Here is a 143,777-nt window from a genome sequence, read left to right as displayed (position 1 = left end):
TGCAAATAACATTAAAACATCTTGATTGCATTTCTAGAATTTATGTTAGCATAGCATTTTATATAATTCAGTTAGGAAAACGAAGAAGATTAAAAACACATTAAAATAGTTATAAATGTATGAGTAGGAAACAAAAAAATCACAAACCTTCTTGTGAAGACACAATGGGTGGCATGTAATCAGGAATGTATTCTTTTCTTTCCTCTGCATCTTTACTTCCAGGTTGAGGAAACTGAAGGACATTGTTCTTACTAACAGGAAATGACGGAATTTGATGTGGGAAAGTCACAGGTTCAATATTGTGAATATAGTCTTCTAGTTCATGAAGACTAACCCCCATAAGCTGGAAAGCTTCACCAACATCATCCAAAATTGGGTCTGTTCGGCCATCTGAAACAAAGTCAAAAGCCAAGCAAATTATTTTAAGAAAATTCCACGAATAGTTTATAAAATACTAAGAAGTATTAGGTTCGTATGTAGTTCAGAATTAAATGTACTATACATACTTAAGATTGAGTTATTGGAAAGAATATAATAGATTTTAGACAAAACAGCATACTGTTTAAATATTAGAAAGCTGCTTCCTGAAGTCAATTTGAAATATGATCTGACAACCAGACAATTCACACTAACAGTCGGCTAGGACTGAATAAATATCAGAAGTAGTTTACCGACAAAATGNATAAATATCAGAAGTAGTTTACCGACAAAATGTAAATGCCCAGGAAATATCACTACTACTGTTTTTTATCAAACAACTAAAATGCTGTGCTAAGTAAACGTCCGTTACATTTTCACCATTGTTAATGATGCATCTCTGGAACCTAAAACAGTGGCTGGCATACAGCTGGCACTCAATAAATAGTGCTGAATGAACTCTAGTACTTCCTCCCCCGCCATCCCAGACTTCACTTTGTCCGTTTCAGTTACCCGCGGTCAGCGCAGTGAAGTGGATGATTGTCCTGACTTATCATCAGAGCGTCCGTGGTCGCCTAACCCTACGTCACAATGCCCACGTCATTCACCTCACTTCATCTCATCACGCAGGAATTGTTATTTCGCATCCTCACAAGAGCGAGTGCAGCACATTAAGATATTTTGAGAGAGAGAAAAAGTGATCATTCACATAACTTTTACTACAATATGCTGTTATAACTGTGCTGTTCATTATTTGCTGTTGTTGGTACTCTTTTAATGTGCCTAATTTATAAATTAAACTTCATCACAGCTTTGTACATACAGGAAAAAAACACACAGAATATATATTCATGGTTTTAGGCATCCATGGNTTGTTGGTACTCTTTTAATGTGCCTAATTTATAAATTAAACTTCATCACAGCTTTGTACATACAGGAAAAAACACACCAGAATATATATTCATGGTTTTAGGCATCCATGGGGGGGGGTCTTGGAACGTATCCCCTGCGGATGAGGGGAGACGACTGTATGACACTGAATTAATTTTTTAAATCCCAGAAAATTTACAGAAAACAGTTAGATCAGAAAGATAATTTATGTAGACTTTAAATGTCATTAGAAGGCACCATACCAAATGGATAGAGATAGAAAGATACAAAGTTGAGATTCTCTCTACAAAAGTAGTGTTTTTGGTTTTGTGTTTTTTTTTTTTAACTGAAATCTCCTGTGATCACTTCAAACTGAGTATGTCTGAAATTAAATCAGGCTGTAAAATGAAAATAACCCAAAGTTTATAAAAATTAGACACATGCTTGCTCACGCCCACATAAAAAAGTTCTGGAAGGATATACATCCAACTGTTAACAGTTTAAGGGGCTGAAAGCTGCAGTGCAGAGGGAGGGAAGCAGGAGACTCTCACTTGTAACTTCAAACACTTCTGTGATCTCTCAATTTCGCTACAAGTAGGGGTTACTTCCATGATGTATAAAATAGCAGGGATAAATAAAATGGAGATTCATTCTTCCTCTTAATGATGTAGATATGCATTTCAACTCTTCTATTCCTGGGAAAAGCATTAGTATTCTCTCAGTCTGGAATAAATGATCGTCTTGAATTCCTCCATATGCTTTGCAATTTCAACACAAGACCCTCTGGTTCTCCCCTCTTCCTGCCCATTTCTGGCCACAGATTTCAGAACTTTTTCTGAATATCTCTCTTCCTACCATCACTCTCCCAGTTCAGTTTCCAGGTCTCCTCACTTGAGTCTTCTTGCGCTCAATGAGAGAACAATTTTCTTAAGATATCACTTTCATCACACTGTTTCCCTCCTTAGAAGCATGCAGTGTTTCCAACCGTGCTTTCAATTCCTCTATGTCCTTCCCAAACCCGATTTCACTCCGCTTCACATGTTCCTCTAACACTGTCCTCATGAACTGGCCACATACGTCAAGCTGGCCACCTCACTGGTATTTTCATCACGCTCAGTCCTACTTGGGTATCATAGGTGATGCTTTTCTCGAGCCTGGCATCCACTCCAACTCTGTATAGCTCCAATTCTGTATAGGCTGGCTTCACAGCTCAACTCAAACATCATCTTTCCTGTGAAGTCATCCTGCCCCAGCCCACAGCCATCTCTCCTTTATCTTCTGCCTTTTGCATTTACTGCCTGTATCATGCAATTATTAAGTTACAAGTACTGGTCTTGAAGAGTCATTCTGAAATATTTAGCACCTACTTTCGGTGCGCATACACGTATTTAATACATAATACAACACACCAAGAAACATCTGCCCTGAATGCTTTCACAAATCATTACCTCAGGGTCATTTTAAAATGCATCATTTCTTGAATTAATAGCAACTTCTGATACTTGCTTTAACTTGAGAGCAATTTTTTAAAAAGGAGCAAACACCACCAGTTTATTTTGTTGACAGTCTGCACCCTTGTCCACAACTTGTGGGCAGGGACTTTGCCTTAGGACGTTGATGTCTCCAACACAGTGCTCAGTTCTTTTTTTTTAAGATTTTATTTATTTGTTTATTTACTTATTTATTTAGAGCACGAGCAGGGGAAGGGGCAGAAAGAGAGAGAATCTCAAGCTGACTCTGCACTCGTGCACTGGCAGAGCCCAACACTGGGGTTGATTTCAGGACTTGAGCCAAAATCAAGAGTCAGCCACTTAACTGACTCTGCCACCCAGGGGCCGCAGTGCTCAGGTCTCAGCGGTCCTCAGTGAATGTTGTCAAAAAGACAAAGAGGATTTAAAGGAGGAGAATATAAGACTGTATAGTGGTAACCTGAGGTCAAAACTTGAGTTTAAAACTAGGACAGTATAGGAAAAAGAACCTAATAAAGCCTATAACTAGTCAGTATACCAGGAATTGGCATTTTTAATAAGTCACAAAGCCACAATGGAGAATAATGAACCTGATAATCACATTCTCACTAAAAGCAAGAAAACTGACTGCTGAGATTGGGTAATTAGAAAAGGGATTAACATTAACGCATAACAATGAGTACTGGATGACTATGGAATACTTGGTTACTTGCAACGCCAGCACATATTCTGGTTCTGTGTATAATGCAGGAAAGGTAACTATGTATTCAGGGGATATTTTCATTACCTAAAAACACAGAACATCTGTCCTTATTTAGGGAATTTGGTAGCAAAAATATAATCTGGACTATGCATAACCGCAACAGTATACTCAAGGACCATGAAGAGGGGGAGGGAAGGAAAAGAAGCAAAAGCCAAGAGAGCAGTGTGCTGGTGGTGTACTTTCAAGATAACAATGAATGAGAGTTACTTTGCAGTGCCATCCTCAGAGAAGAAGCATCAGTGAAATCAAGCATTCCAAAAATACACATTTTGGAACTCAGAAAGTCAAGTGACTAAACAGCTATTATGGTAGTAGGTCATCAGTTCATTCATTTATTCAGCAAATATCTCCTAGTATATGATGGCACCGTACTAGGTTACAGAATACAAATATAATAAATTTGTCGCCTGGGGAGAAGAAAAGGAAAGGGTAAGAAATAGACACAGATGATGACAAAACACAAAAGGTGTTACATACAGGAATATGTGCAGAATTCTGAGGGCAGATGACATGAGTTTCCCAAATCAAGTCGTAAGTGAATCTCAAAACAGAAGTAGTACTACCGACGGGCCAGGCGGTGAAGGACACTCTAGGAAACCCCACGCATATAGCAATGGATAGTTAAAAATGTTTTGGATAAGGCAGGTAGTTCAGCATGGCTGCAGTAAGAATAGCAGGAGGTAAGAAAAAGCTCACAAAGAAAACCACGTGCTGTTGAAGAGTTGAGATTTTCAGCCTGTAAGCAATGGAGTACAAATTAAAATATTTTTAAGAATGACACGATCAAACGTGTGTTATGGGCAGATTATTTTGGCAGTACTGTGGAAGCTGGAATGGAATTGGGGGCCTAAGACGTAAAGTGTATCCGTGGGTCTCAATTTTCCAGTCTAGTAACCACTTTAACGAAGCAAAATATCTTATTAAACACTTCACCCATTTCTACAGCTTACCCACCTTAAGAATAACGACCTGAAATTTCAATGAACGGTAGGTCCCCCAATACATACACATATACACACACACACTTACTTCACATCAGTGGGATGCCGTGTGGTTTCTATTAAGTATTCTGTATTAAATACCATCAGCTATAGATACTACTGGACACTCACTTAAAAACCATAAATACTGCAGCTCAGACTACCCGGGGCCCCTTGTAAGTTGCCTATGTTCCCCCTACTACACTTTGATAACCACTGACATAAAAATATCAAGGAGCAAATCAATGAGTAACGAGATGTAAGTGAAAGTTAATCTAAGTGAAACTGACAAAGCTGGCCTTGGGAAACAGTAAGCAGTGATACTTTCTATGAAATGAACAGATACAGAAAGAAGAGGCAGTGTCCCCAACGGAGCAGAGCTGTCAACGAGTATGTGTTGTTATGAGCTGAAGGATGGCTAGCCTTGTAAGAAACGGCCGGTAGACGGAGCGCCTGTGACAACTAGTTGTAGTAGTTTGCAGGCAAGGGAGGAAAAGGACCAAAGTAAAAGAGGCTGCAAGGCATTCTGGAGGTGGTTCTACACGCAGCAAAAATGAGATGATGAGAAAGACCGATGCATATTTCCGATCAGAGAAGAGGTGAGAGGGTGTGGAGCTGAGAGCGGAGACAGGGGTCCCGGCTGGAGGCGGGAAGTTAGTGGATGAGGAAGAGGCACCAAAGGGATGACTGGAGTTTCCAGCGGCAGTGGAATCCGAGGGGCGTCAGAGGCCGAGAAAATGCCCGATCTCGGGGTAGGGGTAGAGGACGAACACCTCGGAGACGCTGAGATAGAGAAGGCAAGACCGGAGGTGTCACTCGTGACTGGCCAGAGGCAGCCCTCCCGCACCCAGCCCGGTACTCACACAGCTCAGAGTACCGATGGCAGCCCCGTCCCAACTGCTGCAGATAGCGCTGCAGCACGTCCGTGAGGAGGTGGCAGGCGCTGAGTTGCACCGAGTCCCAGCCCAGCGCCTGGCAGATCTGCGCCACCGAGACCCTCAACAACGACCTGGAGTAACTCTCGCACATCCCGCTCCGTGGACTCCACCGCAGCCCTTGCTGCCACTCTCTCCACCCCCACCGCCTAACCTTAGCAGAGCCCTCGATTCATCCTCTAGGGCCCCCGCGGCGGGGAAATCGTCCCCCCGACCCCTGGCGACCACCTCAAAGCGCCAGCAGCACGGAGCGCGCCAGCCTGAGAGCCGCCATTTTGGACTTGCTCCGCCTCCCGCTGGACGGTCGCCGGGGCGAGGCAGCACTAGCCGAATGCTGAGCGGGCCAATGAGGAAGCTCCGCCCTGTTGGAGCAGAGCGATGGCGTCGGTAGCGACTCTAGGGCCTGGAAGGCTGCAGGAAACGGCTGTGCTGAGTGCAGGTGGAGGATGCGCCCGAGGAGGCAGGTGCTTGGGGCCTTCCCGGTGGGTTCACTTGGAGGGGAAAGGAGAGGGGACCGTCAGTGGTTTAGGGGCAAAAGAGGGAGTCAGGATGTGAAACTGAAATGCGGGCTTTAGAGAGAAGTGGGAACTCGAGAGGCTGTGAGTGCAGGGGCGGGAATTGGAGCGTGGGAACTTAAGTGCCCTCAAATGCGGATCTGATCTGATCTTGCCTATGCAGCTCCTTACCATTGTAGAGGTTAAATTAAGCCCAAGCTGCTCAAAGGTTAGAGTCAGGCGAGTGAGACACTAGCCTCGGTGCAAAATTTATGGGAGGGCCAGAAAACTGAAGATCATATTTTAATATAGTATTTTTTAAAAATCCAAACCACCTCCCCCAAATTCCTGTCTCACTCGCCCCATTCTAATCCCAGCCCTGGGTTCAGTAAAACTCAGTTACCTACAGAGTGCAAAACAAGTACCTTAAATCGTTGAAGCAGGCTGAGAGAAGGGGGAACTGTTGTCTACTCCAGGCTCCTCCTAGCCCCAGCCAACTGTTGCCACATCTCTCCAAATTGCCAGAAATCGGGACTTTGTGATAAATATCTCTAGTTGTAAATATTACCCAGCCTGTGGGTAGCCTATTGTAATGGCTGATCTAATGGTCTCTTAAGTATGTCCTTTTTTGCTCCCCCCACCCCCACTCCAAGTTCTGGAGTGTTCCTTCCTTCCTTCCCCTCATCTCTCTCCTCTGTATTTCTCTGTCAGTTTCTCTATTCTTCTACTTGGCACAGTGCATTTACTACTTGAGTTTATATGCCTTTCCCAATAAATCGTGTTTCTGAGCGGATCTACATTCTCCCTACAGGGAGTATTCCACAACTGTGAACATAATAGATACTCAATTTTTAAAAGTCTTAAAACCATGGTAGAACTGAAAATGTGGTGCTTCAGCCAAATGACAATTCTGCAGAGATGGTGCTTGGTGGCGGGGTGCCTGTAATATTTTCTTCACTGACACCTGTGTCCCCAAGATTCTCGGGGACCTTTGGGATGCTAACCCAATGGGACACTTTTAGTCCTATCCTTACTTGACCATTTTGTAGCCATTTGATAGCATTGAACACTACCTTAATTTTGAAACTCTCTTATACCTTGGATTTCACAACACCTTGTTCTCTTACTGCCCCTTCAAAACTTCTGGAGGCTCCTTCTAATCTCTGTATTAGACCCCTCTTCATTTGCCTGTGTGTGTGTTGTGTGTGTGTGTGTGTGTGTGTTCAACTCCTTAATCTTTTATTTCAAAAAATTTCAAGCCTACAGCAAAGTTAAAGTAGAAAAGTGTAAGCACAGGCATATACTTCACCTAGAGTCATCAATTATTAATGCTTTGTTACAATTACTGTATACGTATACACACATTTTTTTTTCAGAACAGTTTGAAAATAAGTTGCAAACTTCATCATGCTTAACCCAGAAATACTTCAGCATGTATCTCCTCAAAGCAAGAACATTCCCCCTACATAACCATATGTCACAGGTTCAGTTCCCCAGGAAGTCATTTCTAGGATGGAGATCAGCCTGCAGAAGGTTGATTAAGGAGTACTCCAGTGGCTGCTGAACCTGTCTGTGGTCCGTCAACACGGGGCAAGAGAATACCAAGTGACACCCAACCAGACCACTTGGGTGCCACACATTTGTCCTTGCTGCCCACTGTGTAACTCTGGCGTGGTCTCCTAATGATCGTAGTCAGTTATTCCTACCTGCGCAATGACTTCTCTTTCTGCATGCAGACCCCTGGCCAAAGTGCTCAGATGACAGCGGTAGCTAATATTTCAGTGGGACTCCTGTGTCCCGTGGCGAAAGCATTCCTCTTTTTACAAATTAGAACTATCAACCTGGAGGAGCCAGAGTTGTGGGGACAAGAACAATTTCCCAGGTGGGTCACTGAGAGTTCGTTTGTAGGGGCCAAATGATCAGATGATACATGGAGATACAATGGGGACCACTGGCCCTTCATCCTTTGGGTCCTTAAGGATGCCACTAATTTCTCCCTCCCCTCCAGCTGCAGAACCAATCTCAAAAGCTTGTTTTGGCCTCCCCACTACCACAATTCTGACCCTACAGGCCAAGGAATCAACGTGGAGGTTGTGCCAACTTCCTTATATGTCTAATGTAACTACACATTGAGGAATCAGGGAATTGACTCTTGACTGGGTCCATCAACTGTGGGACCTAGTGCTTCCTTTATTACTGGGTCTCCTCTGCCCCCACTCTAACAGGCCCATGATGACTCTGCATCTCCTGGTTTCAGTCTCAACTCTGCCCCTATGTTCAGCAATCCTCAAAATGTTTGAGTATTTTGTTTCTCCAGTGGATGGTTACTTGAGTCAATGGCTGTTGGTTCCTTTGTGGGAGAAGTAGGAAAATCATTTTCCTCTCCATTTGATTTTGAGTTCTTCCTCCTAAAGGCTAAAGAGTTTCCATCTGAAAGCTGGCTCAGATCCAGACGTTGGGCAAGGAATCATGGCTGCTGAGCGGGGCAAATGTCCTCAGCCACCTAGTTGTCTGTCCGTGAATTATTTTGATGGTACAGACTGAGGAGCCCACTCACTGGCTGCCCATCTGTTTCACCCACCCTTGTTCTGGGAGCCATCCCTAAAACTCGCCAGGTGACTTCCTCCCCCAATCCCTTAACGTCTCTTATCATGAGCTCATTCACGTGGCTTCTGACTGATACGCAGTTATGCACAGCCCTTTTGGCCTGTATTTTACAGTCCTACTGTCCCCACTTTGCCTGAATATCTGAACACTGATACCTCATACCAACTTGTTTCCACTTCATACCGCCCTAGTTCGCCACTGGTGAAGTTTTACAACCTGCACATTCTGGAACTACCTATCTTGTGCCAGGGGCTTATCATGAGCCATCTACCACCAGTGCTGAGGTCCTCGGGGCCAGCCTGGTGGCTGACCCAGCTCTGAAAATCCTGTCTTAGTGTCTACTGCCTCCACCCCTTCCAATACACATTGCCCCGAGTGAGCCTCTCCAGGAAGCAGCCTCTGATTGAGATCAGTCTCTGCGAGTGCTCTTGGGATCAGGACCCAGGGAAGGAAAGAAGATGGGGTTGGGGGAAGGGAGCTATCTGAGTTTAGGCAAGGGGGACTGGCTTTGTATTTCCACACTGAGCAGGCGTTGGGTGTGGGCTGCCCAGCAGGTGGGGGGGGCTGTGACCTGGGGCAGGGCAGTCTCCAGCTGAGGCAATTCCAAAGAGGGTTAAGTGCTGAGGGCTGTTTCTTGACACAGTTCCAGAACCCCGGGCGGGGCGGGGGGGGGATACACCCCTAAGTCCTGTTGGAGGGATCCGGGAGGAGCATCACACCTTCCACAACACCATAATACTGTTGTTGCACACACCAGACTCAAGGGTGATACAATGGTATAACCCAGTATAGAGTGGGTATTCGATCTTCTCGTAGTCCCCAAATGCCTTAATTTTTCAATCCAGAATCTAATTAAGAATCACTCATTGCATTTCGTTGACATCTCTATAGTCTTTTCCAATAAAATCGGTCCCCCAAGTTGTTTGTAGGGCTTTCGTTTATTTTTTTGGTCTTTTATGACATTCTTGCAAAGTCCAGGAGTTTTGCTATTGTTTTTGCTTTTGTTTTTTTAGGACAGTTACTTTATAGAATGTCTCGCAATCTTTGATTGTTTTCTCACCTGATTAGGTTCAAGCTAAACATTTTTGGCAATATTCCTACACAGGTTAACAGCAAGGGTCATTTTGTGCCATCACTAGGGACAAAGTTTGGTCATTTGTAAAAGTTAGGTGTCTACCAGTCTCTCCATTGCAAGGTATCCTTTTTTTTTTTTTAAGCGTTGAGATTATTAAGTAATCTATAAGGTGATACTTTGAGATGATTTGAATAACCTGCTTCTCCACAGCCTTTCACCACTGTCGTTTTATGAGCATCCACGTCTGATCTCTCACCGAGTCAGTCAGTTATTATTCTGGTGGTTATGACGCGGTAGTTCTTCTAACCCGAGCATTTTTTTCTTTCTTAGCAGATGTTCTGGAAAGTTCCCTCATTTTTTCTAGTATATTAGTATCAAGTCAGAGATTCTTATTCAGTGAGCTAGAATCTCTTAACATTATTATTCTTTTGCTGCTTAAATTGTCCCGTATTAGGCCAGCAGGAGCCCTTTCAGGTCAGCAGCTGCTGTGTGCTTTTAACATGCCTCTGTCATTCACTGGGTGTTTCCGTACTTGGTGGCACAAGATTTTTCCAGGCTCACCTTATGTTTTTCCCTGCCCTGGACTTGGAATTAGCCATCGCTCCAAGGGGCTCTGGTTCTTCCCACTGAGGAGCACTATTTAGAAACCAAGCTATGGGCTCTAGCTGACCTTCATTATTACTGGGGTGTCATTGCTTCAGGGGCCGTTTAGTGGAGAAAACTAGAAAATATGAATATTCCAAAAATTTGGAAGTACATACTGATGCCTGATTCAAACCCCTAACTCCAGATTCCTTACCTCCTCCCATTTTGTATTTATATCTCCCTCCTCCCAAAGTGAGAACCCTGATTTCAATTATATCAAATATTTGCTTTCTCCTCTAATGCCTTTGCCTAATTTTTAAGTATTTGTTCTTTTTATATGCTTCACTCCAGTGATTTTCATGGTTATATAAAGATGACTCCCCAATATAACGATTTATCCTCAATTTTTCCCGAGTTTCAGACTAGTGTAACTAACTGCATCTGATCAACTACTAATGTCTATTTGGATATCCCATCTATAACTCAAATTTACTGTTTGATGGATGCCCCGAACAAAACTCATCCTTCTCTGTTCTTGGCTGTATGCTTCAGGAGGGCAGCTAGCATTCACCTCAATTACTGATCAATGCCCAGTAGACAGCATTGTATCCAGCAGGCAGTCAGTGCTCAAAAAATGTATGCCTTCTAGAACAATTCATCTTGCAATAGCGTGTAGAATTAGAGCACAACCGTCTATACCAAAAACCTAGATTATGCACTTTAAAACAGTGAACTTTACTGCACATGCGTTTTCTCTCAATGAAGGTGTTATTTTGAGAGTGGATTCGAGGTGAGCTACAGTGGTGGCAAGCAGGCAAAGAGCCTCCTGCAAGAGCTGCAGCAGTGGGGACAGGGGGTGGCTGCTATCCCTCAGAGTGTCACACCATCTTGTTGACACACTAATAGGACCCAGGACCTGTGGACTGAACTTTCATCTCGAAAGCAGAGCTCTGACTCACTCACTCTAAGAGCCCTGGTCCTTATCAGCTTGTCCCGGTGGGACGTGGAACATGAAAGTGCTGGGGACCAGGATAAAGAACCCGTGCCAAATCGGTGAGAGCACAGGCCGAGGGGGGCCCAAGCTCACTGGGGCATCACATTCTCTTCAGCATTCACCCCATATCAGATTCTAAGTATTTGGCAAGCATTAGCTCATTTGATTTTCCTAACAACCCGATGAAATTAAGGACTGTTTTCATCTCCATTTTACGAATGTTAAGACCACAAGAACGTCACTTCCTAAGATCACACCGCTGGTAAGGGTTGAGCAGGGTCTCCATCCCAGTTGGCTCCACAAAAACATCATAGAATAGTTATTTTAAGATATGCAAGGTCTTAAAAGGGTTACCTATTTACCTGGAAGGTATACACCACCAAAATATCAGAGAGGGAAACGTGTGACACAGGAAATGAGCTCCAACCCAGGACAGTGATGCAAATGACATAGGACCACTGATAGACCAGAATGTCCATACTCCAGAGACAGAGGGCTGGCACCATGAGGTCCCCACAACTGTCATCCTCTTCTGAACCTATGAGTCTGTCATGCTGAGCCTGACAGAATGTGCTTACATTCCTGCTTTTCTTCCTGCTGTGTGGTCTGGAACATGCATTTCACCCTCAGAGTGTTCGGCTGCTGTCCTCAAAACTGGAGATGGGCCAAGGTGTTTAGAAGCAAGATAAAAACCACCACTTAGCCCCATTTCCTGCTGACATTTCTGAAGGCGATCTGGTAGTCTGAACACACGTGTGTCCAGCCGATGCCTCAGCCTCATTGATCGACCGGTCAAGTGACTCTTGTAAAGGCTCAGGGAAGCTAGAAAAGGACCTTGGATACTGTTCAGTTTCTCTTCCTTCCTGCAGCCCTCTTGTAAGGTTTGCGGTTGCTCGTCAGTTTATTACTGTTCAATTCATTTTTGTGAAAATAGTTGTTGGTAAAATAATAAAGCATTTGAAGAAATCTTTCTAAATAAATGTATTTCATGGTTTTTAAAAGTCAAAAACAGGGGCACCTGGGTGGCGCAGTCGTTATGCATCTGCCTTCGGCCCAGGGGGTGATCCCAGTGTTCTGGGATCGAGCCCCACATCAGGCTCCTCTGCTGGGAGCCTGCTTCTTCCACTCTCACTCCCCCTGCTTGTGTTCTCTCTCTCTCTGGCTGTCTCTGTCAAATAAATAAATAAAATCTTTAAAAAAAGTCAAAAGCATCATACAGATTGTTTAGAATGGGTATATACTCTCTTATTTTTTTATAGTTCTGTAGTCTTTTTGTAACATATATTACTTTTGTAATAAAAAAAACTAATTTCGCTATTTTAAACAAATAGGAAAACCCTGACACTTTGGCACAGACAGCTTCTGCATAATCAGGTAAGGCATCCAATCTTAATGGTTATTTAAATGTGAATATGGAATGAATTATCATACTGAAAGGTTTCTCAGTCTTTGGAAAAGATATTTAAATTTTATTTATTTATTTATTTACTGAAGATTTTACTTATTTGAGAGAGTGAGTGCGAGAGAGATCACAGAGAGGAAGAGGGAGAAGCAGGCTCCCCGCCAAGCAGGGAGCCTGATGTGGGGCTTGGTCCCAGGACCCTGAGATCATCACCTGAGCTGAATGCAGATGCTTAACTGACTGAGCAACCCCGGCACCCCAATATTTAAAATTTAAAATAAGTATATGCCTGGAATTTTACATCCCATAGATGAGAAAGAGCAAATGACTCCAATAGCATTTTTACTTCATTTTGTTGAATATTCTTTGAAAGAGCAGAAGAATGAAAGCCTGGGCTAGCTTGTGGCCTGTTGCCTCTTCCTTCCCCCTGACCCCAAACACTCTGGACTTTTGAAGGGTGTTCTGGAACTGTAAAATGAGCAGACGCTCTTAAATTATCTTCTTAACAAAAAATTCTAGCAGTAGCATGTCAATATTTTTAAATACTTTTAACATCTCATTTTGAAAACTATTAACTATTGTTCCTGTATAAGAAAAGACAGTGATTTTCTTATGGTAAGTTGTTTATTGTAAGATAATTTACAAACATTTTGCTGTCTTTAGTAGTTTAAACAATGGACCAACAATTTCTTCTGACAAGGACAGCAGTAAGCTAAAAATAAAATCAGCTGGCTGAATTTTCTTTCTTTACCTGAAAAACAAAGTACAGAACAAACAAAAGTAAGTTTTAGAGGGAAAAATAATCATGTCAAGGGATAATACCTATTTAAGTGGGGTTAAAAGAACTGACTTTACATTAATACAATGTTACTCTATACTAGTTGTTCTCAAATTTTGGTCTCGGGACCTTTCCAAGGCAAAGCTATTTGCTTATTTGCCTGTTTTATTCATTCTCAAGAGTATATGGTAGCATTTTCCAGCGGCTAAGACATGTAACATCAGGACAGAATGAATACAGAACAGATGAGAATCTAGCTCTCTTCTATTATGTCAGACATGAAGGGGTCCTAAGACCATCAAATTTGAGAACCACCGCTCTTCACCAATCTATATTTAATATTTCAAAATAATGCTAATTTTCTATCCATAAAGTTTATTTAATAAACAACACAAAAAAAAAGCCCCCTGGCATTACCCATATGCTACCCCAAGCTGGCAGCTACTGTAAATGGGCCAAAAGCTAAATCGCAAGAATCTGTTTCACTGTAGCTTCACCAGTGTCAATCATATCTAGCCGAATTTCTTTCTGGAGGGGTTTGGGGACAGAGTGTGAAATATTGCCACTTTACCTCTTGTCTGAGGATGAAACTTGGTTTTCATTAATCCCTGGTTATTATGTTAGAAAAAAAGACAAACAAAACAAGCCAGTCAAGAAGCAATCCATGCTAGTTAATCAGGTATCATTTCCGCACCTCGTATCTTGAACGTTATCATGTAAATTAGTTACCAAAATATTCCTTTAAAACAGATCAATGACTGTTATAAAAAGTTACTAATTTTGGTCTGGTTAGAATAAAACCATGTTGATGCGAGAAGGCAAGACTACGCAAGTGTAACTGAAGCCACGACGCTCCCTATAAATAGGACACAATCTATTACCAAGGAGCCAAATGTGTTTGTATTAAATAGTAAAGTTGTAACCAGAATAACTGATAGGTTACAGAGCATGCAATCCATTCATATAAACACTCCAAGCTTGGACTGCACAGCCAACCCTTAATAAAGGATTTAGACTGCTTTTCTAGAAAGCCAAAATTTAATAGTCAATTTCTGATTCTCAGTTTTTATGTCCCAAGCTCCCTCTCCTCATTTCCCTTGGTTTTGCTCCTTTTTAGCCAGGTTTCCCCCGTTTCTACTCAAGAAAGGGTTCGGTCCTCAATTCTGCAGATGATGTATCCTCGCATTTTATTCCCAGCATTCCTTTTTCAAGAGCAAAACAGGATCCTTGGTTCTTTGGATCACAGTCCCTGGAACCTGCAGAATGCAGCTCTCTCCCCTAGCTTCCTCACACTTACCACCCAAGAAGAAAACAGCTTAGCATTAGCAGTAGGACATACAGCAAGGAAGAGAACGAATAATATGCTTATGTAATCCTCGCATTAGCCCCCGTGTTATAGAGGACAAAACTGAGTCACAGAAAGAGTATCTTAGCCAAGTTTATCAAGCTAGTAAGTGGCATCACTGCGCTGTACTCTATGATGCTAATACAACATCAGTGACTAGACTGAGAGATGGGTTCGTCTTAACAAAGTCATGCTTGGAAAGCAAAACAAGACAAGGACGCCTAGGCTGGCAAAGCTGATGGATCTGACCAACAACTTAGTCAATGTCTCCATCAGTTTTATGTGTCTCTTTGGCATTCTCCAGTTTCTATCCTTTCTCCAATTTCACCTTCATGTCAAACCTATCTATCCCTGATTCTTAAACATGGATCCACATTTTCCCATACCTAATGAAATGTTATTTCTCCCTCTTCTGAATTTCCACTTCTCAGGGCACATCATTCATTCGCTCAACAAATATTTACTGAAGAAGTATGTGCCAGGTGGTAGGGCTGCAAAAGTGAATAAGACACGGTCCCTCCCAAGCCACAGGAGTACAGGCAAATAAAAAGGCAGTTCCTAATAAAATAGTGTAAATGCGAAAAAGGGGAAGCACAGGACGCTAAAGGGTGCCCCACACGAATGGTGAAAGAGGGCTTCCTGGGAGAAAGGCTTCTCTCAGTTCAGCAAAGAGAAATGGGAGTCTATCAGATGAAGAATCCAGGGTGCGAAGAAAAGAATGGCATTTCAGGGAAAAGCGCATGACGTGTTTGCGAACTGGAGGTACAACAATGTGGCTGAAGTTCAAGGGAAGTCAGACATGATGGCGGTTAAGACTAGACTAGAGAGTCCTGGTGGCCAGAAAACAGAGGATCACGTACCTCAAGCTAAGGTGTTTTGCAGGATGATTATGTAAGAGAATGGATTCTATTCTTTTCCTCCTAACACTCTGTTGCAAGGCCAGACAGTAAATATTGTAGGTTTTGTAAGACACATACTGTTTCTTCTTTTNAATGTGGCTGAAGTTCAAGGGAAGTCAGACATGATGGCGGTTAAGACTAGACTAGAGAGTCCTGGTGGCCAGAAAACAGAGGATCACGTACCTCAAGCTAAGGTGTTTTGCAGGATGATTATGTAAGAGAATGGATTCTATTCTTTTCCTCCTAACACTCTGTTGCAAGGCCAGACAGTAAATATTGTAGGTTTTGTAAGACACATACCGTTTCTTCTTTTAAAACAACATAACCCTTTAAAAATGTCAAAACTGCTCTTGGCTCTGAGCCACAGCACGCTGACCCCTATTCTCCTGCAATTCCTCAGATAATGTCTCTTTTCCTAAGATAACGTCTCCTCCAATTCTTAAGATAATGTCAATGCTCTCTGAGGGCAAATACTGTCCCCACTATATCCTCAGTGTCTAGCAAAGGATCTGCCACATAAGGGGCACTTGATATCCTTTTTAATTCAGGAAAGAAATGACAAGGATCTGCATTAGATGGTCATAAAGGGGAAGGAGTTAAGGGACATTTACAAGGTAAAATTTACAGAACTTAGTGACCAATTAAGAGGAGGTGAGGAAGAATGAGTCAAAGATAACTTACTATACATTTACCTCTCATCACAACTACCTGCATGTTTTTGTATCCTGTTAGAACACCAATGCCTTGATTACATCCTTTGACACTTCCTAGCACTGACCTTGGCTCATGGTGGGGGTTCAATTTAGTCATTTTAAAAACAGATTTAGTCATTTTAAAAACAGAATCCCCATTTTCTCAACCCTGGTTTCACAAACCTTAACCAATAAGTTTTCCTGAGGAAAATGGTACATTAGCATATGGTACTGACATATTAGTAAAGAACCAATTTTTACCAAGATTTACCAAAAACCCCAAGATTTATATGAAACCAAACCCAAAACCAGTCCTATAGTTGGAGAGCATGGTTTGTAATGTTTTAAGTTCCAAAGACAGATTTTATAAATGATACTGGATTACTTACATCCTTATTCCTAATGCTTTAGGAAAGAGAGCTAGTAATATACTGATTTGAAAAAAGAAGAAACTGAGGCCAAAAGTTTCAGCTTGAAACGGGAGAAACCAGAGATCTCATTTTTACCAAATCTTTATATCCTAAAAGTAGATTACAAGGTTAGGCAATGGATCATTTCACCTTTAGCAAAGCAAAACAAACGGAAACGTCCTTATGTTAAGCCAGCAGACACGGAGAGAGGAGGAAACGTGTCTGAAGCAGGCTGCCGCTACTTACAGAGCTGCTGCGCCAGAAATGATCTCAATCAGCTCCTTCGTGATGACAGCCTGGCGGGTTCGATTGAACGTCAAAGTCAGTTTGTCAATCATCTCAGCTACAAACAAAACAAAGGGATTAGACAACACAATTTAACACTACGAAAGAGTAACTTGTTCCTTAACGTATTCATAGATGTATGTTGCTTAATTTAAAAATAAGAATTTTTATGTCTTTTTGAGTACCAAACTTGGCCTCTCAAAAAATTTCACAAAGATATTTTTTTTACCATTTCCATGGGTACTTTTTCAAAATACCTGCAAATTTACTGCCTATCAAGTGAGATATATAAATTCCCCTAAGGCAGAGATGATTATTTTTCTACATTTTAAGATGAAAAACATTCAAGAGAAGAGATGGTCATTTGTCAAAGATATCACAGAATCAGTGGCAGAGCCTGGGACTAGATCCTTGTTCTCTTGCTTCCTGGTGTACTTAAGGGATGGGTAACGTTTTTGATGCAAAGGTCCTCACGCTACTCTCAGCAAGAGAACGCTCTCGGAAGAGATCCACTGTGTGCTTACAAGCGTTCTTGCTGGCGTTGTCCATGGCCGTCATCCTGGCACTTTGCTCACTCGTGGTGGATTCCTTTAGAGAATAGTAGATGATGTTGGCCAAACTGTATTCTTGGTAATTCCGCAGCACGTCAGCATCAATATCATCATAGATACTCATGCTCTCTGTTAAAACAAGTCATAAATTTCTTTGAAGTTATACAGTGCAAAGAGGGATTTAATCAAAACACCTTACTGCTATAAAAACCCTTAATTACAGAGCAGAAGTCAATGTAAGATAGGTTAAAACACTCAGTTCTAAAAGTTTCATCTATTTCCACACTACAGATTATAGCAGATTTTCAGCAGACTATAACGTGTAAACAAAGCATTTGATATTCTACTGCAAATACTTAACTTAATAAAAACTAAGAAGCCAACAATTAAAATAACTTCTCTGCATTTCATGGTCCTCAAGTCCTCTGGATAGCATCAAATAGAGTGCCAGGCATAATGTAAGCAAATACTTAATACATTTTCTTTTAAATAAAAGAATTAATGAAAAAACTGAAACTCGTTTAGTGGAATACAAAAATCCCAAATTAGCCATTTGATTATTGGAGAAATCTTCCGGTGTCCATCAGGAAAATGAGAGGGAAATGGAATACGGAAGAGGGGGGTGGGGAATCAGAGGCCAACCTACATCTTGTTGATTATGCTGCAAAAATTTAGTGGCACACTTCGACGTTCATTCATTAGGGTAAAGTGCTGAAGTATTGTACTTCATCAAACTTAAAATGCTACGGATGATAACCCCAATTTTAGCCCACTAAGAAAGAAAATAACAGTCAATTAAAAATGGCATGCCATTGACTGGCAGAAACATCCAACTTCAGAGACATTAAAATGTTAAAAAACTGTACGTCTCAATACATGAAATACTATGGATAAAAGGGGAAAATGCCTCAGGAAAATAAAGTCGGTTCCACAGTATTATTTCTAGGTTGCTTCCCTGAGCAATGATGATGTTAACTCAAACAATAAGACAAGAGAACTGAGCGGGTCAATGTACATTAATTGTGAGCACTGCTGACATCACTACTCAGAGCTGCGGACTGTACTGTGCTTCGGGAGAGCTCCCAGACAGAGAATGCAAAGCCAATTCTAGCTAGGCTCTTCAATCTTTGAGAACAGAAAGCACATCTAATCATTTATTTATGTTCTATTAATGAAGGAATGGAGTAAGAGTCATAATGAATGGATTAAGAGATCGTGGAAGCCACTGATATATGGTAACAGAGCCCGACATCGTTTTCTACTGCTCAAACAGGCCATCCTGACAAACACTATTTTCCCGAACGCATACATCTCTGCTTTCTACACAGAAAAATACTTTTCCTGCAAAAACTCCTTACCAGCACTTGCAACGGTTTCAAGGGAAAAGATGGGCTTTTCTTCTGTCTTGTAGGAGATGACAGACCTAGAAATTATACAAGCAAATGTCAATCTCAAAACAATAAACTGTTAAGTAAGCATTTACTTATTTTAAAGGGTCAAAAGCTTCGCTTTCTAAATTTTTCTTGCCTGAACCGATTAAAGATGATAGACCCTTCATCAAATTCATATCCGGAATTTAGGAGTTCAAGGGCAATGACGGACGCATCTCCAAAAGTAGGAGGTTTTCTTCCCACTTCTTTGAAGGACACCAGAAACTGGTCAGAGTGGGTCCTACAAGAGAATCCAGAGATCACACAGAGTAGTTTAAAGGAATACTTCTGTCTAAATAACACAGGGAGCAAGGAAAAAATTTATCACTGTGGTTCAAGGGGGCTGGTCACTGAATGGAGCTGTCCCATCCATTGTCATGATTACTTAGTGGCTCAAGAACTAAGGTTTAGTAACCAGGCCTCTCCTGTGTTGTGTTTCTCTAGTCTTTCTCTCTCTTCCTGTCTCAGTTAACTGTGCTCACTTCTGACACTTCCAGGCTGTGCTAGCTCTTGACAGTCCTTGTGTAAAATGAAAACTAGCTTTTGATATTCCTGTTGCTTCTACTCATGGGCTGGATGAAGCCAGAAACACAAGACAAATAAAAAACAGAAGAAATCTATATATTCTGATAGTCCTGAAAAAATAAAAATAAAACAAAAACCTCTCTGTGGGTATAAAAATAGGTAACCAAAAAAAGACACCTTGCTGAAATGATCTATCAAAGACACTCCCACTTATTCATGCTTACACCCATCTACACACAAATAATATCTATTTAAATTACCTATGAAGTATACCCCTGATTTTATCACCAATTCCAACAAGCATGACTTCTTTCCCAGCTGCTGTGAGCGTGGCCACCTCATTTTTCATCTGTTTAGCAACCGAGGAATGAATAGCACCACAGAGCCCGCGATCTGAGGACACACCGATAAGGAGGTGTTTCTTCTTGTCTTCAGGCACCTTAATATCAGCCTTTTCATACAAAGCTTAAATTACAAACAAAAAGCAAGAAATTTAAAATATGTAACATACACCAAATACAGCAAAAATCTCTAATTTACAAAAGAGCTAAAAGGGTTGGATGTTTTTGAAATGATGCATTTCAATTTAGGTGGCATCTAACTGATATAATCAAAATTGTCTGTGTACTTACTCAATTTACAATCAGGTTAAAAACCATAAAGGTTTAAATCTCTGTATGATAAAGGCACCAAGGGCCAATTAACAATTTACCTCAAATGTTGACTTAAAGAAATCTCTAGTACAATTAAAGAATTTATAAGGAGACCAAATTACAGAGTACCAACTTATCTAGATATCAGACTTGTAAAGGATGCAAATCTTCAGCACACAAGCATTTTTAAAAAGAAGCAAGTATTTACTGACTTGCTCATATAATCTGCATATCAAGCTCTTATAAAAACTTGGCATTAAAATAGCAGATGCCACTTTTATTTTGGGGATTGCTCTAACCATCTCACTTGGTTGGTCTAGTTTTGGAAGCAGCAGAGCCCAAGAGGGGATTAAACGGGATGAAATATGCACAGATTTTACTGGGGAAAGAGAGGAAATGGCTGTGGGAGAAGGCAGGAAGGAGTCGGGAGGGCCATCACATCATGATGCAGGTCTGACCTGCAGGAAGGAGGGAAGAGGGGTTGGGTGGCAGCTTCCTGGACCACTGTGCAGTTGAGGGGAAGTTCAGCAAGACTGCTGGGGGGCTGCAAGTCTCCCAAGAACATGCCTGCTCAAGCGTCCTGCTGCTCAGGTGTTGGCTAGGCATGGCCCCTGGGAAGCGTGGCCTGGGTGCAAATGCAGGGTGAACTCCAACAGCTGGTGCCCCCATGGGCGCAGGGAGCATCTTCACGGCCACCACATTCACCCATGTCAACAAAATTCCTCCTATTACCTTTTTTCAATATAGAGCAGGGATTCTCAAATGCCAAAACCTGAGGACCCTCCATAAAAAGCAGAGAAGTAGGGTGATGGGCATTAAGGAGGGCACTCGTTAGGATAAGCGCTGGGTGTTATATGTAAGTGATGAATCACTAGGTTCTACTCCTGAAACCAGTGTTACACTATATGCTAACTAGACTTCTTTTTTAAAGTAGGCTCCACCCTGGGTATGGAGCCCAACGCAGGGCTTGAACTCACCACCCTGAGAGCAAGAGCTGAGCTGTGATCAAAAGTCGAACACTTAACCAACTGAGCCACCCAGGTAACCCCTAACTAGAATTTAAATAAAAATTCGAAACAAATAAACCAAAAAAGCAGAGAGAAGTAAATACCTCCACAGTTCAGGGGAATGGGGAGAATATCTAAGTCTCTTTTTATGTTTTATATTGTACAGCATAAAATGCCTGTTAAAATTTTCTATTTTAAATATTTAAAATGATTAGCCACTTAATACCTAACAGTTAGTATTTGGTCTGAAGGACTTCAGAACCGACTGGCAGCCTTGGCTTAATTTTTAATATTTTACCACTAATACTCTAATCAGCCACCTAAGTCAGTTCTTTATTAGAAAATTTTGTGATTATAGACTTCGGAGGGAAACAAATTTATTATACTTATTATATCAGCAAGAAAGGTGAATAGTGAAGTAACTTTCCCTCTTCATGTAAAAAGGCTAGAGTAATTTATCAACCAAACTTTACTGAGCCACTAAGGCACTTAGGACTTGTGCACCGGATGGGACTCATGACAGCAAAGGGCTGGAGTTGATAAGGATCGCTGAACCCTAACTACCAACTGTCTTCCGTACCTGTTACATGAAACTAAACGTGGTGTTTTTAGAGCAATGACCCATTTCCACCAAGGCCTAGCGCTCTACATTTTCTCACGCAAAGTTGTTTTTTTTTTTTTAACCAGTATAAATGGATGTTTAAAAAACATGAAAGAGCACAAGAAACTTTTGCATGAGGCAATTAAATCTAAAATGCAGATATATCAATACACAGATACTACATAGATTTTCTTCAATTTCGAAATAAGCGAAATGTGCCTTCTATACAGTTGACGTTTACACATCCCACTCACGTATTCACGAGTCCCGTCCACGCCTGCTCAGTCAACTGCACTGCAGGGTACCACCTCCCCATCCCGTAGTCTTAGACCAGCACATCACAACATCATGGGACGAAGTCAAGCACCTGAGTTGAATGCACTGTATTTCTAAGTTCTTTTGAATATACAGTTAATAATTTGGGAAATTTTTCAGAGTATTTTTAACATTCAAAGCCACATACAGCGGTTAAGAGGCAGGCTTTGACGCCAAACCACCTAAGTATGTGACCTTGGGCAAGTTACTTGATTTTAGTGTTTCCCATCTGTAAAGCAGGGACTCTAGCAGTTCTAATCCTTGTAGGGTTGCTGTGAAAAATGAGTAATGACAAACACTCAGACTAGACCTGTTGTCACCAAGCACCAAATGAAAGTCACTAGTGGTGATCTCTGTTAAACAGTTCTTCATAATTTGTGAATTACACCCTTCACTTACCCAAAGATCCTATCCCATACACTCGAGCTGGTTTCAGCTCCCTCTCAGCTCGGGCATATTTTGCTGCTGCTACCATTTTCATAGACTTGGTGATTTTCTGGATGTTTTTGATTGACTTTAGTCGCCTGGTAACTGAAAAACAGAAGTACTATGTTATGATAAAAGGAGTTATCATTCCAGTTGTGAATTTATCGCAATAGCTTTCTTTTTTTTAAAAAAATTTTTTTTAAGATTTTTTAATTTATTTATTTGACAGAGATAGAGACAGCCAGCGAGAGAGGGAACACAAGCAGGGGGAGTGGGAGAGGAAGAAGCAGGCTCATAGAGGAAGAGCCTGATGTGGGGCTCGATCCCATAACGCCGGGATCACGCCCCGAGCCGAAGGCAGACGCCCAACCGCTGTGCCACCCAGGCGCCCCTATCGCAATAGCTTTCTAAACTGTAAGGCAGAATACTCAGCACTCAGACCATCGATTAACAGCATGATGATGAGGCTTGAAGTGAGAATGAGTACCGAGCACAGGTGAAAGCCAGCTGCTCCTCAGACAGGCAGGGTGACCACATGAGTGCTAACAGAAAGTCAAACCCAGCTGCCACTTAGGACAGGATGGCCACGGAAGAGGGCAGCACATTATACATTTAAAACATTTAAATACAGATTTTTCTACTATCATTGTCACAGTACAGACAACAGAAGCAGAACCGTGTGCTGCCTCACACTGGTCTTTTCCAAAACAAATTCAATGTCACACACATATGACCAAGAATCATTTTGTCAATTTTGATCAAATATACATGGGGCTAAAGAGCATATTTTTATTTTTATTTGTCAAAATTTAGCTTTTCTTCATTCACATATTGAGATAAAGTACTTACTATCTTTTAAAGTTGCCATATTTCGAACTTGGATCCTGAAAACAAAAGTTTTAAAAATATTTTAGTTTTCTGAAAAATAGCCCCATGATACAAGAAAAACCTTCAAAGTTAATAAATTTAAAGAATGCCCCATAAAGAAACAATCTATTAAATATAGGACTCTGACATACATATATTTATATATACACACACATATAGATATATTTAATCCCTTAATACTGATACAAACCCTATTACCTAAGGCCTCATTTTGTCTCCCTTAACAACACAGACCTTCCACCGCAGTCACGATTGTGATCACACATGCTCTAGTCCCACCTTCATGCCTCTGCTGGCACTGTTTCTATGACAGAAAAGTCCTTCCAAGTATACTTAAAACCAAGGTCAGCCACCTCTAAAAAGCTACCTTGACTTCCTTAGTTCACTGAAACTTTTCCAAGTAACACTTAAGATCAATTATACATTCTAACATGACCACATGTGTGAAAGTACAGTTTATTTAAACCAATTCTTAACTTCTCCAACTCAATAAAAAGATACTAAGTAGGGACTCGTGGGTTGCTCAGTTGGTTAAACATCTGCCTTCAGCTCAGGTCACGATTCCAGGGTCCTGGGATCCAGCCTGCAAGTCTCTCCCTCTTCTCTGTGCTCGTGCTCGCTCTTCCTCTCTCTCAAATAAATAAATGAAATCTTTTTAAAAAATGTACTAAGCAGCCACTATGCTCCAGGACATGGTCCGTGACCACAAGAAGCATACTATTATTTCATAAACAAGATTCATAAAAACTTAAGGTTTTACATAAAACGTAACACTAAATATTTTTCTAGTCTTTATGATTAAAGTGCTAATGCATAAAAGTAAGAATGATGTGACTTATATGCATGTTAAATATACACACACGTGTATATTTATAAAGCTACATTTATGAAAAATAAGCAGGAGAGGAACGCCACCCTATTAAGGAAGACAACGTGTTATCAAATATAAATTAACTGTTAGCCCTTAAATGTCTACAAAGTGTCTGTGTTGGCTCAGAAAGCTCCATGGGAGAACTGAAGAATCTATAAACTTGTGCATAACCAAAGAAGGCCTAAGGAGGACATTCCAAATAGGATGTAGTTTTGAAGCTGGACAAGCTGGGTTAATAAGCTTAAATTTTATTTTATAGGTAGCAGGGAAACAATGAGTATTTATAAGCCCACAACCAGTTTAATTTCTAAGTACCTCAGATGGCAGTGAAAAACATAAAATGATGTTGGAATATTGATGACATGGGGACTGCATGGGGCTGCTGCAGCTTCCAGACTGGAGAAGGTAAGGACCTCAACTAACATGTTGGCAAAGCAACAGGAAGACCAGATTTATGAGCGAGTTCTTAAGGGTGAAAAGGAAACCAGTAAGAATGATTTCCAACTTAATGACCTGAGTAGACAGTGTTGTCATTAACCAAGGTAGGAAAACTGAGTGGGGATGATCTCTCTAGAGATAATGAATTTTAATGAATATGACACAAAGACCATGGGACAAGGTGGAAATGTCCAATGGGTTTGGAAACACGTGAGATTTTTGAGACTTGGGAAAGAGATCTATAACTCATGGAACATGGAAGCTGGTGCCAAAATACGGAAGTAGAATTACAAGCAGAAGGAACATTTCCTAATTTCATGAGGCCAGCATTATCCTAATATCAAAACCAGATAAAATCATTTTAAGAAATGAAAATTAAGAGGACATTATCTCTCATGAACATGGATGCAGAATTCCTCAACAAAAGATTAGCAAACTGAATCCAACAATGTATTAAAATGAATTATACACCATGACCAACTGGGATTTATTCCAGGTATACAAGGCTGGTTCATCATCTAAAAATCAAATAATATAATCCACCACACCATATGAAGAAAAATCATATGGCCAATAGATGCAGAAAATTTTTTTGACAAAATCTAATGCCCATTCACAGTAAAAAGCAAACAAACAAAACACAAAAACTCTCAGCAAATTATGAACAGAGAACTTCCTGAACCTGATAAAGAACATCTACCAAAACCCCCTATGGTTTAATGATGAAAAACTAGGGAGTTTCCCCCTAAGATTGGGACTAAGGCAAGGATGTCCTTTCTCCTTACTCCTATTCAACACTGTACCGGAAGTCCTGGCTAATGCAGTAAGACAAAAAAAAAAAAAAAAGGAAATAAGAGGTATNTTTATTTATTTGACAGAGATAGAGACAGCCAGCGAGAGAGGGAACACAAGCAGGGGGAGTGGGAGAGGAAGAAGCAGGCTCATAGAGGAAGAGCCTGATGTGGGGCTCGATCCCATAACGCCGGGATCACGCCCCGAGCCGAAGGCAGACGCCCAACCGCTGTGCCACCCAGGCGCCCCTATCGCAATAGCTTTCTAAACTGTAAGGCAGAATACTCAGCACTCAGACCATCGATTAACAGCATGATGATGAGGCTTGAAGTGAGAATGAGTACCGAGCACAGGTGAAAGCCAGCTGCTCCTCAGACAGGCAGGGTGACCACATGAGTGCTAACAGAAAGTCAAACCCAGCTGCCACTTAGGACAGGATGGCCACGGAAGAGGGCAGCACATTATACATTTAAAACATTTAAATACAGATTTTTCTACTATCATTGTCACAGTACAGACAACAGAAGCAGAACCGTGTGCTGCCTCACACTGGTCTTTTCCAAAACAAATTCAATGTCACACACATATGACCAAGAATCATTTTGTCAATTTTGATCAAATATACATGGGGCTAAAGAGCATATTTTTATTTTTATTTGTCAAAATTTAGCTTTTCTTCATTCACATATTGAGATAAAGTACTTACTATCTTTTAAAGTTGCCATATTTCGAACTTGGATCCTGAAAACAAAAGTTTTAAAAATATTTTAGTTTTCTGAAAAATAGCCCCATGATACAAGAAAAACCTTCAAAGTTAATAAATTTAAAGAATGCCCCATAAAGAAACAATCTATTAAATATAGGACTCTGACATACATATATTTATATATACACACACATATAGATATATTTAATCCCTTAATACTGATACAAACCCTATTACCTAAGGCCTCATTTTGTCTCCCTTAACAACACAGACCTTCCACCGCAGTCACGATTGTGATCACACATGCTCTAGTCCCACCTTCATGCCTCTGCTGGCACTGTTTCTATGACAGAAAAGTCCTTCCAAGTATACTTAAAACCAAGGTCAGCCACCTCTAAAAAGCTACCTTGACTTCCTTAGTTCACTGAAACTTTTCCAAGTAACACTTAAGATCAATTATACATTCTAACATGACCACATGTGTGAAAGTACAGTTTATTTAAACCAATTCTTAACTTCTCCAACTCAATAAAAAGATACTAAGTAGGGACTCGTGGGTTGCTCAGTTGGTTAAACATCTGCCTTCAGCTCAGGTCACGATTCCAGGGTCCTGGGATCCAGCCTGCAAGTCTCTCCCTCTTCTCTGTGCTCGTGCTCGCTCTTCCTCTCTCTCAAATAAATAAATGAAATCTTTTTAAAAAATGTACTAAGCAGCCACTATGCTCCAGGACATGGTCCGTGACCACAAGAAGCATACTATTATTTCATAAACAAGATTCATAAAAACTTAAGGTTTTACATAAAACGTAACACTAAATATTTTTCTAGTCTTTATGATTAAAGTGCTAATGCATAAAAGTAAGAATGATGTGACTTATATGCATGTTAAATATACACACACGTGTATATTTATAAAGCTACATTTATGAAAAATAAGCAGGAGAGGAACGCCACCCTATTAAGGAAGACAACGTGTTATCAAATATAAATTAACTGTTAGCCCTTAAATGTCTACAAAGTGTCTGTGTTGGCTCAGAAAGCTCCATGGGAGAACTGAAGAATCTATAAACTTGTGCATAACCAAAGAAGGCCTAAGGAGGACATTCCAAATAGGATGTAGTTTTGAAGCTGGACAAGCTGGGTTAATAAGCTTAAATTTTATTTTATAGGTAGCAGGGAAACAATGAGTATTTATAAGCCCACAACCAGTTTAATTTCTAAGTACCTCAGATGGCAGTGAAAAACATAAAATGATGTTGGAATATTGATGACATGGGGACTGCATGGGGCTGCTGCAGCTTCCAGACTGGAGAAGGTAAGGACCTCAACTAACATGTTGGCAAAGCAACAGGAAGACCAGATTTATGAGCGAGTTCTTAAGGGTGAAAAGGAAACCAGTAAGAATGATTTCCAACTTAATGACCTGAGTAGACAGTGTTGTCATTAACCAAGGTAGGAAAACTGAGTGGGGATGATCTCTCTAGAGATAATGAATTTTAATGAATATGACACAAAGACCATGGGACAAGGTGGAAATGTCCAATGGGTTTGGAAACACGTGAGATTTTTGAGACTTGGGAAAGAGATCTATAACTCATGGAACATGGAAGCTGGTGCCAAAATACGGAAGTAGAATTACAAGCAGAAGGAACATTTCCTAATTTCATGAGGCCAGCATTACCCTAATATCAAAACCAGATAAAATCATTTTAAGAAATGAAAATTAAGAGGACATTATCTCTCATGAACATGGATGCAGAATTCCTCAACAAAAGATTAGCAAACTGAATCCAACAATGTATTAAAATGAATTATACACCATGACCAACTGGGATTTATTCCAGGTATACAAGGCTGGTTCATCATCTAAAAATCAAATAATATAATCCACCACCATATGAAGAAAAATCATATGGCCAATAGATGCAGAAAATTTTTTTGACAAAATCTAATGCCCATTCACAGTAAAAAGCAAACAAACAAAACACAAAAACTCTCAGCAAATTATGAACAGAGAACTTCCTGAACCTGATAAAGAACATCTACCAAAACCCCCTATGGTTTAATGATGAAAAACTAGGGAGTTTCCCCCTAAGATTGGGACTAAGGCAAGGATGTCCTTTCTCCTTACTCCTATTCAACACTGTACCGGAAGTCCTGGCTAATGCAGTAAGACAAAAAAAAAAAAAAAAGGAAATAAGAGGTATACAGATTTGGAAAGGAAGAAATAAAGCTGCCTTTATTCATAAACGGCATGACTGTCCATGTAGAAAATCCCAAAGAATTGGCCAAAAAACTCCTGGAACCAATGACAGTTAAGGTCGTAGGGTACAAGGTCTCTATACAGAAGTCAACTGCTTTCTTTTTANTTCTCCCTCTCCCTCTGCCCCTCTCATCAGCTGGTGCGTGCTCTCTCTCTCAAATAAATAAAATCTTTTAAATAAATAAATCTATAAATATATAGTATACATGATATAAATATATATAAATATATCTTTTAAAAAAATGGTTAAGATGGTAAATTTTTGCATATTTTACCACAATAAAAAAAACACAGAGACTACATATAGTCTAACTACAAAAGACTACATATAAATCTAACAAAATATGCCACAAGAAAACTACAAAACTGATGAAAGATCTAAATAAATGGAGAGAGATTCCATATTTATGAATAGGAAGATTCAATGTTACTAAAATGTCAATTCTTCCCAACTTGATCAATACAATTTTAGACAAAAACCTCAGCAAGTTATTTTGTATATATCAATAAACTGATTTTAGGGGCGCCTGGGTGGCACAGCGGTTAAGCGTCTGCCTTCGGCTCAGGGCGTGATCCCAGCGTTATGGGATCGAGCCCCACATCAGGCTCCTCTGCTATGAGCCTGCTTCTTCCTCTCCCACTCCCCCTGCTTGTGTCCCCTCTCTCGCTGGCTGTCTCTATCTCTGTCAAATAAATAAATAAAATCTTAAAAAAAAAAACAACTTGATTTTAACATTTATATGGAAAAGCAAAACACCCAGAATAGCCAACACAATACTGAAGAGCAAAGCCAGAGAACTGACACTACCTGATTTCAAGACTTACTGCTATAAAAGTCCGGTAATCAAGACAGTATGGTATTGGTGAAGAATGGGCAAGTAGATCACTGGAAGAGAAGAGAGAGCCCAGAGTTTCACTCATAAGTGAAATCAAAAACAACAAAAACAAATGAAAACATAAAAAGTGGAATAAGACCCACACAAAGAGCAAACTGACGGTTGCCAGGATGAGAGGGGTGGGGGGGGATGGGCAAAATGGGTGAAGGGGAGTGGGAGATACAGGCTTCCAGTTATAGAATGAGTAAGTCAGGGGAGTTAAGACACAGAGTAAGGAATAGGGAATCCAGAAAGAGACCCACACAAATACAGTCAACTGATTTAGGTTTGATACCAAAGCAAAGGTAATTAAATGGAGAAAGGATACTCTTTTCCACAAGTGGTGCTGAACACGGGACATCCATATGGAAAAATATTAATCTAGATAATAACCCTGCACCTTTCACAAAAATTAACTTGAAATGAACCATAGATCTTAAATGAAAAACACAAAACTATACAACTTCTGTAACATATCACAGGAGAAAACATAGGTGCCTTAGGTATGGCTCTAAGTTTTTAGATAAAATATGAAATGCATGATCCGTGAAAGAAGAAAATAATTAAGCTGGCCTTCATTAATTTTAAAAACTTATGCTCTGTAAAAGACACTATGAAGAGAAAGAAAAAGCAAGCCACACACCAGGAGAAAATGTTTACAAAACACGTATCTGATAAAGGACTGTTGTATCTAAAATACACAAAGAATTCGTAAAACTCAACAATAAGAATACAAACAACCCAAATAAAAAATGGACAAAAGATCAAAACACAAGCCTAAGGAAGAGAAACAGATGGCAAATAAGCATTAAAAAGGTGCTCAGTATCATGTCATTAGGGAATTGCAAATTGAAACAATGAAATGGGGCACCTGGCTGGCTCAGTCAGAGGCGCATGACTTGATCTTGAGGTCGTGAGTTCGAGCCCCACGTTGGGAGTAGGGATTACTAAAAAAATTAAAAAGTTAAAGAAAAATAAAAACAAAAACAAAAACTTTGGGGCACCTGGGTGGCTCAGTCAGTTAAGCGTCTGCCTTCAGTTCAGGTCATGATCCCAGGGTCCTGGGATCAAGCCCCACATCAGGCTCCTTGCTCAGCGGGGAGTCTGCTTCTCCCTCTGCCTCTGCTGCTCCCCCTGCTTGTGTTCTCCTGCTCTTCCCCCCCGAAAAATAAATAAAATCTTAAAAAAATAAAATAAAACAATGAAATACCACTTCACACCTGTAAGAATGGCTAACTTTTTTTTTTTTTAAGAGAGAGAGGCAGAGAGAGAGAGAGACACTCTTAAGCAGGCTCCACACCCAGCATGGAGCCGGGCACAGGGCTTGATCCCACCACCCTGAGATCATGACCTCAGCTGAAACCAAGAGTCAGATGCTTAACCAACTGAGCCACCCTGGTGCCCCAAGAATGGCTAAATTTTTTAAAAAATGACAATTCTAAATGATGGCAAGGATGTGGAGCAACAGGAACTCTCACTGATTGCTGGTGGGAATACAAAATGATATGGCTACTTTGGAAGATGGTTTGATAGTTTCTTAAAAATCTAAACAGTCTTAACATACGATACAGCAATCACGCTTCTAGGTATTTACCCATCTGAGCTGAAAACTTATGTCTACACAAAAACCTGCACACAAATGTTTATAGCAGTTTTATTCACAATCATCAAAAACTGGAAGCAACCAATATGTCTTTCAATATGTGAATGAACGGAAAAACAAACTTGTACATCCATACAATGGAGTTATTCAGCAATAAAAATAAGTGAGCTATCAAGCCACGGAAGATATGAAGAAAATTTAACTGCATATTGCTAACCCAAGCCAATGTGAAATGGCTATATACTGTCTGATTCCAACTATCTGACATTCCAGCAAAGACAAAACTACAGCAAGAGTAAAGATCAGTGGTGGCTAGGATTCTGGGGAGAGATTTTTAGGGCAGTAAAACTATTCTGTAATACCGTAATGGTATATAGATGCCACTATGCATTTGTCAAAATCCACAGAATATACAACAAAAGAATGACCTTAATGAAACCATGCACCTTAATAATGTACCAATACTGTTTCACTAATTGTAGTACATATACCACACCAATGCGAGATGTGGTTAAGTCGAGAACTGTCCGGAGTCGGATGTGGGTATATGGAACTCTCTGTCCTACATGCTCAACTTTTCTAGAAATCTGAAACAGTACTAAAAAATAAAGCCTCTTCACAATACCCTCAGAAAAGGATATTATAAAATTGTTTTATGACCCCATTTTTGTGATTCTATGTGTTTATGTGCATAAAAAGTCTGAAAGGTCATAACCAAAACCATTATTTTTAACAATCTCTTTCTTTTTTAAAGATTTTATTCATTTATTTGAGAGACAGAGAGAGAGCAAGCACAAGTGGGGGGCAGAGGGAGAGGGAAAAACACACTCCCCACTGAGCAGGAAGCCCAGGGTGGGTGTGGCTCAATCCCAGGACCCTAGGATCATGACCCAAGCCAAAGGCAGCCGCTTAACCAACTGAGCCACCCAGGTGTCCCAACAATCTCGACTTATATATCTTACTACTGGTATTACACTGTCATAGAGAGAGAAATACACAGAAGAGGATGGAGACTACGTGAAAAACATTAGACTTGTTCTAAGAATGGATCCACTAACGGAAAAGAAAGAAGTTGTCAAATACTGACAAGCACTACTATTTCAGAGCACACTTAACTGACATGCTAACCATTCCATTAACATCTTTTCATAATGGCACTTGGAAAATAACATCATTTGTTGATTTTTTTTTTATCTACTTTTTCACCACAACCAATCTAAATGTATAGACTATAAGAAGTGACATTTGGACATGATGGATCCAGGCAGACACTCCAATTTAAGGGACATTAAGTTTCTAGTCAGAGAATATCATAGGGAATAAATCTGAATTGCATGCCATATTTGGATGAACACAGAATGTTTTGGTTTCCACAAGTCTCCCAAGTGAGAGGTATGAAGAGGTAGGATCTTTTGTGATTCTTTATGCTGTGCACATGCTCTAATTTCCTATTTTGAAGTCCTCTCATGTTTAGCTTTCATTCAGTTCTGAAGACATCTATGTTATTTCATTTTTTTTAAAAGATTTTATTTATTTATTTGACAGAGAGAGAGACAGACAGCTAGAGAGGGAACACAAGCAGGGGGAGTGGGAGAGGAAGAAGCAGGCTCCCAGCGGAGGAGCCCGATGTGGGGCTCGATCCCAGAATGCCAGGATCACACCCTGAGCTGAAGGCAGATGCTTCGACTGAGCCACCCAGACGCCCCTGTTATTTCATTTTTAAGTAAAATTTGAGTACATACAGAATAACCACGAGCTGATCTCAACTCTCTTTAGGGGCAACTTGCTCTGCTGAATATGTAATTTTTGCAAATGAAAATATAAAGTTTTGAAACAGTTGTTTATTCCAGAAAACTACATCAAGTCCTGAGAAATCCTTGGGAGATTACTGGAGAAAACTGAAACATACCAGATATAATGGACAGAAAAGTCAGAAGTTGTGGATTACATTGTTATTTTTAAGATTCTATTTATCTTTGCGAGAGAGAACGAGAGAGAGAGAGAGAGAGAGAGAGAGAGAGCAAGCGCGCGTGTGCATGTTGGGGGGGGGCAGAGGGAGACGCAGACTCCCCACAGAGCAGGGGCTGGATGCGGGACTTGATGCCAGGACCCCAGGATCATGACCTGAGCCAAGGGCAGACACTAAACTAACTGAGCCACCCAGGCACCCCTGTGGATTACCATTATTTACTATGATCATACAGCACTGTTAGCAAAGCTAAGAACAGTAGTAGAGGAGGGAGTCAACGAGGTTGCTACGGGAACAATTCTTCAAAGAAATTACAGAGTTTGCAAGAATGTTAAGTGTATAATGCTATATAAATACAAAAATTAAGGAAGAAGCAGCAACAGCTAATTTTTAGGGAAAATTATGAAGTATGTCTAATTCTAATAATAAATCATTGTATGAAAGTCCATCACCTGCCTCTCCAACAAAAAATGACTCCCTGGCACTTTTTCCCCCATGACCACCCATGATCCAGTCTTGTTTGGCAAGTACAATAAACCTTCTTACATTTTATGGAGGAACTGCATAATGTCGTTTACAGTTTTCAGTTCATGTATCTGGATCCATACCAGCATTTCTCCTACCATGCTCTGTTCTTTACAAATACTGACTCATTTTATCTTCGTGCTAACCCAAGAGTGCTGAACTGTGCGCAATTATTACCTCCATTTAACCGACAAAGAAATGGTGGCAGACACCGAGTAACTTGTCCAGGGTCACACAGCCAGGTGGGTGGCAGTCGAGATTCAAATCCTGATAGTCTGGCTCCAGAGTGGATCTCCTACACTACACACCCTGATGCCTCACATTTTTTTACTTTTACAAGTAAGTAAATATCTGCCACTTCAGTCTCCAAATACAATATGCCTTGTGTTTCCTGAAACTCCATCTCCCTTCCTTTTCAGCGTATATAATTCAATTTATGGCTATTGGTATGCTACTATAAAACAGTCCACTTTAGAGAATGGGGAACATGAAATAACATTTATCTTCCCCTGATTTGAAGACAGAAAAATCACACGTCTCTTCCTTATTTCCATCTTCTTAAATGCTACTTAAAAACAAATTTAATTTCCTGAAACTTACGGTATTTTACTGATACCCTAAACAATTAATATAATTTCACTAAGATGTTAATAAGGCCTAATATTTTAGCTGTTAGTAAGCTAACCTCCCTGAAACAAAACCTGTAACAATAACAAATTGCATTTTTAAAGCTTCCAATAACCAAAACAGAACAGAGAAAATGCCCCTTCATGGTTCTGTAAAGGCAAAGCTATTTTTCTCCGCTTCCAAATTAATTCTGTGGAGTGTGAAACATTAAGATGGTTTTCATTTCTGTACTTAAAAGGCAATTATAAGTGGGAAGCAAAAGGGCACCCAGAATAATGGAACACATGAAAATGCTTTCCCTCAATGTTTGATGAAGATTCATAACCTACCAATTTAAAACCAACATTCTAAAGGGGTTAAGGTCAAGACTACAACCTGTATCTGCCAATGGAGGTTCCAATTTAGGAGCCTAGCAGTTATGTCAGACTACTGTTATTTAAAACCATCCTTTATTATAAGATCTTCAAATTGCCTTACAAGGTTTTTTAAAAATTGCTACAATTTTATGCAAAGTATTTTGTCCTCGTTTCAGAAACTCTTTCCATTTCTTAAAGATGAACTTGGATACTACCTCAGGTAAAAATACTGACAGATGACATTTCTGCACAGCAACTGGGGAAGGAGAGCTGACGTTTGCTGAGAACCACTGCATGCTAGAAACTGTCCCATAACGCTCACTAAGACCATATATATTTGTTTACCACCAACTGTTTAGTACTTTCCACAGTACCAACTTGGTGCAGGGCAGGCACCCAGCAAATGTGTGCTGTGTGATTAACAAATGGGACAACCTACATGACTGAGAATCCAACTAAGGTGAAATGAGTACTCATTTTCAATATTAGAAAAAAAAAATCTGACTTTGAAGGCAAATCCACCAACAGTTTTATCTAGATATTCACATCCTATTTCATCACCTTATTACCCTAAATTTTTTCTCTATTGTTATGAATTTTTTGCTTAATGAAAAACGTACCTATTTTCATTAAGGCTTTATAGTCCCTCCACATGAAAATTAGGACACAAAATCTAGTTTTGCGCTGCAGCTCGTTAGAATTCTTCCTTACTGTAAAACCGAGGAATTGCTACACTCAGCTTTTAGCCAATAATCCCCTTAGCATCGTGTCTGAAATTCTTCCAGACTCCGTCTAGCTTTAAGACATTTCATCCTATTACATGGTACCACCCACAAACCAACGTTTATCTGCCTATTGCTTGGACTTCTAATACGCATTTTTTTTTTTTTTCGGAAACCAATGTTTAAAATCCTTAAACTTGCACGGCAGTTAACAGATGGCGCTTGAAAGCCATCTATCTCCTCCTCAGGACCTTGGGACAATTTCATGACCTTGCAGGGTTACTGCTTTAACATAAAGGTTTCAAGATAGTGCTAGGTGTCTTTCCTTTCCGATCGCCATCAGACGGATTTTTATGGTCCCTTTTGCATCCGAACTACCATAAGCACACGAAGGCACTTGTTTTACTCAGCAGTGCCTAGCAAAGAGCCCGCGCTACAGAGTAAGTGCTTAATACACGTCCTGGCTGAATCGAACAGCTCTTACTGGCCCATACAAACCCTGCCCAGCACTAGAGGGTTTCAAAAGGCGTCAAGGACACAAAGCACAACTTAACCTTCCCCTAGACCTTCCCTTAGGTCTTCCCCTCCCCCTTTGTGGGCCCGGGGAAAGACGACTCTATCTTCACCTGCCCGGCACGCAGCAGGGGCTCCCTAAGTATGTCTTAGCTTAGTGAATCCAAGACCGCCCTGAAATCAATTCGGACTAAAGTCTCAAGCCCGAGGTCCAAGATGACCGCTCCTCGTGGCCCTCACGCCGCCCCACCCCGCCTCAGGAGACGTGGCGAGCCCTTGCTGTCACCGCAGCCCCTTCGCGCACCCTTCCCGGAACGGAGGGGCTTCCTGCAGCCCGGGCTTCCCAAGGCCTCCTCGGGACAGGGGGCCTGACAGGCCCTGCGACCCCTGTCCCGTCCCACTTGCCTCCACTCGCTTCCTCTTTCCCCCGACCGAGCTCTTCCATTCCTCGCAACCCTCCCGTTCCTTCCGCAAGCTGCCATACCATTGCGGCTGCACGGCCCAGGCCGAGAGCCCAGCGACGCCCGCCCGAGAGAACATGGTGGTACCGGCCCGGCTGAAGGTCGGTCAGACAGTCCTCACCGCGCATGCGCGGGTCCTTCCCGAAGCGCCCTCCCACTCTGCTTTCTCCTTCAGTCTCGCTTCCTCCCGCCAGGCGAAGGGAAGCCTCGCGAGCGTTGGGGGCTCAGCCTCCCGAGGCCCCACCTCCTTCCGGCTCGCGTTTGGGATTTGTCCCGCCTACCCACCCCCGTCAGCTTCATTCCGCTTCCGGTTGGCGGGGCGCTGTGTTTCAGCAAAGTTGTCGCTACCGTGGTCGCGATGGGGAAGTCAGATTTTCTTACCCCAAAGGCCATCGCCAACAGGATCAAGTCCAAGGGGCTTCAGAAGCTGCGCTGGTATTGCCAGATGTGCCAGAAGCAGTGTCGGGACGAGGTAAGCGGGCCTGGATGGTGCCCGGCTGGAAATTCAGGTTCAAGCCCCTGACGCTGCGGGTGAGGGAGTGGATCTCAGGTCCTTCGCCCTGGGTTCGCGCTGGGCGAGTCAGCTACTCTACTCGGTAGGGCCATCCTCACCTGCAGCCCTCATCCTGGGGGAACCAGTGGTCTTTGACATCTCATTCCTCTACTATCTTCCTCCAAAAAGAAATGGAATAAGGTTTTGCATCTCTCGTAGACGTGATGCTCCTCGATTTGTCATAAAACGGGGACGTTGAATAGTGCAGGACTGGATGCCTGGGGGATAACAGTGACAGTCATCTCTGACCTGACGCGACTCAAGAGAAACAGGGTGGATAGGATTCACACCTCTTTTCGGGATCAGATGAAAAAGGACAACTAAGCACCGACACACTACTCATCTAACAAGCGTCTGTGGAGCCCCTACAGTGTGCCCGGCCCAGGATAGGACTGTGGATAGCCTCGTGGACGGGAGTCAGACTGTCAGAATCCTGAATCCCAGCCGCGCCACTTCGTAACTGTGTAGTCTTGGGCAAGTTGCTTGCATTTCCTTCTGCCTGTTTGCTTACCTTGTAAAGTGAGAATAACAGTTGTACTTACTGGTAAGATTGTGAGTTTTAAATCAGTGGATTATGTGTACAGTGGCTCGGGGGGTCTTTGGGCAGATCACAGAAAGTTTTGTATGCTGTACAATGGAGTTTATACTTTTTCTCATTAATGAGGTGGATGATAAAGCACCTTGAAGAATTGAGAGCAAGCTAGTGACAGGATCGTATTTTTCTCTGGAGATTGAGTGGGATTGGGTAGGTGCAGGGGAACATTGGGTAATTGGAAGAATCTACTCCAGTGTTTCTGCCAACGAGGGATGAGATACTTAAGTAGGACTTACGCTGAATGACACTGATGCAGTTTTTCTTTTTCATTTCTCTCCAGTTCTTTCTTTTTAATAGTCAAGATGAAATTCTCACACAGAAAACTAGAGACTAGTACGATGAACATCTGTATATCTATTACCCATATTTAACATTTTAAGCAACTTGCCTATCTTTACTTTTTTCAGAAATATTTTAAAGTAAATTGCAAACATCGGGATATTTCATCTCTAAATACTTAAGTATGCATCTCTAAGATATTTGGATATTTTTCTACATAGCCACAATATACGTCATCCCACATAACAAAATTAATAAAAACTCCCTTATGTCGTCTGATACACACTCCATATTCACATCTGCTCACTTGTTCCCGCAAATGGTTTTTAAAAGTTTTTTTCAAACCAAGATCGAATCAAAAGGCATGGATTGGATTTGTTATTAGGACTTTTAAAAATAGGTTATTTTTTTAAGAGCAATTTTAGGTTCACAACAATGAGCGGAAGGTGCAGAGATTTCCCATTCACACTCAGGCCCCACATATGTACAGCTTCCCCACAATCAGCATCTTGCAACAAAGTAGTACTTTGTTACAATCAATAAAGTTATATTGACACATCATCATCACCAAAGTCTATAGTTTATAGTAGGGTTCACTCTTGATGTTGGACATTCTATGGGTTTGAACAAATGTATAATAACAGGGGTGCCTGGGTGGCTCAGTCATTAGGCATCTGCCCTCGGCTCAGGGAGTGATCCCAGGGTCCTGGGATGGAGCCCTGCATCGGGCTCCCTGCTCCACTGGGAGCCTGCTTCTTCCTCTCACACTCCCCCTGCTTGCGTTCCCTCTCTCGTTGGCTGTCTCTCTCTCTCTGTCAAATAAATAAAGAAAATCTTTTTTAAAATGTATAATAACATATATCCATCATTATAGTATCATAGAGAATGGGCTCATTTCCTTAAAACTTTCTGCTCTTGGGTTATTAGGACTTTTAATTCTCTCTCAATTCTAAACTGAGTATAGAACCCACTTCCCTCACCCTTTCTCCCACCCCACCCCCGAAACCCAATTATTTTTCTTTTTTTTAGTTAATTTTTTTGTATGGGTATAATTGGCACACATTACACACAGATTACATAAGTTACGTTAGTTTCAAGTGTACAACATAATTTATACCTTATGCTATATATTGCAAGTTTATACCTTATGCTGTGTTCACCGCAACTGTAGTGATCATTTGTCACCATGCAACATTATTACAATACCATTAACTATATTCCCCATGCTGTACCTTATATTCCCATGACATATTCATTCCGTCACTGGAAGCCTGTATCTCCCACTCCCCTTTCCCCGTTTTGCCCATCTACGCCCTCTTTCCTCTCCCCTCTGGCAACCATCGGTTTGTTCTCTGTATTTATAGGTCTGATTGTGCTTTTGTTTTTGTTTATCCATTTGCTTTTTAGATTCCACATATAGGTGAAATCCTAGGAAATTTGCCTTTCTCTGACTTATTTCAGAGATATAAGACTCTCTAGGTCCATCCATATTTTCAGAAATGGCAAGATCTCATTCTTCTTTATAGCTGAGTACTATTCCATTGTGTGTATCTTCTTTATCCATCTTCTTTATCTGTTCATGTAGCAATGGATGCTTGATTGCTTCCATATCTTTGCTATTCAGTTGTTTTTCTGACATTGACTTGAAGAGACTAGGCCAGTAACTCCCTTGGAGCATTGCCACATTCTGGTGTGAAACAGTTAAGTTTTCTTGTGGTTGTCTTTGACCTTCTTTCTCTAACTTATAGTTTCTGTAAACTGGAACTTAGAGCTGAAGGCTTGATTAGGTTCAGGTTAAATACTTTGGGGAAGACAACTTGATAGGTGATCCTGTGTATTTCCTATTACATCACATAAGGAAGCCCGTAATGTCTGATAGTGCTAAGATTGTTTGAGTAAATATGACAGCCTGTAAGGTAATGTTAGAAAGTAATATTTTCCCTCTTGCATGAGCAAGTAACTAGTAAAGAATATATCTAGTTTCCCATCAGCCTTTTACTTAGGTCTTTTAGCATCCTTGCTCGAGTCCATTATTGCCTTAAGAGTTGCAAAGTGGTTATTTTTCTATTTTTTCTAAATGTATTATTGGCTACCATTCTTTTATAAAAATGAGCTTTTTCTCATTAACTAGGGCTATTCGGTTATCCTTAAATGTTACCCTTAAATATAGTTCCTATGGGAAAAGGAGAATAAAAGCTTAATTCTTTCCTTTAGTTACCAATTTCAGATTAAGACACTTGTGGTGGTTCTGTCCTATTTGCCCTCATATCTGTTCGTTGCCTTCCCTACCTGGGAGGGTGGCCTGTAGGAAGAGAAGTTGACCCCTCCAAGGTCCTTCCCTGTCTCCTGTCTCTCAGTATTGTAAGATTGAAGGGGAAGAATGTCAGATCCAGAGTGTCCCCTCCTGCCCATCCACTCTCTTGAGTTTCTAGAATTGAATATCATTTTGTTTTCATTTTATTGATTTATTTTCAGTTTATGGAAAGTAGTACTGGTTTTTCATTATGAGACTGATACTAAGTTTCCTTTTAAGATACCTTTAAGTAAGAGTAATTCACAGGTACTACACAGATGAGGCAAGAAGAGTGTAGGTAGTCTGTGGGCGGCCAAAACTCGGGAGGCTAAGCAGGATGGAGTGTTGACATAAGGCCAGTTGCATGGGATTGAGCCAAGGGGCAGGAGAAGAGTTGTTAAGGAGGCCAAGAGTGGACTTAGTGATACACGGAAGGCAGGCATAGAGGAGGACTTGAGGGTGCCTGGCTCTAGGGTCCTGGCTGTGGGTGTGCGATTGTGCTGTTCACTGAGATGGGGAATACAGGAGGAGAGACACATTTTTCATTTCTCTTTCTAGCGAAGAATCAGGTATAAATGTTAAGTTGAGTAGTAAATGTTGAGTAGATACAAAGTCAAAACTTGTAATTTTTTTATAGTCATCTGAAGAAGATGCAGATTCAGTGTATTTAACAAAGTTTCTGTAATATGCCTCAGTGTATTTTAGATAATGAGCTAAAACAGAGGGAAAATTGTCCCCTTGATGGAAATTCACTACTGGCCCATTTAACGTCATTCCATCCCTCCAAGCGCTCACACAGCACTGCATGAAGTAGTTGCTCAATAGAATTTGCCAAAGTGATTTAAAAAACAAAGTCACCCTTCTGGTACTGTGTCCTGTCATGCTTCTTACTAGTGTCTGTTTTCCAAACACTGTTTTTCTGTCTCTTTAATCTGGGATTATTCTTTAATCAGCAGTGTTACATAACTCAACCTTGTAAACTTTTAAATAAAAATAGTAGTGTGCTTAGAGCTAGTGAATTTTTCCCTCTTTTCTTTTCTTTTCTTTCTTTCTTTCTTTCTTTCTTTCTTTCTTTCTTTCTTTCTTTTTTCTGTTTTTCATCAAAGAGCAGTTTTTTAGGGTTGATTCAATTAGGGCCCATTATGATGACCTAAATCAGAACGTAACTACTACCTTTCCATTTTTGTAGAATGGCTTCAAATGTCACTGTATGTCTGAATCTCATCAGAGACAACTCTTGCTGGCTTCTGAAAATCCTCAGCAGTTTATGGATTATTTTTCAGAGTAAGTAACATGAAGACATCCTTTTCTCATAAGCTTTATTCAGTTGGACATTTAGTAGATGCTTAGTATTTTCTTTATTGGGAGCTCCGTTCTTTCCTTACACATTAACACGATAGCTGTAGTATCCTGTGCTCAGGTTTTGTTTTCCTTTGACAGTTTATCGTAGTGTGAAATTATTGCAGAAGTGCTTCTCACCATTTAGTCTTGCACTTCAAACATAAAAAACTACCTTTGCTTCTCACTCGGTTGTGGCTCAGAGCACAGCTCTGGAGTCAGACTGCCTGCCTTAAACCCTGCAAATCCAGGCTTCTCTACTCATGAGCTTTGTGACTGGCTGACCCACTTACATCTGTCTGTGGTTTTGTCTGCTCATCTGTAAAATGGGACTAAAAACAGCTGCCTTCCAAGCGTTCACTTTATTTTAGAGAGTTTACATAAAGATTAATGAGTTAATACTTTTTAAAGTGTTTAGAAGAAGAGCACCCAGTACTCGATTAATAGCTGTTAATTATTACTACTATAATGTTTAGTTTTGCTTCTATATATCTCTTTCTTTCCAAAGTTCTAGACCTTTTGATCTTAGGACCCCTTTACACCCTAAAAAATAATTGAAGAGCCCCAGAGAGCTTTTGTTTATGTTTGGTATTGATACTTGATATTGATATATTGCTAATTGTAAATTAGGGATTAAAATGAAAAAATTAATGTATTTATTTAAAATAATAGTAAACCTATTACATGTTAAAATAAATGAATTTTTAATTTAAAAAGCCTGTCTTTTCTAAAACAAAAAAAAAATAAGGGTGACATTGTTTACGCTTTTGCAAATCTCTCCAATGTCCGACTTAATAGAAGACACTTGGTTCCACAACTGCTTCTGCGCTCCGTCTGTTTCAAAGTGTTTTGCGTGAAGCACGTAAAGAAAGCCCACCCTGTTCATAGATGTACAGTTGGAATGGGGGAATATTTTAATAGCCTTTTTCAGATAACTTTGCGTATTCTTCTTTGATACTCCATCAAAACACAATGTCATGGTTCTTTCTTAAACCTTTTTTTTTTTAAGATTTATTATTATTTTAGAGAGTATGCAAGCCTGTGCACAAGCGGGGGATGGGCTGGGGGGGAGGGAATCCACAAGCAGAATCTCTGCTGAGGGTGGAGTCCGACGCAGGGCTCAATCCCGGGACCCTGAGATCACGACCAGAACCAAAGTCAAGAGTCAGTGGCTTAACCAGCTGAACCACCCAGGCTACCCTGGCATGGTAGTTTCTTGAAGATGAGTTGCAGTGCGGAATCTGAAACCACATCAGTGAACTTTTTGTATTCTATTGCATTGTGATCCCTCGGTCTTTCACTTTAAATGGATCTCGTACCCATGCATGATTTTATAGCATCACGCGTTGGTCATTTGGAAAACATTGGCTCACTGAGTATTCTGAATGATGATACATTTCGTTCCATAATAGCATAAAGTCATATTTATTAATGTCAGCATCAGTGTCATCAGAAATGCCTTTAAGTTTGGGGAAGTATGTCAATTCCCAGTGGCTGATGTTAGTTTACCAGATTCAAATTTTTGCTCGAAGGCTCAAATTTTATCATTGGCAACAAATACTGTCCATTGTTTTCCTTGACATGACAAGGCTCCCTTTGTTTATTTTTGAAAAAATGTCTACTGATTAACCAATTTGGAATAATCATGGTTGATTTGTCAGTCATTCTTTCCAATAAAATGGTGCTCCACGGAAGAAGGTGGTTCGGCACATGGCTCAAACAATCGCACACGTGCTTCGCTCAAGACAACCACTGTCCAGCAGCAGAAGTGGTTTATTCATAACCCCGTTTCATCACACAGGACAGTGGAAAGACATAGCCCCAAAGGATGAGACTTAATACTGTTAATGATTTGTTATCCAGGACAATCGATGAAACCGACATTGACTTTCACTGTGAGTGCCTGCCCATGAAGATGACCTGGGTCGCTAAGACAGTGTGGCCTCACCGCCCACTGCCTTGAGCAGGCTAAGATGCCTGGCTTTTGTGCCATCAAGACAAGTAGCACAGTGAAAAAGGCAAACAAGATTTATCTGTGAACCATCTAAGACCATCTGAAATACCACTGGGCTGCATGTGCCACATTTGGGGAAATACCATTCTGGCAAGAGCCATGCACACTGGGACCTTCCTCTCCACCCCCGTTCACTGCATCCACGGCAGCTGCCCTCCGCCTCCACCAGCCTCGTGAACGGTCGCTCATGCCTCTTTCCATCTTCCCCTTTATATTTTTTTGGTGGATAATGCTCTTAACTGTCCATGAACACCTCTCTGTTTTCCATTCTTTCCTATTCCTCCTCCCTCTGCTGACTTTCTTTTTTAACCCCTCTACGTGTCCTCCCAGCTCTTCTAGTGCAAGAGCATTGCCCGATCGGCTTCCTTCCCTCCATAGTACACAGGCTGCAGGAGTTCGTTGTTCTTCCAGCTATTAACCTTTATGGCGGATGACTCCTGCATCTTACTGCTCATTCCTAACATCTGTCTTAAGTTGTAGATTTTTTTTTTTTTCTGCACGGTTCTAAATTTCTGAAGGCTCTCTCAGAGCCAACATTTTAAAGCTAGAGGCAGTATTCTGCCCACCACACCTGCTTGTTATCGTGGGCTGGCTGATACCTGCGTATGCCAGCTGGAAAGTCCCTGTTGTCGATTCTTCTCTACAGTGACTGTTAAACCTGCATCCTCTCCATTCTCACGGCTCTAGTGATAGTTCTCATCATCTCTCGCCTAAATTCATTCTGTGACTGCCTCCCTGAGCTCTCAGCCGCAGCTTCTGCCCCTCTTGTACATGTCTTATGCCCGTGGATCACGAACCACTACATGCACCCAAATCAGCTGGAGGGCTTATGACCGCCGTGGCACGTTCTGAGTCAGCAGATCTGACGTGGGGCCGGAGACTTGGCATTTCTATCTAGTTCCCAAGTGATGTCGATGCCGCTCTTCTGGGGACCACACTGAGAATTCTTGTTCTGTACTTTCTGCAGGATTATCTTTCTAAATCATAGATTTTCACAGACTAATTCCTAAATAAATAATTTGGTGCTTTTCTACTGCACGCATAAAACGCACCCTCTCTAGCATGACGTTCACAGTACTTCACAGATTAGCCCTACCAGTATTTTCCAGCTGTGTCTTCCACCGCCCCCCCCCCCCCCCCCCCCCCCCCCCCCCCGTTATTCTGTTCTTTCCCTCATTTCTACGTACTCTCAACATGAGCTCAATTAGATTATCATTTTCCACGGGGCGCCTGGGTGGCACAGCGGTTAAGCGTCTGCCTTCGGCTCAGGGCGTGATCCCGGCGTTGTGGGATCGAGCCCCACATCAGGCTCCTCTGCTGGGAGCCTGCTTCTTCCTCTCCCACTCCCCCTGCTTGTGTTCCCTCTCTCGCTGGCTATCTCTATCTCTATCTCTGTCAAATAAATAAATAAAATCTTAAAAAAAAAAAAAAGATTATCATTTTCCAGATGCGGTGCTTTCGTGTCTTTCTGCCAGCTGAGAAAGGCCTTCTCTTCTTCTTCACCTCTAAAGTCCTATTTATACTTCACCACCCATATTAGAGATCACCTCTGGGCACCTCCCTGACTCCCCTGATAGTTTATTACATCTCTTTGCACTGTGATTTCTGTTATGATTGCTTCTGCTAGATTGTAACGTGGGTCGAGATTTCTGTTTTAGTCACCTGTGTTTACCTGGACTTAGCACAGTGTACTCAGTGCAGAGGGAGACAGTAAGTGCCAGTCTCCCGTGGAGTAAGGGAAGTTCTGTTACCATCAAAAAGGTGGTGTTATGACACATTCAGTAGCATTAAGAGGCCTGATGAAAGAGCCTCTGCAAAGATGTGTAGTCACTTCGGTTACAGCTGCTCAGCCAAGGCTAAAGTTTCAACTCCAGATTGACTTTTGACTGTAGCTCTTGAAAGCTTTAGTCTTTTGGGATTCGTTCCTTTTTCAATTTTTAAAGGTTCATAACAGATATTCACATAGATGTCTCGTATATCATGTGGGCATTCACACTGTATGGTGGCTCACATTTCAGGAAGAGGGTGCTTTATGTTTAGAATTACCCTAATGCTCTCTTTCCTTTCCTTATTAGGGAATTCCGAAATGACTTCCTAGAACTTCTCAGGAGACGCTTTGGTAAGCATCCGGGTACTATGAATATGATAACGTCATGATCTTATAACCTGTGCAGAATTGACAGTGTCCTGTTTGTTCTTAGGCACTAAGAGAGTTCACAACAACATCGTTTATAATGAGTATATCAGCCACCGAGAGCACATCCATATGAACGCCACTCAGTGGGAGACCCTGACTGATTTTACTAAGTGGCTGGGCAGAAAAGGTAAGCATAAAACAGGATTTGAATAGTGGTTATGTGGCTCCAGTGGAGAGAGAATTGTCACAGTTTCTGTGTAAATTTATGGAAACGAGGACAAGTAGGGCAATTACGAACTGGTGGAGAGGAGCGTAATCTTCCAGGATTGACTGTGTGTGTTACACTTGAATATGAGCACCTGGAATAGTTCTTTGATAGGGCAAATATGTGTGACCAAAGCATCCTCTCATCTGGGGTAAGAATTATTTTCAGTCCTTCCCCTTTTTTACCCCCATATTCATTTTGCTTTCAGAAACTTTTGTTACCCCAGCTTAAGGAGCTTTTTATTTCTTTGTTTTTTTAAATAGTTATTTATTTATCTTAGAGAGAGAGAACACGAGCGGGAAGGGCAGAGGGAGAGTCTGAAGCAGACTCCACACTTAGTGGGGAGCCCGACCCGGGGCTCCATCTCCTGACCCTGAGATCATGACCTGAGCTGAAATCAAGAGTCAGACTCATAAGGGACTCAGCTATCCAGGCACCCCATGGAGCTTTTTAACAATTTGTTGCAGTTTATTCCATTTCTGATCTTCATAGGCTGAAGCTCTGTGTCAATGTATTACTTACTCAGTGTGTTACTTTATTCCATTTTATGGGGAAAATTTCTACTTAGTTAAGTCAGCAGAATATCATGTACTCCTTGGATGTTAAATACTTAGACACAATTAAATAATTACTAAGCAAGGTAATACTTCTTTCACATGTTTACCTTGCTTACATAGTTGACTTAACCTAGCTAGTTAAAAATCAGAATAATAATTTTTTCTGTCTGAGGAGATAAAATATTCCCCTTAAAATATCCAAGTTTCATCAGCTGTGAATGTGGAAAATTTGTGTGCTGCATGAATTTGTGTGTTTGAATGTGTTCGAGGGAATGTATTTGAATGAATAAGCACGTGATGCAGAGATAGAACACATTCGTATTTACTTTTACTTTTGATTGTATGCAAGTTTGTCTTTTTTTTAAGGTTTGTGCAAGGTGGATGAGACCCCGAAAGGCTGGTATATTCAGTACATAGACAGGGACCCAGAAACTATCCGCCGGCAGCTGGAACTAGAGAAAAAGAAGAAGCAGGACCTTGATGATGAGGAAAAAACAGCCAAATTTATTGAAGAACAAGTGAGAAGAGGCCTGGAAGGGAAAGAACAGGTGGGCAACAATATCATTCCAGGAGGCAACAGAAAAGATCTCAAGCAAAATTCTTAAGCATCGAATTGACATTTGTAGGTCTTGTTCCTTAATTAAGAGAAGAAAGAATGTGGCCAAGTATAAAAGCCCAGGTTTTGGAGTTGAGACAAAGCTGGGTTCCGTTCCTAACTTACTGACTCACAGTCTTTTAGAATTATATAATCTTCCCTTATCCCTAAGGCACAGGCGATAGCTAATGGGGAAGACAGAGCAGATGACATCACTTGGCTGGAATTAATGCAGTGCTGGAGTTAAACACGGTGTGGGAACCTAGAGGGCCAGCACTCGCCCCAGCCTGGGGAGGATGCGGAGTATCTGAAGGTAGATGTAGCCTCTGGGCTTGAATAATCAGTGGGTAAAACCCAGACAAATTGGGGAAGAAGGACATGGTTCAGGTGGTTCAGGTGTTGGAATAACTAAAGTAAGGCATTTATTTTAACAAATATTTATTGGGTACCCCCTTCTTCTAGGCCTTCTTCTAGGCACTGGGGATAGAGCAGTAAATAGAAGGTAAAAACTCCCTGCTCATGGTGCTTGTATACCAAAAGTTATGTGTGTACAGGGAAACATAACTTAGTACATATGTGAAACTACCAGCCATTGAGTATTTTTAAAAACCTTATCGTGGTATAAGATACATGTGATAAAAGTGTATGATGGATGTTAATCTTGAGGTGACAGCTCAGTGAAATTTTACACATGTATGTGTCTTTAGATGGTTGGGCGGATGGCCTATGTAGTGACCCCCCAGATCAAGATATAGACCGTTGCCAGGGTCATAGTCATTCCCGTTAATATTCCCCATCCCCCAAGAAGGAACGAGGGTTCTAATATACCACTCTTGATTATCTGTTAGTGTGTTCTTGAACTTTGTAGAAATGTAATCCTACCGTATACGCTCTGTCTGGCTTCTGTAACTCAGAATGTTCTTTATGTTTCCTGTACCTGTGTTCTTTCCTATCAGTATTTAACTCTTTTTTTTTTAAAGTGATGTCTGCTATTCCATTTTATGAACATCACACAGTTTATCCATTCTCCTGGTGAGAAACATGCAGCTTGTTTTAAGTTTCAGGCTACGGTGAATACAGCTGCTCTGATCATTAGTGCATATGCCTTATAGAAGCTGTTTAGTACAGCGTGATGCAGGAAGTAGCCAGCAATGAGAAAGTAAAGATCCGTTGATGAGTCAACTTTTACACCATGTTAGTTGACCTCCTCGATAAGCGATGCATGTGCATGTGAATTTTGGTACTGTTCCCATATGCATGTATTCATATGTGTGTATTCACACAGTCTTTGAGGAGTTTTCTGTATTAAATTAAAATAAAAACAATGGTTAAACTGCTGTATTGTCAAATTTAAACCCCTTCCTGAGATTGAAAGCTTCTTATTCTTGCAATTCTCTCACCTTTTTAATACTTAAACCTCTGTTTTCAATAGAAGGAAAATGGTAATTTCCTATTGTGGAAATCAAGAAGGATCACATCTTGTACAGAGGAAATTGATTTACTTTTTGTAATAACATTGTTTTGTAACATTGTAGCTTAATTCCACTAAAATCTTCAAGTTAATTCATACTTTTCAAGTATAAATAGTATCTTCCCCTAAAAGGCAGGGGAAGTCCTACTGATCAGGGCTTCTTCATTGCACTGCTAAATATTACCAATTTTTAAAAAGTAACATCGTGTCTTTCGCCTTCCTTTGTGAGATCCTAATGGAGAAAAGAGTGTCTCAGCTGGATCTCAAGAAATACATTTTTGTTAGTAGAAAGAACATTTATCAAACACTATTGCAGGCATTATGCTAAAAGCTTCCTTTATTTTATCCTAATTTATCCTTATGACACCTCTAAATATGCATATTATTCCTGTTGTAAAGACAGAAAAATTGAGGTATAGGGAGATCGTGAGATTGACAGGTGACGAAGTTAATAATGTGCAGAGGTGGGTTTGACCTGCAGTTCTGTCTGAGTTAGCCTTAGACCCTTGATCTTACACTAAACTATCCCACAGTGTAGAAGGGTTTTGCTTTTTAAAGTAATCCTCTAGCTAAAATTCTTTTTTTTTTTAAGATTTTATTTATTTATTAGAGAGAGTGAGCAAAAGAGAGCATGAGCAGAGGAAGGGAGAGGAGAAAGGGACTCAATGCGGGGCTCGATCCCAGAACCCTGGGATCATGACCTGAGCTGAAGGCAGATGCTTAACCAACTGAGCCACTCAGGCGCCCCATCCTCTAGCTAAAATTCTTGAGGTTTATTGTTTCATGTTGTTTCCTGTTTAAATTGTAGTGGAAATAAAAATGTAGGTAAGCTTCTGCGATGTGATACAGAGAAGCCACTTTTTTCCCCTTTAGAATAATTCTCAGTTAAAGAATATTTGCAGTACATATAATTTCTTAACTAGGATCTTAATTATTTTATTTTATTTTTTTAAATATTTCATTTATTTATTTGAGAGAGAGAGAATGAGCAGGGGGGAGGGAGAAGCAGACTCCCCACTGAGCAGGGAGCCTGATGCAGGACTCAGTCCCAGGGTTCTGGGATCATGACCTGAGCTGAAGGCAGATGCTTAACCCACTGAGCCACCCACGTGCCTGGATCTTAATCATTTTAGAGCTGCATGTTGGAACTGCCTTGCAACATGAGTAGCAAGTCATAATTTGGGACTATTGAATATTGATAGTAAATGCACTGTGAACCAAACCTTCATACTCTCTCTCTTTCTCTTTTTTTTCCTTTTAGGAGGCTCCTATTTTTACAGAATTAAGCAGAGAAAATGATGAAGAAAAAGGTACTTTTTACTTTTTTCTTATTCTTTTAATATAGATGATTTTGTATGGGCTCTGCCAAAAACTAGCAGCGTGTTTGGAGGGAAAACATATAATCTTTCTGGGATTGCATTCTTTTTACTGATTTATGAAAAGGTAACAATGAATCAGGTAGGATGCCTTCAGCTACAAGTAACAAAACCGACTAAAATTAGCCTTAATAATAAGGAAATACCTTGCCAGGAGAAGACTCCCCAGAGATACGGCGGTTCTGGATGCCATGCCATCCGTCATCAGCTGGGCACGAGGGTGCTTCAGCACTCTTGGCCATCGTATGCACACCCAACATTGTCCAGAGGATGACAGAGGACATCTCTTCTGGGGTGCCCTGTGAGCAAGGAAACTTTTCCGAGAAGACACTCCTCCGGCCAGCAGACTTCCTTTTGAATATCACTGGCCAGTCCATATCAGCCTCCACCTCAAACACAGCCACTGGGAAAGAAAGTGGGATCATCTCGATTGGCTTACCTTGGCTTAAGGAACCTTACTAATCACCTCCCAAAGCCCTCCACTTCCTAATCCCATCACTTTGGGCATTAGCTTTTCAATATATCAATTTTAGGGGGATACATTCAGACTCTAGCATCCTCCAAAACATGTATAAGACGTATAATAAACACCTAAACAAAATTGGAGTCCTGTCCCCTTAGCACGGGGAGAGGGAGCCATGGGGGCGGGGGGGGGTGGAGGCGGCCAAGGCTGTCCCCTATAGCTCGATCATATGTAGATCTTACCCACCTCTGAGCATCTGCTCAGTATTATCCACAGGAATTCATCATCTCTGGATAGGAGCGTTCCAGCTCTCGTTTATTCAAAATGTCCATGAGCTTCTATGTGGATATATAGTGGTGATTTATCCAATAAGTTTTATAATTTTCCTGAACTATATACACATATACACACACATACATTTTTATATATGTATATTAGATGTATGATGAAATATACATGTAAAAAAATGTCATTTTTTTTCTTCCAGTTACATTTAATTTGAATAAAGGAGCATGTAGTTCAGCAGCAGCGTCATCCAAATCAAGGTGAGCTCCATGAACAGACATCTTAGAACTTGAGAATTTTTGTGAGTTGTCGATTACTACATTTTAAAAGCTGCAGGATTGGGAATTTTTTTTTTCTAGTTGTAATTTTCTTCTTTGTCTTGTTTTTGTTGGTGGTGATTTTGTTTTGTTGGTTAGCAGCTGTTTTTTCCTTACCTGCCCATGATGATGTGGCGCTTCTGAGAAAAGGCTCATTCTGATTAAATGCTCACGTGACAAGTTTTTGCTTCTCCGTGAGTCCTTCTCCACATAATGGGTCCCCCTGTGCTATGGTAGTGCTGTTGATTTTTCTATCACAGCCCACTTACCAAGTTTAAATATACAGTCTTTGTTCTGCCTAGTGTATTAAGATTTTGTGAGAACAGAGACTAGGTTATTCTCTGACCTTCTTAGCCCCTAGAACAGTGTAAATATACCAGTAGGCACACCCTCCTAGCTGCCCTCCCTGCTGCCTGGTGTCATAGCCGAGCGGGTCCTGACCAAGCTTGTCTGTAAAAGGTCACATAGTAAATATTTTAGACATTATTGGCCATACGCCTTTGTCACAACCACTTGACTGCCGTGGGGGAGAGAAAGCAGCCGCAATGTGTCAAAACAAATGAACATGGCTGTATTCCAGTAAAATCTTCTAAATACAGGCGGCAGGCTGTGTTTGGCCCTCAGGTTGGAGTTTGCCAAACCCTGGCATAGCATGTGGTCAGGTGCTTCTATTCCCTTTTCACGTTCTCTTCTCTTACGGTTCTTAATCAGTTCCTTCACCAAATATTTATTCACTATCGGTGATGTGCAGTGTGTCCAGTTTGGTTATGGAGATTAAACAAAACAAAACAATAAGATATTCGGGAAGGTACCTTCCTACTGGTACTTCCCAGAGTCAACCAGAATTTAGTTTTGAATTGGCCAATATTTGTTATTTTACTTAGTATGTTACATGTTGTTTATTTAAGACCTAACTCAGTTTTCTTGGTTCATTTGTAGGCTAGTACTTCTTTGCACAACTAGATAAGTGGCCAGGAGAAGGGAAGGAAATGGATGGAGCAATGTATTACTGCCACAGAATGGCTTGCCAGGGCTCTTCACCTTGATCTAAATGTTTCAGAATTGACACTGACATTAGATACCATGAAGGAGGCGGTTAGTTGGGTTCCACATACAGTACATCTGAAAAGAAAATTCTTTTCAAAATATCGGTAGGATATGAGCTGGAAGACAGATTCAAATACACCAAATCACAAGTGCTTATGGTTTTAGACCCGTACGTGTTTCTCGCCTTTCTCCCTTATTATTTGCTATTCCTAAGTGTAGATAAATGTTAAAATTGGTCCCAGTGGCCCCCAAACTGGTCTCCCTTGTATTAGTTTTCTATGGCTGCTGTAACAAATTACCAAGAACCGAGTATCTTTTTTTTTTAAGATTTTATTTATTTATTTGAGAGAGAGCAACGTGAGAGAGAGCACAAGCAGGGGGAGGGGCAGAGGGAGAAGCAGACTCCTCACCAAGCAGGGAGCCCAATGGGGGGCTTGATCCTGGGACCCTGGAGTTATGACCTGAGCCGAAGGCAGATGCTTAACCCACTGAGCCACCCAGGCACCCCAAACCAGGTGTCTTGAGACAACAGAAACTTAACTCTGTGTCTGGAGGCCAGAAGTCTGAAGTCGGTGTCCCTGAGCCGAAATCAAGCCATGTGCAGGGCCACGCTTCCTCCAGATGCTCTGGACGGAATCCGTTCTTTGCCTCTTCCAGCTTCTGGTGGCTGCTGGCATTCCTTAGCTTGTGGCTGCATCCTTCCTTTTTCAGAAGCAGTGTCTTCAAATTTCTCCTTGCTCATCTTCACATCACCTTCTCTCTGTGTCAAATCTGCCTCTGTTTATGTCGTAAAAGGATGCATATGTTTGCATAGAGAGCCCACTCAGGCAACCCAGGATAATCTCATCTCAGTATCTACAACTTAATCTCATTTGCAGAGACCCTCTTCCAAATAAGGTAACATTTATTAACTCCAAGGACAAGGACCTCTTATCTCTGGGGTCCACTAGTTAGTTTTCTGTACCCCAGTGTCAGGCTCTGATGTTAATAGTAAAAATAGTGTTATTTGACTCAGTTCTATGAGTTCAGTCTCAGGTATCTATAATAACACATAAATAGTGTCACAGATAATTCAATGGAAAGACTCATCTAAGTTTTCTTTTTCTGCAATTATGGCCCATTTGTATAGAGGATGAGATTTATTTTCCTGTTGATTTATATCTCTTGTATGTCTAAAACTCAGAATGAACAAAAGGATCTAGATATAAAAAATGGATACTTTAGATTATATTGAGGTACAAAGATAAGCCCTGCTTCTTGAACAGAGGTCACTCAATTTCCATTTCTGTTTTGGGGCTTCTCTAATTGCATTAGGATCCACTCCAGTTACTGAAAGCAGAATTCTAGGGCTGTTCTGGAAGCAAACGTTCCATTTCCAATCTGTTACCATCTTTGGGGAGGAGAGATGTTATTGTTAGAGCAGCTAGTGTAAGATTAAATATAATACACAGCTGGGGCGCCTGGGTGGCTCAGTTGGTTAAGCGTCCAACTTTTGATTTCAGCTCAGGTCATGATCTCAGGGTAGTGAGATAGAGCCCCGCATTGCCCTTCCCACTTGGTGGGGAGTCTGGTCGAGATTCTCTCTCTCCCTCTCCCTCTGCCTCTCCCCTCTGCGGGCTCAGGGTGGGGTGGGGGGTGGGTGGGAGCTCTCTCTCTCTAAGAAAAAATTAATAATAATAATAATACACAGTTGAAAAAAATGGACTAGTTTGTTTTGCATCTTTAAAGTTCATTATTGAGATTGATATTTAATTTTCTACTCTTAAAATGATTTGTGTAGGTATTCTTTTTTGACTCTTGTGTTTTTAGGGTAGGGATTATCACTTCTTTGAAAACTTAGTAAAACTTGGTAAAATTTTGTGCTAGTATCTTTTGCAGGTGAGGGCATACTTTTTACTACTGATTCAGTTTTGTTATGGTCATTAGTTTATTCAACTTTTCATTATAACCTTAATTATATAAATTTCAGTAATTTGTGTAATTTTGATTTTCTAGAATTTCCTTTTTATCTAGGCTCTTAAATTTGCTATTAATCTTTTGGAATACCAACTTTTTGTTTTCTTGATATTGCAATTTCTGTGGTACTGACTTCTGTCCTTCATAATTTCTTCCGTCAGCATTTCTTATATTCTTCCTTACTCATTTTAGCTCTAGTAGAACCTTGGTATTACAAGCAGGAGGATCTTTCTAAATGACTTTCTTTCACCTGCGTGATAACTTGTCATTGTTGCCCATGCTGCTGTGTGACCACTGTGATCCGGTGCCTCTCCCACCCCTTACCCTCCAGTTATGCTAAATTATTTTCATCGTCCTAAATGAGCCACTGTGGCTCATCCTTTCTTGCCTTTATGTCTACTGTTCTCCCTTCCCGGAATATCCTTCTGTGTCTGCTCTCCCACCCTGGCGTGAGATCTGGAGGGGCTGTTCTGTTCATCTTTTTATCCCCATTGCTTGTCGTGCTGTAGACATTTAATAACGCCAAATAAATGTTCTTGATAGAAAACTTTTCTTCAGTTTAGTTTTTTTTGGGTGATGAAATACATAGAACATAAAGTTGACCACTTTCACCATTTTTGAGCGTACACGTCAGTGGCGATAAGTAGCTTCACACTGCTGTGCAGCTGTCACCGGCATCCATTTCCCGGACTTCCTCATCAGCCCACGCTGAAACTCTGTCCCCATTGAAGACTTCATTCCCCTTTTCCTGGTAGCCCCCAGCCGCCAGAGCCTCCTGTCTCTATGGATTGGGAAGGGAAGGGAAGCATACAGCGATTGCCTTTTTCTGTCTGGCTTCTTTTACCCACTTTAATGTCTTCAAGTTTCACCCATGTTGCGGCACGTGTTGGAATTTCCTTCCTTTTGAAGGCTGAATAATACCCTTTCGTGTGTACGTACCACATTGGCTTCATCTCTACATCAGTCAGTACATTCGAGTCACTCCCACCCCTGGGCGGTCAGGAACGATGCTATTCAGAACATTGGTGTTCAGATACCTGTTCAGGTCCCTGCTTTCAGTCCCTTTGGATAGAGACCCAGTAGCGGCGTGCCGGATTGTATGACAGCTCTGCCTCGCTGCTTGCCACAGCAGCTGCCCCAGTTGACATCCCTCCCACCAGAGCGCAAGGGTCCCCGCTTCCCCACATTCTCAGCAACACTTCCTGTTTTCTGTCATTTTCTTATACCAGCTGTCCTGAGACGTGAAGTGGTGTTTCATTGTGGTTTTGATTTGCATTTCCCTAATGGTTGGTGATGTTAAGCATCTTTCCGTGTGCTTTTTGGCCATTTATATGTCTTCTTTGGAGAAATGTCTTTTGGTTTTTGTTTTTTTTTTAGGACTTATTTATTTTAGAGAGAGCATGAGCCGGAGAGGCAGGGAGGGAGGGAGAGAGAATCTCAAGCAGACTCCACACAGCACAGAGCCTGATGTGGGGCTTGACCCCACAACCCTGAGGTCATGACCCGAGCTGAAACCAAGAGGCAGACACTCAACCGACTGTGCCAGCCAGGGGCCTCACTTTTGCTTATTTTTTTAATTGGATTGTTTGTTTGTTTTAAGATTTTATTTATTTGAGAGAGAAAGAGAGCACGATCAGGGGGAGGGGCAAAGAGAGAGGGACAAGTAGACTCCACGCTGAGTAGGGAGCCTGATGCAGGACTCGATCCCAGGACTCTCAGATTATGACCTGATGCTTAACCGACTGAGCCACCCAGGCACCCCGGGTTGTTTGTTTTTTATGCAGCTTAGTTTTAAGAATCTCTAGTAGCCTTGGGTAAACTCAAGGTTCCAAGCTGAGAGAAATACTGAAATACTGAAGTAATTTATCAGTGTATTTGAGGATTCCCTGTTGATAAAATTCAGGTATTATGGAGAATTTGAAGAGAGTCAAAAAGCAGAAAAATAAGCTAATGTTTTTCAAAAACATGGAAAAAAATCTTCAGAAAACAAGACTAGCAAGCGTTTCCTGCTGATCATTGTAGGAAATAGGTGGTTTGCAAACACGCAAACATGCAAACATGATCACTAGACCCCAAATACCCACTCAGTCCTCATTTCCCATTTACTCTGGTTATTCGTGCCTCTTATATAGACATACTGTGGTTGACTGTGATCTGGAATTGGTGGTAAGTTTGGCGGATTCCTAGCTCAAAGTACTTTTAAATCTAAAGGACTTTTTTTTTTTAAGCAGCAAATTGAAGAGTTCATCTATGTATGGACTTAATCTGTTCAGAACCAAATGTGTATATTTATAATTGTCACAAACTTGGGGGATTTGTCCGGTAACAGAATCAGAACTTAGAAGTCTATTCAGGGAATTGAGTTATGTGACAAAACCCAGTAAGTGAAATTTCAAAAGGGTGAATGTAAAACCTTACAGTTCGGTGAAGGAAGAACAACTTCCATGAGGACCCAGTGGGGGAGTCCTGACCTGCAGCCCCTGTACAGAAATGTAGTAGGGGTGTTAGTTGACTCCAAGCTGAACGGGAATCCTTGCAGTAACCTGGCTGCCAATAAGTCTAATCCTACATTTAAGCGCCTAAAAAAAACCAGTCCAAATAGGGGCACCTCAGTGGCTCAGTCGGTTAAGTGTCTTGCTCTTGATTTGGGCTCAGGGTCTTCATCTTGAGATCGTGAGATCAAGCCCCGAGTCCGGCTCTGGCCTGGGCATGGAGCCTGCTTAGGATTCTCTCTCTTTCTCTCACTCTCTGCTCCACCCCCTCCCACTCACGTTTCTCTCTCTCTAAAAAAAAAAGTCCAAGTAATAATTCCATTGTTTTTCTGTTAATCACACTTTTTTCTTGGTTATCTCCATGATAGCTTCACGTGTGTATTTATACTTTGTCTTTTGCAAATGTGACAAACTAAATGATTACACTGGTAAGATTAATTGACATATTAACTGAGCATGCATGTATTTTATGTGAGTCACAAGATAGTGACTCACTTTACAGGAAAAAAGTAAATATATATACAAATATATACACATTATTATATGTACAAATCATATATGCAAATGATTATAATACAAGGTGGAGTGTGATACATGCTACAAAGTGCTGTGGCAGTCCAAACCTTCCTGAAGAATGGATCTTAAAGAATTGGAACAAATGGAGATAATTGGAGACATTGTTCTAGGTATAAAAGAAGCGCATGCAAATTTGCAAAGGCATGAAACTGGCATGGCTCAGTCGGTAACGAGTTATTCAGAATGGCTGGTGTATGCAAGAAGTCAGAGAGAGCATTCTGGGGCAAATGGTGACAATTTTATACCACACTAAAAAAGTTAGAATTTACACTGTCAATTCTAGGCAGTCAGGAGCAATCAGAAATTAGGTGACATGTTGAGATTGCTTTCAAAAAATAGAACTGACAGTAATGGCTAGACTTCTTTGCCAGCCTTTTATTAATCCTTGCAATTGAGCTCTGAGTTGGGTCACATTGTTATCCCCATGAATGGATGAGGAACTGAAGCTTAGAAAAGTCAATCGCCCAAGGTCAGAAGCAGAAGTCTCCTTAAGCCCTGATCTCCCTAACTCTGAAGCCGGCGCTGTCACCACTCTGCGGTGCTGATCATGGTTGGCACTAAGTGAAGGGGCGAGGAGAGGGAAGGAGGCATGAGGCAAGAGAGGTTACGTGTTCTCATGGTGCTTCACGTCCTGCAGGCATAAATACAGGTCTTCTGTAGTTTTGACTAATCTGTTGTAAATTAATCATGTCACAAATTTCTTCCGTACTGTTCCCCTGCATATTATAAAACCTTCTTCTGTGCATAGTTTTTTTTAACAAGCATGGCTCTTCTTTTTACCAGTTCCTTGGGACCAAGCGCATTGAATACCATCGGGAATGCAGCATCAGTTAAAAGAAAAGAATCCTCCCGGAGCTCAGCTCAATCAAAAGAAAAGAAAAAAAAGAAATCTGCACTTGACGAAATCATGGAGGTATAGTTTACAAGCTGCTTATTGATGTTTTAGCAGTTAGAGGAATGACATAATTCATACTAAGGAAAGTTAAATAGTCTCACCAATTCTTGGATTAATATAAAGTCAGAAAGTGTATGCAGACTAGGTTAGGGGAAGGGAGTCTGGACACAGTTCCATCTGAGTAGAGTTGGAATCGCTCATCACAGGTTTACTTTCCTGCCTCACATGCTCTCTTCAGAACTCTCTGTGTGTTCATGGTCAGTGGAATTCAATCAGGAGGACTTTGGCGGTCATTGAAGCTAGAAACGAAAGCTCTGTTTCCCTTCTGTGGCTGTGTGAAATTGGCATCCTCCATGGATTCCTTCCACCAGACTGTGCTCTCCTCTTGTTTCTGACTTCACTTGCCACCTCCCAGCCAGCGAGAAGAAGCTATGACATATTTTTAATTTGACTTAACCTGATGGCTAAGCCCCCGTGATGAATCCTTGAAAACCCGTGATTTAAGATCTAGGGCCATACTTTGGCTCTAAATCTACCTGCACCTCTAGAGCGGTTCTAAATCTTCCTCTCTCCCTTTCCACACATAGCCTTACCTTATCAATACATTTATGAAGTAAGTAGAAAGGATAAGGACAGGCAAAGAGAAAGAAGAAATGGATATAAGAAGCTGGCTTGATTTTCCCCCTCATATCATTTCCTCTAGTCTCTCCAACGCTCCTCTTCATTTGTGAAGGGATAGAGGCAACTGTTTGGTCTTCCCCATATCTGGGTGTTCTTACGATGCAGTGCGGTCTAAACAGAGAGTATACTATAAAATGTACAGTGGGAGATGTGGTCGCTCTATCACTGAGCATATACTGAGTCGCTGTTACGTGCTGGGCATTGTGCAAGGTCACATGTCTGTGTAGTATGGAGAAAAATACAGTCCCTGTGTGTCACAGGGCTTTCGTTCTAATAAGAGAGATGTTCCATGAACAAGTGAACCAGTGAGTAAGTTATTACAAATGCTAAGTGCTAACGGGATCTGAGGGCGGGCCATGGGGAATAGCTTGTGAAAAGGTGCCAAGGCAGGAAAGATCTTGAAGGAAAAGTGTCTGGAGCATGGCGGGTATGAGAGTGGTAGCATTTGTGGTTTGAGAGAGAAGTAGGATCAACATCTTACATGTCTCAATAGGCCATGACAGGAAGTTCCTGAATCTAATTCAAAGTAAACTGGGAAGCCAGATGTACCCGCTTTGTAAAACCTGCTGAATTTAGAGTGTTCTTTGTTCATATTGGAAAGTTGGAGACGTTAAAATGGGATTCATGATCAACCAAAGAATTGTAGCATTCTGTCCCATTGAAAGTTGGGACTTCGGGTTCACTTACGGCCGCCAAGAAAGAAAAAGGCTCCATGTGGCACCTCAGCGGCCAGACAGCGCTCTTTGGACACCCTTGTGCTTAATCTCTTGTGGTTATCTTTTTCTTGCCCTACATTCATAGGATTTATTATCCTTATCAAACAGAGAAGCTCCTTTTTGCCATCACTGTAGAACTGACCGAGCTGCAGAAAATCGGTTTGAAGTGTTGTGTCTTTACCACATGAAAGCGTTGCTTGATGTAGCGCTGGCACGTGGCCTTCAGTCTTGACCAAGTAGAGGTCGCTTGTGTTTATTTTCTTGGCCAGTTGATGTGCTTAGTCACATATTTTTGTACGTCCAAGTATGTGTGTGTGGTTTTTTAAACATAGTGGTTTTTTTAAGTAGTCTCAACACCCAGTATGGGTGGTTTTTAAACATAGTGGTTTTTTTAAGTAGTCTCAACACCCAGTATGGGGCTCGAACCCACAACCCTGAGATCAAGAATCGTACACTCCACCCACTGAGCCAGCCAGGCGCCCCCCCCAAGTGCTTTTTTTTCTTTTAATCAAAAATTAATTGCAAGAAATGTCTTGTCTTGCAATGTCTTGTCAGAGCTTGTAAATTACACAGGTATATGGTTTACGGGGTTCCTTTGCTACATTGAATGGTATTTGAAATAAACTGAGGATTTTGAAGAGAGAATCCTGTATCTTCTGTGTTCTACAGATCGAAGAGGAAAAGAAAAGAACTGCCCGAACAGACCACTGGCTACAGCCTGTACGTATCCACCTGGAGCTTCCCAAGTCCTGAATGCTTTTAAAAAAATGAGTCATGTAAAGAGCATTTGGTATAAATGACTGAATTTCTCAAATATACTTAAATCATATGGATAGATCGATAACTTTCATGACTTCTTTTTATCTGATCTTAAATGATCAGTTGCACATGTATTGGAGAGTTACTTGACGTTTATAGGCTGGTAAGATTTCTTCAGTTTCTTTATTTATTTTTTAAAGATTTCAGTTATTTATTTATTTTTTTAAAAGATTTTATTTATTTATTTGATAGAGATAGAGACAGCCAGCAAGGGAGGGAACACAAGCAGGGGGAGTGGGAGAGGAAGAAGCAGGCTCATAGCGGAGGAGCCTGATGTGGGGCTCGATCCCATAACGCCAAGATCACGCCCTGAGCTGAAGGCAGACGCTTAACCACTGTGCCACCCAGGCGCCCCTAAATATTTCAGTTATTTATATGACAGAGAGAGACAGCGAGAGAGGGACACAAGCAGGGGGAGTGGAAGGGGAAAAGCAGGCTTCCCGCTGAGCAGAGAGCCCCATACGGGGCTTGATCCCAGGACCCTGAGGTCATAACCTGAGCCAAAGGCAGAGGCTTAATGACTGAGTCCCCCAGGCATCCCCAGATTTCTTGAGTTTAATGTCAGATTCATTTGTGGACATCTTGAATTTAAGCCTGGAATTATTTCCAATTTTTGCTATAAGACAAGGGTTGTGTTTTCAGAAATGGGACTGAAAGGTAGAACTGTGGATGCCAAAGCATTTGTTTTCAACTTACAGTTTATTAAACTTAGAATCTCCCTTGAGGTACTTTGTCGAAAAAAGCTGGTTTTAATTTTACAAACTGAAGTAGAGCTTTGTATTTTATTGTATATTTATTTATTATTGATGTTATTTTAAGATAATTTTGAAACATTTAAATAATTTTAAACACTATTATTTATTGATGCTCCGTTTTGAACCCAGGTGGGAAGTTTTCATAAGATGCTCAGGGTGCCTTCGTTAAAGCTTCTGATAGAAGCTGGTTTGAGCAATAACAAGAGACTGAAAAGTAGTGAGAATGTATGTTATGTAGATAATTTTGATTCAAAAAGTAAGATTAACAATAACCTAGAAGGTCAAGAAGTCCAGAGTTCTCATTCAGATCTCCGTAGTCCTGCTCCCTCTACGCTGGAAAACAATTTCGCCTGCGCATCTTAGTTGGTGGTCTTCTACTTGGGAGGCCTTTCTGCCTGGTGCCCATGTGAAGGCTGAGGAAGCAAGTTAGCTAACATGACAGTACTTGCTGCTTTCAACAGCGAATTACCTCAGTGAATTCTTCCATCAGCCCTATAAGGTAATTTCTGTTGTAATTCCCATTTTAGAGGTGAGAAAACTAAGGCATCAAGCATTTGAGTAATTTCCCCAAGGTCATAGAGTAAGCACTGAGCCAGGATCTCCCTGGCGATCTGATTCAGTAGGCTGTGCTCTCAGCTGGTCAACAGAACTACCTTGTGGGGTGTCTCAGGTGCCCTGACTCCCCGTCCCTGAGTACAGGTTTAGTCAAGATCAGTGAAGGCTGGACCTGAAGGCAAGAAACCACCCATGTATTGTTCTGTTTTCTCCATTCCCGTAACGAGCATGTAAATATGAATAGTTTGATTATTGTTTATGAAAATGTAACCAAGAATTTTGCTGAAAGCAGTCGTTCTTACCCAGAGAGTAATTCACAAATTTTTAGAGAAGTTTTTTTTCCAGATTACATATGTTTTACTACTACCACTTTCCAGTCTCGTATGGTCAAATGCATATTTTCACCAGCCTCCTAGGTGATTCTGATGTATGCCCTTCATTGGTTTAAAGGAGAAAGAAAAGAAACCAAAAGGAAAAAAAAACAGAGAGAGAGAAAGCATTCCAAGTTTTAGTCCAAAAAGTTTCTTTGCATTGATAATACTTTCAATTCAATTATATTTTCTGTTTGATAATTCTCTCTCATAAAAAATTATTCAGATATTTTTCCTAGTTCCTCCTACAGAGCATTACATTAAAAGTGAGGGTCATCCAACAGTGCTCTGATGACTCAGTGTGTGTGTCTCTTATGTTGAAATACCCAATATGTTTGTTAAAATAACCAGCAGTCCACACAGGTAGACTGGAGAGCTTTATTGTTTAAAAGAAATATTTGAACCGATCTATTGTGTGAGCACGTGTAACTAAGCCCAGTGATGTAATGAGTTAGCTTCAGATTTTAAGTGTGTACCCATGAGGGTCTTTGACAAATTTCGCCCAGAAACACTCTGCCTAAAGCAGAGAAGATCTTTTGGCGTTACCTGGCTTTGTTTAGAAAGTTTTAGGTTCTTAGAACAGAGGCTTAAGAATAAGACCATTTCTCTTTTTTTTTTTTTTTTAAAGATTTTATTTATTTATTCGACAGAGATAGAGACAGCCAGCGAGAGAGAACACAAGCAGGGGGAGTGGGAGAGGAAGAAGCAGGCTCAAAGCAGAGGAGCCTGACGTGGGGCTCGATCCCACAACGCCGGGATCACGCCCTGAGCCGAAGGCAGACGTTTAACCACTGTGCCACCCAGGCGCCCCAAGACCATTTCTCTTAAACATGTTTTTCTGCTATAATATATCCTCCCTACAAAGTCCTTACTGAATTTTGATTAATAAAATTTTTAGCCTGGCTTACTTGTGACCGTCTGGTACCTCTGTTACATTCACTTGCAGTAGCAAATACAGAATCACTGTAGTGAGTTTAGCATTAAGTCAGGCAATTGAATTTTCATGATCAGCCGTCAGACAGCTAATCTAAATCAGGAAAATGACGATGAAGAAGCAAACTCAGACTGCATTCATATGAAGTAAGCCCAGATTTCTCTCTCACTTGAGAATTAGATGTTCAGAAGAACGGTACTTTTAGCTGGAGCTAATCTGGAAGAATCCTGTCTGTATCAAAAATTCAGAGTAACCTAATGAGAAAAGAACATTGTAGAAAATGTCATGCGTAAGCTCAAAGACCCAGTTTCTTGCAATTCCCGGTGAGACCTGCCATCTGAGTTTTTATCAGCAGTGAACACCAATAGTGTAATATCTTTGGCCCCTTTCACTCCCTTGAATGGAGAGAGAGAAAGAAGCTCTCTGTGAAAGACATGGATTAATAGGGTTGAGATTGACAGATAAAAGTCCTAGATTTCAAGAGACCTTCAGTGTGGAAATCAGCCTTGAGACAGGTTTTTTTTTTTTTCCCTTTTGGTAACCATGTTGAATAAAGGGAGAAAGGAGAAACAAAGGATCAGTAAGGGAATGTTTTGCATAATTGGGAAGGCTTAGAACTCCAAAATTTCTTATTTAGCAGAGCAGTTACGTTTTGCTATGATTTTTGGTGAACGTAGTTTAAAGTGAAGGAGGAAAACCGGAAAGCTAACTTTATGTCTTTCCCTTCATCTTTATTTTTTTGTTGTTGTTTTCTAGGAAATCATCGTGAAAATTATAACCAAAAAACTCGGAGAGAAATATCATAAGAAAAAGGGTGTTGTGAAGGTAAGAATGGGAGGTAAGAATGGGAAGGTAAGAATGGGAGGCTTTCACCTTGTGAAAGGAGCTGGGGGCTGGCCGAGTCAAGCCATTTTGATATTGCTGAAAAATCACGTCCTCGGGGGAGGAGAATTGTGTCTCGGGTTCTTCATGGTTCCAGAAGCTGAGTTCATAATCAGTGGAAAAATGATTCCTTTGCGACCATAGTTTCTATTTCACCTTGGTGTACTTTTCTTATTGGAGCACATTGTATGTACGGAATCCCGCTGGCACAGCTTAAACTCACTCACTCACTCTGCGTGCCTTGCCAGTCAGTGAGACGCATCCTCTTTGTTAATGATGGGCAAGACGATCACATCCCCGGAGTTCCAAGGAGGACTTCCTTGTTGTGTTTTGCCCGAAAGACTTTTCGTTGCTCTAGGATTTTAAAATTTTAAAGTCTATTCTCCAGTCCTTTTCTCTCATTGCCATTCCAAAATAGTTCCATTCTGGCACCCAGCATTGTGCGTGCAGAAATGCCTCCTATTGTACTTCAAGCTAGGCATTCTTCCCCTCACTGTATTTATTGAAATCATATTCTAAGATCGCCAACCAGTCCTTTATTCTTTCCCCACGAATACCTTGGCTAAGCCATGAATTGAATTCTTTATTAGGAAGCATAGAACCACCATATTGTACACCCAAAACTAATATAATACTGTTGTTAACTCTACTGGAATTAAAATAAAAATGTAATAAAATTTTTGAAAATTTAAAAAGAGCCTAGAATGCGTAGTGGTATATGGAATATAAAATAGTGTCATTTATAGAAGGAGTTACTCTTACCTTTTGACTGGAATTTCGTTTGTTTTCATCTTATCTGTTTCTGTCCTTTGAAATTTGTGTGCACTTATTTCTGCTATTATAAAAGTGTTGATTTCACATGACAGGAAGTAATTGACAAATATACAGCTGTTGTAAAGATGATTGACTCTGGAGACAAGCTGAAACTTGACCAGACTCATTTAGAAACAGTAATTCCAGCACCAGGTAAATCTTTTTGCAGACCATTTAATGTGTATGCTATCAAAATGAGTGGTTCCATCCTTAAAACCATAGTTTCTTGACATTACTGTGTAGTTACAGACACGGATTTCCTTTCTGGAAATATATAGCTGCCGGTATAAGTGATGTGCTTCATTTCAGGTGACACAGTAGTTTGTTTACCAGTCCTCTGTGAAAGCTATTTTGTGGCATGAATCAATTTTCCTTTCCTGGGATCCTTTTTTTTTTTTTTTCTGAAGCAAAACAAACTTACAAGGAAAAAAAATCAGTCATACTATGGTTATTATTAATATATTTCTCTAGCTACCTGAGATAGTAAAGTAAAAATCTGCATTGTTTTGCTTTTTCTTTTCCTTAATTGTCTGTATCATTTGGGGACTTCTAAATATCTAGTATGAATGCTACTTTGGTTAGGGGGTTTGCCTCTGACCCAGTCTTTGTAGTGGTATCATTGCTGGCATGGTGACAGTGTTATTAGTCTCTAAAACTTCCACTTATCAGATCTTTTATTTCCCACTTAAATAAAACTCACCTTATGGCTAAAAAATTTTTTTTAGCTTTAGTGAGATGTAATTGACACACAGTAAGCTGCACTTGTATAAAGTATACAGTTTGATCAGTTTTACCCTGTAAATACTCCTCACGAAACCGTCCCTACAATCAAGATCGTGAATGTGCCCATCACCCCCCAAAGTTTTATTATTTTCTTTTATAATTCTTGTCTGTCTGCCACCCCTCCACTCCAGCCTCCCATGTCGCCCGAGGCAACTACTTGTCTGCTTTCCATCACTACAGATGAGTTCCTGTCTAGAAGTTCATATGAATGAAATCATACCATGTGTCCTGTTCTTTGGTCTGGCATCTCTCATTGAGCATAATTATTTTGGATTCATGCATGTTGTCACGTGTATGTGTAGCTCACTTCTTTCTATTGCTAAGAAGTGTTTCATTGTATGGGTGTACCACCTTCTGTTTATTTAGTCCCCTTTTGATAGACATTTCAGTTGGTTATAGTTTTTTTGGCTGTTACAAATAAAATTTCCAAGAACATTCATATGCAAGTCTTTATGTGGACATGTGGTTTCTTTCTATTGGGAAAATACTTAGAATAGCTCACTCATAGTAGAATATGTTTAAATTTTTATGAAACTGCCAAACCATCCTATGATTTTTAAAAAGAGGCAAAGTGGAGTGCCTGGGTGGCTCAGTTGGTTAAGTGTCTGTCTCTTAATTTCAGCTCAGGTCACGATCTCAGGGTCCTGAGATTGAACCCCACGTCAGGCTCTGCGCTGAGAGTGAAGCCTGCTTAAGATTCTCTCTCTCTCCCTCTGCACCTCCCCCTCCACTCACACACCCTCTCTCTCTTAAAAAAAAAAAAAAGCCAAAGTAAGCTAATTTTTTTCTGATTATTTCTGGACTATAGACATTTCCCCTAAGTACCTTCTACTCCTTGCAATCTAAAGTTAAAACATATCCCTTTGATAAGTGAGTGAAAGAAGCCATGAGGATTCTTATAATGTTAACAGTGATCAAGACATCTCCTTTAGAACATTACAGAGGTCTAAAATGTTTGAGAACTTCTAAGAGGGTTTTGGTTTTCGTCATGTTCATTCAGTGTAACTGTACTTTGCTGTAACAAAGTAGAAGAAAAAAATGACCATTTCTTTGCATTTAGTGTGATATTCTTTTCTACTGTAGGAAAAAGAATTCTCGTTTTAAACGGAGGCTACAGAGGGAATGAAGGCACCTTAGAATCCATCAACGAGAAGACCTTCTCAGCTACTATAGTCATTGAAACTGTAGGTACATTGACACAAAGAAATTTCTGAATGCTTTAAAAATGTGCCATTGTTCTTTTTCATTGGGTTGGTCTTTGTTTTATTTTAGAGTCTGGGTTTTTTGTTTGGGTTTTTTGTTTGTCTTCTGTATGGAAATCTGTAAGCTTAGTTTCGGTAATGACTCTGCCATTGTAAAGCATTTTGTGTTCTGATTTCAAAAGAAATGCATATGTGTCTTAGCCCACTCAAGCTGCTGTAATGGCATATTGTAGACTGGGTGGCTGATGGGCAGTTGTGCTTTTCACACTTCTGATGGCTGGAAATGCGAGAACAAGGCACTGGCAGATTTAGTGTCTGGGGAGGGCCTGCTTCCTGGTTCGTGTGTCCTCACCTGGTGGAAGGGACAAAGGAGCTCTCTGGGGTCTTAAAAGGGCACCAATCCATTCATGAGGGCCCCACACCCACGACCTCATCACTCCCCAAAGGCCCCGCCACCAAATACGATCACATTGGGCGTTAGGTCACAGCTATGACTTCTGGGTGGGACACATTCAGTCTATAGCAATACTCATTGTGTAAAACCTGAAGAGGACAATTGAATACAAATGACTTAAAAATTACCCATAATCCCCCAGCCAGATAACTGCTTTAATGGTTTGACCTGTTCCTTTCTGGTCTCTGTATTTTATAAAGTTGTATGCAATACATACAGTTCCACATCCTGACTTCTTTTTCTCTCACATCTAATATAAAACTCAATTTGGCATGGCATAATTAGTGGGGACTACAGAGGCAGAAGGAATGGAGAGAAAACCCCAGAGATCAACATTTTAACAGTCCTCCCCTTCTTTCATGAAGGGCTAAAAGATAGCAGAGGTCAGTAATTTCAGGAAATCTGATGTGCAAGTAAAATCGTTGACTGGCGTGGAACGGATGGCTCACTGACAGGCCCTGTGAGGCCTGAGATGTCTCCCGAGGGAAGGAAGGGCCTGAAGCAGGCTTTCCCCCGCCGCCTGATGCATTTTGGAACTACAAATGACTGTGCTGTGCCTCTCGCGGTGAAATCCGTTTTCACACCCAGTACCATAAACGTTAGCATTTGGGGGGATAACAGGCCCCTCGGAGAGTCTGCTGACCGCCCTAAGCGCCCTCTAGAACTACAGGTAGCTGCCGGGTTCATGGGTTGCGCGAAGGGGGTCGTAGCACCTGAACCCATCGCTGGCCTGTTTGGCAAAACCATGTAGGTCCTTATCTGAGAGAAACCGCATTTAAGTAAATTGAGCTTTTTTTTTTTCTGTCTCTGACAACATGAACTTAAAAACTGGCATTGGGGGCGCCTGGGTGGCACAGCGGTTAAGCGCCTGCCTTCGGCTCAGGGCGTGATCCCGGCGTTATGGGATCGAGCCCCACATCAGGCTCCTCCACGGTGAGCCTGCTTCTTCCTCTCCCACTCCCCCTGCTTATGTTCCCTCTCTCCCTGGCTGTCTCTATCTCTGTCGAATAAATAAAATCTTAAAAAAAAAAAACTGGCATTGATGAGCATAAACCATAAGGAAAGGAAAGGAAAGGAAAAGGCATCTCCCCTGGTACTGAGAAATGTAGCGATCCAACTAAATTCATAGACCGAGTTTTTTTAAAAACTTGGTCGATTTTTCTCTCTGACTCAACCAGCATGAGGTCATGGAAAATCTCATATTTCCTTGGCAAAATGATTCTCCTGCACTTTTTAAGTGCATAGTCCTATCCAAATGAGATCCTGCTTCAATTCATGCTTTCTTCTCAGGGAAACGCAAAACAGCTAATCCCTGCAGACGTCGTTCTAGGTTCCGTCCAGATCCTTTTGGGCCACAGTGTGTGGGTTTCACGGCCCTGTTCCTCTCCTCCCTCGCCGTACCCAGGCAGCTTCTTCCTGACCTTGTGTGGCGCACAGAGCCGCAGTGAGGCAGGACCCAGGAGGGCCCCGCGTGAAAGGCCTGCTTGACTGCAAAGCAGCATGCACATTCCAAGGGAGAAATCCACCTGCTGCTGTTCTTTCCTTGCGCAGCTTTCCCCCACTTGAAAAACAGTCTGTTCGTGTGAGCGTGTGTCCACTCGTCTGTGTCTCCATGGTTCCTTCACATCATTGCCATGAGACACGCAAACTTTCTAAGGGATTTCTCTTGCCATTCTTTTTTATCATTTCTGACATCTGAAATTGTAGCATCAGTACCAACATATTTGAAATTTACTCATTTATTAAGCAGATTTTTTACAGTTTAACAAATTGTTCAAAAACAGTTTCAGCCTTTTAGCCGATTTGCCTAATTAACCGAATGACTGGCTCCCTTCTCATTCCCCAGCTTTGTATTCTTATCTGAGAAGCATACTTGGCCACAGGCCTTTATACTTGATAATGAAAGATTTAACCTGAGTCGTGCTTTATCTGGGAACTTACTTTTTTAGATACAGTCATTATTTTACATTAAAGGAATAGCGTTCAATAAAGGATTGTTATGGGGACGTATGATTTGCAATAAAAAATGTTGAAATCTCACTTCGGGGTTAGAGTCCTCATCGTCATCATTGTTTTATATTTTGCAAGAGAGGACCAGCTTTCAAATTTTAACCAAAAGGTTCAATAAGAGCCAAGAATCATTGAGCTCATACTCCTATCATGTTCCAAATATTGTGTAAGCACTTTATTGACTCATTAATATTTCCCAACAGCTCGGTAAGCTGGGCCTATTGTTACTTCCCCTTGGGGACAGTGGGGTACATCACTTGCTGAAGGAGGGATTTGAACTTGGTCAGTCTGTTCTCAGGGCCCACACTCATGCCTCTGTGTTCCCAGGTTGTATTCACTTTGTGACAGGGGTTATTTCCTGGTATCTAGTTTAACCCTTTTCCTTTCTTTTGGATACAAACAGAAAAAGCAAATACATTTATTTATTGTTTTAAAGAGTTTATTATTTGAGAGAGAGCCAGAGATAGCAGGAGCAGGAGGGACAAAAGGAGAGGGAGGGAGAGACTCTCAGGCAAACCCCCTGCTGCACGTGGAGCCTGATGTGCACTCGATCCCAGAACTCTGAGATCATGACCTGAGCCAAAACCAAGAGTCGGAGGCTAAACCGACGCCCCACATATGTGCCCCAAAAGCAAATGCATTTAAAGTTGAGCTCATTTTTGGCAAGAAAGACCAACCGAGCTGTCAAAGCTAAACTAGACAAACGTGTTTGAGTATGAGTGTCTGAATTGCTTACCATAATATTTGCTGTTGAAAAAGAAGGCCCACAATGGCACAAACACGGTAGAATTTAACTTCTCATTCTAAAAGTCCAAAATGGGTGTTCTTGATGGGGGAACAGCTCTTCTCATAGGGGTGACGTGTGAGCCCAGGATTTTTCCAGCTCATGTCTCCACCACCTTCAGCAAGTGGCTTTGACAGTTGCTGTGTCCGTGTGCTTCAAGCCAAGGCCGAGCGGGGTGGGCCGCATGCGAGGACCATGTGCGTCGCTTCCATTCCTCTCTGTGGCCGCGGCTCCATCTCACGACCACACCTCACCACACGGGGAACCAGGGAGGCATCCAGGGAGCAGAGGACACACCGAACAGCCAGCAGGTCCCTGCCACAGCATGTCGTGATGACACATTTCGGTCAGTAAAGCAGTCGCAGCAGTTCGTGTTGAGTATGCCATCAAGTAGTTTAAAATTCAGAGTCACAGAGCAACGTCGGCTCCCATGATGGGGTCGCAGGGGCACGGAAAAGGCGCGGTTGCATCTTTACATGTAGTGTCATTTTCTTGTCTTTTAAGTACCTGTGTGTTTTTAATCTTTTTTTCAATTGTTTTAACTTGTAGGGCCCTTTAAAAGGACGCAGAGTTGAAGGAATTCAATATGAAGACATTTCGAAACTTGCCTGAGTTTGAAAATTTGTTAACACATGAAAACCCTAAAGCATCAAATTGGTGTTCACCAAGGCATTATGAGACTCTACTGTGTTAGGGTGTTTCTTTTGTATAGAGCAAATGGATTTATTTAAATATTACTGTATAGTTGTTCAGCTAAGCTTATAGAAAAATCTAATTATGTCTCATGAAGTATCAAAACAATGTGATTTTGTTCTTGTTTTTGTTTGCTTTGTAATATTTCCTTAATGACGTTTTATCTTCATTAAAAGAATGTTATTGTAAAGTGTTTTATATTAAGACTATTTAGAATCATAGAGGAAATCTTTCATATACTCTATATTTTCTGTAGTAAAGTTGTGAACTATAAATACAATGACATTTTAAAAACTCAGACTATCAATAGAGTCGCAGCTTTGTGGAGATAGAGTTCACACACCATATAATTCCACCCATTGAAAGTACACAATTCTGTGGTTTTTAGTACATCTGCAGAGTCGCACACCCGTCCCCACTATTTACTTTTAGAACACTGTCATCACTGCAGAAAGACACCTTGTGCTCGTGGTCGCTCCCTGTCCTCCCTCTCTCCCCAGCCCCTGGCAGCCCCTGGTCTACTTCCGGTCTCTGATTTGTCTGTTCTGGAAACGTCACATCGGTGGAATCATATAACATGTGTTCTTCTTACGACGAACTTCTTTCATGTAGCATCATGTTTTCAAGGTCCATCCACGTCGGGGCCCGTATCAGTACTTCACCCCCTTTTGCTTGCTGAGCGGTAGTCCACTGTATGGATAGGCCACATTTTTTAAAATCCATCAGTCAGCTGATGGACATTTTGGCTGTTTCTGCTTCGGCGCTATTCTGAGTAATGCTGTTAATGGAACATTCAGGTACGAGATTTTCTGTGGACGTCCATGTTCAGCGCCTAGGAATGGAGTCACTGAGTCTCACTGTAACTCACAGGATACCATGTTTAACATTTTGAGGAACTGCCAGACTGTTCCAAAGTGGCTGCACCATTTTACAATCTGATCGACAATGCTAAACTATACATTTTTAAGTAATAGAGCAGTGTATTAGGGATGCAAAAGATAGGAAATCCACCTCCTAGTTGGGTTATGAAAAAAAGATTTTTTTAAAATTAATGAATGTATAGCTCACAGGATAAAAGGAGCAGACCTTAGCTTCCAGCGGGGTTCAGAGTGTGAACAGCCTTATTGGGGGTTGGTTTCTGCGGGTTTCCTTTCTCTGTTGGCTCCACTCAGCCCCTCACACCAGCAAGATGCCTGCCAGCATCTCCAGCTTCACATCTTCCCTTTCTCCCACAGTTCAAACAGAAGACCAGAGTTGAGTCTTAACTGGTCCACCCTGGGACAGATCACTCCAAATGCAAGGGTTGGAATATACTGAATGGCCAGACTCAGGTTGTGTGCCAGCCCCAAGGCCAGCCCTCTTTGACTTAGCATCAGGGAGAGGTGAGAAATTCTCTTGTCAGAAGCTGGGAGAATATATGCTGGTGAACAGAAACAGAAGACGCAGCACAAGACATAGTAACAGGATGATGTCAGTAGCTTTGCCAACACGATTCTTCCAGGAGGAATTCAAGCGTTTCTGAACTAACTTGATAACATAGTCCCATGAAAAGGAACTGGGTTTTGGGGTTGAGCAGACTTGCAATAGAATTTTGGCTGTTCTTATAACCAGCTATGTAATCTTAGAAAAGATCATGCTCTTGAATTTCAGTGTTTTTAATACACAAATTGTCACAAAAAAAAAATGTGTCCCTTTAGGGTTGTTGTGAGAACTACAGAAAATACATAGTAAGTGTCAGACATGGTGGTGGGTTGTAGTTCGGTAAATGGAGCCACACGTCTGTGGCCTGGCCTGGTATTAATCTGGCCCGAAGAATTTCAGGGGGGGAAATGGTTCTTCCCGATAATAATATGGTAAATAAACCACGACAGATTGCACATGCCTCCCCCAAATCTCTTAAGTTTGGAATCACCCCCCTGGTTTTCTTCATGGGAAAAAAATGTTTCCTTCCTACCTCCCACATTTTTATTCTTTTCCCCAACATCTTCCTGAAATTATCTGCCCAATGAAATAAAGTGGTGTCGTTGAGGTGACTTTTAACTTTTAAAAAATCCGAAGCACAAAAATAAGATTCTAGGTGCCAGGACATTTTTTCCTGTAAGTTCTTAGAGGCCATTAGTGGTTAGGTTACACAAAGTGACTGTAGGCACCTAAAATCAAATTTTATATGGACTTTTTTTTCTTTTTAAAACATCACAAGCTACTTTTCTTTACATAGACTTTTTTTTTGTCTTTTTTTAGATCAGTTTTAAGTTCACAGGAAATTAAGCGAAGGTACAGAGATTTCGTATCTATCCCGTCCCCACACACGCAGGGCCTCCCTCACTATCCACATCTCCCACCGAAGTGGCACATCCGTTATAATGAACCCGTGATAATGATTGATGCATCGTCATCATCCAAAATCCGTAGTTCATATTAGTGTCCCTCCTGGTATTTACAGTCTATGGGTTTGGACAAATAGATAATGAAATATATTCACCATTATAGTATCATACAGAATAGTTTCACCAGCCTGAAGAATCCTCTGTGTTCTCCCTATGCATCCCTCCCTCCCTGCAAGTCAACCTCTTGGCAATCACTGATTTTTTTTTTCTTGTCTCCATCGTTTTGCCTTCTCCATAATGTCATATAGTTGGAATTATACAGTATGTAACCTTTTCAGATCGGCTTCCTTCACTTAGTAGTGTGCATGTAAGGGTTCTCCATGTCTCTTCATGGCTTGATAGCTCATTTCCTTTCAGTGCTGAATGATATTTCTTTTTCTGGATGTACCACAATCTATCCATTCCCCTACTGAAGGACATCTTGGTTGCTTCTAGATTTTGTCAATTATAAATGAAGCTGCTATAAACATCCATGTGTAGTATTTATGTGGACATGTTTTCAAATCAAGGTGAATATCAAGGAGCGCAATTGCTGGATCCTATGGGAAGAGTATGTTTAGTTTTGTAAGAAACTGCCGAACCGTCTTCCAAAGTGGCTGCGCCATTTTGCATTCCCACCAGCAGTGACTGAGAGTTCCTCTTGCTCCATGTCCTCACCAGCATTTGGTGGTGTCAGTGTTTTGATTTTTGGCCATTCTGATAGGTGTGTAGTGGTGTCTCGCTGTTACGTTAATTTACAATTCCCTAGTGACATATGACATTGAGCATCTTTTCACGTGCTTATTTGCCATCTGTGTTTCTTTGGTGAGGTGTCTAAGTCTTTTGCCCATTTTTTAATTGGGCTGTTCATTTTCTTATTATTGAGTTGTAAGAGTTCTTTGTGTATTTTGGATAACAGTCCTTTATCAGATACGTCTTTTGCAAATATTTTCTCACAGTATGTGGTTTGTCCTCTTATTTTTTTCATTATATCATTTGAGGTCATATGAAATTATTGGTCATAGTGTCTTGGGAAACCAAATTCCCTGAGTTTTCTTCATTGGGCATGCCATTGGATCCTATTGCCTTCTTTGCTGTTTTCCCCTTATCTACACCTGTCTCTCCATTTTTGCTGTCATACTTGAGTAAATTCATTGAACAAACATTTACCGAGCGGCTCTGGTAAGTAAGCCATTGCAGTAGGTGCTGGAAATTTAAATGTGAGAAGTGGGTGTGGACCCAAGATGTGTGTTTTGTAGGAATTGACAGTGTTCAGTGAACTGATACTCGAATGAAATGATTGGCCAACAAAGAGAAACTTGATAATCTGGGGCAGCAACTTAAAAATCCACCCTAACTTGGCTGGGCCTCAGTAAGAGATTCCATGAGCTAATATCAGGATACACCTCAGTTCCTACTTTGCTAAAATAGAATCCCAGGATTAGAATATGAACCAGCCTTGACTGTTAAGTTGGTTACAGGGTTGGCTGAAGTGCCCCCCAGAAACGTTAAGTGGATAACTGAATCATCATACTTTTATTAAACGGAAACATCCTTGATTTTTCTTTCTCCTACAAGGATATTCCAGAAAAAGTTACCACCGTAGACATGGCCAGTGTGGAAAAAGTGTTAAAAATAATAATACTAAATTCTTACCGCACTTTTATGTATCCAGCATACATGAGCATTATTTAAGCATTTTTATGTATTCAGTCAGCCAGGTAACTTTTACTTTGATCATACGGGGTCTTTGGAGTGACTTATCTCTCTTTCAGTTGGGATAAGGCTGAAGAGAAAATGCCACTTTTCATGGTATTAAGTCATCCTATAAAGCATGTAGAATGATTTGCATAAGATCTCACACCAGTAGGTACGAAAATAACTCCTGATTCACAGTTCATTTTTACTACACATTGAGATAATCTTTAATTTCCTTTTTTTCCCAGTTATTTCTTTGGATCACCAATTTTCCAACTCTTTGAAAATGTATTTGATTTTCAGTAATTTCAAAATACAAGCAAACATATGAACTTATGACAGAGATGTGATCTGAGCCAAGAGGCTGTTTTTTTTCAAACATGGGCTCTCATTTCCCTGACAATCAGACATATATATTTGCTTGGTTTAGTGGAAACCTTTTAGATTGATACTTACAAAGCACTTTGAAGCTAGGCTACAGAAGTCCTATAGATGATTAATACATATGACAGATAGCAGCCCTGTGATACCCAAGCAGAGATTTAAGTTGAATACCACTACTCTAGACAAAATTAAATAGTGATCAATTCCCAATGGGTTGCAAAGTGCTCCAAAGAATAAGAAAACATAATATAGGTAATTGTCAAGTTGTTTTATTGCTGAAAGCATAATACTTTCAGAAACTAATCAAGAGGTAGACAGTGGAAGAATTTCTTCCTTTCCAACTATCCCTGTTAATTTGGTTCTTTCATCTGAAATTCAAAATTGATTATTCATCTAACTCTAATTATATAGAGAAGGCATATTACTGGTCTCAATGGGGGCATGTGGACAGTATGAATACGAGTTTAGTTTTATTATTCAACACACCAGCTATTAATAAAGATTTTGATAATTTGAATAACATGGATTTGACTTTAAATCTAGTTTATTTGCTAGAACCCTTGTTCAATATTCTGCATATAAATGCACAGCCCAAGATCATGATTATTTTTAGAACTACAGAGCACATATAAAATACTAGGACTCAACCTAAACTTATATATCTAAAGGTAGAAAAGTCTTAAGGCCTAAATTTTTACCAAGTAACAGAATTAATTGTAAGAACCCACTTTTGAAGTTTGTGTTAAATATTAGCACTTTAAGGTCAGTATTTTTGAAATAGGAAATGGGAAAGATACCGCAGACTTTTTTAATGTATCATAGGTAACCGGAGATGAAGCTGAAAGGCAATGCCATTTACCTCTCAGCACTGTGGTCACCTTTGGATTCTAGAAATATCACATTTCTTTAATATTTTACAATTAGGTCAAAAGATAATCACTTGATTTTTCAAATACAAGTTGGGTGTGTCCAAAAAGGGAGTTTTGTGTACTTACTAAAATAAAAATGACTTTTACTAAATTATGGAGAGAAAGATTCATAACAATGTACCTTTAAGCATTTTTTTAAGTGCAATTTTACCACTTTGGCCTTTGGGAATATATCCTGATTCTAGGAATTGATTTTTAAAGGGAAGTTATAAACAAAGGAAAGTGCAGATTCACAGTGAATCAGATTTGCACCATATCACCAAGACCGACTAGATTAACGCAGACTAATGCAGTCGTCCGATTAGCTGTTTACTTACTCTGCCTTATAAATGTCGTGAGCCTTTTGTTAGGACATAACTTGCCAGCTAAATTTATTTTGAAATAAAGTCGAATCGTACAAGGCTTAAATGTAAATGGCGTTCCTCTCAGGAATTGCTTAAATACAGACCAAAGTTCTGCAAGGAATACTCAGGAAACCTCTGCATTCAAGAGCATTAAATCTGGGTGAAATGTGTGGCTTCCAGAGTTTGGAACGTGGTTGTCTCTGAATTTGTAGTAACATCAACACTGTGTGCAGTCAGCCATGTGAGGTCATGTCCGGAGCGATTTTAAATATGTGAAGAATTTGGGAGCCATACCATCTCTGGGGTGACTTTGGGATAACGTCAGGGAGGCAGAACTGTTGGGAGGGATGGTAATTTAATAAGCAGACGCCCACCCATTTGTATCATATCTTATCTGGAGAATGGCTTTGAGAACAGAAAGAGGTTGGTGAACTAAGGCCTTGGGATGGTATATTTTATGTGTCAACTTGGCTGGGCCATGGGGTACCCACAGAGTAAGTCACACATGCTTTGGGGTGTTTCTCTGAAGGTGTTTTTGGATGACATTTACATTTAAATCATAGGCTGAGTGGAACAGATGGCCTTTGCTAAGTGGGCCTCATCCAGTCAGTTGAAGGCCTGCACAGAGCAAGAGGATGACCCAGCGAGAGGGAACTCTCTAGCTGCCTGTGGATTTCATCTGCAACCCTGACCCTTCCTGCCTCATGCCCTTCAAACAAAAACATCGGCTTTCCCTGGGTCTCCTGCACCATCGGTCAGCCCACCCTGCAGGTTTGAAACTACCAGCCTTTATAATGATGTGAACAAATGGTCATAATAAATCTCTCTCTCTCCCTGTATGTACATACACATATATATTTCTGTTTCTCTGGAGCACTGACTTACACAGGCTTCATGGCTAAAAAGAGCCTCTAAGGCCAGCACTGTGGAGGGAATCCTGGCTAACCACATCGGGCCATCACAGGTATCTTGGCACGTCTGTCTCAATAGCTGGTGACAGGGCTTTAGTATTTATAGCCACAGAACAATCAAGATCAAATAACTTCCCTGTTCTTACTTGATGTTTGCCAAATCACCTTCTCAGAAATGAACATCCCATGGACCTGACAGCGTAAAAATGTACTCAGCCTCCAAGGTTGAGGACCTGACACTCGAGAATAATGAAATCATCACAGTAAATGCCAAATGTAGGGCTCTGTCCGGAGGCCAGTCTGACTCGCCAAAGCCACTTTCCTTTGCATGACCTTGATGAACGCATCTTAACGTCGGAAAACTCAACAAAATCCTAAATATTCTTTGCAAAGTGTTTATTTTCTTCAGATGCGTTAACAGGTTTTATAAACCACCGTGACGTCTGGTTAGTGTTTTAATTATTCAGACTGAAGAATGGCCACAGGGAAAAACGTACCTACAGATAATTTCCAAAGCCGTCCATCTTTAAGGCCTTTTGAGAAAGCTATAAAGCTGAGGCACGAGGTAGTCCTTGTAATGTCCATCGATGAAGCCTTTTCCACTGTTGTGCACAAACCAACAGGAGACCTCCGTTCCAAACACTCTGTCTGTTCGGTAGTCTTTCTGCAGACCTCTGCAAGGAAAATGGTGCACGTGGTTAGAACACGGTCCAAGGCTTGGCCAGCCTGCGGATCTGGAAAGGAGACACGCCCCCCTCGCTTGCTGTTCCTAGAAGCGCCTTCCTTCTAGCACCATATCTGCTCGCCCAAGTCATACGGAGCATTATCTGGGGCTTGGTGTTGGAAGGACAGAGAATAAGCAGCGTATCCTTAGATAATTCCAGTAACCCTTTGGAGAGTGACCAAAATAGACTTTTCCAGCAAGGCAAAGAGTGCACATTAATGTTCAATTGGAAAGAAGGCAGGAATCCGACACTGAAGTGACGTAGGCTAACCTCACATGTCACCTGCAGAATGAATCTGAGATGCCTCCCATCTTCCCTGGGTGGGTGAGTGTTCTATTTAAGGGCAATGCCAGCTGTTTCCGAGAAATTCATGCCCTTTACTTAAAGGACAAAGCAGCCAATGATTTAAGAAGTCATAGGACATATTGTCACTAATGAGCTTTAAAATATATACGACAGCGCACGGCCCCCAGCTCAACTCAGTTTCAGTCATGTGTCGCAAGGTGCTTGCAGTAGATGAACTTAAGGCCCAACATTTACCTTTGTCATTAGAGGATAGCAGACGTGTGTTTACCAACCTCAGATAACTTATCTTACTGTGATTAACTGTCCTCACCCTTTCTTTATCAAACGAGCTCACTGACGCCTACTGGTCTCCTAAGCTGGAACCAGGGGAGTGGTATACTTTTTTTGTTTTTTGTTTTAAGATTTTTATGTATTTATTTGACAGAGAGAGAGAGACAAGCAGGGGGAGCAGTAGGCAGAAGGAGAGGGAGAAGCAGACTTCCCACTGAGCAGGGAGTCCAACGCAGGGCTCGATCCCAGCACCTGAGATCACGACCTGAGCTGAAGACAGATGCTTCACGGACTGAGCCACCCAGGCGCCCCAAGAGTTCATGTGTGGCGGTACGTATGGCTTAATTACGACTGCAATTTTATCACTTACGTGGAAGCCAATGACATTTGTGTGCAAAAAAGTCATTTCTTATAAAGCCAAGTTGATTGCTTTGTAAAAACTCTTCAAAGGCAAAAATAACACCTGCTTTAAAATGCTAGCAGATACCACAGGGGAGACTGCTATTGTGGATTAGGAGTGATTGAAAAGGTTGATAAGAATGTTAGACTATGGACTATGAGAAACAAACCGAGGGCCTCAGAGGGGAGGGGGGTGGGGGAATGGGATAGGCTGGTGATGGGTAGTAAGGAGGGCACGTATTGCATGGTGCACTGGGTGTTATACGCAACTAATGAATCATCGAACTTTACATCGGAAACCAGGGATGTACTGTATGGTGACTAACATAATACAATAAAAAAAACATTAAAAAAAATAAAGTTGTAAACATTCCATTAAAAAAAAAGGATGTTAAACTCAGAATGCTTTGTGATATGGAATTCTCACTTCAAAACCAAGCATACGGATATGGTTTGTGTGAGAAAAGCTACACAAAAATGCATTTGGTAGATTCGTTCTCGAGAAGAAGGTGGCTCCAGTCTTACGTAAACGTATCCATTCATTCTCCAGCACTATGGTTCACAGGTTTGTTTTTTTTTTAAGATTTATTATTTATTTTGAGAGAGAGAGAGAGAGAGAGTGGGAGGAGGGGCAGAGGGAGAAAATCTCAAGCCGACTCCACACTGAGCGCGGGGCTCGATCCCACGACCCTGAGATCATGACCTGAACTGAAACCAAAAGTCAGAAGTTCAACCAACTGAGCCACCAGGTGCCCTGGTTCACAGGTATTCTTATGATTTCTTCCTTTATCAGCTTTTTCAGTAACCCAGCTTGTGACCATAGGGCTAGTAATGCATGACGGTGAGGCCAACAGCTTAATCGCCCTCGGCCTTCAATGGGACCTACTAGTCTAGCTAGTCCTTGTTTGCATCGGGGCTGGCCTACCTGCGGCGTCCTTATGCCAACGTTGTGTATGTGTCTTTTCCTGATGAACTGTTCAGACTGACACAGATCACGCTTGTGAGAGCTTTTCTTGCTTCTATGTTACTGTGTGAGCTTAATCCCGGGAGGCGCGCTCTCCATTACTGTTGCATGCCCCAGTGCCTACCTGGTGACCGTCAGCGTGTGTCCTTTCACCTCCATGCTCGCCTCTGGCTTCTCGGGGACCTTCCCCGGTCGTTCATTGAAGATACGGATCTTTGGCTCATGCATGAACTGGCCTAGTGAGACAAAGCCCAGACACGGATTTACACGGAACCCAACGGCAAATAAAAAAACAGTCTCATTGTCATTTGACCCAAGCTGCATTTCGGTCCTCCCTCTAGAATTTCTGGGGTAGAAAGACATATTGAGAGGAGAAGAGCAGAGCGATGGGAGGGATGGGTCCTTCCCAAGAGCAAAGCTGGGCTGCTCATGCCATGGACATCTCACATACGAGGCTGACCTACTGGACAGGAAGTGGACCGGAACGCCCACCCTGATGACGGGGTGAGCACCGGCCACACGGCTCAGATCCCAGGGACAAGGTTTGGGATGCCACATGCTTAAACTCAAACAGTTCCTGAAAAAGTACAGAATGTGTACCTAGACGCCCCTCTTGTTATCACTTCCCAAACCAGTTCACCTCTCTTCAGTTAGAAAAAAAAATCTTCCAGGTAAAATGGAAAGTGTCCGTTTCTCCTCTGTTTGCCCAGTTTGGGAGGATGAAATCCTGCTTTTGGGAAAACCTCACCGGCAATGGCAAATGGCTTTGGCTAGAGCATCACCAAGTCCCCTGCACTGCTCTGTCGGGCTGCATGAAGCATGTCTGTTACCTTCTGTATATTATGATCTGACATCAAAAACCCTTGATCGGCCGGGGAGAGACTGCCCCTCCCAGGCCCAGCCAATTCTGAAAGACAGCAGAGAACTCAGGAGCGTGCCTGTGATCTGCACGCAAACCATCCCAGAGCCAGACCTCCTCTAGCTGGACCAACCCAGAAGCCATTCCAGGGCCAGGGGCCAGGTAAGTACACTGCCCCAGAGCCCAAAGGCTGCTGAAATGATTCAAGCTCGCCAATCTGGAACCACCCCGCTCTGCCTTGTCTTCCCACAGAAACCCAGGAGAGGCTCTGGCCGAGACCTGTTGCGTCGGGTCCCTGACTCAAACCTGGCCTTCCTCCTTGGGTGGCCCTGCAGGGCTGGCCATGCCTCTTTGTTTCTAGGGGAAACTGAGTGACAGTAAAGGTTTCTGTCAATGGCATTGACCCCCTGTGTCCTCAGTCACCTGTATAAATCAAGACCCAGGCACAAAGCGTGGCCCCAACCTGTCCTTTGGATCCAGACCTGTCACTGTCCAAGTTCTAACCTCCAAAGTTGCTCGAGACTGAGACCCATGTGCCAGATGGTCGATAAACACCATACCTATTAGCCCGTGTGCTTTAGGAGAAAACTTGTTTGTGGGGGGAATGTAGATCCCCAGAAAGTCTACATTGATTGGATGCTTCTTCCAAACACGATGGAGTAAAACAGAGAAGGACATGTCTTTATCCAAGGTGATAGTCACAGTTTGCTCCTTCTTCACAGAGACAAGCACCCTGGGGCGAAAGCCAAAATGGAGTCAATGTTTCTAGAACACACTGTCTATGAAGCCATCCCTCCTTCCGTGAACCTGAGCTCGCCATCCCGCCCTGGACAATCGCATGAATGTTCTAGGCCCTCTATAACAATTTTTTTTTTTGCCACAGGATGTTGTTTTCACTCCTGGCTCTAGAATTCTGTCAGTTTGTATAAAACAATGAACAAGTAATCATGGGGAAATATTACTCATAAGACACAATCGTAGTGTTTCCAGGCACACTCGGACATGGAGTTGGCTGGGGAGTTTTCATGGATTCATTCACGTATCCAGCACGTATTTACCGAGTCCTCACTGCACACCAGGCCACAGGCTGGCGCCGAGACACACAGTGGCCAAAAGACGCGGACTCGGCTGCCAGGAACGGGGTTGCAGGCAACAGCAATCTTTCTGAACCTTGACTTCTTCACATGTAAAATGACGACTCTAAGTTCTACATTCAATCAGGGATTTCTGGATTGATTTACATAGTCGTGGGTGGAGGACTCACCTCCGATTAATGACGCGAGCTGTGTCAGACCAGGACAGGACGGACACATGAGAGCCCCGGCTCAGGCTGATGGTCTCGGTGCTGATTTCTATTTTCATGTCTTCACTTTGGAAATAAAATCCCAGTGTTCCAAAATAGGTGCTGAGTTTTTCATTCTTGGGTTTCTTGGCACCAATGAGCTGCCCGTTGACCAAAATCCCTGGAGAAGGTAACGTACTTTTTTTTTTTTCTCTCTGTGCGCTATTTTTTTGCACATGCAGGCACCATAATTCAAATTTACCAAATTTGACAATATGGGAAAATTACTACTTTTTTGCTTCAGGACTTCGGGACATTTTTTTCCTATGCAACTCTCACTTCGTTACTGTGTCTTCTATACTTTAAATGATTTATATCACAGTACGATCTGCTAGTTGATACTCGGTTTCTTAGCTAGTCTAATTCCCTTAGGAATATATTTATCATTCATTTCTCACTAATTATCAGAGTTTGAAAGGTACAGGACTTCTGTGAAGGTGGGAAAGAAAGAAATCCCAGGTAGTGACAGTGAACCATGGCGATGACCTGATTGCCCATCTCAAACACAACGTCTCTTTATTTTACCTGATTCCGGATCAGAAACAAGGTTGAGAATCTTTCCAGGTTCTGAGTCAATATTGAAACAAATATTCTTTTTGTTTTTGGGTAGGTAGATGATGAAGTGTGGGTCATTTTCCACTGGAAAATACACAGAGAAAATGAAATCGAACAAAATCACAGAAAGGAACGTGACATAGAGCAGTACTTTATTCCTGAACGTCTTTAACGTCACAAGAACAAATACGGCGTTTCTGCCAGATGCTAGGTTCTGTTCTAGGTGTTGGGGACCCAGTGGTCCAGACCCATTGTTCCTTCCCCGTGGAGCTTCCGTCAAAGTTTAAAGTTATTTTACAAATATAGTTTATACTTACTCTGAAGCTTTCACGTATGATCTAAGCTAGAGATAAAACAATGAATAAGAAAGACACAAAGAATAAGAAAAGCACACATATGTATACACTATGTATACATATATATTACATATGTATATATACATACACTGAGTGTTGTATAGATAGATTAAAAGATATGTATTTTTTAAAAAGATTTTATTTATTTATTCGACAGAGATAGAGACAGCCAGCGAGAGAGGGAACACAAGCAGAGGGAGTGGGAGAAAGAAGCAGGCTCATAGCGGAGGAGCCTGATGTGGGGCTCGATCCCACAACGCCGGGATCACGCCCTGAGCCGAAGGCAGACGCCTTACTGCTGTGCCACCCAGGCGCCCCAAAAAGGTATGTATTTTTTAAGTAGCTATGCACAATACATAAAAATAAAGGAGACATAATATTATTTGTTGGCATACAGATGGATATTAATCAATTCCAGGAGCAATGAAGCATCAAGCTACTCTCAACAAAGGACTCCTTTGCTACTGGACAACCTTATTCTGACTGATCTTTCTTGTTTGTTTGTTTAATCATTCAACAAATAGTTGGTGAGAAAAAAAAATAACTATGTCCAAAGCACCGAATTGGGCAATGTTTGGTGTAGCTATAAATAAGACATGGTCTTATAAGACCTTCAAGAAGTCACAATTTAATGAAGGAGTGACCAAGATTCTCTCCTTGACCAAACTCCACTTAGGCTCCTCCAACCTTTTCAACTAGGCCTCAACTTTTGGACTTACATGTTTGTCTCTGCACTGTCCAATTTTAGCAAGAATCCTAGTAGGTTGGTTTAGTTAGAATCCCCACCCTCCATATTGAGCACACTTGATATCTAATGGGGTTCCTCATCCCCCACCGCCCTCCAGGTGACGTCTGATCGTCTGGCTGCCTTCAGCAACAATCTTGTTCGGTAGGTTTCGCCAGAATCCCCCTTACTCCTGATGTTTCCTCCGAGGGATTATTTTGCACCCAGTGTGCCATGCTGTATTTGGAGCTGAGTCCAATCTTCTCCACCCAACTGCAAGACCCCATTGTGGGGGTCCCCATACCCATCGTGATGGCCCCCCTTGAGTAAGGTCTTCCTGACCGTGTGTGCCCTAACGAATATTATGAATAATTTTTTTCCTTCACAGTTTTCTCTCATAGAGACAGACACAACCACTGAGGGAAGAGAGAATAAAATAAGTGACACAAAAATGGCACAAACGCAATGGTTGAGGGTAAAGATGAAGGGTGACCAGCCCCGCCTGGCCAGTTGAGAAAGGCCTGTGAAGGAGTTCGCACAAAGTGTTGAAGCTAAGAGAGGGAAAAGACACAGGAGAGACGGAGATTTTATTCTGAGTGCACAGCTTGGGGGTATAAAAGTTGGTGATTTGTTTGCAAAGTACCTCAACGTAACTAGGGGATGGGTTCTTGAAGAATGTAGAAAAAGACCGAAAATGGGGGGCATGGAGACAGTTGGAGCATGACGCCAAAGAATGGAGCTTAAAGTTGGGGAGCTATTTGAAGTTTTTGAGAATAAATGTGACATGATTTGATTTTGGGGAAATTACTTGTCATGGTGTCAATTAAGTATTGGACAGTGGATGTGGGAAGATCAGTCAGCAGCTAACACAGCAGTAACCCAGGCAAGAGACGTTACATTGAATGGGAAACGGGATGGGTGCTGGAGGGAAGATTCCAGAGACCTGTGGTAGAATCCACAATATCTGGTAACTGAGCACAGAGGAACAATTCAGATCAGCCAGGCTTCCAGCCTCAGTCATTAAAGGCCCCAGAGGGAGGAAGGTCTGAGCTGTAAGAACCACAGTGGTTGTGTTTTCTAGAATAAAACCGAAAGAGCAAGCTTCCATTCATTGAGAGGCTATTGTTTTCTAGATATTATCGCCAAGTCCCTTGCAAACATTAACTCAGCTAATTCTCATCCTATCCTCGCAGAGAACAGGTCACCTGCCCGAGGTCACATTACAGAGTTAGTGCGTGGCAGAGCTATGACCAAAGCCAAGCTGTCCAGTGACAAGCCCATTCTCCCACCCACTCTGATACACTTGTTCACGTCAAGTGTGTGTTTTGGAACATGAAATGGAAGATAAACAGATCCAGAACAGGAATACAATCTGGTACTTCTTTGCACCCCTCACTACCAAACTCTCACAATGAGGTCAATAAATACTTGGTTAATTGATTTTGTGTTGAGCTGGGCACTAGAGGGCATCATTAAAACACAGAACAAAGGTTCTCATCTCCTTTTCAATTAAGAAAAAAAATCATTTTGTTATGATAGCCTCTTCCCTTACACAAATACGGTGTTTTGAAATACTTTTTGAAGGACATGGCTTTTATTAAAGATAATGAGTGACTTTGCCATTTTAATTAATCAAAATCCCACTCATCAGACCTGCTGGTAGGTAACCACGTATCAGTGAATTGATACCATTCTAGACAGCAGAAATGAGACACCATGTTTAGTTTAGTCTGTGCAGCCTTACATTTAGATCAGCCTTACATTTAGTTTAGTCTGATCAGCCTTACAAATAGCTGAAGGTAGATTGAGGCCTCCCATGACTAACTTCATAGATTCCTGAGGACCCGGGGTTTATGAGCTTCTACGAGGACCTGACGTTATAACTACCCCACAATGTATCACCACCCCATTTTACAGGTGGGCTTATGGAGACCTAGAGAGGTTCCAGAGTCTGGCCCACTGTCACGGGGGCAGAGTTTGACCCCGGAACTGTCGGACTCTCAAGACTGCATCATACAGCAGACTATATGACCTCGGAGGAAGCACCGCATTCTTACTGGAAAGAAGATTGAAAACGAGGTTAGCTTTATCTCTACATGTTTCTATAGAAGCTTCGGTTTGCAAAGCAATAGTGTGAGGGGCTCATGGCGCCTTGTCTCTTGCTCTGAGAGCCACTTGGCACGGTAAAGATGGCAGTTTCACCAGCGCTGTAACCTGACACATGGATGCCCTCCCCACGCGTGCAGTGTTGCAAAATTACCACTGGTGACCGGAAGCTAGTGCAAAGCCCTTCAGGAAGCCTCGTCCTCGGACGTGCCAGGTGGGACAGTGGAGGGGCCTCTGGATAAAGCATCGCCGTGGATGAAAGAGCGAAGAAGCAATCACTTTTGGCCCACAAAGAATAATTTTAGAGACAAGCCATAGGGGTGAGTTGCGTTCACTCTAAAAATTGATTCGAAGTCCTCACTACGTTTTCTCTGTTACAGTACGGTGTTCGGCGAGAGTGGTGGGTGTACAGCCTTGAGAAATCAGTTCTGACAGTCAGAAATGTTCTTTCTAGAAGATTCTGCGTTCCAGGCAGTCCAGAGAAGCCACACACTTCTAGGAATGTCAAGAGCTACTCTGCTATTGAAATTTAAAACAACCCAGATCAAGCTGGTGCTCTGGACCTTCCAATAGGGTCACGGATGTGCTCTCTCTCAGAACATTGAAATGTATTCTTTTCTAAGAAAAAAGGAAGGAAAAGAAAGTGTGCCCAGGCCTCCTACACAGGGCTAGCTAATTGCTAGGCAGCCATAACCTCGGTGGGGGAAAGGTGGCAAATATCAGATTAGGAAAGGGAGAGAAACAACAGGAAATCACATTAAAGTTATTTTTGATTGTAAAATATATAGGTCTCATCTTTAATACTAACTTTTATTTATTGGCTATTATGTGCTAGCCCTTTCAAATGGTTTCGCAGAGTCAACAATCTGGCTGCCTTAGTGTAATTATGCCTATTTTCAACATTTAGGAACATTAAGTAACTTACTTAAGTTCGCACACAATCTCCGAAGAGAACGTTCTTTTCACCGATACCCCATTGGCCCATCTCGCCTGGGAAAAACATCTCTTCCATTCCCAAGGGTTCACCTCATACAGTTGGAAAAGGAGTGCTATGGACAGGATTGTACCCCCAAGATTCATACATTGGAGCCCTAACCGCCAACATGATGATATTTGGAGGTGGGGCCCCCACGATGAGATTCGTGCCCTGTGGAGAAGAGACACGGGAGAGCTTACCCTTCCTCTCTTCAGGGCACACACAAAGAGGTCATGTGAACACACGAGAAGATGCTGGCTGTGTACAAGCCAAGAAAATGAAATTTACCCAGCTGGCACCTTGATCTTGGACGTCCCTGCCTCTAGAACTGGGAGAAACAAAAGTCTGTTGTTTAGACCAGCTAAGCTAGGTTACCTGGTTATGGCGGCCCAAGCTGGTTAATACACAGAACCCTCTTCTCTCACCGGAGGTCAACGATGCCTATAGAGGTCACCTGGTTTACCAGGACTTTTTAAATATGTATAAACGCGCCACAAGATTGTGATCCGATTGGACGCCAGGACGTGAAAGCGGCGGTAAAGGTCTCTTACCTCTCATCACATGTGGGGGAGGAGTTGCCTCGAGCACGTGAGCTCCCAGCACAGGCATTGGGATCATTGGCGTCGGGGAAGGGTTGGCCCAAGATGGCACAGAACCGGGAGCAACCTTGCTGCCATAATACAGGGCCCCTGTGTAGAAAAACCCGTAGCCATTAGTTTCCAAGCTTACTTTTCCATAGAGATTTCTTGCAACGTCAAGAATCTGTGTTATGCAGACCCTAGAGGTTCTCGGTGAAGGTTTGCTCCCATTACTTTTATTCCAGAATTGTCTCTCTTCCAGCTACCCCTGTCTTTATGCTGTGTAGGCCTACTAGAGGGATCTCTGCAGAGACTGGGACCGGGGCTGTGGGATCTGCCCCACAGAGGCTTCAGAAGGGCCACACGTCTTCAGCGTAGGCCGGGGAGGTGATGTCCAGGCCAGCCCCTGGAGAAGCCGTGGATTACAGCCAGCCTCTGCCTGGATCCTTTCCTATTTCCTCACCAAACAACAATTTGCAGAATTCAGTTTCTCAACGAACGAGTTTCCCCTACTGGTTACAACAAGTTCATTTTGCTTTTTGATATACAGACGGGCAGCCTTCTGTCTTTGAGAAAACAAATGACAGTTCACCTAGGCGTTTTATCTAGGTAATATAAAATCACTTCTAAATGCCAGTTTATCTAGGGCGAGTTTCTTCCGAGATAAATTCAGCTGTGGAGCCCCAGGCTGGGATGTCAGAAGTAAGAGCTCCTTGAACTCTGGGCCCCTGCAGTAAAGCTGGCATCTCACTTGGACAAAATTAAAAATGTGGAAAGGGTTCCCTCCAGGGTATGTAGGCCCTTCTTAAGACTGTTTCAATAGGACTAGTTCCTGAGAAAGGGAGGGCAGGAAGGTTTAGATAAGCCAACGTCTTCTAAACTTGGCACGTGTGCCCCTGAGCGCACCTTAGGACTTTCCACAGGACGCAGAAATCGTGGGTGGGTTTTGTGGCAATTTCGAGGTTCTCAGCTTCCACATGTACTTTTCCTAAGAAAACCCCCTTCTCCTAGTTTAGAGGTGGAAGACACACTCTCTCACCAAAGACCTCCCAGGAAGGTTAGGGTAGTGCCGAAAGCTGGAATGGCTCCAACCCATTGCAAGGGACACAAATCCATTTGCAAGTCAGACAGTTCCCAGTTCTTTGCTTTAAACAGAGTTGAAGTAGGACCCGAGCTGTCATGCCTTAGATCATTAAAAGTAATTTTTGCGTACTAGATCCTATGTGAGTTTGGCATATAACTTTGAAGAAGTTTTATGTGAGTGACAGTTGCTATGACCAAATTCATTCCATTCCTCTCTACTTACCTATGTCAACAAGATTTATCAAGGCTTAGGCCTATAAAAATTTTTTTTAAAGATTGATTTTTAAGTAATCTCTATACCCAACTTGGGGCTCAAACTCACAACCCTGAGATCAAGAGTCGCACACTCCAGAGGCTGAGCCAGCCAGGCACCCCTAAAATTTTTTTAAAGTAGAAAGGACACTGAATCTGATCTCTTTTAATCTATTAATAAATAACATATACCCATAGATACTTGAAAAAAGAGTCACATTTTTTTTCTCATTATGAGATGATTTTCAATAAAATTTTACTTAGGGATATTGAGTTTATAATCCACGTATATTATTTTGACCAGATATCTACTTGTAGTAGTTTTAATAAAAGTCAATCTAGAAAACAATTTTGAAAATCAGAATCTAATGGTCACAAGAAACAGAAAAACATTTAAATTTGTAAACATTTTTCTCGCAGAGAAAGAGGATGCTCAGTGAAAGGCTTTCCTGCATGACAGTGTGTTACATTGAGACAGAATTCTGCCAGGAATGGAAATACCAGCTCAACTAGAAAAAAGAACAATATAAAATTTCCAATAATTAAAATAGAATTTGTTCATATATTTTTTTAATGGATGATGGAGAGTACCACGTTAAGTATTCCCTGTCATTGGATACACTTAAAACAGTGATGTAACAGGTTTATTTTAAATGTTCAGTGTTGGGACACCTGGGTGGCTCCGTCAGTTAGGTGTCTGCCTTCCACTCAGGTCATGATCCCGGGGTCCAGGCATCAAGCCCCGATTCAGGCTCCCTGCTCAGCGGGGAGCCTGCTTCTCTCTCTGCCTGCCGCTCCCCATGCCTGTGCTCGCTCTCTCTCTCTCTGACAAATAAATAAATAAAAAATATTTTTAAAAAAGTTCAATGTTTAAAATATACCCCAAATTAATTTCATTGCAACTATTTAAGCATAGTGAAAAATGGCTAAATGTTGATTTAAACAATGGGTGCAGGGTTGCATAGGTCTTCAAAATTACTTTGGGAGTTAAGGAAGCAAAAGTTCTAAGACCACAGCAATAAACCATCCCAAAGTAAATTGACAGGAAGAGCTCGGGCACATGGGGACCCAGGGCTGGGAGCAAGAGGTGGGTTGCGGGGGAGAAGAGCAGAGGTTGGAGGACCCTGGTGCAGGCTAAGAAAGCTGACCTGTCCTATTTCCCCACCAGGTAGAAGCACTGACCTGAGCAGCAGGAAAGATCGGGCGGGGGAGAGTCGGCCAGCATGCGCTCATCGCCCGCGTCGTTCTCAATCACCATCGCCGTGAGCGGGGTCACTATGTGATGTTCCAGAGACATCTGCAGGATTGTTTTTGTAATTTTCCTTTTGGCAGCAGCTGTCGAAGCCAGGCTTCTGTATTTGGGAAACAGAGGCATTTGAGAACATTACTGCACTGAAGTCCCACGTCCTACCACTCTGGGCTCAGCCAGGACCCTGGGGACCACAGATAAAAGCGGGCTAACTGGCCCCACGAAGCCAGGATTTTATTTAGCCATGCAGTCCTAAGGATTTTTTTTTTTAAGAGACTTTCTTTTTCAGACCAGATTCAGGTTCACAATAAAATTGGGGAGAAAGTACAGAGATTTCCCGTATACTCCCTGTGCCCACACACCACAGCCTCCATCAATACCCCCCACTAGAGTGCTGTATTTGTTACAACCTATGAATCTACGCTGACATTTCATCATCACTGAAGTCCATAGTTTACATTCGGGTTCGTTCTTGGTGGTGAACATTCTATGGGCTTTGACAAACGTGTGATCGCACCTATTCACAACTGTACTATCGTACCGGACACTTTCACTGCCCTAAAAAATCCCCTGTAATCCACCTGGTCATCCTGACCCCCAACCCCTGGCAACCACTGATCTGCTTGCTGGGCTTGTTTCTGAAAAATCGATCTCTAACTTTGGCAATGCACTGCGTATCTGTAATTTTGCCGCGAATGCACCCAGGATGCTTCCGTAAAGGGGCAGGCATAGTTTCTGCTCACTTCAAAGCCACAGCTAATGCCCCGTGTCTGTGTTACAATCTTCCTGACATCACAGATTTTCTCTGTGAGTACAGTCATTCAGCTGTGTTTCATTTCTTCCTGCCCTAGCTCAGAAGACTGCTCCGTCTTCCTGGGAATCTGATGTGACGGGTGGAATGGGGCTCGGGAACGGTGATTTTCTGCTTTGGCACCTGCTATGTTACCCTGCTGCACGTGGTCCACGAACTGTGCATTACTCAGAAGTGTAGTTGTTACACTGTACAGGGTAAGTGGAGGTTGGCTGAGAAGCCAGAGATGAAAGAGAGAGCCATTATGGCACCCCGTCCCTAGATGGTACTAGAATCACAAATTTCTCTTTGGACAGTAAACTTTTCAGAAGTAAATGCAGGTGTGCTACTGATACTCCCAGCAACACGGAGGAGTCTCCCAGACGTCATGTTGGAGGAAAGAAACAAGAAACAGTCAAATACAGGTTGTATCATTATAAGAAGTTCAGTCACAGAAAACTAATGGATGGTGACAGTGATTTCTCCTGCAGGGGCGGGGCAGGGGCGGGGGATGTTCTGTGGGAAGGAGAACAAGGGACCCTTCAGAGAGGACAGAAGTGTCCTATAATGATCTGGGTGGTGATTACATGGGTGACACATCTAAGAATTCATTAAAATGTACACTTAAAATTCATGCACTTCACCCACCTTTTGTATGTTATGCCTCAATAAAAAAGAAAAAAGAGTGAATTCAGCTGTACTTAAAATGCTTGGAACCAATGGAAATTGACAATCCAAATCCCAAATTAATTTGCTGCCTTTCTTGGTTCCAAATCCTTTTTGCATATTACTTCAAATATTCAAGGCAAACCTCTTAACTTTTGCAAATCCCTGTTATGTATACTCTTTTCTTCTTACCGCTCAGCTAGAAGTTGGTTGATTGTCAGATAGGCCCATAATTTCTTGGTGAAATCAGGATCTGCATGCTTGTCTTTCGATAGAAAATCCTCCAAGTCATCCATTTCGGCCAGAGTTTCCAAGACTAACTCCGTGTTAGCCTGGATGATGGAAGATTCAGTTGAAAGACATCAGGAGAGCAGAACTATAGTTAACCAATCCACATTTTTCCTATCTACTGTGAGTGAATCAGGGCGCTATGGAACTTCAAGGGAAATGCAAAATAATTCAAAAGAATGCAAAAAAGGAAATAAGTGCATACATCCAAGGTTTGGGATTGGCTTTGGGATGAGAAGGGAAGGATACAGAATGGTTTAGGGACCAAGGCATAGATATTCTCATGCGTTCCCTTCCACTTTATTGCTTTTATTCCGCACGCAACGTTCTCAGAATGCAAAATATTAACCTGTTCATTTACAAGGTGCATAGTATCGGGGGGACCAGTTAATATTTTTAGAAATAAGGAGATAAGTAAAAGTACCGAAGTGGCAGTGACAATGCTCTGTAACTGCTCCAGTCTCTCAGGGGTGTATTTTCCTGCCACCACGATCTCTGAACCTCCAAAGTAGTTGTGGAAGCTGTTTTGAGTGACATCCGATACTGACAAGTGGGGATAGTTGAACTGAACGTTCCGGAGCAATGGAGTGGAGACCTGGTTGTAGAATTTCTACAATTCATAAGAACAGAGAAATCATTATTTTCATACTCCTTCATCGGTCTAACGCACTTTTTTAAGAGTGGGGAGGGGCAGAGGAGAGGGTAAGAGAGAGCATCTTATGCTGGCCCCACGCCCAGCGTGGACCCTGACTGAGGGCTCTATCTCACGACCCTGAGGTCATGACCTGAGCTGAAATCAAGAGTCGGACACTTAACTGACTGAGCCACTTTTTGCTGAGATTCCCCAAATGCTTGGCTGGTATCTCTTAATTTATTCTCACAGGATCTCTGTGGAAAGCTATGGGACGAGAACAATTCTCACAATTATCAGAAGAACTGAGATATGGAGAAACTAAAAATTGTTAAGAATAGTACCCTGGACTTGAGAGCCCAGGATATTTTTTTTTCATTTATGACCAGCAAAAAAAAGCTCATAAATACTCATAGTAAGAAAAGTCAGCAGGGTTGATATTTCCAAATTATCCCTTACCCCTTTCCTGTCCCCATCTTTAAATATGGTGCCTGGCATTGACCCATGGTACCTGGAATTGACAGAGGGTGGGGTAAAGTATGTTCTTGTTCTCCTACAACTTTTTCTTGTCCGTTGAGTCAAACTAAAAAGTAATTTCTCTCCTTTAACCTCAAAGCTTACAGGCTATTGTTTGCTCTTACAGGCTGTCGTGTTGCATTATAAAAAGTTGGTACCAAGATGCCAACGCACTTGAAAAGGGAAGCAATGGCCATGATGGTAAAGAGGACAGTTGTTTAGCAGGACTGAAGAGCGCAGAAGCTTTGATGATGCCTGGAGGACTTGCTCAGGGAGTAGGGAGTGTGTGCCCATCCCCCTCCTGCTTCCCATCTCACTGTCAGTGGAGAGCAGATACACACGCAGGGTGGGGTGAGAAAGGAATCGAACACTTTCTGATTGTCACGGCCGAACGTAGCTGAAGTGATGACAATTGTGACTTAAATTTGGCTAGTTGAATGACTATGAGTGCAGGAGGAAGAAAGAACAGAAAAAAAGTGTTACTTTGAGCTGGGAGGATGTGTCCTGGTTTCCATAAATCCTTTGAGCAATTCCACGGTTTTCATTGGATAGTCTCTTCAAAAAATCGTAATCAACGTCAAATCCTATCCCCAAGCTGAACAAGGCGATATTGTCTCGTATGTTCTGCTTCACGTTTTTCTGAATTTTTGACAATTTTAGTTCACCTAAAGTTGATGACGACAGAGAGGAAGAGAATGAGGGCCAATGTTATAGGAATGTCCACGGAGGGCAGTTTAGCAAAATTTGTCGAAATAAAAATGCACTTACCCTTTGACCCAGAGACTCAACTTCTGGGGGTTATTCTTACAGCTGCACTCACACATATGGGAATGACGTCTAGGCAATCGTACATAGCAACATTATTGGGAGTAGCAAGGGATTGAAAACAATTGCATAGCAGTAAGGGCGGTTGGTTAAATGTTGTTACGTTCAAACTGTGAGCTTCTCTGCAGCTATGCAGTTATTAAAAAGAGCAAGGTAACTCTCCATGTATTTATATTGGATGATCTCAAAGATACAATTTTAAGGGGGGATAAACAATGTAAAAATTGGTATATGTGGGATGTATTTGCATATAGGCATGCGTGTGTGTGTGTGTATATGTTCACATATAAATGTGTATATATGTATATATGAAGTATACACACACACGGAATATCTCTGGAAAGATACACAAGAAATTGCTAACCAAAGATTGCCTCCGGGGACAGGAACTGGATGGTTAAGGGACAGAAATAAGAAACAGACTTAGTTTTTAGCTGTTTCCTTTTCTTCCTTATGATTTTATTCTCAAATTGAGTTTTTAATTTTTATTATTTATTATTATTATTATTTTTATAGATTTTATTTATTTTTAAGTACTCTCTACACCCAATGTGGGGCTCAATCCCACAACCCCAAGACCAAGTCACACACTCTACCGACTAAGCTGGCCAGCTTAATTTTTATTTTTTTAAAGATTTTATTTTATTTTTTAAAAATAATCTCTACACCCAGTGTGGGGCTTGAACTCACAGCCCTGAGATCAAGAGTCACATGCTTCATTGAGTGAGCCAGCCAAGTGCCCCTCAAATTGAATTTTAAAAGTAATCTGATCCGAGAGGGAAGAAACACTGAGTCAACCACAAATACTATGTAACAACTCCCATTCTAGTCTCACTACTAACAAAACGGTTGCTTTTCGTCTAAAACTCTAGTGGCCACTGTCGTGATTGGCCCACTGGTCTTCCTTCCATCGAGCTGTGTCAGGCACGGGTCCTTGTCTACGTGGCAGACTGCAACCCAATCTATCATGCAGTCTAGTATTTGCAGTAGAAAGACACAAATGAAGTAGGTAAAAATGAGAGCCCGTGATAGAAGCCAGGAGGTGTTGGTCCATTTCGTGGTGAAGAATGCATAACGTACAGGATATATCAGGATATATCAGAAAGAAGTCATTTCTCCAGTTGCCGTGAGTGACTGGGGGAATATGGAGAAGGATGGAATAGGATGGAGAAGGATGGAGACCCCAGAGGTTTCTGGAGACTGGGGACGGACACGCTCATCCCACACACTCCCGTATGCCACCTCACGTACCTTAAGTTGAGGGAATAAATACAACAGCATACTATCACAATTCATACTCAAGCTTCCCTATATAGTGGAGGCGAAACGGGAGCTTTCAAGAGCATCATCAAAAAATGTCTGGGACTGGATTTCAGAGGGGTGAGTGCTCCAGGCCCAAAAGAAGCCTCCTTTTAGAAAGCATGGGGCTACAATGGTTTAGAAAGTCAGGCAAGTGCCATCAGATTTCCCATTTTAAGCAAAGCATGTTCCCAAGAACCAAGAGTAAAATATTTGTCACTAGAAGATTCAAGTGCTACTTGCCTACTGTTGGGTCGCCGTCAGAAACCAAAATGATCAGAGAGACTGATTCAGGGTCCAGCATTCCCAAATTATTGGCTTCATTCAAAATAAAGATGGCGCGCAGGAGGGCTTCGTTGATATTTGTGCCTATTAAAGTAACACAATGTGCTGTTCTGTTATGTACGCTCTCTTTGCACAAAAACCGTCACATCCTGGGTTCAGATTCGTCTGTCTGGTGATTACTCATGCATCGTTTATTTAGTACCCAAATCCTTCGATTGTTTTCCAAGTGACACAAATTTCCCCCAGGCTGGTCAAGATTCCCCAGTGGAGTAATATTCACTTTGTAATAAACTATTCCCCTAAACAGGAATTCATCGTTTCAAAACACCCATCTGTCATTTTGTTAAACACCAAATTGAAGGTCCCTAAATCAGCTTTGCTGACATGCTGGAACACTGGTCTGGGGACAGTTGCATTTTTGTATAAGAATAATAAGAAGGCTAGTGTCACTTGCTGACACCCTTTTCTGAGACAGATTGGAACGGTTACAAACTTGTGTGGGATGGGTTACACCTTGTACTTCCACAAGAAATTAGGATTCATCATAGAATAATACATGCATTATTTAAGGCAGGCCATTGCCAGCCAGGCAAAGACCACCATGGTAGGGAATGATACTTCCTAAGTGAATGAAGATTTGAACCCTATGAGCATTTCTCACTGGACTCTAGGGTAAAGTTGCTCACCTCCACTGGGCTGGATTTTCTCAATATATTTCTTGGCATCCACAATCTGTGTTTTAGTAGCTGAAACTAAGTCATTTCTCCAGGTTCGAACATTGTGGTTGAAGTCAATCACAGAGAATTGGTCTTCAGCTCTTAGGTCATCCAATATGGTCTTCATTGCCTCCACCGTCTGTTTCAAAAAAGAATGAAGAAGGGTCTCATGACATAAGCTCTAAGCCCAAGAAGAAAGGAGGAAGATCAAGAATTCATCCTGTCATCTTACAAGTACAAACTCAAGCTGTCCTTCTTCCAGAAAACCTCCGAATCCACCTCAGTCAACACTGACTTGTCTTTCACTTATCCTGAACATATATTGTCTGCATTTTGATAGTGAAACTTTTACTGTTTTATTTTGTTTACACAACCACTTTGACTAGTCTCACTTTTGGTTAAGAATCACAAACTTCAGGTGCCCATTTAGTAGTGCCTCGAATGTATTTCTCAAGTCCATCTACTCACCCTCTCTCTTAAATGACTACTTCTCATCTCCTTTCTCTTCAAACTACCAACACCTCCCTCCTCCTGTCTCAGCTCACGACCTGGATTCCAACTTCACTGGGGATTAAAGCGGTCAGAAGAAAACATCCCCAGTCTCGCACCCTCCTGTCTGGCGAACTAGGAGAACTAGCAGGATTTCTATTGAATGCACATCCCATCCCCTGGTGGACTAGCTCTCATTCTCTCTCATCTACTGAAGGACATGGCTCTAGCCACTGGCCCTTCCATCTCCTACATTCAGAATTTCCTTCCCCTATTGGTGCATTTCCGTAAACATAAAAACATGTTGTTATTTCTCATCCCTTTAAAAACCTCAGTCGTGGGGCGCCTGGGTGGCTCAGTCGGTGAAGCGTCTGCTTCAGCTCAGGTCATGATCCCAGGGTCCTGGGATCGAGCCCCACATTGGGCTCTGTGCTCAGTGTGGAGCTCGCTTCTCCCTCTCCCTCTGCTACTCCCCCTGCTTGTGCGCTCTCTCGCTCGCTCGCTCTCTCTGACAAATAAATAAAAATAAAATTTTAAAAATAAATAAAGAAAGAAATAATGAGATAAAAGCCTCATTCGTACTTACTCCCATTTCTCAGTCTCCCTCTGCAATAGAATTGCTTGAAAGATTGGCCTAAACCTACTAGCTGCAAATCTCTTCCAACTCTCTCTCAAACCCACTCCATTCAGGTTTTCACCATCAGGACTCCTTAAAATTGCCCTTTTCAAGGTCTCGGTGCCTTTCATGTTGTCAAATCCAATGGACTAGTCTCACTTCTCATCGAACTCAACCTACGAGCAACATCTGAACCAACCGGTCACACCTTCCCCCTTAATACAACTTCCTCATTATCTTCCAGAACCTCAGACTCTCTTGGGTTTCCTCTTCCTCTCCACTGGTTGCCTTTTCTCACTCTTCTTTTTTTGCTTGTTCTTCCTCTTCTCCCCGAATTCTCGCTCAATATCCTAGGGTTCACTCGTGGTTTTCTTCTCTATCTACACTTGCTCCTTGGTGTTCTCAGCCAGTCTCGTTGTAACGAGACTCACCTTCCACATACTGGTGAGTCCTAATCATACATCTCGATATCTCACCTTTGAACACCAGATTTGCATAGCCAATGGCCTCACTGACCTCTGTTTAATAGGCATCTCAAACTTCACACGTCCAAAACCGAGCCCCTGATATCCCCACGAAGTCTCATTCTGCCCGTCTTTTCCAACTCATTGATGGCAACCTGCATCCCTCCTTCCAGCTGCTCAGGGTAAGAGCTCGGAGCATCTTGGGGTCTTATTTTCTTCTCATAGCTCACAGCTTTAGGAAATTCTGTTTATTCTACCTTCCAAATAGATTCCAGAATCCTGTCATTTCTTGCACACATCCACAACTACCACTCCGGTCTATGCCGCCATCATCTCTTGCCTGGATTGTTGCAATAGCCGTTTTTCTGGCCTCCCTGTTTCTCCCCTCACCCACATGCCAGTCTGTTCTCAACACAGTGGCCACAGATAGGCTTTAAAGCATGTCAGATCATGTCATTCCTTCCCCCAAGCTGCCCAGCAGCTATCCATTTCTTTCTAAGTTAGAGCCAAGTTTCTCATAGTGACCTAAGGGGCTTCACTCAATCTGCCCGATCCCTTCTTTCTCCCCTCCCTGCTGGCTGCTCTCTGCTCCTTGAACACTCCTGGCACATGTCTGACTCAGAGCTATTGCCCTGACTGTCCCTGCCACCTATAGCAGTCTGTCCCCAGAGAGTTGCGTGCCTCCCCCGACACCTTCTAATGGTTTCCTCAAGCTCTTCTCAATAGAAGCACCTATTTACATGGCAAACCTGTTTAAAATCTTAAATTGGCAATTGGCATTCCTAATTCCTAATATGCTCCTCTAAAGCAAACCAACAAAAAACCCCAAAAAAGCTTTCTTGTAACACCACCATTGAAGATAACTTTATTTATTTTTATTTTTTAAAGATTTTATCTACTTATTTGAGAGAGAGAGAGAGAGAGCAGGGAGAGGAGCAGAGCGAGAGGGACAAGTAGACTCTGCACTGAGCGCGGAGCCAGATGCGGGGTGTGATCTCATGACCCTGAGATCAGGACCTGAGCTGAAACCAAGAGTTGTATGCTTAACTGACCAAGCTACCCAGACGACCTGAAGACACTTTTAAATGACTTATTATGCTTATTGTTTATTCTCTGTCCCCCTTTTCTCACAGAACATAAGCTCCATAAGGTCCACGTGGGCAAGGATGGCGTTTTTTTATGCTTTTGGTCCATTTTTTTTAACTGATGAACTATGTGCCTGACACACAGTAGGTGCTTAATAAATATTCATTACATTCACAAATGAAGGAAAGAAAGAGTGAATACATGGTTGTATTAGAGCCGAGATTCTCAAGTGAGGGCAACTTTACCCCCAGGGGACATCTGGCAGTGTCTGAAGACATTTTTTGATTGTCATGACTAAGGGGGTATAAGCTAGTGGCAGCCGGTAGGTCAAGGCCAGGAATGCCACTGAACACCCTACCACATACAGAACAGCCCCTACAACAAAGAATCATCTAGTCCAAAACGTCAGGAGTGCCACTGTTGGGAAACCCGGGGTTGGAGCATAATGCCTTGTCCTTCTTTTCGATCCCAGAACAGTGATGAACACTTGGGTGGTCAGAAATGATTGCTCAATGAATGAATGGATGGATGGATGGTTGATTGGTTAGTTAATTGTTCAAATTGGTTGGATGGGTGGGTTGATGGATAAAACAAGACATTTCCTGGTTTGTTCTGTAGAATGGCATCTACACCCTTTAACATTGGATTGCCTCTGTTGAACTCCAACCTGGAAGACATGAGATGGGGTGGCCACCCTCAAGGAGCTGTGGTGTAATTAGAAGAGATTCCAAAGAGATTCCAAACAAAGAAATGTTTGTTGTTCCTACGGCACCAGCCCTGTGGTGCCGGGTCAGAGCAGCCTGAGCTGACCGAGATGAGGCCTGGGGGGGACGACGCATTGAACGTCTGCCGTGTTGGGAGCACAGCAAAGAAGGCAGGGAGCCCCGAGCACCCCTACCAACAAGGCGGTACTTACTTGTTTCATTTTTATTCCCCACATGGAGCCGCTAACATCAATGACAAACAGGATGTTTTTGGGAATTGGGTCCAGGTTTTCAGGAGCGAAAAAGTGGACAAAATATCCATTAAATACCTGGAAAACAGAACACAATGTTTAGCACGTAGGAAGACCAGGCCCTAGGGACTAAGAGAGAAGAGGCAAGCCACGGGGCAGAGGAGGCTTGGTGTCCATCTGTGCCTCTCCCTCCTCCTTCCTGCTCTCCCCCATTCCTCTCCTGGGAAGGTCCAAGCCTTCTGGGTAGTTTCATTCCCCAGGGCATTTCACTTACTGCCCCCCCCACACCATTCCATCCAGTCTTCATGGACAGCCTGTCTTCTGGGCACCCTACTAGCCAACAACCAATCAGGCAGAGTCTGTGCCCTCACAGGGCTCACAGGCCAACCCAGGATCCAGAGAAGTAAAGAGACAATTGTAGCAGAGCGCTTTGTGCTATGATCAGGAAAATAAAGGACTCTGAGAACTCCCAGTGGATGTGTATCTGACTTGGATGGGGGAGTCTTTCCCACAGAAATGGAATCCACAGTGGACTTGAACATGAGTTTGGAGTTGGTCTGCCAGCGTGGGACTTGGGCAGGCTTGGGGGGGGCAGGTAGGAGTAGGGAGGAGAATTTCAGACAAGGGTGAGAAAATATGGCACACTAGGAGCTCCGTAAGCGGCTCAGCACCACGAGGGCTATAGAGATCAATAATTCAAGGAGTTAGAGTAGAGAGTCAGCAGGACAGATCAAGAAGGACCTTTATCAGCCCTCTAGAGAGTTTGGATTGTTCTCGAAGTTACTAGAAGGCCGCTCCAGCTGAATTCTGGATCTCCATCTTTGTCTTCTGCTCTAGGCTCCAATGCCTGGCTCCCCTAGTTCTCTTTCCGCTGTCCTTTGGTCATGTCCACCAGGACAGTACAATGCCGAGCTGGTGAATTCGTAGCTGTGAACACTTCTCTACCTCCCCGTCCTGGAGAGAAGCACAGACTTTCGGAAACCCTCTAAGGGCTCTTACCTCAGCACAGGGAAATAGAGACATACACCTAAGACACGACAAAGGGGGAAAGGAAACTGAAGAAATCTCACGGTGAACATTGGCCCTGGAAATCGCCACTAGTCCAGATCTTTCTCTTGGTTGTTCTGTCCATCCAGCCCCCTAACCTCTCTGCTTTCTTTGATAGTTTAATTGCAAAGGGCCTTTGAAGGTTATCCCAAACTCCCACTTTGTGAGTTTCTACTGTACTTTATATTAGGGGTAGGAGTATTCTGGGACAAGGACATGAAACACAGTGATGCTCCATTTGGTTTTCTTGACATGAGAAGATAATGCTTAGTAACACTTAGGGAAATATGATTTGAGTCCCTTCTCTGCAACTGGACACTTGCCTCGGCAGCTAGGAGCCACCCAGAAGCCAGGGAGTTTGTCCTACAAGAGACCTTTGTTTGGCCTCAGCCTGGCGGCCCTCCTCGAGACTGTTTTTACCCACCTCCAGTTCCCCGGCTTTCTCTTCTCTGTTCACGTCATACATCACCACCAGCTCTCCGTCTACCGCAGTCTCAGAGCAGTTGGAGCACTTTCTTTGCTGTGCCACAGAGGGCTTGAAGGACACATGTGCCTGGAAAGAACAGTGACATCAGAGCCCAGTATCTGTGCCTCTCCCTCCGAGATGGGGGGCTGACACCTTCCTGTGCACACAGGTGAAGACATATTGCCCATGGCTTGATGGCCAGCCCTCACCCAGGCAGCATCCGAAGTCCCTTCTCAATGCAAGGGACAGTGGCCGGGCACGTGAGGGGGCATCTGCCAGCCTGTGGGGCTGCTGCCCAGGTTTTAGGACTTCTTAAGGTACTCAAAGACTTCCTCCCTTCCTCCATCAGAGAGATGGTTACCAGCGTGAACAGAGTTTATGAAAGGTTCTCAGAGGAGTTTGACTCTTCCGCTGCTGGTTATTACTGACCATGAAGCAAAGAGAACGAAGCTGAGCATCTCTTGCTGTGACTAATGAAAATCCACCACATATTATGTGAAAGCTGCCTTCTAGCAATGGTCAAGCATATGACTTGAGGGAAATGAGGCCCCAAAATGGACGTCACTGGTCAAAATGCAAAGAAACAATAGATTTTGCTCAGGGATCTCTGTTCCTTCACAGAGTTCACCACCTGACCACTTTTCTGTTCCCCAGAGCACAGGAGGGCAAAAAACCCCAGGGCTAGTGGCCTCTTGGACTCTTGGCTACAGGCAGTACTTACGATACCTTTTGCTGTCCTTTAGATATGACTGGAACACCATCAAAATGGCCATCAAATGTGTCAGGAACATGGAGAAATTTTATTCCCTGAGGTTCAACAACCCACACGTCTACCTAGAGAAGGGAAAGAAAATTACTCAAAGCATCAAAGTATCTTTCAAGCCTTTTTTTGAGCAAAAAGTACCATAACTACACCCTCTGCTGTTTTTCTCATCGTCAGGCTTTCCCAGAGGTGACCCAGCATGGTTCCATGATGACTCCTGCACGTTCCTGAACTGCCATGGATCTGAGTCAACTCACCACGGAGGCTGAAGACCCTTTGAGCAACACAGTGCTCCCCTTCTCTTGCTTCACGCCTCTGGGTTTCATTCCCCATCTCTATCCTCGCCTGTATTTGTTGTTCTTGTTTATAAGAGTGTTCATGTTGTTGAAGGAAACAAAAGAAGGAAAGCCATTGTGAAATGATTCTGCACTTAGTCTGTGGATCTGTCAACAAAAGACCAGGGCCTTTTCATTCCTTTTCTGTCTACGTGCTTTGACAGAGTGAAGCAGGAGGCAATCCCTTTGGGTGATCCTTGGAAAAACCATTGTCATGGCTTCCATTTCTCTCTAGAGACTCTAAGTGCTCTGCTAAGCGCTTCACATGTATGAACTCATTTAACTCTTACCAATATTCTTATGATCTGTTTAATTCATTATTGGGTATTTTATGGATAAAGAAACAGATTCAGAGTGACCCAGCTTGGAAGTGGCTGAGCCAGGCTTCAGACCCAAGGCCCGAGCTCCTAGCACTTTCCACACTGCTTCCTGACTTCCCATGGCTTCTGCTCCAACTTTTTAGTTCACTTTGCCGCACTATTCACTAGCCCCCGGCCACAATGTCTTATTTGTTTTTCATGAGATTTCCCATCTTTTGCACACACCCACTTAAATGTGAGGCCATCAGATGGAACCCTATGCACATTGGTTTCTTTACTGCCTCTTCCTTATTTAGGATCATTTATAACAGTGATGAACTCTCTCCCCTTTGGAAGTCCCTGGCTTTGGAATCATGCCAGATTTTTCTCTGATTTTTACTTTTTTTAAAAGTAGGCTTCATGTCCAGAGTGGAGCCCAGCACAGGGCTTGAACTCACGATCCTGAGATCAAGAGTCGGGTGCTTAGCTGACTGAGCCACCCAGGTGTCCCTCTGATTTTTTTTCTTAATCTGCTTTCATAAAGTCATGGACACTTGTCTAAGCAGAGCCAACATTTTCTTTCTTGGTTATTACAAATTCCAGCAAAAGATGTGAGCTCAATTTGCCTCCAAGATTCCCATTAGCTCCAGGTTCTCCATGTTGATAAGAGCTAAATCTACACAGAATTGGGTGGATCAGATATCCCAGGACAGCCCGATCCAGCCATTGTGGGTAGTTGATTGAGCAGCTCCTGGAGGAAAGGGAGAAAAGTCAGAGAGTTGCAGAAAACTAGGGCCACTGCTGTCATTCTTCCATTAAGCTCTATTTATAAACAAGTGTAGGGTACTCAGGACAAAGTTGAGTCTCTTCACAAGAGCATAAAAATGGCAGGAGGATCTTTTCTGGAATGTCACAGAAGCTATTAGCAGTTCTGTGCTCAATTTGATGCAGGCATGGCCCCAAATCTAAGTAGGAAACTATGCTTTGGGGGTGTGTACCTAAGGTCCCACAGCTGGTTCCTTGACAGGTTGGGACCAGTGCATGGTGGCCTTGAGTCACTTGCCATATTTGTTGGCATTTCAGTAAGTAACCAGCTATGGGAGTTGGAATAAAATCTTTTTCTAAGATTTGATACATTCAGAAGGTAGGGGTGGGGGATAAAAAGGGATGTGTTCTCTGTGATTCCTGTGAGGGAAATGCATTTCCAGTTGGCTGGCCTGTCTGATGGTGATTAGAAAGCTTTTCTGGAATAAACATGAAGAGGTCTAATTATGATTTCAACTTAATTTATCCTGGATAAGATCAAGCCTTTTTAGAAACGAATATATTTCATAGACTGTTAGGGCTGGAAAGTACCTTAAGAATCATCTGGTCCAGCCTTCTTTCACAGATGAGACCCTGAAGGCCAGGAAATGGATTCACCCTGAGCCCACAGCTATGACTGCTAACTCTGGACCGGAACTTGGGAAACTTGCCACCTTGTCTAATACTCTTGCTAATAAATTAAGACTCTATCTGTCTTACTTTAAAAACAAGGAATTCCTAAGAGCATGGGAAATTTATGGATGAACAAAAATTTCAGAAATAGAAGAAAGATTTATGTGCTATGTGGTATGTGTGTTAAGAATCATTATCTTCATGGACTCAAACTCAAATTCTTGGATGAAGAGCATAGAACATAGTCTCAAATCTTAATTGTTGCTTAGATTTGTTTCCTTAGGCAAGTTATTTATCTGTCTCTCTAAATCAGGGCTCATGAGCTCTACTTTATAAATTGTGTGGAGGAGTCAATGACATAAAATATAAGTATCTTATCCAAAATATTATAGAAGTATTCTCATATCACTAACTCAGTTGCTGTTAATATTATTAACAACCTCGGTCCTCGCATCATTGGAGGCAAGATGCCAATGGCATCTATTCACCACGCGATTCATAGACTTGAGTGAGAGAAGGGCGCATTCATCTTCGCTCCTAGAAAAGTAGCTAGGGTCACGTGTTGAGTTGTGCAGAGCCTCCAGCCAGGGCTGCAAAGGGTGCTGACACCCAGCCCCTAGCCTGCTGGCCAAGTCATGTGTCCTGACATGAGGATGCATTTGCCAGCATGAAGGGCATCTTTTCCCAGCTTTCACAAAGGCCCCAGATGTGCCGGCAGGGGCCCTGCAAATAACTCAGTGGCAGATACCCTGAGAGCAAGCTGATGCCAGACGGTGGTCATGAGAAGAAGGAGGGTTCCATCGGTCAGATATGCACCTTTTCAAACTGGAATAAAAATGTCACCATGATCAATTTATCCCCTGGAGTCTTCTGCCTGGAGGCCTCCCCTTCTTAGCTGTCAACTGGAGAGGCAGATTGGATCGTATACTCTCCTGGGCTACTTCTGGCTCTGCTCTGCCTCGGACACAAAATGTTCGCGGGATGTCACAAAGATTCAAGCCCCCCCCTCAAAGAGTGTCTCAGTTCTTAGGGCAGCAAGTGAAGATGATAGTAAAGTTGAGTTTTTATCAGTGGGACCGTGGGGTGGGAGAGGAAGACAGCTAGCATTCACAGAGTTCCTATTATTTGCCACCTGTTTCCATAAATTATATGGGAAATATGTTCTAGCACCCATTCCACAGATAGAAAAAATGGAGACCCAGGAGAATGCGTCCATGTCAGAAGGTTAGTGTAATGGTTGAATGGCTCTCTCCCCCGATACCCATACCCCCAAAGACATGTCTACAGGAAATCTCTGGAAACTGTGAATGATACCTCACTTGGAAAAAACATCTTCATAGATGAATTTAAGGTAAGGATCTTGAGATGAGATCATCCCACCCTACTCTGTGGACCCTAAATCCAATGACATTTTCTTATAAGAAGAAGGCAGAGGGTGATTTGAGGCACATGGAGGAGAACACGGTGTGACCACCAGGCTGAGATTGGAGTGTTATAGCTATGAGACCACGGGTCAAGTAGTGCCAGTGGCTACCGGTCTCCAGGAGAAGCAAAGAACAGATTCTCCCCCAAACCTTCAGGAGAAAGGCCCTGAGAACACCTGGATTTCAGACATTGGGACTCCAAAACTGTGAGAAAATGAATTTCCATTGTTTTAAGCCACCCGGTCTGTAATCACTCATGGCAGCAAGCCTAGGAAACGAACACAGCTAATATGGAGCTGAGCCGGCATTGAAATCGTAAGGAAGCATCCTGGTGGACTCCAAACCCATCAGCTTTTCAGTCCACCCCACTGTCTTGCTGAGTTGCCAGCATCCAGCGCCACAAAGGTGGTGACCGGCAGAAACTGTAACTCGGGGCTCGGCACCCTCAGTGGACAGGGTCACTGCACGTCCTGCAAATCCCGCCTCACCTCCAAGTGTCTGGCCAGTCGTCCCGGCTGCAGGTGGAGCCTGTGCTCGTAGGATCCCAGTTTCCTCCACTTCACTTCCTGGTAATGAAGTTCAAACTGCACCTTTGCTCCAGGGAGGACGTTCACTTCGGTTCTGAAGTTTTCCATATCAAGAGCCCTGCTCCTAAAAGTTTAACACCCCCCACGGGAGTCAGCACATGCATGACGGAAAGCAAGACCCCACATCTATGCAGAGGGCACCTAGGCTTTTGTGGGCAATGGAGCCTGCTCGGGTGTTTATGAAAATGAACAGGGAGTACAATCGAGATCACTGAAGCTTCCAGGAAGCAATCTAGATCACTCAACACCGCTAGGCTACTCAGTTGTGGGGCCAGGGCTCAAACCCAAACTGGTAATTCCAGAGCCAGCACACATTGCCTCTGCTGCATTGGAGGCTGGTTCTAGAGAGTCTTTACATCTCTGAAAGTCTTCAGAAAGAAGAAACCTATGACTGCATCAAGCGGAATACATATTTCCGGCGTAAGTCCTTATTTAAACACATACGTATCAAGTTTACTGTGATCGTTGCTTGAGGTGTTAGTTTTAAAGAGGAAATGGCAGGATTATTCAACGAGGCTGATTGGGGCTTTGGGATGGAGTGGGAGCAGCTAGCAGATGAGACCGTGGCCCGCGCCGGCCTGGCCCTTACCTCACCAACCCCGCGGTCTTGCCTTTGGCTCTCGCCTGGGAGTAGAGCGCCCGACCCACAGTCTTCTCCTTAACGGAACTAGTGAATGTCGTGCCGTCTACGGTCCTAAAAATGACAGGAAGCCCCTGAGTTGTTGAGCTTTTCCAAGCAGTAGTCTCAACAAAACACACTACCAACAACCAACCCAACCAGGGGGATTTAGTGAACGCGGGCCATTACCATTTTGCGCCTAGAAGAAACAAGAAGAGAGACATCTGTCTATTCTAGTCAGGAGACCCTTTGTCTGAGTGTGATTGAAGAGGTAGGTGCCCACCCTGAAAGCCTCCCCTCGGGTGCTGTTGCTCGTGTTTAAAATTGTTCCTCATTTTCAAGTTTTACCCTTCAGAGGAAGCTGTGTTGTCTTTGGGTAACTCTTTTGAATTACAATTATGTTGAGGAGAGGTGATTGATAAATCACAACTAATCTGACTTACATTTGTTTAGAAGATGATTTTAATAGCCTGGGGACTCATACTGTCCAGCAAGAGCAGTAGAGAGTGTGGGAAGATGGAGGGAGGCATTGGGGAATCCCTTTGCAGACTTGTGTTTATCCCTTAGGGACCTCGGACTTCCGTTTGCAACTCCATTTCTATCCACCTTATTTTAAGTGACTGTCGTCTAATACGTTCCAAGTAATGATTGATCAGAGCCATCGAATTACAGAATTTCAGAAGTAAAATGGACTCAAAAGCATTCAAATGAACAGGATCTCTCACGATGTGGAGAACACTAGACATTCTGCAGCATGAAGGCCAATTTCCCGCCCCAAGTGCCAATGACAGACTTGGCGAGGCTCACTTAAAGGCCACCTCTTTAGATGAGAAGTCAGAGCCAGGAGACAATGACTTGCTCAAGGTCACACACACAGTTGGTCAGAGACAGAGCTAGAACTAGACCCCATGTGTCCAGGTCCGCACTATTCCCATCAACCCATACTCAGGTTCAAAGACCAAGAAGTCTTTAAGATAAAAGGAAGTTGTCCCTAACGGGAGAATATTTGGAACCTTGATAAAAAGAAGCAGAAGAAATATTTTGACTAGAAGAAATACTTTGTGCAATTCACATGAAATTGCAGAGATCAAGTTGTCTACCTTCTCTGGTCTTATAAATTCAGCCCTGAGTGAAGGGAGACCAAAGTCAAGACCAAAGTTGTAATTCTACCTTTTGTCACTTCAAATCTTCTATGACATGAGATGGAGAAGAAGAAAAGAATAAAGGAAAACAGAAAGAAGCAATATCTAGAACAAATTCTGGTTATGTGACTTCAAAATAAAAATTGATTACAACAGTTCTAAATATAATTTTTCAGACACAGTGTCATGCAATGCCACTACATAAAAGCTCTTCTTTCTACATTTCCTTCTTTAGAACAGACTGCCTAAAATTTTTTTGGAAAATAAATTTCTAAGCCAAGTCCAAGGAACCAATTCAAAGTCACCTAGTGCCTTTCCCCACCTACTTTGTTTTGTTTAAAAAATACAGTTAATGTGCTCTGTAGTTTTTAGAAGCCAAAGTACATGGTATTTGAATGTTTTGTCTATTCACAGTTATCACTGGTTACCTTGGTGCATGAAAGACCAAAGCAGATGAGAAGTAACTCAATCTAATGTCTTAGTAAAAAAGATAGCCAGACTGTATGCAGAGCCTTGTGCTCAGGGATACACACTCTCGGGATGGCCGTGTAAATGGTCGGGGGTAGAAAGCCATCCAAACGCTTGGAGGAATAAGGAATGTTTAGCCTTGATACATGAAGCTACCAGTCAGGACAAGATAAGTGGCCTCACTTTTTAAAAAGCACTGGAGTGGTTGAAAAATCTTTTTAATTATGGAAATCTTCAAACGGACAAAAATAGAATAATAGAAGAAACCTCCATGAAACCATCCCTGAGCCACACCATTATCAGAACTCAGCCAGTGTCAGCTCACCCCTACTCCTACCCTCTCCACCTCGATTATTTTGAAGCCAATCTCAGACAGCGTATCATTTCATCCTCGAACACTTCAGTATGTATTTTGCAGAGAATTAGAAAAAAAAAATTGTGAGTGGAACCAGAGTCACTGGGTAGAAACAGCACAGATTTCAATTAAGTATGAGAAATAATTCTAACAGACCTGTCAATCATTGAGTGGAGTGCTCTGGGAAGTAGTGAGTTTATCATTAAAGAGATATTCAAGTCGAGCCTGGATAAGCCACTTGTCCTTGGTGTAACAGAGGAATTCAATCACTGGACAGATGATTGGATTTAATCAGTGGTTCTCATGTGTTTTCTCCATAGGGAAATATATGACAGGTGGCACGGAACTGCTCTGCACTCATACATGGTTTCCTGTAATCCACAGATTTCTCCCCACCCCCCACACCCCCTCCCCCGCAAGAAACCACATTAAAATGCAAGTAAGAGTTGTTACCAGAGAGATAGCTTGGTTGCTTTAGTTTATTAGACACGAAAAGCAAATCCTTCACTAATTCTGGTACTTTGAACAGAAACAAAGTATGGGGACCCAGCCCACGATGACTCTTGACATCCAGTGGGTCCACAGCTCTGAGAGTGAGAACCAGAGGACCAGTTGGCTACTAAGGGCCATTCTAACTATGAGGGAGCTGGGGTCTTTGAGTAGAGGATATCCAATTTCTAGTCTACATAGGAGTTACTCACATGGAAAAGTTGGAGATGAAGGCTCCTTTGGGAATCTGAACATCAAACACGATGTTCTGAGGCTCTGGGGAGTTGTTCACCACTTTGGTCTGGATGATGGTGTTGGCCATACGAGAAGTAATAGTGGACTGGACTTTATAGCTATAAAGAGTTACTTGATCAGCCTCTTCCTGTTATTGGCAAGAAAGCATAGGGGTTACGCAGAGCAAAGTTACCCAGAACTTCACCACGTATTTGAGGGTAAGAGCATCACATTTTATTATGATCAATTCTCAGGCATTGGTAAGCATGTCACTCAGGTAGTATTAAGCATTCTCCTAACTTGGAATCCGCCTGCCAGGCAGAAGCCTGCCTTTGTTTTGAGATATCTTGAGATGCTTTTCAGCTCTATGAGTCTATTAATAATGACGCTTAAAATGAGAATACAAGTAGAAAATGGTTGTGGAATGCAAGATTGGATTGAGAAAGTTCAAGAAATAACTTCAAAGGCAGGACCCTAGCAAGGGAAAGGATAAGGATAGCGGGGTTTTAGAGGACCCTGGCTGTATCTTCAGAGGGGGGCGCAGCCAAGGGTACAGCAGGGTAGAAGTACGTGTGTGGTCTCCATAATGCTGTCTGCTTCCTTCCATTTTTTTTAAAGATTTTATTTATTTATTTGAGAGAGAGAGAGAGCACAAGCAACCGGAGCAGCAGAGGGACAGGCAGAAGTAGGTTCCCTGCTGAGCAGACAGCCCAACGCAGGGCTCGTTCCCAGGACCCTGGGATCATGACCTGAGCCAAAGGCAGATGCTTAACTGACTGAGCCACCCAGGCGCCCCTGCCTTCTTCCATCTTATCTGTTATGGTGGCATCTTTTCCCTGTCATCTTCTCCTTCCCCCAGTTAGAATAAAATATGACACACTGATGGGTGTGATTGGAATACGAAGAGAAAGTACTTTGTCGATGCCGTGATTGGTCCCGTGCTCTGGGCCTCCTTTCCTAACCCTGCTCTACTGGTCTGAGGCAGCTCCCGTGTAACAAAGTACAGCCTATCACGGTGCCCAAAGGCCAGGTACTAGGAGCACACGTCTTTCAGGAGAGGCCTGCGAACTGCAGACTCCTTCAGGGCTAGGACAATTAGGTGACCCATTAGGTTTTCCTTTCTTCTCCGAAAGGATTTGCTTATTTCATCCCCAAAGGTGTCATCCCCAAAACTCTGTCAGCCAAGATTAAGCCTTTCAACTCCGTAACAGCCAGCTCACCTCCAACCAAGACAAAATCCAGGCTGAGTTACTTGTCCTCCCTACCCCTTAAATGTGTGCTTCTCACAATTTCTGTCAGTTCAGAGTAGGAAGCCAACGGAAACCACTTCCTTTTGATGTTTTCTCGCCACAGGAAGAACTTCTTTGAACATCTCAGGAAATCGGACCATTTTGTGTTTGGGAACTCCTTTCCCACACTGTGTTTTTCCCCCTCCAGATCTGGTAGGTGTCATATTTTAAATTCAAACAGCTAAGTTGGAATGAATATGTATGCTTGGGTGAAATCTAGGGTTTTGGCAAAACTTGAGAGAATAGAAAGGACATTTTCAGCTCCTGGTGACATCTCGCCTGGTGACATCTCTCCTACATATATACTATACTCTTTCATGCTGAATTTTAGACACACTTCCAAACAGAATTGGGCAAGAAGGTATTTCGAAAGTCAGGTAAATGCTGTCAGGGCTAGAGACAAAAGAGGCAACCGTATCGATCTCCAGATAATAGGTAACAGGAAAATCATTCGGTCATCAATTTTTAACAAAATCAAAGTAAACTCACCATCGTTTCTCCAGATTCTCCGGAAACACTTCTCTGTGAAAGGAAGGTAGATAATCATTCTTCAAAAATGTGTTACTTATTACCTAGAGGACAAAAACTGCTTTCTTTCAGTCAAAAAATAATATTTTTCCCTTCAATACTAAGCTATAACTCATTCACTGGAGCCCAGATATAAATGTCAAATATTCTCGAAGTATTTTCCCACTGGTGTGTTTCTCTGGACACATTTTTAGCCACTTGGCGAGCACACCATTTTTTGATATAATGCGCGAACAAGTGCTTTTAAATTAAAATATTCAAAGGAACTCATGCTGAGTGACCTATCTCCCCTTTATCCCATTTATTTTCTTATTTAACTTAATGGTAATCTGGATGCCCCAGGCTACCATGGGGCTGTAGACATGACATTTGCAAGGTCCGTAGTGCTTTCTTTCGTCACCCCCCCCCCCCCCCCCCGTTCAGATCTCAGCTCAGGGGGATTTTCTGTCAAGCTCGCTCCTGACCACCCCCAAACTAGGTAAGCTTCTCTTACTAAGTTTTCATGGCAGATAAGCTCTTCCTTCTAAGGAAGACAGTGGGAGTGCATGTCTGTCTCCTCCATTGGACTCAGGTACATGAGGCTGGGGATTTTGAGTTATTTCCTCTTTGGGGTAGCCCTGGAGCTGGGCATAGTGACTGGTGTGTGGAAAATCCTGCACTTTCACTGCCAGGCTAGTGAATTAGCCACATGAAGGACTGTCCTCTGGGCGTGGAAAGCTGAATTAGTTTTAAAGCCGAATTAGGTTTAAAGATAGATGAACATCTATTATCTGTTGGACTTTAGCAGAATAAGTCAGGTGCTGGATATAAGACTAGCTAGCCTGATTTGGAGTGAGCTGAGGTTTTAGGGAGTGTTATGTGACATTGTGAGGTCAACAGTTGCCTTCTTTTGAATTTTTTGAATACAATTCTCAATGACGAAGTTTTCTCTCTTGTGACTAGATGACATGAGAACTTGCCCATTGGGTTTTTATATTATTGGTTTACAAGAAACCTGGACTTTAAGAAAGTCAAAAATTCATGTCCATACAAAATAAGTCATTGGTCAGCTTAGCGTTGCTTCCATAAACACCCCCTTTCTCAGCACATGGGCTGCCCGTGAGAGAAGCCACACCCTTCCTGGCCTGCTGGAGAATTCCTCCATGAATTAGAGGATGTATCCATGCTGTTGTTGGCGGCCTCCGGGATGCGGCCTTGGCCATGGGTGGTCCCTATGCTCTCTGAGCTACTCCCCAAAGACAGCAGTGACTGCCCCAAGGAGGATATGTGCTCAGTGGGCCGCGTTTGCCTCCACTGGATAGCCTGAGGCATCCAAATTACCATTCAGCTAAGAGAAGCAATGCCCTCCTAAGAGGAAATCCTTCCTGATAAGGCAGTAAAATCACCCCACCATCTTAGAATTTGAAGAAAACGCACAGCCAACCATCCTTTAAGGAACTAAGGTGACCATTATGATAAAAAACAAGCTCCGAGAATATCTAGCACAAAGCATCTTCATCCTCCCCTTACTTCATCAATCATGATCTCTTTCACTTATTTCCCCTTCGAGACTAAGGCTTACTGTACCTGATACCTCCGGTTCTCCGGCACAAACTGAAATTTGCCTGGGGCCAGTTCAACAAGATCTCCGTATTCTGCAAACTTAAAAAAGAATTAAGGATTTTTATTTCTATTAATAAAAAAGATCTAGAGCAAAGGAGGCAGATAGGGACAGGCATAAGGGCATTCATCTTGTTTTTCTATCTTGTTTCCTATACCTTTGAGAAATCCCCTTTAAAAAAAGATACCATGACTTCTTTAATGAATTTGTATTTGCTAGCTAGGTCTCAGAGGTGAGTCCAGGGAAGCTATTCTCTTCACATTTGTTGAAAGAATGCATTTTTTAGTTCGCCAGAAGATGACAGGACATACAGGTCAGGGTCACAGTAACCCAGTGATCAAGTAGGTCCCTGGGGAGCTCTTGGGTAGACCTTGGCCATCAGCAAGTGTGTGAGTGGATAAATGCCCATACATCTCCTCCAATTAAAAATGTTGAAAAAAAGTGTTGATAGGAAAGGAGTACAAGTAAGAAGCGACTGAAAAAGCACACACATGTTTGGATGTCTTGGCTTCGATCCCTGGCTCTGTCCATGAGATTTCCAACATACCCTGGCAGTTCTTAAGGTGTTGGAAAATCAGATCGTTTCCAAGCAGACAGAGTGATTTTTTTTTTCTTTCCTGCAAATATGCCATCCTGTTCCTTGGCATTTTTGTGGGTAATTCACTCTGCAAGTATTACAAAGCCCCTGCATCTCCTAGGATCTTCTCATGATACACATTCCTTCTCTGGCATCAAAGTAGCGTTTGCATGACTTTCAAAATGACTCAGTCCAAGACATTCCTTATGTTGGAGATGGCCAAGCATCCGAAGTGGAAACCTTGAGCTCCCTGAAAATAATCCCTGCTCTCTGCCGGCCCACTTGCCATCTCCCTCCCTTAACAGCAATATTTAAAGTGCCCTCATGACAGGACTCATCGTTCACGTAGGTAGGAAAGACAATGGTGCTTTGATAATGACTTTTCTTACAGCGTTAGTGCAAGAGTGATAATGAAGTGTCATCCTTGTCACAGCTAATAATTATTAAGTGCTTCCTAGGGCTTGCATTGTGCAGGGTAGTTGACATATGTCATTTAATTCCCCTAACACCCTTTGGGTAGATCAATTATCCCCATTGTTTAGATAAGGAGTAGTCAGCTGTGTTCCATAAATGTTGCTCTGTGGGGCCAGTCCATTGAATTTGACTGAATTCTCATGCAAATCCCATCCACACTTTAAAAGGTAAACACACGTTCCAGTAATTACAACAGTGAACACTCTTACTCAGATGAATTTTATCATAAATTTCCTTTCCACACAGAACACTGTCCTCAAATAGCAATAACCACAGGCTATTTACTGAGCCCAAGGAGTTTCTGGGAGTACTCACTTCTGGAAGTCCATTGGTGGGGATTTCGAAGCCTTGTGTTTCAGAAACAAAGACACAGATGAGAAAGCACATGAGTCGATGCATTTTGCTGGGTGGCTTTGCCAAGCTCTCCGTGCAGGGTCCCTGGAGAATTCTGCTCCTCGCTGAACCCAGTTCAAAGGAACAGCAGAAGAGTTCGTGTTTTAAAAGAAGAAAAAAAAGAAGAAGAAAGCTCTCAAACTTTGTTCAAAAACAGGACAAATATTTGTTCTGGAGTTCAAACTTGAGCTGTGGGGGTGGATCGGACACCCGGAGGTTATTCAAACAGCAAAACCAGAGGTAGTCGCTGGGCTGTGTGGACAAGTCAGGGTCAGATGGACATGCTTTTCTTTGGCTTTTGCTGATTTCTGTTCATCTCAGAATCAGAGAGACCTGAAGATCGACCTCATCCTCTTTGAAGGACCAGGTGGGAAACTAGACGGGGAAATAGAGTCAGAGAGAAAAGGGCAAAAGTGTAAAGTTTCTGGAAACGAAATCCTTTTGTTTAAATGAAAGGAGAAGTTTAGCAAAAGTGGAAAAGGGAACACAATGGTGTTCTGAGCAGAGCATTCACTGCTAGCGTTTTTCCATCTCTCTTTGATAACTAAGTACCTATTGTGGTCTTTACCACTGGGCACGCAGCTGGGCTGGATACAAAGACACGCTGAAGAGCGTGGGGACATTTCATGAATGTCTTTGACTAAGAGAGCAATGTCTGTCCCTGCTGCTGTCCCTGATCAGCCTCTCAGTTCAGTGGAAAATCAATTCTCCTCCGTTCCAGAACCAGAGAAAACCTGGCCAGGAAGCTCTGTGTAGTAGTCTTGCCTATTTGTGGTCTGGATGAAATAAGGATGTTAACTAAGATGTGTTGAGCCTCCTCGTGGCAGGTGTTTTTACAAAATTAAATTCTTTGATTTTTTAATCTTTGAAAGAACCATGTGAGGTATGCACTATATTTGTCCTCCTTTATAATTGAAGAAAATAAGACTAAGTCTTTTATTCCACACTTCATGGTTAGTAAGTGAAGAGATACAGATCCAGCAAGTCTGGCCTGAGCCCCAAAGCCTTTGCTGTTCATGATCCCATGGGCCCAGGAAAGGCAACCTGCCATCCGTCACTGCGGTCCAGGGCGCCAGGTGTGAATCTAGACTAGAATTCACCTGTAATTCCCCATCTGGCTGGCAAGTCTATTTAATGGGCCTCTTTCTTGAGTCTCTACTGCAGATGTCTGCTTGAACATGGGTCATGCTGTGGACCCAAGTTTGGCCAGCAGAGGACCTGTGCCCTCATGTTATTTCTGGCTTTCCTTCTCAGAATGGATCGCATGACTTCCTGCCTAATGTTCCGTGATCTAGCTCCTGGCCACGGACCTGCTGCTGGAAAGGACCACTCTCTAAACGTCCACTCACATGCGGAGCTCACACCCCTACAGACATAGGCAGTCTGCTATGGTCTCTGAAACATGATGCTCTAGGGTTCTTTCCAGCAGCTCCCAATCTGACCACACTCACACTCAAGCCTCAGAGGCTCACTGAGATTGTTACATTGAACACCCGGCCATTGACTGAGGCAGCCTTTGGATTTTGTTTACAGGGAAATGGTTTGAAAGATTTCAGAAACAATGCAAGTGAAAAAAAGAAAGTCAAAAACAATGCCAAAAAGATAAACTTATGAATTGAAAAATGTGCTGGATGGTACTTAAAAATGTACAATTTTATTTATAATACCCAAGCACATGCCAAAAAGAATTCAAAGTATAGGTGCAGGTAGAATATAAAATGAACACAGATTAAATTTATCTGTAAGATTAGGAAGGGTTACTGACAAATTTTTTTTAAAAGGTCAACCCTATGCTGTCTCCGTGAGACATTTTATCTCAATGAGATAAAAATAGACTAAAAGTTGTTATCTTGTTAAAAATCTGTCTATTTCAGAGACTTGTAAATGGGTGTTACAAAGATGGTATCAGGTTAAAATAGATGTCATAGCAGATAGTAACAAAAAGAAAGTCAGAAGAGAGAATTAAATCTAAGAGTGGAAATCAACAATTCGGAGAAAACTGATAAAATAGATTTTTAAATTAGAAAACAATGATCCATCTGTCCAATTAATAAATGCAGAAATATGAAAATAAATTAAAAATGAAAGTGAGAGGCTCAATAGTAACATGAATTGACCAGTGTGTCAAATGTGTAAGACATCTTACATGAAATGTAAAATATTTAAAATAATCCATAATATGGAGGTAAACTGACCAAAACACAGAGAGAAAAAAAGAAAAAGGTACATTAAAAAAATCGTTGAGCCTGACTATTTTTTTGGAACTTCATAGGATGTACAATATCTGAACAACATATAGAAAGTGACACCGTGGTCTTTAATTCATTTAATGAGGTGTATACCATTTCACCCACAAATCTGAAGTATACACTAAAAGAATTTTAGGATCAATTTACTTTTTTTTTTTATAAGATTTTATTTATTTATTTATTTTTGAGAGAGAGAGAGAGAGAGAGAAAGTGAGCATGAGGCAGAGGGAGAGGGACAAGCAGACTCCCCGCTGACCAGAGAGCCCGATGTGGGGCTCAATCCCAGGACCCTGAGATCATGACCTGAGCCGAAGGCAGCTGCTTAACCAACTGAGCTATCCAGACACCCCGGGACCAATTTACCTTATTAAAAATAGTAGTTATTATTCTGGACAATATTTTCTTACCAGGAAAGAATAATCCACAATAGTGGAAGATGGGATTAGCCTAGGAAATTGAGGCTGATATTACACAAGAAAATTCATCAAATTAAAACGTTAACAATAAAAATGCTAAAATTTTTTCACTATCTCAATAGCTACTGGGAAGGCATTCAAGAAATTCCACAATCTGTTTCAGATGAAAGTGCTTAAAATATTAGTCTCAGGAGGCAATTTTTTTTAACTTGATGGGAAGTGTGTGTGTGTGTGTGTGTGTGTGTGTGTGTGTGTGTGTATACATGTATATAAAACCAAGAGGCAAGTTGGAAAAAATTAGGAAACACATGCAGAAAAACACTTCACTTAAAAACAAGAACAAAAGATTCGTGTTTTTTTTTTCTTAAGGCTGAGATTCCTAATCTAGAAAATTTGAGAATCTCATAAAAAAAAAATTACTAGAAGTAGCAAAATTGTTTAGCCAAACAGCAAGGTGTAAGGTGAACCCACAAAATCCATTACATTTCTCTTTATTAGTGGGTGCACCAGAAATAGCACGAAAGAAGTCCTTTTTTTACTAATTGTATCAAGAGCACATAGGAATTTAAGTCAGGGCAGAGATTTATAACAAGAAACCTCTTAAACTCTGGTAAAAAGAAGTAAGCCATGAGTAAATGGAGCACTGTATTCTTAAAAATACTAATTGTTAACGGTAATAGCTAAAGGAGCTAATAATTAAATCAGTAGCTAAATTTATATATACATTTTATAAAATATTGATGTTAGTGTCCCACAGAAGAGTTTATGGAACTGGAAAACTCTACAGGACGAAAAGACAAAGCCAAAGAAACGTGGCTCTTAAGCAGTAAGAATTATGCCCAGTGTTGAGGTTTTAAAATACATTACAAAGCACAAGTTTAAAAAAAAAATGCTTTGGTGCTTAAAAATATAGATACTAATCAATGGAATAAAATAGTAAGTCCAGGAATGCATGTCATATAGAATATGCTATGTAGAATCGTATAGCAAGAAAGCAATATGGAATGAATTCAGTCCTTAATAAATGCTCCTGGGACAATTAGATAATGCTATGAAAAGGAATTAACTTTAATCCATAGCTCATATTGTATATAACAAAAAATTTAAATGAAGAATTTCATGCCAAAAAAAGTCATGAAAACTGCATAGGCTACTATGTGCTGGGTCTTCTTGTAGACACTTAGAAAACATTAGAATGAGTAAAATATACATGATTAGCAAAACCAGTTAAGATTTACTAGGACTGGGCGCCTGGGTGACTCAGTTGGCTAAGCGGCAGCTTTCGCTCAGGTCATGATCCCCGGTGTTTGATACCAAGTTCCCCATTCAGCTCCCTGCTCTGCGGGGAGCCTGCTTCTCTTTCTGCCTCTGACTCCCTCCGTCTCTCTGTCTCTCATGAATAAATAAATAAGATCTTTAAAAAAAAAAAAAAGATTTACTAGGACTGGTGAAAGCTGCAATCTCCTTACTCCTCCTTTGCAGATGAAAGCATGGAGGCACAGAGAGGTTAAGTGGCTCCAGATGGCTGGAGGCAGGATGGGAACAGAGACTGAGGCTGGCGAGCCTGCAGTCACCTGCCAGACAAAGGCCTGAAGGCATCTGGGGGGCTGAGCCTCGGACTCTTAGCCAAATGAGCCACCCAGGCGCCCCAAGCCTTGGACTCTTGATTTTTGCTGGGCTCATGATCTGGGGTGGGGGAAGTTGAGGGGTGTCTTGGGATCAAGCCATGAGGCCCCATTCTATGCTCAGCGGGAGTCTGTCCCTCCCACCTCAGGCACATGCATTCTCTCTCAAATAAATAATAAATAAATCTTAAAAAAAAAAAAAAGACGACGGTCTGGCTCCTACCCACACTGGGGGACACAGATAAGCAGAGAGATGACATATAAGGAAATGCAGGCATTGTATTACACAGGTTAAAAAATGCTCATATGGACTGAAAGCAGCTTTAGTTTACTCTCAAACACATACCTTCATCCTCCCATTATCGGTGGGGACGAGTTCCAAGATCCCCGGTGGATGCCTGAAACCGCGGATGGTACTGAACCCTATACACACTGCTTGATCCCGTACATACGTACCTACGATAAAGTTGAATTTATAAATTAGGCACAGTAAGAGATTAACAACAACAGCTAATAATAAAATAGAGTGATTATAACACTAGACTAAGAAAAGTTCCCTAAATGTGGTCTCTCGGTTCTCTCTCTCCAAATACATTATCCTCCGGGCGCTGACCCTTCTTGCATTGACGGGAGATGACAACATGCCTACGCGATGAGATGAAGGGAGGTGACGTGTGCGTCACCACGCAGCGTGGGGCTGGTTTGACCTTTTGACACGCGTCAGAGGACCCTATTCTACATCGTGGCTGGAACCCCGGCAAAACTGGAACCAGGGAACCGGAACTCTGGATAAGGGGGAGACAAGTGAATTCCACCAAAAAATAATTAAGAGTCTTACAAACCGAAGCAGATGTTATAGGCAGACAGATGATTACAAATTGCTTGGCGGCCCCGGGAGTTGCTTCCGTCTCTCGGGTGAGTAACATGGTGAAAGGATCAACTACAAACTGTAAAATTGTTACCACACTCTCTCTGCTCGGGAAAGAAATTCCCAGGAAATAATACGAAGGGAAAAATTATATAGAAAACTTGATGCCACTGAAATATGGACAACAAGCAGTTTGACAAATAATGGGGGGATGGCTAAGAGAATGGTTCATTTGTTAATGAATTAGCTCGCGTACCATAAACACCAACGGAGACTTTATCGGTTGTACAGGTACTGAATACTAAAAGCAAATCACAGGGAGTTCTGATGGTCAAGGGGCTCCGTGTAGTGGTGCAGAAGGACGTGTGAAGGGCAGACAGCACTCAGCAACCTGTGATAAAGGAGGAAGGATGTGGCATGAAGGTGGCACAGAGGAAGGGGTGGCCAACCTATCTGAGACACGATGCACATAACACAGAGGACACATTGCTTCCAGGGTCTAGAAGGAAAAGGAGGATTTGTCCAGGCTGACAGCGAGAGAATGCCACTTGGGAAGTGAGCTTAGGATGTGCAGAGGTGGCTGGGGCATGCGGGGCACCAGGTGCACCTCAGTCTGACAGGAGATGGCCACGGGGACAGGTGCAGGAGAGCCTGATACACTGCGTCAAGGGACTCTCACCTTTGTGCCACAGGCAGTGGGGTCCAGTGGAGGACAGAAGCATGACAAAATCCACATTTTATAAGGACCACTTTGGGTGCAGCTAGAATGATGGAAACGGAAGGCAAAGCCCAGGGAGCTCCTGAGGAGGCGGACGGTGCTCACACAGTTGCTCACACAGTGGAGAGGCACGAGGGTCTAAACCAAGGCAGCAGCAGTGGGGACCGATCAGAAGATGCTCCCACAAAATGCTATATATTGATGTCAGTTGGCAAATACGTGCTTTTGATACATAGAAGTGTATGTGCCGGGGGCGCCTGGGTGGCTCAGTTGGTTAAGTGTCCAACTGTTGATCTGGTTCAGGTTGTGATCTCAGGGTCGCGGGATCGAGCCCCATGTCGGGCTCCACGCTGGGTGTGGAGCCTGTTTCAGATTCCCTCTCTTCTGCTCCTCCCACCCCCGCTCTCCTCCCCCACCAAAAAGAAGTGTATGTGCTTATTAGTGCCGATTACTCTTTAACAGCATGTAGACTCATGAAGACTTAACATTTACAGTTATAAAATAATGTGTAAGTCGGCAAACACCCAAGAAATCTTGGTGACTAAAATGTCACGTCTAGGTGGAGGGTTTATGGACAATTTATTCTTTCTTCTTTACGGTATTGGTTAGGAACACCGGGCTTTGGAGTCTGTCTTCCTGTGTTCGTAATTCTGGTTCTTTGATGCACTAGTTGTGAGACCTAATCGGAGTCTTGTTAGTAAAATGAGAATGATCTCCCACTGCTATGGACTGAATTACATGCCATCCAAATTCCTTTGTTGAAGCCCTAACCCCCTGATGTGGCTGTATTTGGAGATGGGGCCTTTAAGGAGGTAATTAAGTTTAGAGAGGGTCATAAACCTAGGGCCCTGATCCTACAGGATTAGTGTCTTCATAAGAAGAGACACCAAAGTGTTCTCTCCCTCCCTGTCTACCCCCCTCCCCCCTCCCCACCAGGTGAATACACTGTCCGTAGTGAGAAGGTGACTATCTGCAAGGGCTAGAGGACACCACTCACCATGAGCCCAGTTGGCTGATTCAGCACTGGTCCTAAACTTCCCAGCCTCCAAAACTGTGAGAAATAAATGTGTGTTCTTAAGGCACCCCCAGTATGCTGCTGGTATAGCAGCCCTAGCCGACCAGGACACTCGGGTATTCACAGAGTTCTTGTGAGCGTTGAGTACAATAACACATATACAATACTGGGCATATACTAAATGCTCAATAAGGAGTAGCTACAGTTAGGAATTACTGTTATCATGAAAGTGTCAATTTCTATATAAGGAAATTTTGGGCACACATACAAAAAATAGATTTTAATACTTATGGAAACATTTTTACCCATAAATTTACCTCTCCTATTTTTCCAGATTCATGAGAGTGAATCTTAATTCTGCACCTACCAGCACATTTTGTTGCCCATCATAGATGGTAAATGATATTTGCTAAATGCTTTCTGAGGTTCTCTTTCATAGACTATTCAGAGCTGCTACTATGTTTTGTTTTTTGTTTCTTCTAAACAGGTCAGTTGCCATACACCTTAGATTTTATGCTTTGCTTATAGTCAACTTTCCCTATCAGATTAGCACATAAAGCTGTTCCCACATTTCAGACCGATGCAGTGAAGAAATTGTATGTATTAGCCAGTCCCGGTAGGATTTTATTTTCCTTGCAACAAATGAGAAATGCGGCCTCTCTGGTGCGGCATGGAACTAGGCAGCTCCAGCCCTGGGAAGAATTAGATGACGGGGGGGAGCGTGTCTCATCCCCGGGCCAGCTTTGGGTGGCCAGGAGCTTCCTGCTACATTTGATGCCATCCGCACTCTAGCGCAGTAGCAGATTGGAAGAAGGGACTTGCCCGGTGGGCCTCTATTGTAACAGTCTCTTGTATGCATTTACTCTCCCTTTATCCGTTCACCTTCCTATGGACAGTTCAGTTGCTTCCACTAAACATCTATGCTTTAACTCTTGCATGAAATATTTTATAAGTAAGCATTTAAAAAGTAATTTTTACAAAGCAGCTTCAAATCAGTTAAAAATATTTTAAGCAACTGATAAAGGTAAACTTGGCAGAATAAATAAAATGACTTGTTTTGTACGCCACCTAATTTTGTTTAAAGAAAACAGAGATCTAAGGTGAACAGGTGTGCCAGTTAGTTAAAGGTAGAGTGGCCTTTGCAATGAATGAAGGTGACTTGGGTCGGGTTGTCTGTATTGATGTGGCTTTGGCGAGCACACCCTGCATGGTTTCGATAGCGAATTTACCTTCCCAAATGCTTGGGCTCAGCTAACAGTCCCCATGGTGAGCATTTCCAGGAACATACCCACTGGTGTCAATGGCACCTTCTCTCCATTCCCCTCTTATTACTCTCACTGTTTCTGGAACGTTGGCAGTGTTTTCGAGAGGACTCGGCTGCTTTTTCTGAATCGAACACCTCACCTCGCACTGTTGCCGGAGCGGTGTCCGAGAGCAGCCCTGAAGCTGCTAGCCCTGCTCAGAAATCCCTACTGTCTTTCTACAGAGGAGCCAGCTGACTGATTCTCATGTTCAAGGCTCTTGGCCCTCACGCCTTTCAGCCCGCTCTCCTGAAGTCCCGTAGACGCTCCGTGTACCGCAGTGCCAGACTCCATGCTCAGTCCCAAACGCTTGTATCGCGTGCTTTCCCTCACACGGTGCCCTTGCCCCAGAGACCCCCCTCGTTCTCCAGTGCCTACCTATGAAATCATAGCCATCTTCCAAAACCGCTTAATTGTGCTTCAGTCCCCAACATGCTGCCGATGCCTCTGGCTGACATTCATCACTTGTGTCATCTGGGGACTCCTGCAATGCATGTGTTATGTGCCTTGCGACGTTTTCCCAAGTGCAGACCCCATATTCTCCTTCTTTCAGCGTCCATTCGTAGACAGCCTACCGTGTGTGGGCACTGCATACAGCCATACCTCAGTGTCTTTGACTCATCCTTGTACTTTTCAAAATACTTGCCCATTTTACCATTGTGCTGTTTGGTTCCCAGGAGCCTACCACTTACTCGGTTTGTGACTCACTCAGGTTATTTTCTCTCCCTGCTGATCAGTTTCCTCATCTGTAGAATGGGGACGTAACATCTACGGGACAGGGCGGCTGCGACGAAGAGTAACCGAGGAAGGGGTTAAGCAAGCGGGGCCTGGCACAAAGCGAGTGGCTACCCCAGGGCCTGTGTCATCACTGTCATCGTTCTAGATGGCAAAAGAAAACCAGCTGGGAATGTGCAGTCTAACCCCAGGGCCTAGAACTGAGAGTTGTCTCTACTTTTCTGCCTAGGTTTTCCCTTGGCCTTGGGAACAGCACAGCGGTGTATCTTCTGGGAAAATGCACTTCCTGGAATAATGGAAGGGAGGAAACAAACCCTCCCCTTCCTTGTGTAGGACAGGCTGCATGAACTCGCAGCCAACTGGGGTGCCTCAGCCCATTCCTCATTGGAAAATGCCGTCCCAGCTTTGCATTCTCTGCTGAAATAACGCCTCTGAGCAAGTGAGACCCTATGGCATGTTTTTCAGAAATAATTATGATTTCCATGGATCATTTCATCTCCTGTTTGTAATCAGGTATTCAGAATGACCCCGGCACAAGACACACTAAGGGCAGCCTGGGTCACTCTTCTCTCTTTATGCTGATAGCCTCTGTCCTAATCCCAAGGCCTCGGGGAAAACACCATGTTTGTTATCTCCTGACGTTCAGAAGCACCATGGCTCCTATCAGGGTAATGTGAGGACATTACCTCACATTAGGTAGGTCGCTGGGTCCTGAACCTGGGGCTTTCCCAGCCTGCCTCGGGCCTGGGCAGCTGGGATTTGTGAATTGAATGCATCTACTGGTCCTTAAAGTTTCCTGATTTGTAGGATGGAAATCACTTCTGCAAAAAATATTCACTTGCATATTTGCGAAAATCAATAGGAAGTATAAAGAAGACAATGTTACTGTACTATGATGTTCAAACCACACAGTAACTCATGTAGAACTCAGGGAGAATTCTAGGGATAGCAATAAACTTGAGATTCATGACTGCATGTAAGTGATCGTAGCTTAGCTAACGGTACGGCAAAAGCTAGCACACCTTTATAAAACTCAGTTCCAGTTTCACCATTGTGAAAGAGTATATTTTTAAAAGTCCAAATCCAAAGTGAACTAACTTACAGATAGCTCTATCTGACCCTTACTTGCTTGTTCATTGGTTCAGACGAGGCATAATATGGAAAAAGTCTGCTTTTTACACATATTTGAACTCTGATACCTTCCTTCTCATAATGAAGTTAAGTCATTTTGTTTTAGGTTCTTCAAGGATTATTTATTTTAATTTCTCTAGATGATATTCTATTATTCTGTCACATCTTTTTTTTTTTTTTTCCGCACTGAATACAGGTGTGGGTTAGTGTAATTTGGGGCTAGAACGTAAAGAAGTTTTGGAAGAAATATGTTAGAAATTGGATAAAGGTACCACGAGCCAAAAATAGGAAATTAGAGAATATAAGGCTGATTTCATCCTTTTCTTGGGCCATGGAAACTTGGCCTTGCTGCTGAGTCATTTCCATTTTTGTGTTCCTTCAGAAGTTCACAGTCAAACCCACTGCCCTAGTAGAGACAGTGGGGCCAAGGGGTGCCCAGTGGCCAGTCAATCCCAGTATAGCAGCTTCCAGAATTCCTCCCAGGGCATCTGGGTGTTTCTGGTGGGGAAGGACCTCACCGGAAGCTGCCTTCACCATAACACTGTGAGCTGGAATTGATGTCCAGTCTGGGAACCTTCATCTGAGTTCTTGTGGCTGCCTCTCAGGTATAAATAAGGTGAGGAGTATCTTTGGATATCTGAGCCACAGGGACATTAGAGGTTATCCAGCCAGATCTTTTAATTTAAAAGATGATAGAAGAGAGGCTCAGAGTTGTCCAAACTGGTAGCAGATAGAGAGGGGTGTTGGGTGGGGATTAGGGGACAGGCTGGTAGTGTCAATGGGCCCAGAGTTGGGCCATCTGGTTCCAGAACCTCACTACTAACCACAGCCCTAACCTGCCTCTCTTGCTCACTAGCTGCCTTCATGACTTTGGGCAAATCTCTGCATGCCTTGCTGTCCTCACCTGAAAAAGGAGGGATAATAGATAGTACTTACATACGAGCACCTGTAAAGGACTTAGAACAGTGCCTGGAACATGTTAATTGCTCAGTTATTATTATTATTATTCTTAGCAGCAGTATTAAAGCAAAGCCAATCCAGGGAATTCTGATCTTCAGATAAGTACAACGTACTTTTTTCACTTCATGTTACTTCTCTTGTCTTCTCAGGGTATCTTAAGGGTATTTTAATAGAATGAACATAGCTAAGGAGAAAGGCAGTCCTTCTTAGTTTTTTATCAAGGGCTGTCCACCTTTATCCTTTCCCTCACTCCCACTCTTCCTTCTCCTACTGAGATGAAAGTTGAAAGGGACATGGGATAAGAAGTGGAACGAAGAAATCATAATCAAGAGGGGCACTCCCCTGTGAAAGCAGTGCTGGGAAGTCTATAAGAGGGAAGAAGTTGAGACTCATGAGAGATACGCACACCTAAACTCACTTTCCAAACTACATTTGGAACAAGTGGGAAAAATTAAGAAAACAGTAGGTCTACAACCAGGAAAAGAGGCGGTCATGTTAATGAGTAGTTTGTTTAGCTTGGTTTTTCCTTGGAATATGACCACCAACCTGGAAAGATAGCACAAGCAATGGATAAGGGATAATAAATCCAAGAGAAATGTGGATAAGAAGACTGCACCGAAGTAATTCAAATGAATAGTTTCTAGGCCCAGACTAATGACACTCCAGAGAATTAAAAGTTCTGGGTTAAAAGAGTTTGTATTAGTCCTCTTAGGTTGCTTCAATTTTCTTCCAAAAAGGAAAAATTTAGATTCTAGAAATTAGGGGTTGGGGAGCTTGAAGTTGACTTTATTTGGCAAAAAAATATTATGCCTATGTGGAAGGGCTTTGACAACTAAGGCTCATTAGATGAGGGACAGGAATATAGTGGGAGATTCACTGGGTGATGAGGAATCAGTGTGGAATTGGAGGGTCAATGGACCACAGAGAGCAGGGGACAGCCTGGGCACTGAAATCCTGGGGGTGGGGTGAGTGCACAGGAAGCAGGAGAGAAGCTTGAAAGCCAAGGTAAGCTGAGAAAATACTGTAAAAACATGCTCAAGGGTCAGGAAGCAGGAGGAACAGAAGCATCTTCAGGGAAATGCTGATGTTGGCTTGAGTCCAAGGTCAGGCATTGAGAGGCAACCTAATTTGTCAGCAGAGTTGGGAGCTGGTAACACACACAATCCATGAACACTGTCCAGATGTCATAGTCAATTCTTCCCCTGGATTTTTGAGTTTGTGAATGGCAAAGAGCCATTTACTGCCTAAAGGATCGGTGATTGTATACTGCTTGATTAATGTCAAGTTGAATGCATTTTACTTCTTTTTACCCTGGTGTTTCCAAACTGGAGCCCCAGATTTGTTAGAAGCACAGATGGATTTTAATGTGCTTATCATGGTTGAAGTGGAAAATGAAAATAGAATGATTTTTCAATGGGTTAATTATAGAACCAGTTGTTTGAACAAATCCTAGCACAAAAGCTTTGATGAACAGATTGATGTTAACTTGAAGGAATGAATTTAGTGGTGAGAAACAGGGTCCTAAAATTCATGGAACCTGTTCAAAATAAAATATACTCACAATACACTTGAACTAAACGCCGAACAAAATTTCAGATGACAGGTAGTTGGGAAGGATGCCTAATGTTTTGGAAGACAGATTGAGAATTCAAAGGCATCTTTATAGGCAAAAATAAATTCTAAAAGCAGTCCTTGTATTGCCTGAGTGCGTTCTCCAAAGTAGACTACACCTGAATCCTGCATCCAATTCTGAACAGAGCATCATGAAGGACCTTAATAAAATAGAGGTAAACCATGAGGGCAGTTAGGGGAGTTAGGGATTTAAAAACAACCATATGAGGACACAATGTAAATACACGGCTCAAGAAAAAGGCTGTTCAACAATGAGAACCCGGGATGGATATGACAACTATCCAAGTATGAGACCTCTTGGCTAAAGAGGAGGTTCATTATGAGGTGATCACTCTGTGGGGACCCCATGCCAGAACAGACAAAAGAAGGTAGAATCCAGGAAATCACAAGCTGGAAGTGGCTGGGCGGGCAGCTCATCTCCGTGGCAGAAGAATGAGCAAGATCAACGCTGTATGAGGAGGCTGTGAGCAGGGCGAGGTTCATTGGGTAAAACCAGGCCGTTCTGGAACTAACACCATGAATGTTGAGAGCCTGCCAGCACTTTTCTTTGAGGTGCAATTTGGCAGGATTCATTAGGTCAGGACGAGGTTCCATTGATGGTAAATTGGGCCAAACTGGTCCTGTGGAGATGGGCTAAATCACCATATTTCCAGAGAACAGCATCTGGAATGTTACAGCTTTTTTTTTTTTTTTAATAATTAATTTTATTTTATTATATTATGTTAATCACCATACAGTACATCCCCTGATTCTGATGTAAAGTTTGATGCTTCATTAGTTGCGTATAACACCCAGTGCACCATGCAATACGTGCCCTCCTTACTACCCACCACCAGTCCATCCCCTTCCCCCACCCCCTCCCCTCTGAAGTCCCCAGTTTGTTTCCCATAGTCCATAGTCTCTCATGTTTCATTCCCCCCTCTGATTACCCCCCTTTTCTTTATCCCTTTCTTCCCCTACCGATCCTCCTAGTTCTTATGTTCCATAGATGAGAGAAATCATATGATAATTGTCTTTCTCTGCTTGACTTATTTCACTTAGCATTATCTCCTCCAGTGCCGTCCATGTTGCAGCAAATGTTGAGAATTCGTTCTTTCTGATAGCTGAGTAATATTCCATTGTATATATGGACCACAGCTTCTTAATCCAGTCATCTGTTGAAGGGCATCTCGGCTCCTTCCATGATTTGGCTATTGTGGACAATGCAGCTATGAACATTGGGGTGCATATGGCCCTTCTCTTTACTACGTCTGTATCTTTGGGGTAAACACCCAGTAGTGCAATGGCTGGGTCATAGGGTAGTTCAATTTTTAACTTTTTAAGGGACCTCCACACTGTTTTCCAGAGTGGCTGTACCAACTTGCATTCCCACCAACAATGTAGGAGGGATCCCCTTTCTCCACATCCTCTCCAACAATTGTTGTTTCTTGCCTTGTCTATCTTTGCCATTCTAACTGGCGTAAGGTGGTATCTCAGTGTGGTTTTGATTTGAATTTCCCTGATGGCTAATGATTTTGAACATTTTTTCATGTGTCTGTTAGCCATTTGTATGTCTTCATTGGAAAAGTGTCTGTTCATATCTTCTGCCCATTTTATGATTTGTTTATTTGTTTCTCGTGTATTGAGTTTGAGAAGTTCTTTGTAGATCTTGGATACCAGTCCTTTATCTGTGGTGTCCTTTGCAAATATATTCTCCCATTCCGTGGGCTGTCTCTTAGTTTTTTTGACTGTTTCCTTGGCTGTGCAGAAGCTCTTTATCCTGATAAAGTCCCATAAGTTCATTTTATCTTTTATTTCTCTTGCCTTTGGAGATGTGTCGTGAAAAAGGTTGCTCTGGCCGATGTCATAGAAGTTGTTGCCTATGTTCTCCTCTAGAATTTTGATGGATTCCTGTCTCACATTGAGGTCTTTCATCCATTTGGAGTTTATTTTTGTGTATGGTGTGAGAGAGTGGTCAAGTTTCATTCTTTTGCATGTAGCTGTCCAATTTTCCCAGCACCATTTATTGAAGAGACTGTCTTTTTTCCACCGGATGTTTTTTCCTGCTTTATCAAAGATTAGTTGCCCAAAGAGCCGAGGGTCCATTTCTGGGTTCTCTATTCTGTTCCATTGGTCGATGTGTCTGTTTTTGTGCCAGTACCATGCTGTCTTTGTGATCACAGCTTTGTAGTACAGCTCGAAATCCGGCATTGTGATGCCCCCAGCTTTGTTTTTCCTTTTCAACAGTTCCTTGGAGATTCGGGGCCTTTTCTGGTTCCATACAAATTTAAGGACTATTTGTTCCAGTTCTTTGAAAAATGTCCTCGGTATTTTGATCGGGATAGCATTGAAAGTGTAGATTGCTCTGGGTAGTATGGACATTTTAACTATGTTAATTCTTCCAATCCATGAGCATGGAATATTTTTCCATCTTTTTATGTCTTCCTCAATATCTTTCAAAAGTGATCTATAGTTTCTAGCATATAGGTCCTTTACGTCTCTGGTTAAGTTAATTCCAAGGTAACGCATGGTTTTTGGTGTTATTGTAAATGGGATGGATTCCCTAATTTCTCTTTCTTCAGTCTCGTTATTCGTGTATAGAAATGCAACTGATTTCTGGGCATTGATTTTGTATCCTGCCACCTTACTGAATTGTTCTATAACTTCTAATAGTTTGGGAGTGGATTCCTTTGGGTTTTCCATATAGAGTATCATGTCATCTGCAAAGAGAGACAGTTTGACTTCTTCTTTGCCGATTTGGATACCTTTGATCCCTTTTTGTCTTCTGATTGCTGTTGCAAGGACTTCTAGTACTATGTTGAATAATAGTGGCGAGAGTGGGCATCCTTGTCGTGTTCCTGATCTTAAGGGAAAGGCTTCCAGCTTTTCCCCATTGAGAATAATGCTTGCAGTAGGCTTTTCATAGATGGCTTTTATGAGATTGAGAAATGTACCCTCTATTCCTACACTCTGAAGGGTTTTAATCAGGAAAGGATGCTGTATTTTGTCAAATGCTTTTTCTGCATCAATTGAGAGGATCATATGGTTCTTGAGTCTTTTCTTGTTGATATGATGTATCACATTGATTGATTTGCGAGTGTTGAACCATGCTTGCATCCCAGGTATGAATCCCACTTGGTCATGATGGATAATCCTTTTAATGTACTGTTGGATTCTATTAGCAAGGATCTTGTTGAGGATTTTGGCATCCATATTCATTAGAGAAATCGGTCTGTAATTCTCCTTTTTGAGGGGGTCTTTGCCTGGTTTGGGGATCAAGGTAATATTAGCCTCATAGAATGAGTTTGGTAGCTTTCCTTCTGTTTCTATTTTTTGAAATAGCTTTAGGAGAATAGGTATTATTTCTTCTTTGAATGTTTGGTAGAATTCCCCAGGAAAACCGTCTGGGCCTGGAGTTTTATTATTTGGAAGGTTGTTTATCACTGACTCAATTTCTTCATAGTTAATTGGCCTATTTAAGAAATCTATTTCTTCCTGTTTCAGTCTTGGTAGTTTATAGGTTTCCAGGAAGGCCTCCATCTCTTCCAGATTGTTTAGTTTTTTGGCATATAGCTGTTGATAAAAGTTTCTAATAATCCTTGCAATTTCAATGGTGCTGGTCGTGACCTCTCCCTTTTCAGTCATAATTTTAATAATCTCAGTCCTTTCTCTTTGTTTTTGGACAAGTTTTGCCAGTGGTCTATCAATTTTATGGATTCTCTCAAAGAACCAGCTTCTAGTCCTGTTGATCTGCTCTACTGTGGTTCTGGTCTCTAATTCATTGATTTCTGCTCTAATCTTGGTCAACTCCTTCCTTGTCAGTGGGTTAGGCCTGTCCCTCTGTTGCTGTTCCAGTTTCTTGAGGTGAGAATATAGAAACTGCATTTTAGATTTTTCTATTCTTTTGAGTGAGGCTTGGATGGCTATGTATTTCCCCCTTAGGACTGCCTTTGCAGTATCCCATAGGTTTTGGACCGTTGTGTATTCATTCTCGTTGGTCTCCATAAATTGTTTAATTTGTTTTTTGATTTCCTGGTTTATCGAGTCATTCTTGAGCAGGATGGTTCTTAGCCTCCAAGTGTTTGAGTTTCTTCCAGGTTTTTCCTTGTGGTTGAGTTCCAATTTCAGAGCGTTGTGGTCTGAGAATATGCAGGGGATAATTTCAATCTTTTGGTATTGGCTGAGACCTGTTTTGTGTCCCAGAGCATGATCTATTCTTGAGAATGTTCCATGGGCATTTGAATAGAATGAGTATTCTTTGGTTCTGGGGTGTAGTGTTCTATATATATCTATGAGGTCCAACTCGTCGAGTATGGCATTCAAAGCCTTTGATTCTTTGCTTAGTTTTTGCCAGGGTGTTCTGTCTATTTCTGATAGTGGGGTGTTGAGGTCCCCTACTATTACTGTGTTCTTATCTATATGTCTCTTTATTTTGGTTAAGAGTTGGCTTGTGTATCTTGCTGCTCCCCTGTTGGGGGCATATATATTAATAATTGTCATATCCACTTGTTGAATACTTCCTTTAAGAATAATATAGTGCCCTTCTGTATCTCTCTCTATGGCCTCTAGTTTAAAATCCAGTCTATCTGATATGAGAATTGCTACTCCAGCTTTCTTTTGAGGTCCATTTGCGTGGAAGATGGTACTCCATCCCCTTACTCTAAGTCTGAATGCATCTTTGGGTTCAAAATGAGTCTCTTGTAGACAGCAAATGGATGGGTCATGTCTTTTTATCCAATCTGCAACCCTGTGGCGTTTTATGGGAGAGTTTAAGCCATTTAGATTGATAGAGATTATTGACAGATATGATTTTAATGATGCCATTTCTCTTTAAAGTCTTTGTATCGGTTGTGACTTGCTGCTCTGTATCACTCTTGGGGCCTTTTTACCTTTATAGAGCCCCCCTTAATATCTCCTGTAGGGCTGGTTTCGTGGTTACGAAATTGGTTAATGATTGGCGATTTTGGAACGTCTTTATTTCTCCATCAATTCTGAATGACAGCTTTGCTGGATAAAGGATCCTTGGCTGCATGTTTTTCTCTGAAAGAGCTTTAAAAATGCCCCCCCAAGCCTTTCTCTCATTCCAGGTCTCTGTAGACAGGTCTGACGTAATCCTGATACCTTTGCCTTGGTACGTGAGAAATTTCTTTGCCCTGGCCGCTTTCAATACTGTATCCTTGGATCTAATATTTGCGAATTGCACTATGACATGCCGTGGCGTAGGTTTGTCCTGGTTGAGCTTGGATGGGGTCCTCTCTGCCTCTTGGACACGAATGCTTGTTTCCCTTGCTAGATTAGGGAAGTTTTCAGCTACAATTTGTTCAAATATCTCTTCTAGACCTCTGTTTTTCTCCACCCCTTCAGGGATGCCGATGATTCTGACATTGGATCGTTTCATAGAGTCAGTAATCTCCCGTAATCTACATTCGTGGGCGTGGATTTTTTTAAGACCAGCTTCTATTTTCGTTTTTTCTTCTACTAACCCATCCTCCAATTCGCTAACGCGTTCCTCTGCCTCGGTGACCCTGGCCGTCAGAGCCTCTAGTTTTGACTGTATTTGGCCCATAGAATTTTTAATTTCTGTCAGATTCGCTCTCATTTCTGCCCTTAGGGATTCTATATTCTCAGCAACGCTTTCTCTGATGCTTTTTTCAAGTTTACTCATCATCTTGACCATTGTTGCTCTGAATTCCATTTCTGATAATTGGGATACATCCATATGTATTAATTCTGTGGCCGAGGCCAATTCTGTGGCAGAGGCCACAGACTCATTATCTTTTCTTTGCTGGGGGGGACTTCTCCTTCTCGTCATTCTGATGAAGAGAGATTGCAGGGTTGTCCAGAGCCCAAGTGTTGACTGGGACCCAGGCCGTGCGCCCTTGTTTTATAGAGATCTTAGGGATGTGGGCTTCTTCCTTAAAGAGTTTATTTATTTATTTGAGAGAGAGAGAGACAGTCAGCAAGAAAGGGAACCCAAGCAGAGGAGTGGGAGAGGAAGAAGCAGGTTCCCGGTGGAGAAGCCCGATGAGGGACTCCTTTCCGGAACGTTGTAAACACACCCTAATCCGAAGACAGGTGCTTGGTGACTGCGCCACTCAGGCGCTCCGGGTTGTGGGCTTCTTGATTTTTCAGCCTGCCTTCTGGGGGAGGGGCCTGCCTGCCGGTACTCAGAAAACCCTGTTTGGGTAGAGTCTCTGTGTCCCTTGCGAGGGGGGATGGGGATGGGCACCCTGTGAGCCGGTATTTCCGGGCTTTTGTTCTCTGGCGGCTTTCCCTGGCGGTTTGCTATGCCTCTTCTGAGAGAGCAGCAGCGGCTGAAATTCAGCCTCTGTCTCAGAACAGAGGGATCGCGGATCGTTCTCCACTGATGTTCTGGCCACTTTAACTCTGTTTCTGTTGGTGCTGCTCAACCCTGCAGCATCCCGGGCTGTGCGCCCCACACCCGGCGTCCCAGCCCTCACTTCCAGGGCCGGCACGTCTCTGTCCTTTGTGTTTCCAACCCCGCCCGCCGCCAGCCGCCCCGCGCGGGCTCCCGGAGCTCCCCGTCTCAGTCTGGTGTCTCACGGGTGCTGACCGCGAGTCCGCCTGCTCCCCCGTGCAGGTGGCCCTCCAGCCGCCAGCCGCCCCGCGGACGCTCCCGGAGCTCCCGGTCTCAGCCTCGATCCAGTGAGCACACCGGAGCTCCGGAGCTCCGTGAGATGCTTGGTGGTGCACGCTCCCGGCTCACGGACTCAGTCTGCCGTTTCCAGAGTGCGGGTCCGCGGTCCGCCCGCTCCCCGGTGCAGGTGGCCCGCCAGCCGCCCTGCGCGCGCGCTCCTGGAGCTCGCGTTCTAAGTCTGTTGTCTCGCGGGTGCCGTCCGCGAGTCCGCCTGCTCCCCCGTGCAGGTGGCCCGCCAACCGCCAGCCGTCCCGCGTGCGCTCCCGGAGCTCCCTTCTCAGCCTGCTGTCTCAAGCGTGCGGGTCCGCGGTCTGTCCACTCCCCCTTGCAGGTGGCTACCGCTTCCCGGCGCCCTGACACGGCGGCTCCCTCCCCCTTCTGTTTAGCTTCCGATATCTGTGCGCGGTTTCACGGCTCCCCGCTTCGTACCTCGATACTCAGCGCTGGNGATGTTCATTTGTAGAGATCCAGATGTATCTTCCTGCGTCTCAGGCTGATTCCGTGGATATTCCTGCTGGTCTGGTACCTATCCAGCTCAACTCAGGGGACCGGCTGAAAAAGGGGTCCCCTACTCCTCCGCCATCTTAACCTCCTCTCTGGAATGTTACCAGCTTTTTAAAAAAAGATTTTATTTAAATCTTAAATAAGAGAGAAAGAGAAGGGGGGGACAAGTGGGGGGGAGGGGCAGAGGGAGAGGAGAGAGAGATTCTCAAGCAGACTCCCCGCTGAGCACAGACCACCCCCCCCCAACAAGGGGGCTCAATCTCATGACCCTGAGATCATGACCTGAGCAGAAACCAAGAACTGGACACTTAACTAACTGAGCCACCCAAGCGCCCCATGGAATGTCTTAAAAGAGCAGTTTAATATTTTTCCTGAATCTGTGGGTTGACTGAGTTCAGATGGGTGGTTCTTCTGCTCCGTGTGGTGTTGGCTGTGCCTGAGGTCTACTGGAGGCCTAGCTGGATTATGACATCCAACACGGCTCATTACACAGCTGGTGTTGGTGCCAGCTGCTGGCTGGGAGTTCAGCCTAGGCTGTTGACCAGAACATCTCAGTTTTCCCCTATGTGGCCTCCCCATATGAGTTTGGCTTCTCCCTGCCTAGCAGCTGGGTTCCCAGAGGAACATTCCCAGAGGAGCATTCCAGGTGTCCAAAATGGAAGGTATAGAACTATCCTTGGAAGTTACACAGTGACATTCTGTTACATTCTCCTGGGTAAATCCAATCTCTGGTCTCTCCAAATTCAAAGGAGGGCAAATACAGTCCATCTCTGATTACAAGAGTGGTGAAGCATTTGGGGCCATCTTTAATCCACTAAAAGGAATAATGGGTGGTAGGAGATGATATAAAGGAAGGGAGTTTCAGAGATTCCCAATTAACAAATGGAAATGACTGCCTAATGGAGGCTATTATGAAGATTAATTGAAATGGTACATGTAGAGATTTTTATAATAACTGGTACATAGCAAGTTCTTATTAAATAGTAACTGCTACAATAATAATCATTAGCATAAAAATTACTATTATTATTACTATTATTAATGCTATGTCTGTCATGAAAGTGTCTAAACTCTAAACAGAGGCTGCAAGATCAGATTTTAGGAAGAGAATAGAAGGGATTCCTGCATCAGGAGGGTAAACTGTGGAAAGACGAACTGGAAGGGGCTACAGGTTTCCATCATTCAACGGGAAGCTAAAAAGACTTCCACTTCTCCCTTGTCTCAGAGCACCTACCCTCCTCCCATCCAGCTTCTTTCTTGCTTCATCTAGAGGACAGCCCATTTGAGACCAGTAAATTAGGCGGTATAAAAATGCAGACCAAAAAAGAAGGTGTTTTTTTTTTAAAGATTAATTTATTTGAGAGAGAGCAAGCAAGGGGAGAGAGGGGCAAAGGGAGAGGGAGAGGAACTCAAGCAGATTCCTGCTGCGTGTGGAGCCCCAAGAGGGGCTGTATCTTACAACCCTGAGATCAGACCTGAGCTGAAACCAAGAGTCTGAGGCTTTAACTGACCGTTCCACCCAGGTGCCCCCCAAAAAGAAGTATTTGGGGTCAATGTGGTCTATGGCACTCTTCAAGTTCTAGCAAACAAACAAAATCCCTTGTAAGACCTGTATTTACATGTATGGCCTTACTTTTTATGTGGGATCTTATCTATATAAAGCAATTTACTATAGTTTTATGTCTTTTAGGTGGATACAAGTTTGTCAATTCATCTGTCCACACAGTCAGCTCCTTGAATATTCCTGTATTGGTACAGAAAGGGGAAGAGAGGAAACTACAAATCCCAACTTATTGTAGCTTCTGTCCCTAAGGGAGTGGTTACTTTCTCTCCAGAAAATGAATGACGCATACAGCAATATTACATTACAGGGAACCCTTGCTTTGCGTGGTTCTGATATGCCTGGATTTCAGTTACTCTGGTTTAGTGAAATAACACCAGCCCTCAACAAACCCACTTCACATCTCAGTACATCGCAATACATCCGCCGGAGTAGTTGTGCCAAGGCCTTCGCTGCCAGCCCTTCAGTCCGCCAATCAGGGCCTAAATAACAGATGCATCAGGATGCACTACCAATGACGTCACGGCCTTTGCGCTTTCCGGATTGGCCTCTGCGGTTATTGGCTTCCCAGAGACCGCAGGGCAGGTGCGTGTGCCGTGTCTTCGGCTCCACGTGACCGGCCCACGTGACACTGCACAAGATGGCTGCGTGAAAGAGTCCGTGGCTCGCGAAGTGCTGGCAAGGAAAGGAATTTGAATGTGAGCACCGACGGTGTTAGGGAAGAAGGGGCCTGGGAAACGTTGCCGCCGCTGCTCCTCAAGACCCTGGAGGCGTGGCCGGAAAAATCTGTGAAGGCAAATTTATTGGCATCCTTGAGGCAAGTGGTTGTAATGAAAAGAATGTCTCAGAGAAAGCGACGCCACGAGGAAACACATTGGAAGGCACGCTTGGAGCACTGGCGACAGGGACAGCACAGAGGAAAAGAGTTTGGAAGGACCCAAACTTAGACCAGGGTGGACCGTTCCCGAGGTGTAGAGAAGAGGCTCCCTTCATATCCTAAGTTGTCCAGTGGGCAGAAGGAGGCCAGTGCCCTTCAAACTACTGCTGGTAAGGTTTTTTGTTTGTTTGTTTGTTTTTTAAGATTCTATTTATTTATTACAGAGAGAGAGACAGCCAGTGAGAGAGGGAACACAAGCAGGGGGAGTGGGAGAGGAAGAAGCAGGCTCCCAGCGGAGGAGCCTGATGCGGGGCTCCATCCCAGGATTCTGGGATCATGCCCTGAGCCCAAGGCAGACACTTAACCACTGAGCCACCCAGGCACCCCTGCTGATAAGTTTTTAACCAAAAAACGAAACACTTTCATTCCCAGTATTTCCCATGTTTGAACTTATGGTGTATTAAATAAATACAAATTGTAGTATTTTTTAATTTCCTATGCATGTATAACTGCATAGAATAATTCTTAGGCAGAATCTTTATTTTTGTTTTATTTTTAATTTTTTAAGGGTTTTTTTATTTTTTCAAGTTTTTTGAAAAATTTTACAATTTGTTAGAAAGTGAAAGAGAGAGAACACAAGCAGGGGGAGCAGCAGGCAGAGAGAGAAGCAGGCTCCCTGCTGAGCAAGGAGCCCAACATGGGACTTGATCCCAGGATCCTGGAAACAGGACCTGAGCTGAAGGCAGATGCTTAACTGACTGAGCCACCAAGGCGTCCCTAGGCAGAATTTTTAATGTCTTGATAAAAACATTTAAAGGTCAAGGAATAATTATAATTTTTCCTATTGATTATTAAGATTGGTTTGCGCTGTATCAACCTCTATGATTGTGTTTATGGTCTCACAAATCAAAGTGAGAACTACCTCTGTGTGTGTGTGTGTAAATACGGAAATAAAAACAAACACATGTACACACACAATATCTTACTTTATGGTAAAAATGAAATCCCCTTCGTAATGTTTTAGAACTGTGAAGTGAACTGCCTCTAGGGGTCATTTTGGGAATATATGGGGATATTTTTTGGATGTCCTAATAATTGAAAGGTGCTGCTAGTAGTATTTGCTGGATGAGGTCAGGAACGCTAGATGTCTTGCTATGCACAGGACAAAGCCTAATAAGAAATCGTTGTCTTGAGGATGACAGGACATTTGAATGCCCTCCTGACATTGTGTAAGTGAAAATTTATGTTTAAAATTGTTTGGTCCTACAATGTAATTTTATATCACATATTTTTCAAATATTGTAATACACATCAAATTTGTGGAAGTGCAACTGCTGTGTGGATTAAGGTATAATTGTACTTTGAACCAAGAAGTTTTCACCATTTTGGAAAATAATGTCACCGATGGCAATCCTGCTTATGGAATCTGCATTACTAGTATCACGTATCTTTATCAGTCTGAATTTGTGCCGTCAAAGTCACAGTGATCTCTACATGTGTAAGCATCTGACTCCGTCATACCATCTCATGTAGTTACACCTAAGCAGGTGCCTATCGAAAATCAGATTTTATTATAGATTATTTTCTCCTTTATGTTGTAAGTGTTTATATTGAAGTTTAAAAATTATGTGTGTAGGTAGGCTAATTATCTATGAATTTTATTTCAAGGTATTAAAGGGAGTGTTAAAATTTTTATTATAAGAAACAGGGTATTGGATCTGACAGAGTTGAGAGCAAGTGGTTTAGAAGGGGGCAAGACAAAGGAGTTGCTAACATGCTTTGTATGTACCAGGAGTTGGGGAGAGAAGAGAAAAAGGAGTGTGATGAGAATGAGGACAAAGAATCTTTAAGATCAAGAATGTATAATGCTTAACTTAAAAATGTTTCCTATCTTTATGGAAGGTTTCAAAAGTGGTATTTTGGAGAATTAAAAAAAAGAGGAGGCATATTCCATGGATAGATCAGTGCATAAGAGAAAGAGGGAGGGTGGAGGGGTGGAGAGAGAGAGAGAATTCGAGCGAGAGCAAAAGACATTAGTCAATACTAGGCTATGTTTATTTTATTTTATTTAATTTTTAAAGGCTATGTTTAGGTAACAAACAATCTCCAAATCCCAGTGGCTTAAAACAACAGACTTTGAACATATTTGGTGTCCGTCCATTGTAGGTGGACAGAGGGTTCTGCACTCTGTTGCCCTCACTCAGAGGCTCAGGCTGAGAAAGCCATGGTAGGGAGGATGGAAAAATGAGGAGGAGTAACTTGTTTATGTTTCTGCCTGGAGGTGACACGTGTCATTTCCATTCGTATTGACTGGCCAGAGCAAGGCACATACATGGCCATGCTTAATTTCATGGGGACAGGGAATTACGATCTTTCACTATGCCTCAAAGTAGAAGGAAGCTAGGTTTTCGTGTAGAATAATGTCTGCTACCAGAGGTTAGGAGCTCAGTGGGAATAAAAATAGATGTTACCGTAGGAGTTAGCTCCAGAATTTGTGGAAATCTTGGTGAGGGGGAGAGGCTTGAACTCCCCATCAAACAGGGAATAACACATTCAAATGACATTTGCCTAGATAGCAAAGGTGACCAGCTGACGAAGGGTTACTGAAGTCACGAATTTGCACCTTCACCAGACCCTGCACCCCTCTCCTCTAGGCACCAGACGCAACAGTGACTTTCCCAGGAGCCCTTTCATCATACTGTGAAGAAAAATATCTTTGGGGTCAACTGATAGGGAGAATGGTCCCTTCTAGGAAACATTGGAGTGTTTTTAGTAGGTGGCTGCCATGCAGAATCCGGAAAAGGAGGGTGGCAATCTGGAAGAGTCTGGGAGAATGATTTTACAGCTGCTGCTAATTGGAGCAAAGATTCTAGTTTTATTCGAAGTTTCTGTTTTTATCGTGATCTGTAAGTCTATCTGCGGCTTTTGGGTGTTAACAGTATACCATTTTCATAGCTATGTAACTCACTGGAAATGTTTTTCAAAATGTGTTCCCACTAGATGGCGTAAAGTGCTCACCTATTTTGAGCTGATCAAAGGACCTTGTACAAAGTAGGGGACAAACTTGAACATAAATATTGATCAGGCAGTTGGTGGATATGAACTACTATGTCATTCTAGAATAACATGATACAGGGCTATATTGTATATATTGTAGTGTCAATAAATAAGCATATACCTAATATCACTAGAGCCAATTACATAGTGTTCCTTTCCAAAAACGTATTTAAGTAGACATATAGTAAACCTATTGATCTGAACTACAATACACGTGCATAATGAATATGCAATAGTGATTCACTTACAGGTATTATTCAAAAACTTTGCTCACAAAACAAAAGATGTGGATAATTATTTATAATAAACTAATCAGCCAGTCAACCAACCAGTATTCACTGAATATTTTCTATATACAGTCATGTTGTTAGACTTTTTATGCAGTATAGAAGAGTGGTTAAGAGCATAGACTTTAGGGCCAAACAGCCCAAATTTGTACCCGTAGTTTCTATCACTTATTAGCTATAACCTTGGGAAGGTTACTTAACCTCTCTTTGCCTTGGTTTGCTTATCTGTAAAAGGGGAATAATAATAGCTACCTCACAGAGTTATTGTGAAGGGTCAGTCTTTGTAAAGCATTTCAAATATTGCCTGGAATATAGGGCTATACAAGTGCTGGTCCTCATTGTAATTATTATAAACTGATTCTCCAGTTTACAAAGGATCTCACTGTAAGGTTCAATTGGACAAAGAAGTATTGGGTATAAGACGCGGTGCTGGTCACTGTGGATGAATCAGAAGGCTATGAGAATGTGGAAGGGAAGGTTTCTGCCTTGCAGAATCTAGGAATTTCATAGACGAGGTGAGATCACACAAATAACTAGATCATGAAGAAACACAGAGAATGATGCTAGTGGCTCTGATAATCTGGAAGGGGGAGTAGTTTTTAAGTAGAGCTTCCCCAAACGCCAAGGGGTTCAGTGGGTGGGAGCGTGGGGGAAGCATTCTCAACCAACTATCAGCCTGAACAAAGACTCAAAAACAGGGCCACATGGGCATGTCCGTGGGATCCAGAAAAGGCTGGAGTGAGTGAAGCATGGAAACTGCAATAAAGCATGGCTGGGAAGAGAATAGGCGCCTAGATGATCTTGCAGGCCCGTGGATGCCCTGCTAGTTTATTCACTAGGCACCAGGCAGGTAGGTAGACCCACTCGGTTCCTTACTCAACGGTCATTTCTCTTTCTTCCTGGCCAATAAGACCTGGCCAAGAAGGTGATGAATCATGATTGGTTAATATGTATTATGACAGTTTGATGCTGCTTTACCGTCTGTTGGACTTCCCATCCCGTTTGCAGCTGGGAATGGCCTTGTGATCCAGTTCTAACAGATTAGACATAGGGGAAGTTGGCTGGGTGGCTTCTGAGAAAGTGTTTGCTTTCCCGACAAAAAGGACCGACATGGTTGGAGATTGTCTCTCCTCTCTTTCCTGTCTTAAGCATGTTATAGCACCTTCAGTTACACCAATCTTCTTGAGACCCTGAGGTGACAAGGAAGAGGATGAAAAGTCAACACAAAGCAGGAAGATAAAAAGAATGTGAGTATTGGGGGTGCCTGGGTGGCTCAGTTGGTTAAGCATCTGACTCATGATTTTGGCTCAGGTCATGATCTCAGGGTTGTGAAATTAAACCCCACGGCGGGTTCCACACTTAGGAGGGACTCTGCTTGGGATTCTCTTTTTCTCTCTCCCTCTGCACCGCCCTCAGCCCCCGCTTTTGTTCACTCTCTCTCTCTCTCTCTCAAAAAAAAAAAAAGGAATGTGGATATTGGATGGGAGAGTTGAATCAATGGTGACAACCTTTTCTTTGGAATTCCTGTGAAGTGAAAAATAAATATCATTATGAAGTTGGCCACTGCTCGTTAGGTGTTCTATTACATGCGGCCAAGCACATCCTGTCCAGTGGAGTCAAGGTTTTCTTTTAAAAAAATTCTTATTATGCAAAACTGGACAGCTACATACAAAAGAATGAAACTGGGTCATTTTGTTGCACCATACACAAAAATAAACTCAAAATGGATGAAAGATGTAAATGTGAGACCTGAAACCGTAAAAATCCTAGAAGAGAGCACAAGCAGTCATTTGTCTGACATTGGCCATAGCAGCATCTTTCTCGATGTCTCCTGAGGCAAGGGAAGCAAAAACAAAAGTAAACTATTGGGACTACATCAAAACAAAAAAGCTTCTGCACAGCAAAAGAAACAACATAATTAAAAGACAACCTACTGAACGGAAGAGATACTTACAAATGACATATCTAATAAAAGGTTAGTATCCAAAATATATAAAGAACTTAAACAACTCAATACCATAAAAACCAAATAATCTAAATAAAAAAATAGAAGACGTGAATAGACATTCCTCCAAAGAAGACATCCTGGTGCACAACAGACACATGAACAGATGCTCAACGTCACTCATCATCAGGGAGATGCAAATCAGAACTTGCATGGATACCGCCTCACACCTGTCAGAATGGCTAAAATCAAAAACACAAGGAACAGCAGATGTTGGTAAGAATGTGGAAGAAGGGAACCTTATGGACTCTGTGGGAATGCAAAATGTTGTAGCCACTGTGGAAAAACAGCATGGAGGTTTCTCAAAAAGTTAAATAGAACTACCCTATGATCCAGTAATTGCACTACTGGGTATTTACCCAAAGAATACGAAAACACTGATTCAAAAGGATACATGCACCCCTATGTTTATTTTGTAACATTACTTACATTAGCTAAATTATGGAAGCAGCCCAAGTGTCCATCGACTGAGGAAGGGATAAAGAAGATGTGGTATATATTATTCAGCCATGAAAAAGAATGAAATCTTGCCATTTACAAGATGCAAGACTTGATGCAACAACATGATGGAGCTAGAGTGTATATGCTAAGCAAAATAAGTCAGAGAAAGGCAAATACCATATGATTTCACTCCTATGTGGAGTTTAAGAACAAAACAGATGAACAAAGGAGAAACAGAGACAAACCAGGAAACAGACTCTTAACTATAGGGAACAAACTGATGGTGCCCAGAGGGAAGGTTGGGGGGGGATGGGTGAAATAAGTGATGGGGATCAAGAGTGCACTTAGCATACACTTATCAAGGGGACACTTATTCATGAGAGCACTGAGTAATGTATAGATTTGCTAAATCACTATATTGTACACCTGTAACTAGTATCACACTGCATGCTAACTATACTGCAATTAAAATAAAAAATAAATATAAAAAGATAAAATTAAAATACATAATTATGTATACAAAAATTTCTTACGGAAAATTTCAAAGCATAAGTAAAAGAAAGACTAGCATGAGTGCCCATGATGACCACTTTTCACAGAAAAAGACATTTCCATTATTTCTTTATTTTCTCTACATTTTCATCCCGCCATACTTGTACTTGTTGCAGATTTGTAGTTCCAAGTTCCCCTAAATGTCAATTCATTGTATTAGTGCTACTGGAGTATGAGAAGGCTGGGTTTTGTTTTTGTAAATGTAATTTGCTTTAAATTTAGGTGAGATTCACATAACATACAATTAAGCATTTTAAAGTGAATGATTTGGTGGTATTTAGCACGTTTACGATGTGGTCCAACCACCACTTCTAGTGAGGGCGAAGAGGTTGAACACAGAATTCGTAAGTAAGTGTTGGGAGCTCCCAAAGTCCCGGGGTTACTGCTTAGTCTTGCATTAGGCTCGAAGCCCTCCGTGGCGGTGGATGGCTCGCGTCTCTTTCCCTAAATTGGTCCTTTTCCTTGGTCCTTGTCCTCTCATCGGGAATACCCTCTAGGATATACAGGGAGGGAGATGCGAGGTAAGGGCCAGGACAGATGCGGCTATGACCCAGCACAGGTGCTGTAATGGTTAACCTTATGTGTCAGCTTGGCTGGGCCATGGTGCCCAGATATTTGGTCAAACATTATTCTGGACGTTTCTGTGAGGATGTCTTTTGGTTGAGATCAACGTTTAAATAGGTGGACTTTGGATAAAGTTAATGGCTCTTATTACTGTGGGTGGGCCTCATTCAGTGAGTGGAAGGCCTTAGTAGACACAGGCTGACCTCCCCCAAATAAGAGGAAATTCTCCAGTAGTATGGCTTTGGACTCCAACTGCAACTTGTCTCTGAGTCTCACCCCGCAGATTTTGGGCTCCCCAAGCCTCCACAATTGTGTGAGCCAATTCCTTAAAATAAATCTGTTTCATATATGTACACATCTTGTTAGTCCTGTTTTTCTGGAGAATCCTGACTACTACAGCCTCTCAGGACACCTTCTCCAGTGGGGAAATCTCCAGCTGCAAATCTCTTGGCAGTTGCTATGTCTGCCCTACAGCTGCTGAGAGTGCCTCCTTCAGCCTCTGGCTTTTTGCTGTCTACCGCCCTCTGTTGGGATCAGGTTAGCATCTCTATAAAGTCCTCTTCTGTGGAAACCAAGTGACCTCATGCCAGCTGTGAATGGACACACAAGCATCCTGGGCAATGTGCTGTTCATTTCTTAGTTTGCCTTCACCCCTCGTGATGGCTTCAGCCAGCCTCTTGGGGAGGGGAGACACCAGGACCACCAAACATCCCTCTCCAAAAGGATTCCTTACCTCAGCCTTTCCGCATCCACCCTTGAGGAGGGTGATGGGTGAAGAGACACAAAACTGGTTTGGGGACACTCATTGAGTGCAGTGCTCATTTTGCAGTGTGGTAGGACCTATCATTTTGTCCTTGATCTTTGGGAATTCATCAAAGAGAATTCTTGTAGAAGATACTTCTCTTCTCTCCTCAGGAGTGCAACGTGCAGGCTTAGGGAAGGATACAAAGTAAATGTTCTGAAGGTTTGGTAGGTTGGATGACAAAGATCTACATGTCCTAATCTCCAGATCCTGTGAATAGGTCACCTTACAGGGCAAAG

The 143,777-nt window shown here is 42.4% G+C and overlaps 4 protein-coding genes and 1 long non-coding RNA gene across 15 annotated transcripts in view; 2 read left to right on the top strand and 3 right to left on the bottom strand.

The window, feature by feature from the left end:
• The window catches only part of TAF3 (TATA-box binding protein associated factor 3), a 195,354-nt gene extending 189,630 nt beyond the window's left edge, over window positions 1-5,724 (bottom strand). For 3 of the 4 annotated variants that reach the window (XM_034644553.1, XM_034644555.1, XM_034644554.1), the window contains exons 1-2: window positions 5,363-5,724; window positions 148-390 (exon numbers count right to left, since the gene is read on the bottom strand). In XM_034644553.1, the coding sequence (XP_034500444.1) occupies window positions 148-390; window positions 5,363-5,528 (409 nt within the window). In that variant the 5' untranslated portion in view covers window positions 5,529-5,724. The remainder of the gene's footprint in view (window positions 1-147; window positions 391-5,362) is intronic. The other variant, XM_034644556.1, reaches the window with a different exon arrangement.
• A 94-nt stretch (window positions 5,725-5,818) lies between these two features.
• LOC117796279 lies at window positions 5,819-25,099 on the top strand. Its single transcript, XR_004620653.1, has 4 exons — window positions 5,819-5,916; window positions 12,521-12,563; window positions 21,091-21,200; window positions 24,527-25,099. It is a non-coding gene; the product is annotated as an uncharacterized LOC117796279 (long non-coding RNA).
• ATP5F1C (ATP synthase F1 subunit gamma) lies at window positions 13,197-36,299 on the bottom strand. Of its 6 annotated transcripts, none has more exons than XM_011237763.3 (10): window positions 36,141-36,298; window positions 26,204-26,238; window positions 22,482-22,613; window positions 19,767-19,971; window positions 19,079-19,222; window positions 18,910-18,974; window positions 17,525-17,680; window positions 16,962-17,058; window positions 13,941-13,977; window positions 13,197-13,342 (listed from the first exon to the last, which is right to left on the bottom strand). In XM_011237763.3, exons 1-9 carry the CDS (start codon window positions 36,194-36,196, stop codon window positions 13,971-13,973), a joined length of 897 nt encoding a protein of 298 aa, XP_011236065.1. In that variant the 5' UTR covers window positions 36,197-36,298; the 3' UTR covers window positions 13,197-13,342; window positions 13,941-13,970. The 6 variants fall into 6 exon arrangements, with proteins under 6 accessions (XP_011236065.1, XP_034499428.1, XP_034499426.1 ...); XM_034643537.1 differs by lacking the exon at window positions 26,204-26,238 and adding an exon at window positions 23,358-23,392 and having other exon boundaries at window positions 36,141-36,282; XM_034643535.1 differs by having other exon boundaries at window positions 36,062-36,145.
• A 112-nt stretch (window positions 36,300-36,411) lies between these two features.
• On the top strand, window positions 36,412-70,263 carry KIN (Kin17 DNA and RNA binding protein). 3 transcript variants are annotated; one of them, XM_034643533.1, is made up of 14 exons: window positions 36,447-36,589; window positions 36,830-37,144; window positions 41,027-41,121; window positions 45,265-45,308; window positions 45,391-45,513; window positions 46,515-46,696; window positions 49,476-49,524; window positions 50,541-50,598; window positions 57,510-57,639; window positions 59,688-59,738; window positions 63,209-63,277; window positions 64,201-64,300; window positions 66,014-66,114; window positions 69,930-70,263. In XM_034643533.1, the coding sequence occupies exons 3-14, from the start codon at window positions 41,048-41,050 to the stop codon at window positions 69,990-69,992; spliced, it is 1,044 nt and encodes a 347-aa protein (XP_034499424.1). In that variant the 5' UTR covers window positions 36,447-36,589; window positions 36,830-37,144; window positions 41,027-41,047; the 3' UTR covers window positions 69,993-70,263. The 3 variants fall into 3 exon arrangements, with proteins under 3 accessions (XP_002929746.1, XP_034499424.1, XP_034499423.1); XM_034643532.1 differs by having other exon boundaries at window positions 36,830-37,214; XM_002929700.4 differs by lacking the exon at window positions 36,830-37,144 and having other exon boundaries at window positions 36,412-36,589.
• A 6,821-nt stretch (window positions 70,264-77,084) lies between these two features.
• Window positions 77,085-113,607, bottom strand: ITIH2 (inter-alpha-trypsin inhibitor heavy chain 2). The gene is made up of 21 exons (XM_034644207.1): window positions 113,524-113,607; window positions 112,124-112,198; window positions 110,519-110,551; window positions 108,719-108,888; window positions 106,023-106,127; window positions 105,335-105,497; window positions 101,315-101,422; window positions 100,547-100,675; window positions 99,037-99,153; window positions 95,436-95,604; window positions 94,708-94,833; window positions 92,824-93,005; window positions 91,618-91,803; window positions 91,098-91,237; window positions 89,383-89,552; window positions 86,839-86,976; window positions 82,096-82,209; window positions 81,493-81,691; window positions 80,789-80,961; window positions 79,494-79,605; window positions 77,085-77,379 (listed from the first exon to the last, which is right to left on the bottom strand). Exons 1-21 carry the CDS (start codon window positions 113,605-113,607, stop codon window positions 77,232-77,234), a joined length of 2,841 nt encoding a protein of 946 aa, XP_034500098.1. The 3' UTR covers window positions 77,085-77,231.
• Between the last annotated feature and the right edge of the window lie 30,170 nt (window positions 113,608-143,777).

The sequence above is a fragment of the Ailuropoda melanoleuca genome, chromosome 15, assembly GCF_002007445.2.
Source record: "Ailuropoda melanoleuca isolate Jingjing chromosome 15, ASM200744v2, whole genome shotgun sequence".
NCBI lineage: Eukaryota > Metazoa > Chordata > Mammalia > Carnivora > Ursidae > Ailuropoda > Ailuropoda melanoleuca.
Note: the sequence above shows the minus strand (reverse complement) of the source record. Positions and strands in the feature narration are given on the sequence as shown.

Excerpts from the sequence above, each read along its gene's own strand:
- ITIH2 (XM_034644207.1), bottom strand. The coding sequence starts at position 113,607 with ATGCATCGACTCATGTGCTTTCTCATCTGTGTCTTTGTTTCTGAAACA. Across the intron at positions 99,154-100,546 it reads AGAAAGCCGGGGAACTGGAG|GTATTTAATGGATATTTTGT; the intron begins GTGGGTAAAAAC and ends TCTGTTTTCCAG. Across the intron at positions 95,605-99,036 it reads GGGGAATAAAAATGAAACAA|ACGGTGGAGGCAATGAAGAC; the intron begins GTAAGTACCGCC and ends TTTTTGAAACAG.
- ATP5F1C (XM_034643535.1), bottom strand. The coding sequence starts at position 36,138 with ATGGCAGCTTGCGGAAGGAACGGGAGGGTTGCGAGGAATGGAAGAGCT. Across the intron at positions 26,239-36,061 it reads GAAAGAGGAAGCGAGTGGAG|GATCCAAGTTCGAAATATGG; the intron begins GCAAGTGGGACG and ends TTTTGTTTTCAG. Across the intron at positions 17,681-18,909 it reads TGAAACCGTTGCAAGTGCTG|AGAGCATGAGTATCTATGAT; the intron begins GTAAGGAGTTTT and ends TTGTTTTAACAG.
- KIN (XM_002929700.4), top strand. The coding sequence starts at position 36,476 with ATGGGGAAGTCAGATTTTCTTACCCCAAAGGCCATCGCCAACAGGATC. Across the intron at positions 49,525-50,540 it reads AGAAAATGATGAAGAAAAAG|TTACATTTAATTTGAATAAA; the intron begins GTACTTTTTACT and ends TTTTTCTTCCAG. Across the intron at positions 66,115-69,929 it reads CTACTATAGTCATTGAAACT|GGCCCTTTAAAAGGACGCAG; the intron begins GTAGGTACATTG and ends TTTAACTTGTAG.